General features: G+C 45.4%; 4 protein-coding genes across 8 annotated transcripts in view; 2 read left to right on the top strand and 2 right to left on the bottom strand.

Annotated features, from left to right (window-relative positions):
• The window catches only part of Cnot6 (CCR4-NOT transcription complex subunit 6), a 46,671-nt gene extending 1,429 nt beyond the window's left edge, over positions 1–45,242 (top strand). Inside the window, exons 1-13 of one of the 5 annotated variants that reach the window (XM_059270416.1) lie at positions 10,688–10,814; positions 13,116–13,229; positions 28,821–29,007; positions 31,647–31,732; positions 33,216–33,320; positions 33,411–33,479; positions 34,947–35,104; positions 35,865–36,019; positions 36,703–36,857; positions 37,903–38,133; positions 40,280–40,482; positions 41,280–41,488; positions 42,962–45,242. In XM_059270416.1, coding sequence (XP_059126399.1) covers positions 13,118–13,229; positions 28,821–29,007; positions 31,647–31,732; positions 33,216–33,320; positions 33,411–33,479; positions 34,947–35,104; positions 35,865–36,019; positions 36,703–36,857; positions 37,903–38,133; positions 40,280–40,482; positions 41,280–41,488; positions 42,962–43,115 — 1,824 coding nt within the window. In that variant the 5' untranslated portion in view covers positions 10,688–10,814; positions 13,116–13,117 and the 3' untranslated portion in view covers positions 43,116–45,242. Of the gene's footprint in view, positions 1–10,687; positions 10,815–13,115; positions 13,230–28,820; positions 29,008–31,646; positions 31,733–33,215; positions 33,321–33,410; positions 33,480–34,946; positions 35,105–35,864; positions 36,020–36,702; positions 36,858–37,902; positions 38,134–40,279; positions 40,483–41,279 lie in introns of those variants that run through there. The other 4 variants (XM_059270418.1, XM_059270415.1, XM_059270417.1 and 1 more) reach the window with 4 other exon arrangements.
• An 8,728-nt stretch (positions 45,243–53,970) lies between these two features.
• On the bottom strand, positions 53,971–55,356 carry Scgb3a1 (secretoglobin family 3A member 1). The gene is made up of 3 exons (XM_059269911.1): positions 55,214–55,356; positions 54,366–54,601; positions 53,971–53,994 (listed from the first exon to the last, which is right to left on the bottom strand). The coding sequence occupies exons 1-3, from the start codon at positions 55,266–55,268 to the stop codon at positions 53,971–53,973; spliced, it is 315 nt and encodes a 104-aa protein (XP_059125894.1). The 5' UTR covers positions 55,269–55,356.
• Positions 55,357–65,904: 10,548 nt separating this feature from the next.
• Flt4 (fms related receptor tyrosine kinase 4) lies at positions 65,905–111,283 on the bottom strand. Its single transcript, XM_059269305.1, has 30 exons — positions 111,187–111,283; positions 95,224–95,320; positions 94,475–94,719; positions 94,130–94,242; positions 93,877–94,039; positions 93,535–93,674; positions 93,079–93,247; positions 92,678–92,795; positions 89,193–89,347; positions 88,937–89,099; positions 87,624–87,750; positions 86,481–86,589; positions 85,299–85,661; positions 84,829–84,975; positions 84,597–84,728; positions 84,343–84,449; positions 83,908–84,043; positions 83,322–83,426; positions 82,869–82,982; positions 82,579–82,667; positions 82,307–82,457; positions 81,777–81,871; positions 81,271–81,393; positions 79,683–79,794; positions 77,731–77,830; positions 76,558–76,663; positions 75,661–75,809; positions 74,224–74,344; positions 72,608–72,693; positions 65,905–67,704 (listed from the first exon to the last, which is right to left on the bottom strand). The coding sequence occupies exons 1-30, from the start codon at positions 111,242–111,244 to the stop codon at positions 67,506–67,508; spliced, it is 4,092 nt and encodes a 1,363-aa protein (XP_059125288.1). The 5' UTR covers positions 111,245–111,283; the 3' UTR covers positions 65,905–67,505.
• A 9,441-nt stretch (positions 111,284–120,724) lies between these two features.
• On the top strand, positions 120,725–131,911 carry LOC131916561 (fibroin heavy chain-like). The gene is made up of 3 exons (XM_059269910.1): positions 120,725–120,729; positions 128,515–130,778; positions 131,799–131,911. The coding sequence occupies exons 1-3, from the start codon at positions 120,725–120,727 to the stop codon at positions 131,825–131,827; spliced, it is 2,298 nt and encodes a 765-aa protein (XP_059125893.1). The 3' UTR covers positions 131,828–131,911.
• The last annotated feature ends 10,013 nt before the right edge of the window (positions 131,912–141,924 follow it).

Genomic DNA, 141,924 nt, shown 5'->3' with positions numbered 1-141,924 from the left:
AAAAGTGCAAATAACAGGCTTTGTGTATTTGTGAAGACATGTTACGTGTGTTATAGTCATTAAGTATTTGTTTTTTTGGAGAATTAGGGAGGTGTTTCAGCAGTAGATATTACTTAAGGTAGATCAATTTCTCAGTAGGTGTGCGCGGTGCTTGCTAACCTGGACAAAAAGTGTGTGATTTGAGATGTCTCTTTGGAAGTCAATCCTATGTAACTTCAGATGTGTCTGGTGGCTGGGAAATTTCAGGCTTTTTTTTTTAATTGAACAGGCAGAAGTTGGTGTACAGAACTTGGGCCTGACTACAAATAAATACTACACATGCAGTTTTAACTAGTATTTTGGTTAATGTTTAGACATCCAACTGTACTCATTAACCTTAAAAAAAAAAGGTGTCAGGGGACAGGGTCTCAATATATAGTCCCTGCTAGCCTGGAACTCAGAGATCCTCCTGACTCTCCCTCTGGAGTGTTAAGATTAAAGGTGGTGGTGGTGGCGGCGGTGGCGCATGCCTTTAATACCAGCAGAGCCAGGTGGATCTCTGTGAGTTCGAGGCCAGCCTGGTCTACAGAGCGAGATCCAGGAAAGGCATTGAAACTACACAGGGAAACCCTGTCTAAAGATTAAAGATGTGAAGCACTATGACTAAGTTTTTCATATAGTGCAGCTCAGAAAGGTAATATATGTAAGATACTGGAATAAATGATTGAGGTAGCCTATAGTTGTATTCTTTGGTTTTTGTGTGGTGAGAGAGCAATATCTTCAATACATTTGCAACCCTCTCCTATGTGCAAGATCCACTGGTTAGGAAGCTCTGGCTTAAATGTTTTGTTATTTTGAGAATGTTCACATATATTCACCTAAAAATGTATACTTAAGATTTAGATTATAAGTATGCAGTATTTTATATATATATATATATATATATATATATATATATATATATATATACACTTTTGTTGTGGAGGAGAAAGTTCTGGTTTTAATTTTTTGAAACCTTTTAGCTTCTACAAAATCTTTTGTTGGTGTACATTTTTCCTTAATTGTACCTGTTACCAGGCTGTGGAGGTAGCCATGTTACAATGAAATGTGGTTAATAAACACCACTTGTAAGTTAAGTGCTGACTAAATCCAAGTATAACTGTATATGCATAGTATATGTGCATTGGAGTACAAAGGATTGCAATAGAGTTTGATATTTGAATAAGTAATTAAAGAAGAAAAGAATGGTTATTTGAGTCTAAGATGGAGGCTGATTCAGGCTGCCTAATTTTACCCTTTGGGTTTTACTTTTCTTTTGTCCATTTATATTTTTCTGATAGGTTGCACATTGAGGAATAGCATATGATGGTCCTGAGGTAGATGATAATTCAGAGGTGACCATATTCATTTTCTGCCTTCCTGTCCTGCATAGGAGTAATGGGTGTACAAAGTGCTTCAAGGAACAGAAGAATGATTAAATTTATGGAGGGTGTGGTGCCAGTTTAAAAAAAGTAACACTGACTAGAAGCTTGCCAAGTTGGAGAAGGGGATCATTCTAAACAAAGGGAACAGTGAGTGTACCAGAGGTATCAGGTTTGGGGGTAAGGCCAATGGTAAGATGTTACTGGAACAGTGGGAGTGACTTGAGAACAACTTGACAAAGGTGTGTCTAGCCTAGATTTTGAAGGACTGCTTGCTAAGCTAAAAGCTAGTTCCTTTCTCCTGTAGCAAAAGAGGGTCTGATTTTTTAAGCAAGGAACAAAGTGATTTAAAGGTAACTTGGCATCTCAGTGTGGGGAATAGAGACTGCAAGTAAAATTCAAATTATACTTGGACTAATACTGAGTGACTTTTTTGACTTGGATATGGCATTTTTTTTTCTTTGTTGTTGTTGTTGTTGTTGGTTTTTTGAGACAGAGTTTCTCTGTATAACAGTTTTGGTGCCTCCCTTTGTAGACCAGGCTGGCCTCAAACTCACAAAGATCTGCCTGGCTCTGCCTCCCAAGTGCTGGGATTAGAGGCGTGCACCACCATTGCTGGCTGAATATGGTATTTGTGTGGCTCCTTTTGTAATGGGCTTGAAGACTGCCCAATTGCTCTATAATAAAGGGCCATATAAAATCATAATGTCAGTGTTTTGGAAGATGTTAAAAGCAGTCAAAACAGTGAAAGCCCTAAAATGGTACACAGGAAACTTCAGGTTTGTGAACTTTGCTTCTTAGAGGTTTAGGCAGGCTGGAGAACTTAAATGGAACACTTAATCCTTTGCTCAACTAGAAATCAAAGCAGTTAGGCTGTCTAGAAATATTATGATGGTTTGTTAGGATATAGTAAGTATTTTGTGAAATTTTGGGAGAAAGACAAGAATTTTTCCTTAAAATTTCTGGAAGTAGAATATTGAGACTGTGAAGCCACAGAGCTCTTTATTTTTATTACTTTTTAATTTTTCCTTTTGGGTTTTTGAGACAGGGTTTTTCTGTGTATTCTTGGCTGTCCTAGCACTTGCTCTGTAAACTAGGCTGGCCTCAAAGATCCACCTGCCTCTGCCTCCTGAGAGCTGGGATTTAAGGCATGCGCCACCACCACCTGGTTATAGAACTCTTAATAAAGCTGATATTACAGGTTTTGTATGGAAATCACAGGACTTGGGAGGAAGTGGAATCCTAGTATAACACCCAAAACATTAAAAAGAACAGGAACTTGTTAAGTATGCTGTAGGAATGATAGAATAAAAGGTTATTGAATCTACTTTTAAACTAAACAGCAACTATTAATCTTAAATACATTGGTATGAATTTTTGTATATTGTTACAAATTTAAGGTTATTTTTGTTATACTGTCTGTATGTTTATACTCTTGTTTAAGGTATACAGCTCATTTAAAAATGTATAGTTCTAGTCCTTAAAAGCTTTATTACAAACTATTTAGGATAATTAAGAAATACAGGTTAGTAGTTAGTTATCTATACTAATAATCAAACTTGCAGTCATGTTAGGTATGTTTTCAAGGTCAAACATATTTTTAGATAGATGGTTTTCAAACACTTTTAAAGACTTACCAAATATGGCATTTAAGATGTTTTAATAACATAAGGCATTTCATGACAGTGAGACACATCTGCTCCTGACCGCACCAATCTACTTCAAAAAAGGATGATGGGCATTGAAAACCTCCATATGGAGTTTGCTTTCATTTGTGGCAAAGTTAGCCACTGGGCAAAGAAACTGCCCTTGCCTTGACTACTGAGAGTATGCTGTCCAAACTGGACCAGCAGGACACGAAGACAACTGCCAAACTTTGCCAAGACAACGTGAGACAGTCCTTCAGAATTCCTGCTTCATAGAAGAGTCTGTCAGATAGTTTAGGCCTGTAGGCCAAAGATGGGTGCCCCAACATTGCAGAGGACCCCTGGGGTCACTGTCCAGGCAGCCAAATGTTTTTGTTGTTTCTTAGTTTTGGAAGTTGCTTGCTCTGACTTCCTGTTTACTCCGGTAATGTTATATCCTTCTTGGATCTTTGATGAGGCTGAAGACTAGATAGTTATAGTTACAGTTTTCCTTAGTCATAATGGAAAGTAAGTTAGGTACAAAATTTTGGACTCATCGAGAGAGGATAGATAATGGAGTAGTTGAATTTGTGAAATACAAATGGACTGAACATTGTGAATGTAATTCTTACCTGATAATTGTTCTTATTGTATATAGTTTTACTGTGTTAGAGTTAAAACCTTTCCTTTTTATTTATTCAGAAATGAGGAACTGTTGCAAAATATTTTTTTATACTGTGAAGATGTGTCACTGTGATTGGTTTAATAAAAAGCTAAGTGGTCAATAGCTAGGCAGGAGAGAATAGGCAGGACTTCTAGGCAGAGAGAACGCCATCTAGGCACACAAGCGATGCCAGGAAGACAGTGAAGAAGTTGGACATGCAGCACAGAGGAGAGGTAACCAAGCCACGTGGCAGAACATAGATTAAGAAAAACAGCCGGGCGATGGTGGCGCACTCCTTTAATCCCAGCACTCGGGAGGCAGAGCCAGGCGGATCTCTGTGAGTTCGAGGCCAGCCTGGGCTACCAAGTGAGTTCCAGGAGAGGCACAAAGCTACACAGAGAAACCCTGTCTCGAAAAACCAAAAAAAAAAAAAAAAAAAAAAAAAGAAAGAAAGAAAAAAAAAAAGAAAAAAGAAAAACAGGTTAATTTAAGTCATAAGAGCCAGTTGGGAAAAAGCCTAAACTAAGGTCAAGCTTTCATAATTAACAATGTCTCCATGTTGTTGTTTGTGGGCTGGCAGCCCAAAGGAAAGTCCAACTATAATGGTAGCATTTTTTTTTCATGTTAAATGGTTAAGTAGATAAATATTACAATAATTGTGGTATTCAAAAACCACCTGGTTTCTTTTGTGTGGCTGGACATCCACAGGGTTGCTCTTTGTAAATTACTCTGAATTGCTAGGAGAGTTACCTAAAGCCTGGAAAGCTGTGACACCAGAATTGAATGGGTGTGATCCACAGCACAGGAGGAGCTGACTTGCTGGTTAATGTTCCTGTGTGTTATCTTGTATATTTTTGTACAGCTCAGTTTTTTTTTTAATTTTTTTTAAAATTTTTATTTTGCAATACAATTCAGTTCTACATATCAGCCACGGATTCCCTTGTTCTCCCCTCTCTCGCCTGTGTACAGCTCAGTTTTACCTGGGACAGTTTTCTGTCTTCATCTAGTGTTTTTTTCCCCCACAGGTAAAATAGCACATAAACAAGTGACAAATTTGCAGTGTACTCAGATTGTTCAGTACTAAGTCAGTCATGTTGGAGCAAATTCACATTTTTCAAAACAAGTGTTATGTTATATAGAACTGCTTATACTTGAATACAGTATTTGAAAATAATATTATTCAATTCAAAGTGCGTTTGCAGTGGTGCAGAGATAAATAAACGTGAGGTTCTGTGGTAATTAGAAATATATAAAGCATTTTGTGTGTCCTTAGGAAGAATCTAATTTTGCCTGAGAACTTTGAAGGAGTTACTTAAGTGATCTTTGAGCTGCAGTTAGGAGGTGAATAAGGATTGTCAGGCCGAATAGAGGATTTCAGAGAAAGTAGCAGCTTGTCCACAGTCATGCACAACTTGGACTATGCAACATAGGTTGCAAGGAAGAGAGACAGGAGTAGAAGTTAGGAACAGCCTTGGCTGCCTTTCTGAGTGTTAGAACATCTTTCTGTATATGGTGGGAATCCATGGAGTTGGGGTGGAGAGATGTTACATGTGACATACTTAGGAAGCAGGTATAAAAATAGGGAGATTGGATGAAAGGGGTCAGGATACTGGGATTAGAGAGTTCATTTAGGTCTTAATGAGAAGATATGGACATCAGCATAGAGGGTAGAAAAGCTAGCATACTCTTAACAGTTTTGAAAGTATTAGAACTAGTGATAGACAAGCAGTAAGCTATGGTTCAGAAATTCTTTAACTCTACTGGAAGTGTGCAATACTGGGCAAATGTTTTATTTTAAACTCTTGTGTGTGGTTCCCTCCTGTAAAGAAAGGACAGGTTTTATCTCATGGGTTGCTATGAGAATTAAGATAATACAGATACTGCATAGTAGCTGTTTCTCATTTTCTAGATTTTCCTTTTTTATATTTGTAGAAGAGTAGTGTTGAGTATCAAGGGCTAATTGTATCAAAAGCTAATCTTTTTAAGATCTAAAAAAACTATGTCTGCCTGCCTGCCTGCCTGCCTGCCTGCCTGTATTTTTGAGACAAAGTCTCCTATGTAGAGCCAAAATTCCTTGGCTGGCCTGGAATTTACTATGTAGTCCAGGCTGCCTCTCCATGGTATTAGAGGCCTGCACTGCCACACTTGGCTTGAGGGTTGTTACCATTTCAATGCATGCAAAGTGCCTGATAGGCCTGAAAAGTAGTGAATGTGGAAAAAAAAATGGCAGGGATTCAACTCAGTTTTGCTATTATGGCTGTTGATGTTTGCTTGGTTTGACTTTTTCCTTTTTATCCCTAACTATCATAGAAGTAGCATTCTGTCTGAGTTCCCATGGACAGTAGCAAGGTTCTTTTGTCTGGTTTCACCACTTGAAGCTTAGGTACTAAGTTTTTCATATTCCTGATAAGATAGACTACAGCTTCTATTTTTTTTAAAACTACCACAGCTTTCCCCCTTGAATTCACATGAACATTGATTATGAACCAACCACTAGATGGCTGTATAAAAATATTTAAAATATAAATAAATACTCCCAGAGTGCTTACTGCAATAGGTAGGTTTAAATTAAGGTGAGGTTAGTCAATACAGCCGTATACCAAATTTTCAAGGTTGAGAATAGCTTAGAACAAGAGATAGTAAATTCCTGTATTGGGGAGGGATAATTGTCCTTTTGGAGTTAGATATCTAGTGTGGCATTTGAGTAAAGTCTAGAGACCATGTGTTATCTAGGGCATTTTGGGCAGAAGCAATAGCATGTACTACAGCACAGAGGTTTCTTAGAGAGGTTAAGTGGGCAGTGAGGTCTATGATGAGCCCAGAGGAAACAGACAGGTTATGAATATCTTATTCATTCTAATATGAACCTTGCTTTCTTTGTTCTTTCATGTAGAGCTTGCCTTCCATATCTGCAGACTCAACAAACCATGGACAGAAAATTAGAAAAAAAAACCCCTCTGTATTGAACATGTACAGATTGTTTTCTTGCCTTTATCTTGTTATTATTTTTTTAATGCTTTTTTCGAGACAGAGTTTGTCCATGTAACTGCCCTGGCTGTCCTGGAACTCACTCTGTAGACCAGGCTGGTCTCAAACTCACAGGGATCTACCTGTCTCTGCCCCTTGAGGGCTGGGATTAAAGGTGTGTGTCACTGTGCCTGGTTCTTGCCCTTATTCTTTAAATGATGTCTTGTAGCAACCATAGAACACTTACATTGTATTAGATAATTAGAAGTCATTTGGAGATGGTTTAAAGGATGGTAAGATAAGAGAGATCTTTTATATAAGGTACTTCCTGGAATTTGTGTATTCATTTAGGTTCCTGGAGCCAGTTACTCTGGAATCAGTCCCTGGCAGATGCCTTGGGACAACTGTATTTAAGACCTTGTCTCAGGTTCAGTGAGAGTCAAATAAAATGGGGGGGCAGTCACCAAAGATGATACCTAGAATGGATGAAGGTAGGAGGAGAATAGAGCAAAAAAATAAATCTGAGACTGTGCAGGTAACTCTGAGAAGAGCTGAAGAGCTTAGGAAGAATTGATGAGAAATTTATGTAAGAATTGGAGTCTGAAATACTCAGTTTTGTCTTAGAAACTTTTAGTGTCTCCAGTGCACTAAAAGTTCCACTGAGGACAGCTCCTGAATGAGGTTTCTTATCTGTAAAGTATGTGATAGAAACCTGCCTAGAAGAGAAAACAAATGCGATACTTTTTTCTCTCTTAAGGCTGGTCTCAGATTCCTGGTTCTCTTGCCTCTGCCTCTCAAGTGCTGGGAATACAGGCTTTCAGCACTACATGGGACAGTATGATGCCTTTGAGAGTCAAGGTGACTCAGGTGTAAAGTGAGAGTAAGAGTGCATAACTAAAAAAAGTTGCACAGTAAGTTAGGACTGTCATCCGAGAAATCATCTTCATTTCCTAGAGTACAACTAACACATATTAAAACAAGGTAAATGGTTTTTCTTTTTCTAAAATGTATTCTCTTATACAATATATCCTGACTGCAGTCTTCCCTCCTTCCATTCCACTCAGTTGTCTCCCCCTCCTCCCCTGGCCTCCACTGCTCCTCAGAAAAGAGCAGGCCACCCAGAGATACCAACCGAACATGGCATAATAAGATGCAATAAGACTAGACACAAACCCTCATACTAAGGTTGGATGAGACAGCCCAGGGGGAGGAAAAGGGTTCCAAGACCAGGCAAAAGAATCAGACACTCCCACTCCCAGGAGCCCCACACAAACACCAAGGTAAACAAGCACAGCATGTATGCAGAGGACCTAGTGCAGACCCATGCAGGCTGCATGGTTGCTGCTTCAGTCTTTGTGAGCCCCTATGAGCCCTCCTTGTTGATTATGTGGACTGTGTTCTCTTGGTGTCCTAGACTCTACTGACTCCTGTAATCCTTCCTCCCCCTCTTCTGCTGAGTTCCTGAGCTCCACCTAACATTTGGTCTCTATATCTGCTCCTATCAGCTGCCAGAGGAAGCCTCCTCTCTGATGATGATTGGGCTAGGAACCAATCTGGCCTTCTAGCATGGTCTGTGGACAAGATAAATAGTTTCAGGCGTGTGGTAGGCCTGATGTCCTGCCATAATTTTAATACAGAATTCCAGATTATTTCCATCTTAAAAAATAGTATTTGCCAAATTCTTGTGTTTATGTGACATTTTAAAGTGTTTTGTGTATCTTGGGAGAAACAATTCAGCAAATTAGTCTTCATTTTTACCTAAAATTTTTTATTGTACCTATGAATGAGTCATTTGTATTATTTTCCAAAAGAAATTAATTTGGGTTGTAGGAGGATTTACAGCTTCAGAGTAGTGGCTTGGTGACTTTTTTTTTTAAATTATTTATTACACAGTATTCTGCTTGCACATACGCCTGCAAGCCAGAAGAGGGCACCAGATCTCATTATAGATGGTTGTGAGCCACCATGTGGTTGCTGGGAATTGAACTCAGGACCTCTGGAAGAGCAGCCAGTGAGTGCTCTTAACCTCTGAGCCATCTCTCCAGCCTGACTTTTTTTTTTTTTTAAATAAAAAGTAGGAAGGTTTTTTTTTTTTAAATATACATTTTAATTTCCTTTATTTCTATTTTGCAGTATCACTGTTTTTTGGGCTGGGTGTGTAGTTTAGTCGTAGAGTGTAGATGTAACTGTCTTTTTAAAATAAGAAACACAGAGCCAAATGCAGAATTAAAAGCCCAAGAGGTCAGAGCAATAGCTAAGAGCTAAAAACCCTTTCTTATCCTTCACTGCCGCTGCTGTCTTTCCCCTCAGTAGAGTGGTTGCATAGCATGACAAGACCCTAGGTTCCATTCTCCATCACTGTTACACCCCACCCCCCTAAAAATCACTATTTTCCTACTTCTCCCATTGAAAGTATAGCTTAGGACTCATTTCTGTTCATCTATTTTGCAATTTGTAGACTTTTATTGGGTTTTCTTCCTACTGTAAGGTAAAAGGAATGATGAGCTATATGTAGTACATTTGGTATAGGATTATTGGAAACAGCAATATTATAGTGTAGTCTCTTATGACGCTATTAATTTCAGTATGGTCTTTGGAAAATGAATAAATCTTAAGACTGTTTGTTGTGGTGGACTTCTTTAATCCCAGCATGTGGGAGGCAGAGTCAGATGGATCTCTTGAGTTCAAGGCTAATCTGGTCTGCATAGTGATATCTAGGCCAGCTAGGGCTATATATCGAGAATCTGCCTACAAACGAATAGGGCTGGAGAGCACTTGTTCTTAAAGAGGACTAGGGTTTGGTTCCCAGCACCCATATGGTGACTTACAACCACCTATAACTCCAATTTGAGGGGGTCCAGCACCTCCTTTTCTCTGCAGGTACCACACATGGATGTGGTGCACAAACACATGTGCAGGCACTTCTGTATGCACATAAATGAAAATAAATCTTCAGGAATGTTCTTTAAGGATATTCAACAGAACCCTGTTACTGTTTTGTCTAATCTTGTTTGGTGAGAGTACCCATGGTTCTGTGTTGTGGGAAAACAGTTTGTGACCCACCAGTTAACCTTAGAAATAATAGCTAGAATTTGTGTGTAGAACTTAATATTTTGGAGGTGAAAGTGGGGCATATTTGAAAGATGTCAGTTTGTTTGCTGGCTCTGTCAAAAAGTACAAAGAAAAGTATTGGGACAGAAGTTGAAAAGCTAAGGTAGCTGGTGATGGTGCACACACCTTTAATCCTAGCACTTTGGAGGCAAAGGCAGGCTGATCTCTTGAGTTGGAGGACAGCCTGGTCTACAAAGTGAGTTCCGGGACCACAGGGCTACACAGAGAAGCCCTGTCTTACCACCACCACCACCACCACCACCAACAACAACAACAACAGGAAAAAAAAAAAAAAAGGTTGGGAATTCTGAATTTATTTTATAAGATGTAGAGATTTAATATTTTTTGCAGTGCAAAAGATGGAATCCATAGCTTTGTGCGTGCTAAGTAGGTACTCTACCACAGAGCTACATTCCCATTGCAACAGATCAGAAAGAGGAGTAGAGGAGATGCCATAGATCCTTAGTTTAAAGCTGACATAGGATCAGAAGTTAACTCTAGTTAAGCTTTGTCATTTTAGAGTCAGAAGTATATGGATGAAGGATGGCTGTTTAACGTAGTATAAATTAGGTAGAACTCAGCTGTAGGAAGAATGATTTAAGAGTGGTATGTAGGTCAATTGTAATCCTAAAAGTGCATATCATTTAGAAGAAATAAAGCAGTAAAAATAAAGGGCTAGAGTATGATTGCATTGCTGTTACATTTTTGTTTTTCTCTGTAGGTTAAAGCTTTCTCGTTTATTTTTCATTCCTAATACCTGACTCAGTGATTGACACAATAAAAATTCTAAGCAAGTATTTCATGAATGAATGGTTGTATAAAGAAATCTCCCTTAAGAAGGCATAGTTCATTCGTATCAAATTGTTTTTGGACTTTTGTAAAAATTTATTTCTGGGCTACAGGGAAGGAGTAAGTGTAATTGCTCTTGAGGTATCATCTGACCAAATCCTCTTGTTTTCAGTCAAGGTAAACATTCATAGTTCATCGCATTAAGTCACCTGATGCCTGTGGTTCTCTGATGTTAAGATTGCTATGATTGACAAGGAGGTGTGTAACAGTTTATTTCTCTGCTGAATATTTTTCTAGTTTATGCTCTGAAAGTAGTCTGTGGTGGTGTTACCTTAGCATTCTTTTCAGTGCTAATTGTTTTAACTTAGCTTAAATTCCTTGCCTGAATAATGTTCATTAGCAGTTATAAAATTGTTATAACTTGTACATTATAGTGTTGACTTTTAATCCTTTCATTTGTATTATTAGCTATTTTGTCTGTCTGTTTGAGGCAGGGTATTCTGTGTTGCCCTGGCTATTTAATACCTATGTGTGTTTTTCCTTCATATGTGTCTTTGCACCACTTGTGTGCCTGGTGGCCTCAGAGGCCAGAGGGGCCATTAGATTTGCTGGAACAGGAGTTAAAGAGATGATCCATCATGTGGGTGCTGGGAATTGAACCCTGGTCCTGTGGAAGAACAGACAGGGCTCTGTATCAGAGTGACTAGTTTGCATGCTGCTCTCTGCTGCTTACTCTCTCTTCTCCTGCTCCCTCCCTCTTCTCCTTGCCCGATGGTTATTGTAGTAGTAGCTCTGCTATTATTTCATCTTCTACATTATGCTTTTCTGTAGGACATGGAGCATCATGTTAATCCCTCTTGTTTTGGTATTCTTTCTTTGAGGAACTCATTTTATTGATTGTGCTTTAGTCTATTATAATTGTGATTCTTTTTTACTAAATTATTACCATGATCAGTGAAAACTTTTAGCTAGTTCTGTGTAGTGTTGACATGAAAGCCCCATTAGATTTTGCTTTTTGGCACTGAAAGATGTCCTAGATTCATGTTATATATTTCTTGTACCATATTTACAACTATCTGTCTTACAAAGAACTTTCTGTTGTTGGTAGTTTCTTTTTCTGAAGTTTCAGTTATCTGTGGTCAGTCTTACTCCAAAAATAATAAGTGAAAAATTAGAGAAATAAGCATAAATTCATAAGCTTTAGATCACAATCCATTTCAATAGCATGGTAAATACTTGTGCTTTTCCACACCCAGGACATGAACCATGCCTTTTTCCAGTATATTCGTATTGTATATACTGCCTGCCCCTTAATCATTTGGTCTGGCATATTAGGTGAACTATTATGGTACCACAGTGGCTAGTGTTCAAGTCATGCTTATTTTACTCAGTGTCCCCAAGGCACAACGGTACAGACACTAGCAGTTAGGTGGATACACTGAAGAGAATATAAGTGGCTTATCTAGAGTATAGAAGTTTTCCCATATGATAGTGGAGTACATTCTAAAATGCTCAGTGGATCCCAAAGCTTTAATAGTACCAAATCCTGTGTATATCGTATGCCTACTCCACATACACATACTTACCATAATGTTTAATTTCTTTCTTTCTTTGTTGTTGTAGGCTTTTTTTTTTTTTTTTTTTTTTTTTTTTTTGGTTTTTCGAGACAGGGTTTCTCTGTGTAGTTTTGGTTCTTGTCCTGGATCTTGCTCTGTAGACCAGGCTGGCCTCAAACTCATAGAGATCCACCTGGCCCTACCTCCTGAGTGCTAGGATTAAAGGCGTGCACCACCACCGCCCGGGTTAATTTCTAAATTAAGCATAATAGATTAATAACAGATGAACTGCAAAGCTAACAGGCATTTATTTTTCCTTAAGTTGAGAACTTTTACATTTTAAGCCAAAGAAAACAACCTTACTATATCTCTTTGCTTTCTAAATTCTGAGCATCGTTCTTGTATCTGGGGATGTTAGTAAATAAGGTACTTAAAATACAGGCACTATGATACTGTGACAGTATATTCTAAACAACTACTAAGTAACCAAAGGACAGCCAGTGTATGCAGTGTGGACATACTGCATGAAGCCATGATTCCCTGGGACCCACATGGTAGAAGGAGAGTGTGTCTTCTGCAAGTTTCCCTCTGGCCTCCACATGCATGGCACCTGTGTGTATGCACATGAGCATGTGTGTGTGCACATATACAGATAAATGTAAAAGACATTAAAAATGGAATTATGAATTCATGCAGTTTATATTGATTCAGTTGTGGTTACTCATAGGATGTTCAGATTTTCTTCTGTTTGGCCAGTGGAACCCATTTCAAGCTAACAGCTATATTTTCTTCAACTATCATATCTTTATTATCTTCCTAGATTTAATCAGCTGTATCCTGGAACTAAAAATTGCCATTTCTACTTGGAATTCCTAGTTCTTTTTGATATCAAATCCTATTTAATGATCCTAATATAGGTGTCTGCTTTTTAAAAAATAATATTTTTGTTTATTTGGTTCTTCAGTATGTACTGATTGGTTTCTTTTCTTCATTTATTTAACAGGCATGCCCAAAGAAAAATACGAGCCCCCTGACCCTCGGAGGATGTATACAATTATGTCCTCTGAGGAAGCAGCAAATGGAAAGAAATCACATTGGGCAGAGCTTGAAATAAGTGGTAAGACATGGAAGCATGAATTTATGGTATAGAGATTAAAAATATGGTAGAAAATTAGGTTTTCTAATACTAATACAAAAAAGCAACAGTTGTATTTGAATCAATTTGAATCTCATTGACTGCCTGTTACTTACTTCTACTTGTGCATGCTCTTCTTACTTCCTAAGATGTCGTAACTCTTAAGATTAGGGACTGGATTTTAGGGTTTTATTAATATGATCACTTTGTTGTCTTGGTCTGTAATAGATAAGCTTGTATGTGGAAACAGTCTTGTTAAAGTCCTAATGCTGAGACTGTATTTTCATAGAGATGATTTAGCGTAAGTTTCTTTCTCTTTTTCTTTTTTCCTTTTTTCTTTGTAGAGACAGGGTTTCTCTGTGTGGCCCTGGCTGTCCTGGAACTTGTTTTATAGGTCAGGCTGGCTTCAAACTCACAATGATCCCATCTGCCTGCCTCTGCCTCTCAAGTGCTGTGATTAAAGGCCTGTGATACCACCACCCAACTGGCATAAATTTCTTAAAGACAGTGTATTTAAAAGTTCTATAGGAAACTGGAGAGATGGCTCCGTGGTTCAGAGTACCGGCTGCTTTTCCAGAGGACCAAAGTTTGGTTGCCAGCACTCATATCAGGCTACATCCCCAGTCTGTCTGATAGTTTTTAATTATGTTTATTTAAGCATTGTAGAGTAGCTCTTCCCTCCTCTTTGTCTAGTATCTTTTTTTTTTTTTTTTTTAATTACAGTTTCCTCCTGCGAATTTGTTTTCCTTGAAGTTTATGTGTTGACAGTCAAGCACTTTGTTTTCCCAGCCTCTGTTTTTCAGATTGCAAACTCAAAATACAGCTGAGTATGTTCTTCGTTTTGGGTTTTTTCTACAGATGGACGCCTGAGTCCAGAGTGTAGATCAGACCTGAGGTTTAATTTTGGACAGGATATAAGGTGGTTTCTCATAGGTGGCATCATGCAGATGGTACAGTGCTTTTTCTTTCTTCCTTCCTTTCCTTCCTTATTTTCCTTCCTTCCTCCTCCTCCTCCTTCTTCTTTCTGGCTCTCTCGCTCTCTCGCTCTCTCGCTCTCTCGCTCTCTCGCTCTCTCGCTCTCTCGCTCTCTCGCTCTCTCGCTCTCTCGCTCTCTCGCTCTCTCGCTCTCTCGCTCTCTCGCTCTCTCGCTCTCTCGCTCTCTCGCTCTCTCGCTCTCTCGCTCTCTCGCTCTCTCGCTCTCTCGCTCTCTCGCTCTCTCGCTCTCTCGCTCTCTCGCTCTCTCGCTCTCTCGCTCTCTCGCTCTCTTTTGTTTTTTCCAGACAGAGTTTCTCTCTGTAGCTTTGGAGCCTGTCTTGGAACTCTTTGTAGACCAGGCTGGCCTCCCCAGTGCTGGAATTAAAGTCGTGCGCCACCACTGCCTGGCTACAGTACCTTTTCTTTAGGAGCAATGTAAGACCTGAAAGCTTTCCTATTGCTGTTTATTGGCCAAAGCCATTAATTCTTTGAGAATTGCAGTATGGATTCTTTTCTATAATTTTTTTCATTAGCTGAGATACATTTCTAAAAAGAGACATTTTTCCATTTACTTTTTATTGCCTGATTGCCCTAGTTAGGGTTTTTATTGCTGTGAAGAAATACCATGACCATAGCAGCTCTTATAAAGGAAAACATTTAATTGGGGCTGGCTTACTGTTCAGAGGTTTAGTCTACACTCAGGTAGACATGGTGTTGGAGAGGTAGCTAAGAGTTCTTTATCCAGATTGGCAGGCAGCAGGAAGAGAAGGAGCCACTGGGCCTGGCTTGGGCATTTGAAACCCTAAAGCTGACCCCCAGTGACATACTTCCTCCAACAAGGCCACACCTCCTAAATGCCCCTCCCTAAACATTCAAGTATGAGTCTTTGGGGGTCATTCTCATTCAAACCACCACACTGATACACACATTGTATAGGAAAGAAAAACTGTGTGTCTTTATGTAAGAATATATGCCAAAGGTTGATACCAGGTGTCTGCCTCAGTTGTTCTCCACCTTATTTTTTTTGAGGCTTGGAAAAACTTTCCCAGCAAAACTGAATGAAGTCTCAAGTTCCTGTAACCCTGCTTGCAACAGGCTTCTCCCATTGTTAATATCTTATATCAGAATATCTCAGGTTCTTCCATGTTTTGGTATTTTTGCATATTGCTACTCCAAACATCTGCCTGTAGGTTTTGCTAAGGACCAAGGAAGCATGGTTGTTGCTCATATGCTAAGAGTATACTTTTATGAGAGACTGCTCAAATGTTTTCTGAAGTGCTGTGCACTGTGTTTCCACCAGAGTGAACAAGAATTTCTATTTTACAGCCTCTTTAGGATTTAGTGTCCTCAGGGCTTTGAGTTTTGCCATTGTGATGGTATATGGTGGTTATCTCCTTTTAAATTCGCAGTTTCTTTTTTTTTTTTTTGGTTTTTCGAGGCAGGGTTTCTCTGTGTAGCTTTGCGCCTCTCCTGGAACTCACTTGGTAGCCCAGGCTGGCCTCGAACTCACAGAGATCTGCCTGGCTCTGCCTCCTGAGTGCTGGGATTAAAGGCGTGCACCACCATCGCCCTGCCAAATTCGCAGTTTCTTAAAGACATACAATGTTGAGTTTCTTTTCATATGCTTGTCATTGATATGTTTTCTTTGATAAAGTATCTGTTCAGATCTTTGACCATTTTTAATAGGTTTTTTTCTTTGTTGTTTAGCTTTTAATAGATCTCTATATATTATAAATACCAGCTCTGTTGTGGTTTAAATGTGAAATGTCCTCCTTTTAGGTTCCTGTGTTTAAATACTTTGACTTTAGTTAGGGAGTTTTGCTGGAGAAGTGGGTCATTGGGGAAGGGCCTTGAGGCTATCTATATCTAGCTTAGTTCTATTTTCTGTTCATTCTCTTTTCCTGGAAGTTGATGCTGTACTGGCTTCTTGCTTTTGCCACCATGCCTTTTCTGTCTGCTACCATGTTTTTCCTACTGTGTTGGAATGAGCCCCTAGAATAGTGGCTCTCAAGCTGTGGGTCATGACCCCTTTGACAAATCTCTGTGTTCAAAAATATTTACAATTCATAACAGTAGCAAAATTAAGTTAAAAATGAAGTAGCAACAAAAGTAGTTTTATGGTTGGGGGGGTTCACCACAACATGAGGAGCTGTATTAGAGTCGCACCACTGAGAAGATTGAGAACCACTGGGCTGGAACAATAAGCCAGAACAAATCCATTCTTCCCTTAAATTGCTTTGTCAGCAACAAGAACTAATACAAGTCTTTATTCAGATGTCTCTCTCAATCTTGTGTTTTCACTTTGGAGATTAAGTTCAGGGCCTCATGCATGTTAAGTGTGTTCTACAGAACTACATTGCCCAGATGTGCCCCCCCCTTTTAATATATTTTATATTATTTTTATTTGCATTTGTGTTCTTGCCATGGGTGTCAGGGTCCCCTGAAACTGGAGTTACAGACAGGTGTGAGCTGCCATGTGGGTTCTGGGAATTGAACTCGTGTCCTCTGGAAAAAGAGTCAGCACTCTTAACCCCTGAGCCATCTCTCCAGCTCCAGATGTGCCCTTTTATAAATAGTTTCTTCCAGTTTATGGCTTGTCTTCTCATTCTCTTGATAGTTGAGGGCAGACATTTTTTAAATTTAAATGGATTTTGTTTGGCATTACATTGAATCTGTATATTAAGTTGGGAAGAACAGACATTTTTGGCAATATTGAGTCTTCCTAGCCATGAACATGGGTTGTCTTTTCACCTACTCATTCTTACTTGATTTCTTTCTATGAAATTTCATACTTTTCCTCATTTTATATCTCTTTTTTTTAAGTGCACATGTAAATGGTAGTGTTTTTACATTGAATTCTATTTATTCATTGTTGACGTATCAAACAGACTGGCTTTAAGTCTTCCTTCATGATTTTTAAATTGTACTCATGTGTTCCAGTTCTAAGTCTCACTGTATGTTATACTGTTTCATTAGATGTCAGATAATACCTTGTTTTTGTCCACCTAGGTTTTCCAGTGTTCTTCATTTTTTATAAATGTTAATTTGTTTCTTTTGTCCTTCTGATTAAAATACTTAATAATGAAAGTCTAGTAATGGGTTTCTTTTCTTTCAGACTGGGTCATTATGTTTTACTATTTTGAAAGCTATTTTGGCTGGAGGAAGAATTCTTAGTTAATGGATTGTGTATTCTTCAGTAGGATGCTCCTTTGCCTCTTCTTGCTTAGGTTGTTTTTCTTAAATCTACAGTCATTCCTGTCATGGCTTCTGTTATGTAAGAGTTTTTGTCATTGGTTTTTTTTTTGGGGGGGTAGGGTGGGAGTTTCCTGTCCTGAATCTCGCTCTGTAGACCAGGCTGGCCTTGAACTCACAGAGATCCGCCTGCCTCTGCCTCCTGAGTGCTGGGATTAAAGGCGTGCACCACCACTGCCCGGCTTGTCATTGGTTTTAAGCACCATGATTATGATGTGTCTTTGGTGTGGTGTCCCTCCAACCCCCCATATTTTCTTTGGTGATAGATTTTGTCAAGCTTCTTGGATCTGTGGGTTTACAATTTATACCACTGTTTTGTCAGATAATTTTGTTCTGCTTTTCTTCCCTGTCCTTTTGGAGTGTGTGGTTACTTGTATTTTAGCTTACTTAAAGTTGTCATATATTAGTTAGGCCTAATTTACTTTCTTTAAGTTAGCTTTCTTTTTCTTTTTCTTTTTCTTTTTTTTTATTTTGGACTAGTTTTCATGGCTGTGCCCTTAATTTCACTTTTTTTTTTTTTTTAGTATCATCTAATATTTTCATCACTAGAGGTTGTGGGAATTTGTTTCCCATGTGTTTATGTAACATTTCCCTCTCCATTTATCAACTATAAGAACTTTTATTATCTTTGGCACTGTTTCTGTCATCCGTTTTCATTTTAGGTTGGTTTAAAGTCATTTTGTTTCTTCCTGTTTGCATACTTCATAATTTTTGTTTGGATATAGAAAGTACAGAAGTTACTGTTTTGAGTTCTAGATAATTTTATATTCTTAGAAGTACTTTGAGCTTTGTTCTGAGGTAGAGTTAAATATCTTAGAAACAGTTTGATTTCCTTGAAGCTTGCTTTTAAATAGTACTTTACTAAGTACTCTCTGGTTAAAAGGTTTTTCATTCTGGCTGGTGGAAAATCAAATTGTTCTGATCTTTGAGATCCCAAGGATTGATTTCTCTGTTCTTGTCGGTTTCTCTCTGCTCTCCTCTTCGTGTCAGGGTTATTCCATATATATATATATATATATATATATATATATATATATAACTCCATCCTGTGAATGTCACGTGCCTTGACCTCTCCAGGTTCCAGCTTCATCTCAACTTAAATAGACCATCAGGCTCTGCCTGAATTCTGTCCTGTTAACATATTTTCAGGACACCAGGCAGACGGCTGGGCTGACTTTATTTCCCAACTGTCACTGCTGCTCTGTGTTGCCTAGCACCCACCATCTGAAAATGCCCCTTCCTCTCTTCCTTCTGAGTCTCTTGGAGGTTTTGTTCTATTTCTCTTTTTCTTGTGGTTTTCAGTCCTTTGATAGTTGCTGAAATGGAAATTTCATGGCCGCCTTTTCCTTAGGAGTAAATCCACTCGTTTATTTTTCAGCTAATTGTGGAGCGGGTGGTTGACCTTAATCTAATCAGGGATTGGTCGACTTGAGCCAGATTTCTCTGGTTGTGAGCTCTATGCCTGTTGTTGGATCATCCCTCTTCCATTTATAGCTCCCAGCTGGAATCTTCCCCAGGGTTTCAGAGTTCCTCTGCTTGAGTTATAGAAGACAGCTTGGATTCTGTTGGCCTCAGCATCTGCTCTCAGCTTACTTCTTAGCTGCTGTTTGTGATTCTGGAACTGATACTGAAGAGGATCCCCTTCATACCTTCCTGTGCTTCCCAGCTCTCCAGGGTTTCTGGCCTCCCTTGTTGCCTTTGTTGTTCTCCAGTGCAGCAGTGGGCCAGCAGCAATGTTGCTGAGCAAACAGGTGCTTTACAATTATTTTCATTTAATTTTAAATTTGTGTAATACCTTTTGTGATCACTCCCTATACCTAACTCCTCCCAGGTCTTCTCCTACCTCCCTACCTGCCCAACTTCATGTTCTCTTTCTTTCTCTTAAAAAATAAACAAAAAGACATGGAGTTCAGTTTGTGTTGGCCAGTTACTCCCGAATGTGAGGCTTGTCCTGGAGTGTGGTTGATATGCCAAGTGTCACTCCATTAGAGAAGACTGACTTTCCCTTACCCGGCAGCAATCAAATGCCAGTAGCTTCTTGCCTAGGGGTAGGACTTTTTGCCCACTACCAACAAATTCTTGTTATATGAATCTAAAATTACATGTATATAAAAAAATTCTGCCTGAAGATACCAAGGTACTTTCCTGTCTCTCTTCCCATTTTAGTGGGAGAGTGTTTTGATTACCTGCTTTTGAGGTGCAACTGTAGTGTTCAACAGCTGTATTTGTTCCAGGCCTTTTTGAGATACCAGTGTAGGGTCTTCTATTTATTGATTATTATATACATGAACTATTGGTTAATATGCATTTTATATTGCTAACAGGAATGTCCTTTGTCATGCTATGAACTTTTTTTTTCTTTTTTTCTAAATCTTTGTAAATCTGTGGGTTAGTTAAATTGCTTTTATTTCTTGATAGGTTCACTATGCCTAGTCCCTTAGGGTTCGTTTGTTTGCAGCAAACCTTACTGAACTGCTGTGAATGTGTTCATTCGGTAACTTCTCTTTGCTTCTCATATATCTGAATGACTGACTTGATGATAATCACAGAAGTACTAAACTGGGAAACAGTAACGATCATCTGTAATTCTTGTTTCTTCTAGAATGTCAGATGTTTAGATTTTTTTTTCCAGAATCTTTATAAATACATAGTTTAGTTATTTGGATTTCTTGGTAGGTTCATTAATTATATATAGTCTCTTAGCTTTCTAATCACCACCATATGATTTCAGGGAACAATAATTCTTCCTGTCTCCTGATATTTAGCCATAAAGTATTCTGGGAACTTTAGAGTGAAGTCACTTATTAGAATGTGGCTCTTTTTTTTTTTTTTTCCCCGAGACAGGATTTCTCTGTGTAGCTTTGCGCCTTTCCTGGAACTCACTTTGGAGACCAGGCTGGCCTCGAACTCACAGAGATCCGCCTGCCTCTGCCTCCCGAGTGCTGGGATTAAAGGCGTGCGCCACCACCGCCCGGCAGAATATGGCTCTTAACCGACTTAAAATAGGCTGAAATTTAAGTACAGTTTCTACTTAACTACATTCTTGGATCAAGATTGTCACAGTTTTACCAAAGTGTAATTGATATGCAAAAAAGAGCATGCATGGGGGCTGGAGAAATGGCTGGGTGACATTTGCCCTTGTAGAGGACCCCAAGTAAAGTACTAGCACCCATATCAGGTGGTTCAGAAAGAACTGCAACTGCAGCTGCATGGGATTGGATACCCTTTTCTGGCCTTTGCCATCATCTGCATGTCTACACAGAAACCCACTCACATATACATAATTAAAAATAAGTTTTTTTAGATCAGCATTTATATATATTGTAATAATGTGATACATTCTGACCTGTAGGTACGCCTTTTAGTGCACCCATCATTCCTGAGAATCTATGATCCTTTTTTTTGTTTCCATGCCATTTTCTACATATGTTTCCTCATTTCTTTTCATTTTATTATTTTTCGAGGCAGGGTTTCTTTGTGTAGCCTTGGCTGTCCTGGAACTCACTCTGTTGACCAGGCTGGCCTTGAACTCACAGAGATCCACTTGCCTCTGCCTCCCAAGTTCTGGGATTAAAGTGAAGCTTCTTTCCTCATTTCTATACTAGATTTGTGTTTAATAGATTTATATAAATGACACCAATATGGCTTTTGTTGTTTATTTTTTTTAGTAGTCAGGTTTTTGTGTAGCCTTGGCTGTTCTTGAACTTGCTATGTAGCCAAGGATGACTTTAAATTAAATTTTTTAGCTTTCTGTCCCTGTGTCCTTCATTTTGGGACCAGCCACATACATGTACTATATACCTGGTATATATATGTTAGCCTTGGGAATCAAACCCAGGACTGCATGCAGCCAGGTAAGCACTCTGCCAACTGAGGTACATCCACACCTTCAATGTGTACTTTTTGTTTTGACTTGTTCTTCCTCTACTTACTCATACTTATTTTGAGGTTCATTTGTATTGATTTTCATTTGGTTTATTTTTTAATGGAGTAGTATTCTATTGCATGGTATAGCAACATTAGTATTAGTTAACCTGTTGAATATATAGGGGCTATTTATGGTATTTGACCATTACAAATAAGGCCACTCATAGCTTTTATTTCTCTGGTGTAAATATCTGTGGTCAAATGGTAGTGTATTTTTAAACTTTTGAAACTCTTGAGACTGTTTAGAAATAGTTTCCTTTCCTTCCTTGCCCTCCCCTCTCCTCCTCTCCCCCGTTCCCCTCCCTTCCCCCTCTTCTTCCATGTCTGATGGGCACCCTTAGCACAGTGGCATATAGTGAGTGTTTTAGATTTAGCTATCCTTATGAGTGTGTAGTGCTATTTTAGTGTGGCTTTAATTCATGTTTTTTAAATTATTGCTTATATTGAGCATATTTCAGTATGACTATTTGCCATCTGTTTGTCCTTTTTGCTAGAGTGTCTGTTTAAATCTTGTACTTCTTTTCAAAATTGTATTTTTAAGTTCTTTATTGTCTTAGTCCTTTTTAAATATACTACAGGCTAGGTAATTTATAAACAGTTCAAAGTTGTTTTATAGCTTCAGAGTCTAGAGCAGTGGTTCTCAACCTTCCTAATGCTATGACCCTTTAATACAGTTCCTCATGTTGTGGTGACCTCCAACTATAAAATTATTTTCGTTGCTGCTTCATAACTATAATTTTGCTACTGTTGTGAATCATACTGTAATACCTAGTTTTTCCAGTGGTCTCAGACGACCCTTGTGAAAGGATCCTTTGACCACCAAGGGCATCGAGACTCACAGGTTGAGAACTACTTTATTAGAGGCTGAGAAGACTGAGATCAAAGGGCTGCATCTGGTGACGGCCTTTGCTATGCACAGCATAGGTGAAAACATGTCATAGCAAGAGTGTGTGAGAGAGATTGAGAAGAGACCAAACTTTCATAAATTTGTTCCCAGTATGACATCAGTCTGTTCATGAGGGCACAGTGCTGACGACCTGAACATACATCATGTCCTACTGGTGAGTTATATCAAAAATGTAGCTTTTTTTCCACTTAGTATGAGGAAATATTCAAGGCTGTGTGAATAGGTGCTCACTTTTAGCATTCCAGTGCCTACTTGGAGCACTTATGTCATCCAGTGCCTACTTGGACAGCTAAATGGTTTCCTGGTTTGGAAATGCTTGTTAAAGCCACTGTAAACTTCTGGGATTTCATTTCATGACCCATTTCTTTCCTTATTTTTCTACTTGGCTGGAGATTGAACCTAGAGGCTTGTGGGCTTTACCCTCAACAGAATGTGATTCTCCCCCAATCCCCAAGACAAGGTCTCACTGTAGCCTGTGCTGGTCTCAGACTCATTTGTTTCTGGTTAGTGGTGTGTGTGTGTGTGTGTGTGTGTGTGTGTGTGTGTGTGTGTGTGTGTGTGTGAAGTGTAATGTGTATTTTTTTACTTTACAAAAGCACTAGCTGTTGGTTCATTGGTTTAATCTGTTCTCTTACTCTCTCAGGTTTGGATTAAATTTCTTCTTTACTAGTTTATTAATACAGAAACCAAATCCATCCCTTCATTGATGAAACTATATTTCTTTTCTTTCAATACAGAGTAGTTTTCAGTTAGTTTTTTAATTGCTTCTGACCAGTGAGGTAGTTTTAAGCATTTTCTAGGTATCTTTACCAATTTCTAAGTTTAATTCCAACATGATTTGGACAGAAAACATTATTTTAATCTCTTTGAGTTTATGGAATCTTGTCTAGTAAACATTCTATTTACACTTGATGTAAGTCGTGAAGTTAAGTTGGTGGAGTTGTTGGCATGTTCATATCCTTTTTGTCTTGTTAATTGAGAGAAGGGTTCTGAAATCTTGATTGGATTTCTCTTTCTCCTTACATGCAGTTTTGCCAGGTTTTGCCAAAGTGCTTTCACAACTTTGTTAGAATTCCCATAAATGTCTAGGAGTTTGTACTCCTGGTTGAGTTGACTTTCTTTATTGTGATAGGATTTGGTCCTTTGGCTCCTTTGACTGCTCCAGCTCTCTTCTCACAGGTGTTAGCATTCTTGTACTCTCATCCCTATTTAGTTATAGTTGAAATGCATTTCTTGACTGTGGCCTATAAGGTGGTCTTTTTAAAAATGCAAACTGGTCATTAGTTCATGTTATTGGGGGCTATTTAGACATTTTAATGTGACTGGTTAGATCTCAAGCCCACCATCTTACTAGTTTTTAATTACCCCATTCTGTTTTATATTTTGTTTTCCTCTTTTTGAAATAAGTGGGTATGTGAATGGTGTACATTGTCATATGCCACTTTCTATGTTGTGTTAGAACCTCACACTGCACTTTCTCATCTTTGTGCTTATGTCATAGGTTATATGTGTCTGCCCTGAATCTTGTAGTTTCTGTTAATTTTGCTTTAAAATAGTTCATTATTAGTTCATTTTGAGGTAGTCAGACTGGCCTTGAACTTATTACAGCTGAGGATGATATTAAATGCTTAACCTCTGTCTTCACCTCTCAAATGACAGTATTGTAGACATGTGCCATCACACCTGACGTTAGTCTTGTTTTATAGAGAAATTTAAAATAATTTTAAAAGTTTGTATGTTGTATTTATCCATCTATTTACTACAGATATGAGCATTCCTAATCTGAAGGACCTGAGATCTAAAACTTAGTATCCATGTTTTAAAATTTCAGATTTTGGAACATTTTAGATTATCAGATTACGTCTGTGTGCCAATAATTCCACATCTGAAAATCTCAGAAGTAGAGGTGTATAGCTTGTATTTCTGATAAATTTCCATCTGGTAATACTGTTTTTGTTGTTGTTGTTGTTGTTTTGGGTTTTTTTTTGTTTTGTTTTGTTTTGTTTTTTTGTTTTTCGAGACAGGGTTTCTCTGTGTAGCTTTGCTCCTTTCCTGGGACTCACTTGGTAGTCCAGGCTGGCCTCGAACTCACAGAGATCCTCCTGGCTCTGCCTCCCGAGTGCTGGGATTAAAGGCGTGTGCCACCACCGCCCGGCTGGTAATACTGTTTTTATACTGCCTAAAGAGTTTTCTACCTTATAGAGCTACTGTCAGTAAATTCTTTCAGCTTCCCTCTACCAAAAAGGAAAATTGCCTTCACTTGAAAAACTGTATTTATACTGCATTGACAGGATCCTTCCCCCTAGTATATTAAAAACTGTGCTCCAGTCATTTTCTGTAAGTAGACATTTACTGACACAATCTTTTTCTTTATGAAACGTAATTTTTCCCCATACGGCTACCTTTAATATTTTTGTCTTAATTATTTTAAGCCATTTGATTACTGTGTGCCTTCATACAGTTTTCTTTTTCTGAATTTTGTTGTTGTTGAAAATAATAATTTATCTGGTTAGAGAAATCTTAATAATTAACTTTCATTTATTATCAGTGATACATGTTCACTCTCCATAGTGATGGGCTTCCATGAAGACATTTTCGTTCATATTCTCCCTCTGTCTCCCTTTCCTTCTTCCCAACTTCCCCTTCTGCTAGTCTCTGTTGGAATTTACTGAGCTTTTTGTGTCTGTGGGTGTATTAGTTACATGTCTCATTGCTATGCCAAAAATACCTGGAAAAGGCAACCTAAAGGAAGGGAAGGTTTATTTTGGCTCTCAGATTCGGGAAATACAGTCTGTCATGATTGGGAGCATCTAGTGTCAGGAGCAGAAGACAGGCAAGAAGCAGAGAGCTGTGAGTGCTGGTGCTCAGGCCTGTTTCTTTTCCAGTCGGAGACCTCAAGCATAGAATGGTACAATCCACTTCCCATCTCAGCTAACCTAATCAAGATAATCCTTGAGAGACATATCCAGAGATTTGTTTCCATGGTGATTCTAAATTCCATCAGATTGACTATCAAGATTAACCATCACACTGGGTTAATAGGTTTTTTTTTTGCATAAGTAACATTTTTTTGCCTCCCTTTTTCTTTTTCTTATAACAGCTTGAAATGCAATTCTTGCATGATATATATAATTTATCAACCTAAAGTGAACTTTTAGTGAATTTTATGTAGTTATAGATTTGTGCAATGTTTATCTCAGTTTGAGAACTCTATATTTACTAGCATTCATTTTTCCGTTTCCCCTCAGCATCCCTTCTAATAAGTATTACTCTTCCCTCTTGGTGTGTGTTTTACTATTCTGGACATTTCATACTGGCATTCATATGATATGTGATCTCTTATCACCAGTTCTTTCACTTAAAGAGTATTTTTAAGGTTGGTCCTTATTCTAGCACATACTTGTTTCACATATAATATTGTGTGGGAATGAGCATACCATATTTTATTTATCCATTTATCTAATCATAGACATCTAGATTGTTTCCAGTTTTAAGTCTTAAAACATTCTTCTGTAATCTTTTTGTTTTGTTTTGTTTTGTTTTGTTTTTCTAGACAGGATTTTTCTGTGTAGTTTTACGCCTTTCTTGGAACTCACTTTGTAGACCAGGCTGGCCTCGAACTCACAGAGATCCTCCTGCCTCTGCCTCCTGAGTGCTGGGATTAAAGGCATGTGCCACCACCGCCCGGCTCCTATATTCATTTATATGTGGACATATGAGTATATACCTAAGAATTAACTGGTGCTCATGTATTAACTCCATATTGAACTTTTTAAGGAACTGCCATGCTAATTAAGTGTCTGGGCCATTTTACATTTCCACTAGCAGCACAAAAGATTTTTTGTTTGCTTTGTGTTTCTAGGCAGGGTTTCTCTGTGTAGCCCTGGCTGTTCTAGAACTTGCTTTAGACCAGGCTGGCCTCAAACTCACAGAGATCCAACTGCCTCTGCCTCCTGAGTGCTGGAATTAAAGGTGTGTGCTACCACCACCCCTGAAGCTCGGAATATTTTAATTTTAATGAATTGAAATTTTTTTTTTTTTTTTTTTGGTTTTTCGAGACAGGGTTTCTCTGTGTAGCTTTGCGCCTTTCCTGGAACTCACTTGGTAGACCAGGCTGGCCTCGAACTCACAGAGATCCGCCTGGCTCTGCCTCCCAAGTGCTGGGATTAAAGGCGTGCGCCACCACCGCCCGGCTGAATTGAAATTTGTTTTGCTTGTACTTTTACAGTATCATTGTCTAATCCATGTCCATGCAGACTTTCAGTTTTGTGTGCTTCCCCACACACTGGGGATTAAATTCAGGGCTTCATGCATATTTGACAGGTACCTTATCACTGAGCTGCATTCTCAAATTTTGCATGCTTTTGAGTTTTGTATATGATGTGAAGTAAGGGTCCAACTTTTTTTTTTTTTTTTTAACTTACAGAATTTTTGTGTGTGACATTGTATCTGTGCCCAAGAAGGCCAGAAAAGGACAACATATTTTCTGAGACTAGAGCTTTTGATGGTTCTGAGCTACCTTGTGGGTGCTAGGAATTTAACCCAGGTCCTCTGGAAGAGCAGCCAGTGCTCTTAACCACTAAGCCATCTCACCAGCACCCCATCCTCATTCTTTCATATATGACTATCCAGTTATACTTTCCCATTGTTTCTTAATTTTTTTTCCTGTCTCCTGCATATCTATTTGAGTGCTCCAGTTATATATGCATTCCACTGTTAAAAGTTGTGTCAGATATTTCTGAAGTACTGTGTTTTTTCAGAGAGAGAGAGAGAGAGAGAGAGAATGTACGTATTTAGGTTTTTCTTGCCCTGCCTTCAAATATAGTAATTTTCTTCAGTGTCTAATCTGCTGTTAATTTTATCCCCCCCCCATTCTGAATAATGATGTCAGTAATCTTATTGCTACCTTTTGTAGTTTTGATTGTTTTCGTCATAAATTTTTTACTTTCCTGTTTATATGCTTCGTAATTTTTTCATTGGTGCCAGAAACTGAAAGCTTTTCTTTTTTGGATGATACATGTTTGAGTATTCCTCCAACTAACCTTGGGCATTGTTATGTGCAGTGAAGTTACTGGAAAGCAGTTTGACTCTTTTGAGGCTTTGCCTTAAGCTTTTCTAGGTGAGACCAGAGCAGTTATTAGTCTGAAGTTGAATTTTGATCATATGCCTTCTGAGTTGAAAGGATTTTGTTCTCCCATCAGTAGCTGGGAACAGTGTGGCCTTGGCCATTTGGGAGTTTCCCTCTCTGGCTCAGGCAGTTTTTCACATTCAGTGTTAATACCCAAGATCACTTTGTTTCTTTGTGCTGTTCCTTGAATTCTGACCACCACAGTGTCAGTGCTCTTGTCTCTAGAGCTCAGGAGATTAATTACTCTGCTCTAGTTGTGATTGCCCCCCCCTCCTGTTTTGCAAATTCTGCCCAGGAAGTACACTGAGACAACTGTGGAAGCCACCTGTTTGTTTCCCATTCTTCCTGGGTTGGTGTCTGGTACATTGGTTTCAGGTAGGATAACAAATTGAGGCTTTATTAGCCTACCTTAATTAGAAGGTTTCAAGGTAGTCAGTTCTCAAAGGTTGGTGTATTTTCACTACATCTGTCTGTTTCATTCTCTCTCAGATTAAGTCTGAAACATTATGGAGAAAGTTTTTTATGGATTGTAGAAACTATTGACCTTGTAATCAAGAAATAACTAAGTGTAGATTTAATACTGCATTGAAAGGGTGATGTAGTTTTAGTTACTAAGTACTGTGTCTATTGCTTGACTTAGTATCTGAAATGTTTCTGGGCAGATATTTTCACTTGTGCGTTAACAATACAGTTTTTCTTGTTTGTTTTTGTTTTTTGAGACAAGATCTCACTGTGTATACCAGGCTGGCCTGGAACTCCCAGAGGTATGCTTGCCTTTGACTCTCTAGTGTTAGAATTAAAGGCTTACACCACCACACCTGGCTTTACTGCCTAGAAGGCCCCACATGACAGATTCTGTTTTTTTTATATGATGCAGTTATCACTTGAGTAATTAGTCTCTAATCTCAACTAATTTGAGAATACCTTAGTTTTTTTTTTTTAAGGCAGAATTCCTATTTTCTAGTTTATAGAATAAACAGTTTTTCAATTAGTATTTGATTTTGTCTTACATAAACTTATCTTTCATAGTATCCAGAATCTGGATTTAGCATTGCCGTGAATTATTCATATTTTCGTTTATCATAGCTGAGATCATTTAAAGGATAAATTCTTTCCAGTGTGCTTTTAAAATGAAGATAGTCTCAAGTATTGACATTTCACTCTAAAAGTTTAAATTTTAGTTTCATTCTAATTAGAGTTAATTATTTAGTGTATGTAGTGAATTGTTCTAAAATAGATAAAATCTTCCTTGTTAAGCCTTCTTAAACTTTTTTAAATAGTAATTTAAATACCTAATTAAAACATCTGAATTGTATTTCATACATGGACCAAATTTTGGAGATCACTATATAATCCTTTCCTCCCTTTTTTTTCTGTCTTGCAGGCAAAGTAAAAACTTTAAGTTCATCTTTGTGGTCACTAACTCACTTGACAGCTTTGCATCTGAGTGACAATTCACTATCCTGTATCCCTTCAGAAATTGCCAAGCTTCACAATCTGGTATATCTGGACCTGTCCCATAACCAAATCCAGAGTTTACCGGCAGAACTCGGAAACATGGTATCACTCAGGTATGCAGACTTAGTATTGGACACTGCAGACTCAGTCATGGACGGTTAGGGTCCCCCAAAACAGTGACATTTTATATTTAAAGAAAGGAAGCATCATAACTGTGTCTTTTATTGAAAGATTTTTGGTAAGAATTGAATGTCCAATAATAAAAATTAAGTAGGTCCATTGCTTAGGTTTTTTGTTGTTATTGTTAATTGTTTTTTTCTGAGACAGGGTTTCTAGTGTATCTCTCACTGTCCTCACTCTGTAGACCAGGCTGGCCCTCAAACTCAGAGATCCACTTGTCTCTTTCCCTAGTGCTTAAAGTGAGGGATTAAAGGTGTACACTACTACTTCTTGACATTACTTAGTTTTTTTATTGCTGTGCTTTGTGTTATGTATTTTATTTTTGAGCCAAAAATTTTTTTTAACATAATTCTTTATTGATTCTTTGGAAATTTCACACCATGCATCCCAACCCCACTGACTTCCCAGTCCCTCCATATCCACCCCTCAAACCCTGTAGCATGCTCTCCCAAAAGACCGCCCCCCCAAAAAAAATTAATTAAAAACAACAGCAAAAATCCCCACCTCCCTCCTCCATCTTTCCAGCACCTCTCCATTCATCCTAGTGGCATTGGAAGCTGTGGTGTGTCACACAGTAAAACGCTTTTGTCCAGTCAGCCTCACCCACAAAATGTTCATTGCAATGAGTCAGTGGTCTGAACCAAAAAATTTTAAACACTGTAAAGCACTGGGTTATTTGATGTACTTGCCTGTGGCCAGCAGTTGGTGCCATGCCAACATCCTTAATGACACTAGTCCTCTACTAGTGTTATTAACACTGTTGCCCATAGTAGGAAAGCCTTGGCATGAACAAAGCTAGAATTAGTTACTGTGCTTAAAAGCCTTGTAGTCTCATGGATAGAATTTGTAGCGATGCTGTTCCTTTGGGAATCTTTGGCATTTGTAAATTATGTGATCTTGGACAGGTTTAAGAACCTAAGGCCAGAGGTTAGAGATGTTGGGCGATGAGGAGTGAAAAACAGCTAACTCTTCCCAGCTTTAATTTCTCAGCAAATCATAATTGCTGGGTGTTTTGTTTGTTTGCTTTTGTTTTTGTTTTTTAACCTTTGAAGGTAGATAAGATCTACATACCTACAAAGCTGAACCCAGCGTACCTGCTCTTGCACAGTGGTTTCCATGGCTTTTCTGCTATCTTCTAGTGTAAGGACTAAAGACCTTATGGTTGTTTCTTTGTCTTTATTGCTCTTACACAAGCCTTTTTCTTGGCTTAGTTATTAAGTATTTACTATGACTATTTTTAATCCTTGGAAACAAACTGATGTAGAGAACCTCTTACTCTCCATATAATGTGTTTGGAAATAAGTAGGAACCAGTTATTCTGATCTGGGTTTTTTGTTGTTCAGTTCTCAGAAGCAACCAAAATTTTTATTTAAAGAAACAGGATAGTAGAAGTCATTCTTTTTTCATCTAAAATCTAGTTAGTAAAACTTAATGCAGGAACTTGACAGTGTCTCCATTTGGTGTTGGAATTTGGTTGCCTTTTTTCTTTAAAGATTCTTATGATATTTGTATTGTGGTTATAAAAAACATTAAGCTTTTGTTTATATAACTTTTACTTTTAAACTGAAATTTTTGTAAATTTGGAGAACTATTAAAGGTTTGCAATTTTGCAACCATCATTAAGCTCATTAAACAGTCCTCATGGTAGCTGCAAGTAACTACTTTTCTTATTTCTGTAACCAAGTGCTTGAGCAGAAACAACTTAAAGGAGAAGCTATTTCATTTGACTGATGGTTTGAGGGGGATGCAGTCCCATCATAGTGGGAAAGACATGGTAGCAGAAATGCACAGCAGCTGATCACATTGCATCCACCATCAGGAAGTGAAGTTGAGACATCCCTAGCCCTGTGTGGTGGTACTATCCATATTGAGGCTGGGTCCTCCTCAGTTTAACCTCTCTGGAAGTACCCTCACAGATGCACCTTTGAGATCTGTCTCATGGGCTGTTTAATCCTTTCTGCTATCTTAAGCATGTATAGTGGAGCACACATGCCAGACTAGCACTGCTTTGCTGCTTGCAAACTATGTTTCTAGCCTATAGAGGCAAGTATTTCAGTTGAGAGTAATTTTATGTATCCATGGATTTAACAACTTTTAAAAATTGAAGCTTGTTGGGCTGGAGAGATGGCTCAGGGGTTAAGAGCACTGCCTGCTCTTCCAGAGATGCTGAGTTCAATTCCCAGCAAGCAACCAACCACATGGTGGCTGACAACCATCTATAGTGAGATTTGGTGCCCTCTTCTGGCATGTAGGTATGCATGCAGGCAGAGCACTGCATACATAATAAGTAAATCTTTTTTAAAAAGTGAAGCTTGTATCATACTTTGTTCTTGTTTCTTCTTTCTTAGGTTTTTTGTTTGTTTTTTTCTCTGTATATTACCAAAGGTTTGGTCTGTGGCAGTTTTGTTTGTTGTTTAACTACATAGGAAGGCCAAGGCTAGGTAATGGAATATAATGCATAAAACTTTGTCATTCTTAGGTACATACTTTCCTAGAAATAACATTGTTGATTTTAGCTGTTAAGGTTAAGATTACTATGTCTTCTGACTTCCTGGAAATTTTATATCAACAGGGAGCTCCGTTTAAATTACAACCAGTTACGAGTTCTACCTTTTGAGCTGGGAAAACTGTTTCGGTTGCAGACTTTAAGCCTGAAAGGTAAGATTTCATTTTTTTTTTTTTTTTGTTTTTGTTTTTTTTTTGGTTTTTCGAGACAGGGTTTCTCTGTGTAGCTTTGCGCCTTTCCTGGAACTCACTTGGTAGCCCAGGCTGGCCTCGAACTCACAGAGATCCACCTGGCTCTGCCTCCCGAGTGCTGGGATTAAAGGCGTGCGCCACCACCGCCCGGCTAAGATTTCATTTTTTTTCTTTACAGTTTCAAAAGAGCTGTAAGAGTTCTTACTGGGGGATGCTTTGGCAGGCAGTGCTGTTACCTCATGCTCTGTTGCTGTAGCTCCGCTGTAGTAGTTCTCTGTTCCTATGACTATTCATTCACCTCCAGGCTGGCTGTCTTTGTATTCTTAGCTGTTCTTGACCTGTCTGTTTCTTAGCTTCTGTCTTGATGATACATTACTTACACCATGCTTTCTCATCATGTCATAAATAGCTTTAACCTTATATTCTAATCAGACTGCAGCTTCCCATAAAGTAAGAAAGAAAATTTCCCCATATATAGAAATTTTTGATTTGGTCCTGGTACAAAAAATTATGCTTTTGAGGGTTTCTTTTTTAAAAAGTTGATTTATGGATACTTAATTAGTGTTGGAAGTGGAGAAGAGAGCACAAATAATGCAGTAGGACCCGTTGTGAAATATTGTAAGTCAGAAGGAGTCAAAGTCATATTTTTACAGTGTGTCAAGACATGGGCATGTTTTATAATGTAATTGGTTCTTCACCAGTCTGGGCAGGTGTGGACAGACAGCTATCTCCTAAAGGAAGACTTCCGAATAAAGTCTCTAAGAGTTACATTCATATTTCTAAAAGATAGTTACAGAATCAGGTGTATAGTCTTATATGTCTCTTTGGTATATAATAAAAACTGTTCAAGAAGTAAATAAAAAATAAAAATACAAACTTGTATATATATGTAATTTTTAGCAGCCATCAACTTTGCAGAAGGTTCAAGTCCATTTTATGTCAGAGAAAGCTGCTATTGTATATCCTTCCAGTTTACAGTTGATACAGACTACTTCTATATTAACATTAACTCATTAATCATCTTTTTGAGGCTGGAGAGATGACTTAGTGGTTAAGAGCACTGGCTGCTCTTTCAGAGGACCCGGGTTCAATTTCCAGCACCTACATGGTGGTTTACAACCATCTGTAACTCCAGTTTCAGGGGATCCTGTGCCTCTCTTCTGGCTTCCAAAGGCATAGGCATATGCCATGATGCACAGACATACATACAGGCAAAACACCCATACCCATAAAACAAATCTTTTAAAAAAGAAAATTAAAAACTACAAATTTTTTATATAAAAATTTCAAAAGTGATATTTTAATTTTGGTAAGTTTTTAGCAACTGTAATGTAACAGTGTTGTAATATGCTAATTTTTTGTGCTGTTAGGTGATTATTTTAATAAATTTTTCTAAGTTTGAGACACTGTATTATCTTAATTTACCTACTTAAAATTTCCTCAGGAAATCCACTTACCCAAGATATATTGAACCTCTGTCTGGAGCCAGATGGAACAAGAAGGCTACTGAATTACTTGCTCGATAATTTGTCAGGTACTGCAAAAAGAAGTAAGTGACTGTTGGTTTAGACTTTTATTAGGAAGACATGTAAGAATATCACTTAATTATTATTATTATTTTTTATATATATATACCCAGTTTCAACAGAACAACCACCTCCAAGATCTTGGATCATGTTACAAGAACCAGACAGAACAAGGCCAACGGGTTGGTAGCCCTATTTTCTAACTATTAATGTGACCAGCTCTTGTTAAATCTGAAAATATTGTTGTCAAGATTCAGATTTTGAACAACATTGAAGCAGTATTGTTATAGGTTGCTTTAGTTTGGGAAATAATGATAAAGATTTATTTCTGTAATGCATTTGCTTCTCAGCCAGGAGCAGTTTTATCTCCAGGGGACATGTATCAATTTTGACAATTCTGATTGTTAAAAATGGGAGAAATACTGCAGCAACCTAGGGATTGAAGTCAGGGATACAGCTAAATACCCTACAGCTCCTGGCCTAGTCAGCCTCTATTAGCCCCACGGAATGTCGATACTGCCACTGTTGAGCACCTGACCTATTGCATCGGATTCTCTGAACAAATACACAAAAATCTTTCCTCATTAGAGCTTTCATGTGCTGATGTTTTCTAAAGGTACTTGATATTAGCAAAATTATAAGATAGCTTTCTTACTTGAGAGGAATTGAACTAGTGGCCTCTGATCTATTTTTAACCTAAGTTTTATGAGAATGATTTAGTTCTCAGGGTATTTTTAACAGGATTTGGCTGATGATGTACCTGGTTTCTGCATGAATTAACACAGGCCACCTCGTTTCATGTTACTTTGCCTTATTTTGCTTCATAGATAATTAAAATGTGCTGTGGGTTTTGTTGCAACCCTATGTCAATATAATCTACCATTGCCATTTTTCCTGTAGCTCAGACAATATATTTTTTAGCAATAAAATGTTTCTTAGTTTGTGTATTTAAGACAGTGCTGTTCTATAGATTATAATGAAAAACTTTTTTTGTGCTCCAGGAAGCCAACAGTAACCTCTGTGGTTTGCTTTGATGCAGTACTCAATATTTTAGTGTTCTGGAGCCAAACTCACAGTCCATGTTCAAGTTAGTCTGTAGTTGCTCTATAAGAAAAAGAAAGTGCTGGGCGGTGGTGGCACACACCTTTAATCCCAGCACTCGGGAGGCAGAGGCAGGTGGATCTCTGTGAGTTAGAGGCCAGCCTGGGCTACAGAGTGAGATCCAGGACGGGCACCAAAACTACACAGAGAAACCCTGTCTCGAAAAACAAAAAAAGAAAAAAAGAAAAAGAAAAAGAAAGTTGGGCAGCCTGTTAAGGAAACTGCACGTCGTTTCCACATCCTACATTAACAGTTGGTGGCATAGAAGAAATAAGGAGTCTTGGTTTATGGAGTTAAGACTCAAGAACCTGTCTTTGTGCTTCTGTAGATACAAGCACATTTTATCCTAATTGGTTCATTTATCTGTCCTTCCATTACTTATTTTTTTCTTTCTGTTTCCACAGCTGGCATAGAGTAATAGCTTTTCAGTAACTATTAAGTTGAGTGGTTGAAGTCAGACTTAACATATAGTGAGGATTATTACTGAAAGAATTATGGCTTTTGGTTTTTTTTCTGCCATGTGTGTGAATCAGTTATCTTTCCTACAGCCTTGTTTTCTGTCATGTGCTATAATGTTCTTTGTGATAAATATGCGACCCGGCAGTTATACGGCTACTGTCCATCGTGGGCACTAAATTGGGACTACAGGAAAAAGGCCATTATTCAAGAAATCTTGAGCTGCAATGCTGATATTATAAGTCTTCAGGTAAGTCATGCAAAAGACTTTCAAATTGTGTGATCCTTCAAACCAGGACAAACCAAGAAGCAATTATACTAGACTATATTATGCTAATATATTTGAAATCGTAGTTTCAGCAGCTCTTAAAATTCTGTCTTTTTCTGGTTTAGGTGAATTCTGAGAACAGTAACTATCTTGCTTTGCAACCCTGTGCTGTCAAATAAAGCAAAACGGGTTCAACTAGGCTTTAAAAATTGGCAGTACCCTTTCTTCTTCCTCTAGTGTCCTGTGTACTGCATTGGAATTGGGTGGCAAAGTTACTAAAATTGTGGCATTATCTGGATATAGTCTTGTTTTACCAGAACTGTTACTAGAAAATTTAGGGTGAAGTGGAAAAAGATTGGACTGTCTGCACAGTAACCTAGGTTTGTTTGTTTTTAGCACAACTCTCATAATAACTTACACAGTTTTGGTTAATTTGTTTCTCTTCATGGGTCTAGAATTAAAATATGTGACAGCTGTGATTCCTTGTGTGGTTCTTGTTCCATCAGTTCTAAGACAAATCTACATGTGTAGGTATACATGTCTTTCATTTTGCACCTAAACTACACAGAACTGGCATTGACAACTGGTGCAATAAAGTTTTCTGATTGTTTTTAGATAAATTATATTCTGAAGATATTCTGTTCTTTAATCTGTAGAAAAAAAATTTCAGGCTGTACACATGGGTTAATGTATTGGACAGATTTTTGTCTTTGAAGTAATTTTGCTGGTTATGATTTTTCAGGAGGTCGAAACAGAGCAGTATTACAGTTTTTTTCTGGTAGAACTGAAAGAACGTGGCTATAATGGATTCTTCAGTCCTAAGTCTAGAGCTAGGACAATGTCGGAACAAGAAAGAAAGCATGTTGATGGCTGTGCAATATTCTTCAAGACAGAAAAGTAAGCCTATCTGATTTTTTTTTTTTTTTTGTAAAGAGATAATGTCCTCAGTATTTGCAGGGCGGGGCCAAGGATGTAGCAATTAATTGATAAATAAGAGAATGAAGTGCTATATTATTCAAGAAAACACAACTATTTAAAGTTTAAAGGGTCTTGTTTTTGTTTGAAATAACTTGTTTTGTGGGCATGCTGAAAGTACTGCTGTTTCTTTGAGTTGTCTTACTAGAGCTTTAATTCCAAGTGTTGATTGAAATACTAAATAGGTAACATTTCCTCTAGGAAACCTGTGCTTTGGAAGGTAATTGTTTAAAAATTATGAAATAGTCCAGCTCTAATGGTAAAGATGACTGACTATATACTATATTATGTTGTAAAGGTATTTCCAGGTTTGTTTGTTTTGTAGCAAGAACAGACTAAAAACTTTAAGGTCTGGCGGTATATATCCGTGTTTAGGGTCAGGGGATATACATCAGTGTTAGGGAATTTGCCTAACATGCACAAGACCCTGAGTTTGAGCCTCAGTACCACAGAAACAAGCCAAGTTAGACTAGAAACAGCCTTAAATGAATTTAGCTTTGTACCATAAGATTGCCCATAGTATAACTGAACTGACTTTATTTGGTAGCGAAGTTTGGGGGAAACTAATGTCTTGTAATCTCAATTATGTGTGTGCTTTGTTTCAGATTTACTTTGGTTCAGAAACACACTGTTGAATTTAACCAGTTAGCTATGGCGAATTCGGAAGGGTCTGAAGCTATGCTGAACAGAGTCATGACGAAAGATAACATTGGAGTTGCAGTACTGCTAGAACTTCGAAAGGAATTGATTGAAATGTCATGTGAGTGATCGTTTCACTTTCGGTAAAATCGACAACCCCATTTCCCCCAAATTTAATAGTTCTGATTAGATGGCTTCAAAACAGAAATCTCACTGTGTGTTCAATGGTCTAACACCTAGAGAAATTCAGTGAGTATTTTTCTTTTCTAAAATATCAGACATCTTTTTTTCTACCGCAAAGATAAAGAGAAATCATGGCCCAGAAAAGTTATTGTCTTGAAAAGGCATAAAGAAGCCGGGTGGTGGTGGCACGTGTCTTTAATCCCAGTACTTGGGAGGCAGAGCCAGGTGAATCTCTGTGAGTTCGAGGCCAGCCTGGTCTACAGAGCGAGATCCAGGATAGGCACCAAAACTACATAGAGAAATCCTGTCTCGAAACCCCCCCCCCCAAAAAAAAGGAATAAAGATAAAAAGATATTTTTGAGACATTGAGGTAAATAGTAATTGAAATAAATGCTCAGGGATAAGAATTCTATATTGCTTCCATGATTTCTTGTCAGCAAGGGTGTTTGGTAAAGCTGACTTTTTATGTCAGTCTTCCTGACTGGTCTTGAGTGACAGCTTTTTTTAAAAAATTAAGAATATGGAAATAGTGACTTGGATGCTGAGAACTGAACTTCTATAACTTGTGGAATTTGGGATATTTAATGTAAAGATAAACCTAGTGACTGGGGATTGTGTCTCAGTGGTAGTACTTGCTGAGTATGCACAAAGCTTGGCCTCACTCTCTAATTCTGCAAAAACAAAACAAAAACCCCAAGAGCCAAAGAATTAATAACTGCTAAAGACTATATGTCTAAGAGAATTTAGATTCAAATACGAGAGATTTGATTTTGGATACCTAAAAACAACAGTCTTGGGCTATCTCTGTCCAAGTAGGCTTTATTGCTGGAACTGTCAAATAGATTTAGAGATAGAATTCTTGGGATTCAGTGATTTGGTAGGAAATCACTAGATACATCTTAGATTCTTTTGAGAAATTTCAGATGCTGTAAGAAGCTATAGACTGATGCAGAGTTTGTCTGTTTTGTTTTTACCTAATATAGCTGGAAAACCACATCTGGGAACAGAAAAACAACTTATTCTTGTGGCTAATGCTCATATGCATTGGGACCCTGAATACTCGGATGTGAAGTTGGTGCAAACTATGATGTTCCTCTCGGAAGTGAAGAATATTATTGATAAAGCTTCTCGGAGCCTAAAATCCAGTGTATTGGGAGAATGTGGAACTATTCCACTTGTGTTATGTGCAGATCTGAATTCTTTGCCAGACTCTGGTAAGAAAAGTAATATTTTATATGAATAGGTGCTTTTTGACTTTCCAAGTTTTTCTTTGTTTTATAAAAAAATTAGTATAAGTGCACATATACTAAGCACTTTCACAAATGCATGTACATGTCAAGGTTTGTGTGGGGATCAAAGAACAACTTTATGGAGTTGATTCTCCCCTTCTACCATTACCTACCTGGGTTCTCAATATAGAACTCAGGTAATCAGGCTTTTAGGATAAGTCCCTTCACCTGCTGAGGCATCTCACCAGCCCTGTAATGTATGTTTTTATAATCCAGAATTAAGTCTAAAGGAAAATTCATTTTGTAGCGCAGCCATGAACAGGGTTTACAATTTTTTTTAAGATGGTCAAGGGGGAAAGAGTATAGAAACCTAGGGCGGTGATGGTAGATACTGCTCATTCTTTCTGTGTGTATCTCCTTCCCTGATTCTTCACCCTTCTTTTGAGACTGGATCTTCGACTCAAGAACTCCTCCCTCCTGAATAGATAGAACCACAGGACACATGTCACCATACCCCCAGCTCTAGGCTGATAACTTGAAATAACTTGTTAAAAACAGTTTTTTTTTTTTTTGGTTTTTTGAGACAGGGTTTCTCTGTGTAGCTTTGCGCCTTTCCTGGAACTCACTTGGTAGCCCAGGCTGGCCTCGAACTCACAGAGATCCGCCTGGCTCTGCCTCCCGAGTGCTGGGATTAAAGGCGTGCGCCACCACCGCCCGGCTTGTTTTGTTTTTAAACCCTAAGACATTTGTAATTCAGGCTCTAAAAAGCTGTTAAGATAACTTCTTTGCGATTCCAGCCTGTGATAAAATATGATCACAGTTAAATTTGACCAACAATATATTAGAGAATCCCAAATTTTGTTTGTTCTGGTAACTTTTATAAAAAGTACAAAGTACATTTGAGGTAGAAATTAAGACCTTTTTATCACACAGATGTGGTGATCATAAAAAAGCAATGCTCTTGATTTTTGTCATGTAGAAAGATTTAAGAAGCCTGATCTTAAATACTTTTCTGTGGATAGTATAGAGAATCAACCAGATCCTTTTCAGTAGCAAACTCAGACCATCCATATGTGTTCCAGCTCTTTGATTGTACTGTTATCACACAGTGCTTTTGGACTTGCCTATGTGTATGACTGTACACCACCATGTTGATAGTTGATGAACTTGTTACTACATTATTGATATCACAGTAGATAGAGCCATGAAGAAGAAACTTAAAATGTGTTTTCAGGGCAACAAAAAGTCCCTGCGATAGCTAATTCTTTAGCTCCAGGCCATCATGCTGTTTGGGGATCACTGCGGCTGAACAGCTGAGGATTCTCTGACAACTTCTCCACATCTCTTCTGCCCTCTAGCTGCAAAGTATCGGAGGGATGGGGAGGATTCCTAATAGCATTGTGGGGAAATGTCTAATCTTGCTAAGTAATATAATAAAAATTAAATTATGCTTGTAGAGCCTACCTTATGGTTAAGAATTTAAGAAATAGTTAAGTTACTCTCTCACTTGATGGCATTCTGTTCCATAGTTTGGTAGTATGATAAGATAATGCATAAAACCCAAAAGAGCGTTGCATAGCCTTGTAGATAATTTGGGATATGAAGAAACCTGCATACTATTTTGATTGATTGTGATAAATCTTTTTTAAAAAGTGGAAATAATCTCAAGTTTAGCAGGCATATTCTAGCCAGCCGTTTGTATAATCATTGAAGGATTTGAGAAGACACATCTATTTGTCAGGTAGTTTTAAACAAAACAAAATGTAAAATATTTGGGTACTGTAATTACATAAGAATTAATTTGGGCCAATTATGACTAATTAAGAAAAAAAAAAATTTAGGGCTGGAGAAATGGCTCAGAGGTTAAGTGCCCTGGCTGCTCTTCCAGAGGACCCAGGTTCAATTCCCAGCACCACATGGCAGCTCACAACTGTCTGTAACTCCAGTTCCAGGGCATCTGACACCTTCACACCAATGCGTATAAAATAAAGTTAAATAAAAAAAAAGAAAGAAAAACATTTTAGAGAATAAGAACTTGTGTAGCTTTTTGAACTATTACATGCTCTTTTAAAATTATATTGTTTGTTGTGTAGTGTGCTTGACAAATACAAGTGCATTTCTGTCTCTTCAGGTGTTGTAGAGTATTTGAGCACCGGTGGAGTAGAAACAAATCATAAAGACTTTAAGGAACTGAGATACAATGAAAGTCTTACAAACTTCAGCTGTAATGGGAAGAATGGTATGACCAATGGAAGGATCACTCATGGTTTCAAGTTAAAGAGTGCCTATGAGAATGGCCTGATGCCTTACACGAATTACACATTTGATTTCAAGGTATGTCTTGAGATTGATAAGCTTTCAAAACCTTATTTTTTATTAGCAGGTCTTGTAACTTCTTAAGTCTTAAATACCAGTGTGTGTTCTGGCTGGAACTGAGTAGCCTTAACTTGCTGGCAGAAGTGGTCATTGCTCTTCCTTCTGTAGACAACCACGTGATTACTGTTAGTCTTTCTAGATAACCTAGCAGAATGTAAAGATATGTTTCATTTGTTTGACTCTGTAAAGGTGCATTGCTGTTTCACTTTGCCTGCCTATGTCACCTGATTGGTCTAATAAAAAGCTGAACAACCAATAGCTAGGCAGAGGAGGGATTGGTGGGACTGGCAGAGAGAATAAGTAGGAGGGGGGAATTTAGGCTCAAGGGAGAAGAAAAGAGGGAGAGCCAGGGGCCAACCAGGAAAGCAGGAAAAATGGGACATACAGAATGAAAGAAAGGTAAAAAGTCCTGAGGCAAAACATAGATAAAGAGAAACAGGTTAAATTAAGTTATAAGAGCTAGCTAGAAATGAGCACAAGCTGCTAAGGCTGAGCATTCAGAGCTAATAAGTCTCCATGTCATGATTTGGGGGCTGGAAATCCGAGAAAACCTGCTGCAACTGGTTGATTCTGCTGAGTTTGACTTGGGTGGGGTTGTTTGTTTTCTGTTTTTTTTTTTTAATGTGGCGCTAGGGGTTACACATACTACTGTTTCGTCAAGCTAGCAAATTGCCTCTAAGGATATATCTTGAAAACACTTGTGATTTTCTTGTTTTCTTGCTTAGGCCATAATCATTTTTATTTTTGTTTTTCAGGGTATAATTGACTACATCTTCTATTCTAAACCTCAGCTGAATACTTTAGCCATCCTGGGACCTCTGGACCACCATTGGCTAGTTGAAAATAATATCAGCGGCTGCCCACATCCACTTATTCCCTCGGACCACTTCTCACTTTTTGCACAATTGGAGCTCTTACTGCCTCTCCTGCCACAAGTTAATGGCATTCACCTTCCTGGCAGGAGGTAGTCAAGTACTTTCAGAGGACCTCAGATTTCCTTGTAAACTCATGAAAACCTGAATATAGGGGAGTGAGTGTGGCCACTAGGGATTTTCCTCAATGATCATTTAATTTTTCAGTCTGATTATTTGATAAAGGATATAGTATGAAAGCCAGGTGCTAGCAACAGACAAATTCTGAGCCCAGTATGCTTTATATACTGCTAGACAGGGACTGGTGTGTTTACACCTATCTTTTAATTTGTTACCAGTAATTTTCCTGTTCCTTCTCTCCAATGTATATTGTCATGCCTTGAAATAGGAAGATGTGTGAGCAGTGTACTGTTTGCACAGAAATCACAGCACTGTTTTCTGAGGCCAGTAGTCACATGAGAGACCACTCTTCCAGACTTTACTCCTCTTTTTTTTTCAGACTTCTTTGTAAAATGTAGAATTTGAATTTAGCCTTTATGGTTGTATATGATCCGCAGAAGACCTGATTTATGAAATTTTGTACTAAATAGAAAAAAAAAAAACAAATTTGAAAACAATTGTAAGCTATAAGGGGTTTTTGTTTTGTTTTGTTTTTTTTAATCCTGTGTCCTATGTTCTGAAGGCCAGCTGGTAACAAAGTTGCAACAGACTTTCTCTGCAGTGATTTGCACTGTTGGGGTTTTGTTAGCCCTTTTGTACTACTTTATTTTTAAATTGAGAACATTACTCTTTAAATGTAAGTTTGCTTAGATCTTGGGATATTTTCTTGGACCAGAGGCAACTTATGTATGAATTCCTGAATTTCTATGGAAACTTTCTACCAGGACAGATAAGCTGATCTATAAGCATTTATGGAATATGATAGTTGACATATGTACATTCTGGTATTTTTAAATCTTTAACTTTTTAAGTTAAAAAATTACAGCTGTTTAGGTACAGCTTCTAAGTCCTTTCTGAGACATTTTCTGTTCTGTCTCCACTGTGCCTGCCTAAATTTGTTCTCACCAAGCACTGCCTGTGCATGCAGAGAAAATCTGTGCATCTTTTATATTTTTTAAAAACTAACATTTGTGAGACTTTTATGAAAATGCTTTTGTATGAGCTGTGGCTTTTCCTCGTTGTGAAGCGTTGGATAGCACATTCTGGAACACGTTCTTGGGTCCTGGGTCTTTGCTCACAGACCCAAGCACTGCTTCTTGGTGCCATTGCACCCAGAGTACCACTATCATGTGTATTCCTTATTTTCTTATGTTTTTAAAAAATCATTCCTTTTTTAAAAGAAGAGTAATTTTCTGTTTATGAAGCAGTATAAATTAGATGCATTTTTCAAACAGGTTCCCTAAGACAATTGTTCGGATCATTTTTAAAGTGACTAAGGAATTTTAATGTCAACCAAGATGAAAGTTATACTGTACCCTATATTTTGCCCATAGTGCCATTAGTAGATTAGAAATTAAAGTCACCTTTAACTTTACAAAGTTAACTTGTATATGTTCTGTTCTCAGTCGTTGGTTCTCTCAAAATCAGATGAATTCAGAGGGAACTTGTCTGGCTGCTTTTGTTTCAACTGCAGGCAGTGGAGCAGAAGGACGCCGCGTGGCACTAAATGAACTGTTGAGTAGTAACAGTTTTATACAGAGACTGAGCCATTTTGGATGACTCAAAATTTTATGAGAAAACATTTAATTGCTTATGCTGTTTTTAAGAGGAAATAAAATTACATGCTGTTTAAATAAATGAAATTTTTTTTCTTTTTAAGAAATTCTGTAAAAGGTCTTGATCTTGAATCTGTCTTGGACCTTGTTTTTCCTTTAAGGTTTTTGTTTTGTTTTGTTTGTGTTTAATCTTAATTATGAAGGTGGGTTTGTTTGTTTGTTTGTTTGTGGGTTTTCTCTTCTTTCAAGTTACGTTGGCACCAAACACGTCCAGTTTGTAATCAACACTGGTGTAGAACCAGTACATAACTTCTAATGGCTTTTTGTTTCTTCTGTGTGTGTCTTTCTCTCTGTCTCTCTGTCTTTCTCTTGTAAAGTGTGAATATAAGATGTGTTTGACTTGATTTTCATAAATACTGTGTTGGTAGTGTGCATCATGACAATTTCCAGTGAGGAGGAACTGGAGCTGGTTGGACTGATGGGGCTGAGGAGCCACTTTCCCTGTGACCTGCTTAGAGAACCACAGGTCCAGAGAGCGTGGCGTGAGGAGCCGAGAAGAGCACTTACTCATTTTTACATTTGTTACCGGAAGATGTATTCTTTCCATGGATGCTGGAACTAGAGTGCACTTGTTAGATGCTAAAGGTTTGAGCTTTACACAAAACGTTTCATCTGTATTCATTACTGTCTACAATATATTTGCATTTGGGGGCAGCATAGTAAGATATAATTGCCTATTATGTCTTGAAGTACTTGTTTTGCCTCTTCTGGGCATAATGCATTCTGTGGGTCATTTGGACATCTCCACCTTGTTTAGATAGTGATAAGTTGACCGAGAGTGTAGATTTACAAGTATAACCTTCAAAAGAAAAATATTTTGAATCTATAGAGAATAAATGTTCACACCAAAATAGACTGATACTTTTGTTAAGCAAGGTTTTATGTTTTAAATGCTTTGTGTCCAAAATAACTTCCAAGAACCTATACTCCTTAAAATGCATAAAACTAGTCTGTTTTCATAATGTAGATTATTTTTGAAAAATTCTGTAATAAATATATGTAATGTTTTGCTATAATGTAATTTCAGTGTTCTTGCTGATAAATACATCTTAGTGTTTTACAAAATGTTTGGAATATGTTTCCTGTTCTAAAGATGAGAAGATTGGAGGCACTCAAATCCTTGTAAAACTTTTGAAGCACAGTTTACATACAGTACTGGTAATTATTTATGCTTTGAGAATTTAAATGTTCATTGAAATTAATTTATGGCATAGTATAAATTGAAGTTGTAGAAGTAAATTGTTGCTGCAACTTTAATAATCCCAGAACACAGGCAGAAGAACATCTCCAAGAAATTTGTTTTTGTTTGTACTTTGATTTGATTTGGTGACAACCAGGAAAGCTTATTTTGTATTAGCACTTTGAAACCTAAAGACATAATTAAATTGGGTAGAATGCACTTCTAAATCTTTAAATTATAGTTGAAACCTCTTAAGATTCCATTTTCCAATAACATTCATGGTTTAGAGTTCCACTTTTTCACTATTTAAACTACAGAACTCGTTTCCATCATGACTTTTAAGTTTGGTGGTCATGTCATAGGACAAAGCCAACCCAGGCAAGACAATTAGGAGTTTGTCTTGGGATGAGTCAGTCACAATATCCAGTACAGGTGTTGCAGATAATTTAGAGGACATAAGCAGGTGTCCTCCAACCGTAAGCAGTATTTTAAGATGTTCTCTTTGTTCCTTTTGGTTACATAAATCTTAAAAAATGGTATGTTGATGTAGTGTCTAAAATAGTCTTTATCCACAGTACATTATATTGTGTAATGCACTGGACTAACTCTTGTTTACCATTCATGTAACAAAACCCAGCACACTATCTGCACTAAGCTCAAGAATGTCACATCTGCATAGGCAGCTCTTTGATAAGGGTGATGAGAAGCTGAATTTACACCATATCAACTGGTGGTAACAAGGGCTTTTATTGTTCTTTTCAGTGGAATCTTCTTGGTCAAATTGTAACTAGCTAGTATTATATTTATATACAGGGTCTCTTTTCCTTACCGATGTATTTTCCTACTCATAGCCAACCAATAAATTCAATATCTGTTTAAAATATTTTAAAAGTGTAATTTGTACAGCTGTAGCACTGAGGCTTCAAAGCAGGTGTTAATCAGGAGACTGCACATTACAGTTCAGAGTCCTCTGGGGCAGGTTACAGCTCACCATTACAGGGGAGGAGTGAGTGGGAACAGGGCGTGGTGCAGTGAAATGGTGGGAACACCTTTTCCAATTGGCTGTGTTCTTCTCTGTGACACTCATCTTTGCCAAAGTTTAGTTTTATATTTAGGTTATAGGTGGTCCTTTTGCATTTAGGGTTGTTGTTGTTATATACCTCATGATATAAAAAAAATGGGCTCATGTTATGGAAGGACATTGACGTATATTTTAAATAAACACTTTTAAGTACAGTAGTAGACATTGTGTTGGGGTTATAATAATTATTAAAGGTCTTACTTTTACATCTCTAAATTTTATTGCATGTATAACCTTTAAACAGTTTGATTTCCCAAGTTTTCATATGTGGGCTTAGAGTTTAAAAACAAAACATGGATTTCCTTTTCAGAAATTACACAATTCTATTTCCATACTTAGAGGCTTGAGGCAAGACGATCATGGGTTCCAGTCTTCAGATGGAGTAAGAAGTACTTCCATAAACTTTGTGTACATGCTGAAAAAAAATGTTTAAAATCAGAAGACTGAAGAGAAAACGTTAGGATCTTAGAGTAAGCATATGCCACATAAACCTGATGTCTAATACTTGCTAAAAGCAATAAGTGTAAAAGTTAAGTATACTTTATACATTCTAATCAGTGGGCTTTTAGGTAGCAGTGTTAATGTATATCCAATTCAGATTTAAATTGATTTTAAGATAAGCTGTTAAAAATACTCCAGAGACTTTCTTTAGAGATCTTGTGATCTGCCTCTGCCTCCCTCCAGAGCGATGGGATTAAAGGCGTTCTCTACCACAAGTTTAACCTAACACATATTAGAAGAATAGGTAGGTATTGTAAAAGATAGCTCTTAACTAGCGTTTTTTGCAGATTTGGGGGCTGTTTGTAAGTACATTTGTCCCATCAGGTTCTAAGTTCTCCGAATGAGTATTACCTGCAAGTCAGTCTGTGTACCTAGGAAATGGGGAAACTGCTGGATAATAGTGATGTCAGAACCCTGTCTCCAGCACTTCTAGTCATGTGAACAAGATATCAGTGTTCTTGTTTTCTATGAGCTGCAAAGTCAAATCACTCTACAATCTACCCCATAGCTATTACATTTATTTTGGACCTGCCTGGACAAACTGCTTTTTTCTGCAAGTGTGACTGACCCAGGGCAGACTTCAACAGCTCTTACTGCCTCTATTCTCCAGGTTGCTCCAGAGTGAGTCTAATTAATAAGCCTTTGGGCTCAGACTCTGTGTCATTGATCTATCTTGTTGAATGATGAGGGTTAAGCTATTTTTCGTTGATGCTCATTTTGAGTTGCAGGTGTTAATAGATTTACAGGTACAGTCTCTGTGCCTTGTTGGCCCTTATAACCTGTTGCAGTAAATGCCACACACACACCAACGAGCAACTGCCTGCATGGGTTGAGAGGTGACTTTGTGGCTGTATTTTAAAGTACTGAGAACTTGTTTCCCAGATGAACAGCAGAAATATTAAATCCATTATGGACTGTCTATGGCCACTATGGGTGGGTTTGGCATATGATGTAGTCCAAGCTCATGGAGAGCGCTAGTAAAACAGCTGGGACATGATGGGAAGTTTGAACTTCATCCTGTGAGTGGTGTAATGAGCCACATGAAGAATTGAATGAGGAGCAGGAGATTTTTACTCTGGAAGCATTGTAAGCAGCACTGTGGAGGAGAGACGAAAGTAAAGAGACTACTCAGTGACCAACAGCTTCAGTATGGTTCACTTGGAAGACGATGAGCTGAGCAGTAAATGTCCATGCCACGCATACACACACACAAAATTAAACCTTGAAACAAAACAGCAACTCTTTGAAGGTTGAAGCAATCCAAGGATTTTAAATGTAGTTTCTTCTGTAAGGGATTAGCTCTTGGCCTTAGCCACTCATGGCTTTTAAGAACCTGAAACTTTATTCTAAACCTGAAATCTGACTCTGATGGGCACCGTGAAATAGGTTTTCTTATTTATGAAGCTTGATTTTTTTTTAAAAAAAAAAGATTTTTTTTTGTTTTTCGAGACAGGGTTTCTCTGCGTAGTTTTGGTGCCTGTCCTGGATCTAGCTCTCTAGACCAGGCTGGTCTCGGACTCACAGAGATCCGCCTGGCTCTGCCTCCCAGTGCTGGGATTAAAGGGGTGTGCTATTGCTGCATCGCTTAAAAAGAATTTTAATTAAAAAAGGAAAATCATGCCAGATAGTGATGGTGCACACCTTTAATCCCAGCATTCGGGAGGGAGGCAGAGGCTGGCTGATTTCTGTAGGCCAGCCTGGTATAGAGTGAGTTCCAGGACAGCTAGGACTGTTACACAGAAAAACCTGTCTTGAAAAAGAAAAAAAAAATTAAAATTTATGTGTATGTATATGTGAGATTCCTGACATGAAAGAGCAGCAAGTGCTCTGAACTGCTTAGCCATCTCTCTGGCCACTTGGCTCATCTTTCTAGGGTTTCTTGCATTGTACAAGGTAGGGAACTACCATGTTGTTGATCTATATTGCACATAAACATCCCATTAATTAGTGTCAGTTGAATTCTAGCCATGTATTGCTAAAGCCAAAGCGTTGTAAAGTTGATTTGAGTATTTTGTACAGATGGCACTGGAAATATCTAGTGTAGTAGAAGGGAAGTATAAAGTACAGTAGTACCTATGTGTGTTTGTATTAAGACTCCTTTTAGTTAAGTGTGGGCAAGTTAGAATCAGCTCTAATACAGAACTTGGGCATGCAGAGCTATTAATTACAACATAGTGAAAACTAGGTATGTCACAAAAAATCTGCATGGATGACAGTTTACTATAGTAGAATAAAAGAAAGGCTTTGTTATATAAATGGTAGAATAAAAGGCATATTTTCTCCAAAATGTGTATTATAATACTTTAGTGGTCAAGAAGGTAATGATGGGCAGTGGTTGGCACATGCCTTTAATCCCAGGCAGAGGCAGGTGGATCTCTGAGTTCGAGGCCAGCTAGGGCTGTTACAGAGAAACCTTGTCTTGAAAAACAAAAGAAGTAGATGATAATCATATGAAACCAGGATTTCCAACAGAAAGCTAAAAAAGAAAAACCCCAAGATGGGTTCCTAGGTCATCCAGCTTTATAAAAGAGCTCTTACTACACTGGAGGAGAATGGTATACTGGGTGGAAGATGACTTGTTAGGGAAATTTTTGTGGCAAAATGATAAAAGGACCCAAGTGTCTTAGGAAAGTGCAAGGTTTGCAGTTGGCCCAGCAGTTTCCTGTAAAGTACAAGACATTGCTAGTGCCACAGGTCAGTTGATTGAAGGGCTGGAGAGATGGCTTAGCAATTAGAGGCTCTTGGAGAGGACCTGGCTTTAAGTTTTATCCACATGGCAGTTGTCAACAGTTTAACTCCAGTTTCAGGGAGAACAATGCTTCCCAAGGACACTCATGCATATGGTGTACATACTGCCCAATTTACTCTTGATTCTGTCAGTTCTTCAGGTTAAAAAAAAAATGAATACCTAACCAAAAAAAGTAAGACTTGGCTGGGAATATGGCTCGGTGAGTAAAGTACTTGCTTCACGAGCCTGAGGACCTGAGTTCAGATCCATAGCACCCACATAATTATGTGCTGTCTATGGGAGCTGTCTGTATAAAGATACAAGTAGATTCACAATAAACAGATGAAAAATGTCACATAAACATAACTAGTTGCAAGTAGCCATGCCAGTCAGACAACAAATCATTACTAGAAACTAAGGGGCTGCTTGTAATGATGAGCACACCAGACCACAGAGCTCCAAACTAGGACTAAAGCCAACACGAGGGGAAGTGGGTGATTGAACAGTCAGACTTGAACACTCACGCTGGGCTGTCAGTGGCCAGCACCACCAGTTACTGTACAGTGTAACAAGGCTCCATGTCAAAAACAAAACTGGGGGGCTAGAGAGATGGCTCAGTGGTTAAGAGCACCGACTGCTCTTCCAGAGGTCCTGAGTTCAATTCCCAGCAACCACATGGTGGCTCACAACTGTCCGTAATGAGATCTGGTGCCCTCTTCTGGCCTGCAGGGACACATGCAGGCAGAATACTGTATACATAATAAATAAATAAAATAATTTTTAAAAAAAACTGGGCAGAATATAAGGTAGTAGGAAATTGAACAGTGCTGTAACCCAACTAAATCTAATAAATGTGTGAGACTAATAATAGAGTGCTTGTCTTTTCAACTGTACATGGAATAGTTTGAATTAATAGAAAATTTAGTCTATAGTTAGTGGCATGAAATTAAGTTGGGGAATTCAAGAATAAGTGGAACTTAACACCAAAATAGCCAGTGGATCAAAGAAAAGGGAAAGTAACATTCTCTGAAATGAATGAAAAAAAATTGAAGCAAGGAATGCAGTGAGAATAATGCATAGAGGGAAGTTATGATACAGAGGCATTAAAGAAGAAAACGGTTGGATTCCCGGTGCTCAGCCTGGCACCTGGCCATGGATCTCTGCATCTGCTTCTATCAGTCACTGGATGAAGGCTCTATGATGACAGTTGTATTCACTAGTCTGGTCACCAGAGCAGACCAGTCCAGGCACCCTCTCCACCATTGCCGGTAGTCCAAGGTGGAGTCATCCTTGTGGATTCCTAAGAACTTCCCTGGCACCCTGCCTCTTCCTATTCCCATGATGTCTTCATTTATCATGGTATCTCTTCCCTTGCTCTCCCACTCTGTCCCTGTTCCAGCTTGTCCCTCCCATTTCCTTATGTTCTCATCCCCCATTCTTTGCCCTCCATTAATCCCCCCACCTCCGACTCCTATTTTGCTCATGTAGATCTCATCTATTTCTCCTTTGCTGGGCTAACTATGTGTCCCTCTTAGGATCCTCCTTGTTAGCTAGCTTCTCTGGAGCTGTGGGTTGTGGTTTGGTTATCCTTTACCTTACGTCTAGTATCCACTTATGAGTGAGTACATACCATGTTTGTCCTTCTAAGTCTGGGTTACCTCACTCAGGAAGATATTTTCTAGTTCCATCCATTTGCCTGCAAATTTCATGATATTGTTTTTTTACTGCTGAGTAGTACTCCATTGTGTATATGTACCACATTTTCTTTATCCATTCTTTGGTTGAGGGGCATCCAGGTTGTTTCCAGGTTATGGCTATTATGAATAATGCTGCTATGAACATAGTTGAGCACGTGTCCTTGTGGTAAGATTGAGCATTCTGGGGCTGGAGAGATGGCTCAGGGGTTAAGAGCACTGGCTGCTCTTCCAGAGGTCCTGAGTTCAATTCCTAGCAACTACATGGTGGCACACAACCGTCTGTAATGACATCTGGTGCCCTCATCTGGCCTGCAGGGATACATACAGGCAGAACACTGTATATGTAATAAATAAATCTTTAAAAAAGGAAGAAAAAAAAAAAAGATTGAGCGTTCCTTGGGTATATGCCCAAGAGTGGTATAGTTGGGTCCTAAAGTAGATTCCCAGTTTTCTGAGAAATCGCCATACTGATTTCCAGAGTGGCTGTACAACTTTGCATTCCCACCAACAGTGGAGGAATGTTCCCGTTGCTCCACATCCTCTCCAATATAAGCTGTCTTCAGTGTTTTTTTTAATCATAGCCATTCTGACAGGTCTAAGATGGTATCTCAGAGTCGTTTTGATTTGCATTTCCCTGATGACTAAGGATGTTGAGCAATTCCTTAAATGCCTTTCAGCCATTTGAAATTCTTCTTTTGAGAATTCTCTGTTAAGCTCTGTAGCCCATTTTTTAATTGGATTGTTCCGTATTTTAATGTCTAGCTTTTTGAGTTCTTTATATATTTTGGAGATCAGCCCTCTGTCTGATGTGGGGTTGGCAGCGGGAGTCCAATCGATGAGAGAGAGGAGAGATTCTGTGGGCAGGGGATGTTGAGATCATGATGGGAAAACGTGTAGAGATGACCAGCCACACTAGTGGAAACCCATGAACTGTGGACTAATAGCTGTGGAGCCCCCATAGGACTAGACTAGGCCCTCTGGATACGAGAGACAGTTGTTTAGCTTGAACTGTTTGTGGGGCCCCCAGGCAGTGGGATCGGGATCCATCCCTGGTGCATGGGAGGGCTTTTTGGAGCCTAGTGCTTAAGGTTTGACACCTTGCACAGCCTTGGTGCGCGGGGGGGGGGGGGGGGGGCGCGGGGGGGGGCGCTCGGATCTGCCTCAGCTGAGTGTGCCAGGCTTTGCTGACTCCCCATGGGAGAACTTGACTTGGAAAATGTGGGGATGGGGAGTGTGGGGGGGGGGAAGGCTGGGGGGTGGGAAGAGGGAAGAGAGGGTGATTTGTGGTTGGTATGTAAAGTGAATAGAACATTTCTTAATAATAAAAAGAAAAAGAAAACGGTCTACTAACCAGACAAGCCAAAGCAGAAAGTAGGAAGGAATGAGAAGCAGAGCAGAGAATTGTGGAATAAGGAATAGAAAATGGAAAATAAAAATTGGCCTTTGTTGTGTCTTTGGAAAGATGAGTGAAATTCATGAGTGTCCAAGTCAGCAGAAGAGAAAAAAAGTTGTTACTAAAATTAGATACTAAAGGGACATTACTAACAACCTCACAGAGTAGAGAGGATTACTGTGGAATATTGTAGAATGTTACACATCTCAAAAAGGGTGGAGAGACTTAAAATCTGAGTGGATATATAACAAATAATGGTACTGAGTTAGTAATGGGAAATGCAAAACAAAAACCCCGTGGAAAGAAGAGCCTATGCCTTCTTATGATTTCACTGGTAAATTCCAACAGACATTTAAGGATCAATATTCATTCTTTTAAATCCTTGTATTTTGAAATTTTCAGTTCTTCAAATATTTAAAACAGGATGAGAACTTTTTACCTCGCCTGAGTCCAGTATTATTACCCTGATGCCAGAACAGATGAAGCGGGCTGCTGAGGTAACTTGGTTATGAGCATGGACTGCTCTTCCTCCCTGGCTGGCTGACTGTTCAGTTCTCTGTCACATAGACCATCGGGTGTTTCAGACAGGCAAAGTAACACAGCTTCACAGAGTTAAACAAACGCAACATAAACAAAACACACCTTAAAATATATTCTACAACACATAAACAATTTTTAAGGAAGGGAAAGATGCAGATAGATAACACCTGTGTGAATGGGGAGCCAGAATACTGCACACACTGTTAATAACAGTTCATTGTTAAAAACAATTCTGTGGTGGTGTGGAAAACAATTAAGGAATTAATATTGGGCAAAGGGGAAGCTGCCAGGTAATGGAGTCACAAAGTCCTCGGATGATTCCATGGTGTAAAGACCCTGACCCTGTGAAGACCCTTCAGATTTGTTCCCCCTTGAAGCCAAGCGTCCAGGTCTTTATGAGCTACACCAGAGAGCTGGTGACGTAGAAATACATAGATCCTTTGTCAGCCAGAATGCAGGCTTCCTCTGCCTCAGAGTGTGACCTCACAGTTCTTTGAGAGCAGTTCTCAGAAAGCCACTCAGCTAGGTGCTACCAGTTGCCAACACCCGACAGCTATGGAAAGGACCTCTTGAAGGGGAAACTGGGTGACATGTTGCAGCATCCAACACAGCGCACCCCTTTGCACTCTCCACACTCCTCAAATAACAGATCTGGGGACCAGCCTCTTCAGGATTATGCTGGTCGCATTTCCCCAGGAATCTGCAGGAGCTTGTCTTGGGCTTCAGTCCTAAGGTTTCTTCTAAACGTTTCTCATCATCTGGGGGGAAAATCCACAAGTTGAGGAGGGTAGCAGATCTGGCTCAGAATGGGCTCTTCTATCTGGTATAAGCCTGCCCACTCCCAGTTCTGGTGAGCTTCTGTAGTGTACAGTGTTCCCATGGCAACTTAGGACATGGTTATCAGACAATCTAGAGTCTGGACATGTTATTGTTATCCAAGGACATGTCAGAGTGTCCCCATCTGCTTCACCAGAGATGGAAAACAGTTCATCTTATTAGCCTTGGGGACTATTCAGACCAGTGTCTTCCACAAAGCTCCATACCCTTTGATGGTCGTAGGGGCAGTGTGTTGAAAGTGAGGTTCAAACCTCATCTGAGTCCAAGTGGCCTTTTCCTTTACTCCAGTTTGTGAGTTTATCACCTCCCAACACTGGAAAGTTTAAATCCCTGATGATTCTTATAGGAATGGAAAACTCCAAGCCCTGTGTTTTCGTGTAAAAGATCAAGTAGCTTCAGTTTGTAGGTAGTCAAAGAAGTGAGTGAAGCCCTTCCCAGGAAGGAAAACGCAGTTATTAATGAAGTTTACTGGGGTATTTCCCCTGATGCGGGTATCAGTGTCAGCATTCTATGGGGCCTTTCCATGAACATTAGGTTCAGACCATCACGGTCTCTTTGGTAGAATAGAGACTAGAGGAAATCGAAGAGACTGGGATATCTGAGCAAAGATACCAGAAACCACAGAAAATAAGAACACCCTCTCACTTCCTGCCCCCCACCCCATACACAGAAAGAGGCATGATGCTTTTGGCGTCCTCTAGGGATTGGCTTTGAGGCAAGAAGACATCAACTGCAAGCTGCTCTAGCCATGTTTATTAAGGTAGAGGGAAGTTGTGAGCAGTAGGGTTTCCATCTTTCATTGAAGAGTACATCTTGTCAGGCAGAGTCCTTCCAGGTTCACCTCAACCAAATGCTGTCAGGGCTCCCTGGAAAAGAAGCCAAGTGTGAAAGTGCCCTTCATTGCTACCAAGGATTGCTGAGGAGAGGACCTGGGCACCCGAGGTTCCTCAAGGCAGAAAGGCATGGCTGCTGGTTCTGGGGAGGGTTCCTGTGAAGCCCATGGGGAGGGGGCCCTAGGACAAGTGTCATGGCCTGCTGGCAGCCTGCGAAAGGTAGACCCTGACAACTCCTTGGGCTCTTCACAGGTTGGTTAGGATATGGCTTCCTGGAGCAGAACAGGAAGCAAAGGTTCCCTGATACAGACCGGGCTGCTTCCTATATGACTGTGAAGGTGACTAGGGAGGGTTACCCACCCACACAGGGAGGGAGAGCCATTCAGGGAAGATGCCCACATTACCAGCAGTGTCTTCACAGCCCCCACAGCCTCAGGGCCCAGCTCAGTGACACACTTGCTGGAACCCTTTATAAGGGGATCCACCGGAATGCCCAGGCTGGCCAGGATGAACCTCAGGATGCTCAAATGGCTTAATGGTAGGCTAGGCACAGCCCCGGCCACAGCCTCTACAGCTGGGGCAAGGGCAGCCACAGGTTCTGCCACAGGTTTGGCCACCGAGTTCACGAAGAAAGCAACACCTGTCAACACAAAAGAGACCATCTAAGGCCTTCTCAAGGATCCTGAAGACCCAACTCCTCCAGGGACAGCACCCAAGGGAGACTTCACAGCCACACACCTACTTCCTGACTGATGACTGCCCAGTGTCAAAGGAGACACCAACAGAGGTGAGGAAAGGTGGCCTCATCATGGGCCCTGGGAGGAGATGGCTGCTGAGAGAGCCATAGGAAGATGGGTAGGGTTTCAGAGTTGGGGACATTCCTACTCTGCCTTTATGAATAAGGGGACATTAATCAGATTTAGAACAGATGAGGTGGGCATTCTCAAGCCAGGGCTGGCCTTTGACTCAGTCGTCAGGCTGGTGGGTGGGGAAAAGAAGCCAAAAGTGAGTGGGCACATGAGAGGCAGCTGGAAGGCTTTGAAGGGCACAGGAAAAAGAGGAAACCCTTGAAGGGGTAAGTGGAGGAGCATCTGGCTTCCTCTGGAGGCATTTCTGCTAGAAAAGCTCCCGTCAGCAGCCTGGTGCACGAGAGTGGGAGACTATAGGGCGCAAAACAGCTGGAGCAGGGGCCAGGAAAGAGCAGGAACTGGCAGACCCTCCATAGGAGATGCCAAGCTCCAAGGGAACTCACCAGAGTCACTGAGCAGAGCCACACAGAACACTAGGAAGGTGGTGGTAAGCTTCATGGTGGAATGAGACTTAGAAGATGCTCCTAAGACACTCTTCTGGAGCCTGCTCCTGAGGGTCTCATATATCCAGGGGTGGAACCTCGCCCTTCTGAGAAATGTGTTGTTTGCTCAACTAATAGGCAGAACTTCAGCCAACTTCCTCCTCTGGTCAGTGGACCCTGGGAGGATTTCACATCCCACCTCAGCAGTCCTGGGGATTTCCTCTTGGCAGGGTCTCCTGAACTCAAGTGCTGGGCCTTTCTTCCTGAGGACGGGAACTGAGGATATGCTTTGTCTCCATAGGGCCCACCCAGGCCTACACCTAGAAACTGTGGTCTGATACCACCTCAACATAACCACAATCCAGGTCTAGGGCCCATGCTTGGTGGGAACAGGTTCCCCACGGGTATGAGAGGGCCGAATGGTTATGCAGGTTCTGGGGCTGGAAGCCTGAAGAGCACAGCGTAAATCAGAAGGTCCTTAGGACCCCACATCTCAATGAGCTATAGGTTCCTAGTCCCAGACTATAGAGATGTCACAGTGACAGTCTTCCCAGCTCCTGCTGGTCTGGGAGTCCCAGTGTGTTTGAGCCAGAAAGGAAAGCCTAGTAGCCTGGCTAGATGACCAGTCCTTACTCTTGACTACTTAGTTGTGCCATAGGTAGCTGCTGCTAAAAAAAAAAAAAAAAAAAAAAAAAAAGCGGGGGTGGGGTGGGAACCTGGGACATTTCTCTGTCTCTGAAATCACTCTCAAAGGTGGCAGATGAGCTTGGTGTATTTAGGGTTTCTCTGAAAGCCCTTTCTTCTCTGCTGCCTGGAGAAGTTAGCAGAGAACAAATCACTGATACTCCTCCAATTGGCTCATTAATGGGGAGATCTGGCTTCCAGTGCTTTGGAATGCCTCTATCACAGCAGATGAGGTGTGCCTTGGTCTTTGTGGCTGGAGAGGAAGAGTCTCCAGCTGCCCCCCAAGCTGCTGTGAAGACCTACTGTGGGCAGTTTTGCTGTGGGATGTCCTGTGTGCTGTAAAAATATGTCGCTATGACTGATTGATAAATAAAACACGGATTGGCCAGTAGCCAGGCAGGAAGTATAGACGGGACTAGCAAAGAGGAGGATGGGGGGAACAGGAAGGCGGAGTAGGCAGAGACGTCAGCGTCAGCCTGCTGTCCAGGGAGCAACATGTAAAGGCAACAGGTAAAGCCACGGAACACATGGCGACGTATAGATGAACAGAAATGGGCTGAGTTAAGTGTAAGAGCTAGTCAGTGGTAGGCCTGAGCTAATGGCCCAGCAGTTTAATTAATATAAGTTTCTGAGTGATTATTTTATTAGTGCTAGCGGGGACCGTGGTGCTGGGCAGGACTGGAGAAAACTACAGATTCCACCTGTTTTCAGCCCGTGGCTCGTTAACACTGAGCAGACTCACATTGGGTCTGCTCATTCCTTACATCTTTTCCTTGTTTTTTTGACCTGGGAGGCTTTTGTTAGTCACTGTAGAAGTGATTTCAGTGGGAGATGAGTTTTCAACTTGGGAGGTTGCACCTCCTTTGGATGGTTTTCCTGGAAGGAATGCTTGAGAGGCAGCGTCGAGGCCATCTTTGTTACTGTGGATCTAGTGGGCCCCACTGCCACACCCAGAATACCCCGAGCCTCTTGCTCAGAAGGGACATGGCTCTGACCTGCCACCTTCCTGAAAAGCCAGGCCCCTGAACTGGTTTGACAGCAGGGTCCACCTGAACCGTGGCTTCTTTTCCTGTGATAACTGTAGTCTGAGAACGTTAAACGGAAAATTCCCCAAGTAATTCTCAACTCTTTCAGGATTTTTATCAGATGAACCCGCCTTGCCTTTCTTCTTTTTTAATCTTTACTTTTATAAATGCAGGCTGTCATATTGGGGAGTTTCACTGTGACATTCCCGAACAGCATGTGTGATGATGCAGTGACCATGACTCACTCTTCCAAGGCTCTTTCTTGCCCCCCCCCCCCCCGTTTTCCTCCCCTCCCCAGCCCCTTGCCCGAACCTAGTATTGCCTCTTCTGCTTTCAACTCTGTGTGTTGTAAGTCCGGATTCCATGGATGAGAGAAAACATGCAGTATTCATGAAAAGGCATAGTATTTAGTCTATGTGTTTGTATATTTTTTATTCTGTCTCTTGTTGTTGGTTTCTGATTTTATTCCATTATGATCTGATCAGATGTAAGAGATTATTTAAATTATTTTGTATTTGTTGGGAGTTGCTTTAGAGTGTAAAAAGCTACTTTGGAAAAAGTTTCAGGAGCTAAAAAAAGAAAAAGCAAAATGTGGGTTCCTGCTGCTGGATGGACTATTCTATAATGTCTATTGAATCCAGTTGAGCTAATGCAGCGGTTCTCAACCTGTGGGTCACGGCCCCTTTGGGGACTAATGACCCTTCACAGGGGTTGCATATCAGATATTTACAATTCATAACAGTAGCAAAATTACAGTTATAAAGTAACAATAAAAATAATGTGGTTGGGGGTCACCACGGCATGAGGAACTGTGCTAAATAAGGGTTGCAGCGTCAGGAAGGTTGAGAACCCCCCCTTTCATATACTGTGTGGTCCTCTTCAGTTCACCAGGCTAATCATTTGGGTTTTATTATTATTATTATTCATGGATCACTTAAAATATTCTTAATTCATTCTTTGTCCAGCATCTTTGGGTTCTCAGTTACTGAAAAGCTATGGATTTTTGGAGGAGACATGTTAGCCCCCCACACCGTGTTTCTTGTGTTTCTGTGCTGAGATTTGTACATGTGTCGGGGTGGATAATGTCCATTTTTTGTGGGGGGTGTCAGTGACTAGTTTCTCTGGAGAACTCCATCCCCAGTACTGTCTGGAGAGGAAGCAGTGGTAACAACAACATTAAAAACAAATCAGATACAGTTTTTACACTTAAAAGATGTAAAAACTACTTCTCCACTGACAGTATTAAAGAAAGGCAACAAAATGTAGAATAAATGAAAAATTAAAGTAATACAAAGTTATTTCTAATAAAGAAAAATGTTAGCAGGGAAAGAAAATAAGTAAAATTGTACAACAGAATAAAAAGGAGAAAAGAGAAGAGAAAGAATAAGAGAAGTATAAGAGTCTTCCTAGTTTTGTACAGCCAGAGAGGGAGGTGAAATCACATTTTCAGGAGCTGGATGTAGTCGGAAATCACTGTGTTAAGTGAAACAAACGTACAGACCAATACCAATGTTTCCTCTCATGTGCAGAGCCTAGATGTAAATCTGTGTGCTGGTGCGTGCGTGCGTGCGTGCGTGTGTGCGCGTGCGTGCGTTTGGTGGAAGGGGGAGGGCTGTAGTCAGGAAACTAGAAGAGGGATCATGACAGGGAGGGAGATTTTAGGGGAGGGGAGCATAGTGTAATAGAGTACAGGCAATAAAGCAGAGGAGAACGTGACAGGGTGAAAAGGAAGAGAGCTGGAGAGGGGAGGGCGGGTGTGTAGTAGCGATGTACAATGACACACATGTATAAAGATACCATGAGGAAAGTAATTACTCTGGGTGCTAACCTAAAAAGTTAACTTTAAAAACTACCATAGATCTAATTCATATCACATAGATATCTGTGAATTCCCTTACATGCCTTTTGAAGGTATGAACCCCCCTCCCCCCAGAACCCCTCATCTTATAAAGCTGAAACCTGTACCTCCTCTTCCTTTCTTCCTCATGGTCCTTGGAAATCACCATCCTGTCCTTGCCCTTTAGGTAACTCTAGATCCCACTATGATATCCTGGATCAAGACTTCAGGTGAGCAGGGGCTGCCGTAATGGGAAGCAGGGTTGTTGGAGCGTTCTGCTTGTCATTCTTGAGTAATCACCATGCTTTTCCACAACAGCTGTGCCATTTTGCATTTCCACAGACAGTGCACGTGCATTCTCACTGGCACTCCGTATTCTCTTCTGGCAGGATTCCAGTGGCCCAAGTGAACAGATTGGGCATCTAGGGGCTGAACTTGAGTCTACTTTTCACCATGCTGGCTGAGAGCCAAGTTCAGGCAAAGCCCTGAATGACCTAAGAGGCCAAGAGGAGGTGGAGGCCAGCCATCCCCGAGGCTCCAATGGCTCGTGGACTCCTGGTGTCAGTCCAGTGGCCTCCCTGCACACCCTTCCTGGCATTCTTTGTTTTTAAAACAACCTTCCAGCAGGATGAGGTGTTGTATGCTTGGGCTTCATAACAGTGCCCTGTGGAAAAAATAAAACAGAACAGAACAAAACAAAACAAACCTTCCTGGGGCTGAACGGTAGCTTATGAGCGGAGTCCTTGCCTCACAAGAGGAAGGCCCTAGATTTGATCTCCAATGCTGAAAAATGACAAAAAACAAAACAAAACAAAACAACCCCCCCCCAACTCCTTCCACCTTCCTGATTTAATAGTTTGAGTGATCTCTTCCTGGCTTCCCATGAGTCTGCAGTGTGACCACAGGCCTCTTTCAGATGACTGCGAAAACACATCCTTACAGTATGTATGCCATTATCTCCCCGCTCCCACACACTTTCCCCAGATGCAATCATCCACGTCGGGACTTATCCCAATCCTGTCCCATTCTTCACCACACACTGGCTGTTAGAACTGTCCTTGTGACCGTCCTCAGGGCTAGTCCATGGGAATAGCTGACATCTGCCTGCATCACGGGGCCAGATGAAGTGCTTCTGGATTATCTGGAGGCCGCTGTCAACACCTCTCTGGTGGCTAAAGACAGTCCACAGTTACTTGCTCACTCTTCTGGAGGCCAGCAGTCCACCATCACTGGGTTGAAAGCCAAGTGTTGGCAGGACTGCACTCCCCCAGGGGCTCTATGCAGATAGAGGTCCGTTCCTGGCTTCTTCTAGCTTCCGGCATTCTTTGGCTCTGGCTATATCTTTCTAATGCTTGTCTCGGCCATCTGATTGTCAATGTGTGTGTGTGTGTGTGTGTGTGTGTGTGTGTGTGTGTGTGTGTGTGAGAGAGAGAGAGAGAGAGAGAGAGAGAGAGAGAGAGAGAGAGAGAGCTGTTTGCCTCTTTATTATGGCTACATGTCATTGTACTTAGGATTGACCCAGATAATCCAGGAGAATTGCCTTGTCTCAAAATATTTATAATTGCCAACTCGCCATAGAAAGTGACATTCAAAGGATTTGGCAATTAGTTTTACTATGTACCTTATCCTTTAATATTTGTGTTGCCTTCTCACAGGGCAGTAGAGTGTCTCCAGTGGGTGTCAAACCTACCTGGCATGGGGAGAGGGAGGGGGTGGACAGGGGTGGTCAGCATCCATTCTGGACCTTCTCCACCAGTTCCTGTAGGCCTATCCCCTGGTGGCAGAGGGCTGGCTATGGATACCAAGGAAGTGCTTGGCACTTCTTCAGATAACAGGGTCAGCTTGTCCCAGGACATGTTTGCAGGACATCCTATGGGCCAAAACAAACATTCATGCCTTGCCTATCCTCTGGGAGTTCAGGAAGTACTAGACGTAAACAGTGACTTTGAAGGCTCTGAGCATGAGCCAAATATCCACTTTGGAACTGTAGAAGAACCATGAAGACCTCAAAGCTGGGTGCTTAGCCAATGGGGTGCTCCAGCAGATGGGGCCTCCGTCACGGCTCCTGGCTTCAAGAAGCAGGGTGGTGGGGTAGCGGGGTAGCGGGGGGGGGGGGGGGGGGAGGGGCCAGGGGAGGGAGTCGTCCAGGCAGGGTGCTCAGTGCTGTACCTCAGGTAACAAAGACAGCAGGCCACAGGGACTGTGACAAGAACAGAGGCTTGTCTGCTCCTTCAAGGCCCATCAGCAGGCCTTTGTTTGAAAGGCCCCCGGGCTTGACTATGCTTTCTCCATGCTCAGATTCCTATCCCAGGCCCAACTCAACTCCCAACATGGCTCTGGGGTCTCCTTGGTCCATGCTTGGTGCACCTTCATTCATGTGTACACACCTGGGCCCAACGTGTGCCTGTCATGGGCATGCAGAGATGGAGTTGAAATGTGGGCTGGGACTGCCAGCAAAGCAGCTCCCTGAGCGCCTGGGTCAGGAAGGTCCCAGAAAGTTTCTTCTTATTTTTTTCTACTTTCATTTTTACCAGTCACTAAGACTTGCCACCCCGGAGCCCTCTCTGATACCCGGGCTAAGCACATTATTAACCAAGCTATGGACTCAGTTCCATCTCTCTGTGCGGAGTATGGCTGCCCTGCATGAGCAGGTAGACCAGCTTCTCCGCCTTTTCAGACCAGGCATCTTGATTGTTACTCATCATGGGAGTTGTCCGGAGGTGAGTGTGAGATTTCCATGATGACCTTTTCAGTTTTTACCATGACTCATTGCCATGTTGCCTTGCTGTGGACTAGTTAGGTTAGACCTCTCTTTTGTGGTTATTGTGTGCTGCAGGATTGGTCTTAAAGAAATTGCTCCCATCTCTCTGTAAAGCCCATGAAGGTCGAAGCTTACAAACAGACTGTATTGAGTTTCTCTTCATTCCTTCTGCATTCTTTTTCCACCAGGAGGTGGGGATGGATGGACAGCCTCTGGGGTGAGCCGGTGTGCAGCCTCTTCCCAAGATCCTGGGCCCCTTCTTAAGTCTATGGAGACGTCTGATCTCAGAATCCCTTCCTTTCTACCAATACGGCCATCTTCCTAGGGATGTCATCATCCTGGGTCATGACAGTTGTATGGTCAAGGGTTAGATCCTTCTATCTCTCTCTTGCTTAAGTAGGCACCACGAGGCCAGGTGGGCACATCCAGGCTCTACTGGCAGCTAAGATGAGGCCACCGCAGCAGGGCCCTGGACTCCTTTTAACACCAGGTAAAGGTGGCTTGAGGAAGAAGCCTGCATCTATCTGGCATGGCTGGGGCCACTAGCAGGGCCAGAGCAGTGGGGGCTGCTGAGCTCTCCCGGAATCCCTGGCTCACCCACCAGGTACATAGATGTGCTGTGCCCTCCTCTGGGGCCACTCGTGAACCTCTGCCAACATACCCTCCTCAGTGGCCTCCTTCCTCCTTCCTCATAGCTCAGTCAGCTGGGCCATGGGGTTCACAGCAGTGTCTCCAGTGTGTCCTGTTAGCACTTGTACGGATGCCTTCACTTTGGTCAATATTGATCCGGCTCTTTCAAGCACTTCAGTTTTCTCCTCCCTCTCCCAAGGCCTCCTACAAAGGACCCCTGTAGTGGAGAGGGTGGGACGGTACTGTTGGCATGGTTCTCGCTGAGAGGGCTCAGGGCCTTGCTGAGGGTGGCAGAAATGCTGACCCACGTGCAATAAGTGGTGACTGGAATTCCAAGGAAGGTGCTGCCTTTGATCCAAGCTCAGCTGATGTCAACAGGACCTTGCCGTTCTGGCTATCTCTCTGCTCCCCATTTTCAATTTGTCCCTTCTGGGGGGACAAGTCAACAGCCAATGATGCCAAACAGGATTTGGGCTCGGGGAAACAAGACCTCCTTCTGTCTGCAAGGCTCTCCTTGGAGGTATCAGTGGGCTCCCACTGCTCCGAAGGCCTGTGTACTATTTCTGCATCGGCTAGGATGAAGTCCTACTGAGTTCATGGACTAAAGGTAGAGCTCACAGTGGCCCCTTAACTGAGATGAGGAGAGGTGAGGGGTGAATATGCTTACCTTACTATGGTAGGAGAAAGCTCAGCAAATATCAGTGAGATGCCTGAGGCCCTCTGAACAGGGTCTGCATCAGGGTCAAGCTTGTCTCATGCCCAGTACCCTCATAGGGCAGGAAGGTCCCCCATGAACCAGGAAGGTCTCTGCTGCCTCCACACACTAGGACCCAGAGCCATGTGAGTTGGTGAGTTAGGGAACTGGGGAAATCCCATCCCAAACTCTAGCCCAGTGTCCTGCTCACACCCAAGATGGAGTCACTGCTGTCCCAAAGGGAGATTGATACAACAGCTTAAAATGTAATAGTTCAGTAGCAGCCCTTGGTTACTCTCATCTCTTATTGGACATGGAAGGGGTGGAATGTGCACGTTCCAGTTCCCCAGCCCCAAAGCTGCTCCATCTTTCTTCTGGGGCAGGAAGTGCCCAGGTGTGCTACTGCACAGGAGGCTCTCAGGAGGCTTCCAACAGTGCCTCAGCAGCCAGACGGGACCCCAAGAGGCACACCTGCCTGGCCACCTGACCCCTTGTTTGCAGAGGATTGGCCAAGGTTTTCAAGGATACTGTCCCCAGACACAGTTTTCTCCCTCTGCAGTCTCTCTGAGTATTCTCCTGCCCTAATTTCATCCTCCATTTATATGTCCTCCTGACTCCTGTCTGGCTTTTGGCAAACTCATGCAGCTCTAACTGAAAAGTAGAGTGTCCTGCATCCTTCTGCACCTGTGCCTCTGATGGCATTCTGCACCCCTCTGCACCCATGACTGATGGCATTCTGCATCCCTCTGCACCTGTGACTGATGGCAAGGCAGTATAGATCATTAGGTCCAGGACAGGGAAGCAAGTCACCTCCCTTGCTTTGGTGGTAGCAATCACTGAACTCTAAATTTCCCTAGATTAGAGTCACCGATGGACTCCTTGACCACAGGACTCCCGGTTTTGTGTAACAGAGGGCTACAGGTCCTTCTGTTAATGTCCATTTCACCCCCGAGCCTCTAAGACAGGCTTCCCACCTCTCCCTGAAAAGCTTTCTGTTGCTCTCAGTGGCTGCAGCCTCCAGAGGTCTCTCTGAAATTGATTGAAGGGTCGTTGTGGGGAGATGAGAACCCCACTTACTCTGATGCAGATGGATGGACAGGAGGGTGGTGACTCAGCTGAGTTTGCTATAACAAATGTCCATGATCTTCGCTTAAACACCACACTCATTCATTGTTTGCACTTCTGGAGGCTACAAAGTTCAAGATCAAGAAGCAGGGACGAGTCTGTGTCTGGTGAGGGCTTGCTTTTTGATTTGTGGATGTTTTTTTCATATGACAGGAAGAGAGTGAAGAAGCTCTGTGACTCTCTCTCTCTCTCTCTCTCTCTCTCTCTCTCTCTCTCTCTCTCTCTCTCTCTCCCTCTCCCTCTCTCTCTCTCTCTCTCTCTCTCTCTCTCTCTCTCTCTCTCTCTCTCTCTCTCTGTGTGTGTGTGTGTGTGTGTGTGTGTGTGTGTGTGTGTGTGTGTGTGTGTGTGTGTGTAGATGCAAGAAGTCCCCCTTGGATGTTCTTTAGATGTCATCCACCTTGATTTTTGAGACAGGGGCTCTTACTGGTCTAGAGCTTGTTGAGTAGGCTAGGCTAGGCTGGTTGCTTAACAATCCCCAGAGATCTGTTTGCTTGTCTTCCAGGGCTCAGATTACAAATGCATGGCACTCCACCTGGCATTTTTACAATGGGTTCTGGGAATTTAACTTGACCTCTGGGCTTTCAAGGCAAGCCCTTCCAGCACCTTGGTTTCCACCAAAGCTCTCAAGATGGCAAGTCATGGTGAGACCCTGAGGATCTGATGGGCACTGGTGCAGCCAGGCTCACCCAGCTTCAGGGAGCCGCATCCGGTCACTTGCCTGCCACTCTCAATTTTGCACAACCCCATAATCCAGCCTGGTTTGGTTTCTCTGGATAGTGAGAGAGGAGATCTAGTCCCGGGGACAGGCTTCTGTCTCTGATTCTGTGGTCAAATGCAACTGGTTATAACACAACACTAAGTGTCAAAATATTTGTGTTTAGTGTGGATTTTTTTTTCCTGTTCAGATTTAGATTTATTGTAGAAACCATGACCAAACAAAGCACCCCTACCTCTGTGGGGAGGGGCTCTTCCCCCTGGAATGATGAAAACCAGGCGACAACAGGAATCACGGGACAGGCCCAGAATGTCCAGCTGGCCCACCAGGGTACTGACCTTGTCTCCGGCCTTTGCCAGGCTCTTTCCTGTTCTCTTGGGCGAGGGACCCATCCGACTGTGCTAGCTGCCTGTTGCTGGGTGCTCAAGTCTACCCCCAGCCTGGTCCAGCTGACAGGCCGCTGCCTCCCAATGGCCATTGCTAGCTTTCCCCACCTGGGCCCCTGGGATATCTGACCTGGAGACAACCTCAGGGGTGTGCTGGACCTGCTTCCTTGGTGTGATCGGAAGAGGATGTAGGGAGCTGGTGCAGAGGACTTGCCTGGAGCTGAGTCCTCTGTGTCTACCACCGCTGGTGCTCAGGGGGCAACATGTGACTTTGGTAGGTGACAAGAAAGCACTGCTTTACGTTACAGATGAAGTAGGTATTAGGAGAACATGTGTGTAGCAAGCCGGTAAAGACAGACTAGGTGGCTGGGTGGTGGTGGCACACGCCTTTAACCCCAGCACTCAGGAGGCAGAGCCAGGTGGGTCTCTGTGAGTTCGAGGCCAGCCTGGGCTACAGAGTGAGTTCCAGGAAAGGTGCAAAGCTACACAGAGAAACTCTGTCTCAAAAAACCAAACCAACCAACCAACCAACCAACCAACCAAACAAAACAAAAGACAGACTAGGTGAGAGCCGAGCAGGCATCCTGATGCCTCCTCAGCGCCCTCTGCTGGCAGTTTTCGGGAATGTGAGCTGAGTTAGGGAGGGATGGGGATCCAGGCTCAACGAACAGCCTTGTCAAGGAACCACACCATGTTTCCTTTGAGCCCAGAGGCCTTTGGGGGCTGTACGACATAGACCAGAATTTAACAGACAGCTTATTTAGAACCCATTCATTTTTAACTCAAGGACTGGCATCAAATTTATTATTATCTTTCGTTAAATATCTTAGATCATTTCTGAGAACACTGCCTAAAGGGGCAGAGTACATTTTCTTCCCCAGTACATTTTGTACGTGTGTAGTTAGAAGTCAGGAGAGGTGACGCAGACAGGTGACACACACGTGGGGGAGGGTTGAGGAGGGCTCTGCAACCCCACCGCAGCCTTTGGTCCTCCGAGAGAACAGTCTCTCTTACCTCCACTAGGGCAAGCTTGAGACTCAGTCCCACAGACAGGTTAGGTGTGGAGGGATGGGGGTGGGGGAGGGCCGAGGGGGCACAAAGAAGACTAGAATCATACATGCATTCAGCATATCATAGAAGAACAGTACACTTAGTGGGGAGGGTCTGCTGAGCAAGCCCCTGCTTGCTGTATGGTCTCGCCTGTCCTGCAAGCGTTCTTGTTGGGGTGGGGCTGGGGGTTGATGGGACTCATCTTCATGAGGCTTTCCTCTGGTAGTGATGGTTGGGCAGTGTGAGCCGGGCTGGAGAGGTTCTGGACAGGAAGGCCCCAGCTTCCATGGAGCGGTGTCTCAGGACAAAAGTGTGGTTTGTTCTGGTATAAGTATCAGGTCCAAGTATATGGTTAGCAGAAGGCAGGGGCCTCCAAGTAGCCTGGGGACATGGAGTGATGGCGGAATGGCCCCAGGCCATGTGGTCCTCTGTGCCAGCCTTCCTTGACAGAATCAGCAGATCCTGGCTCAAGGGAGGTCCAGAACACCAGCCAGTTTCTCAGGTTCTAGGCCATGCACGTGGAGCCTGGGAGCCTTCAAGAGGGAGACTGAGAACTGGAGTGACTGGCATGCTATGACCCCCTTCAGTTGTTGGGAGCTTCAGAAGGGTGTCCTTGGGCTTCTTTCCACATGACTCTTTGGAGAATAAATTCTTCACAGCAGCATCTGCACCTTCCGATAAAACGAGGATCTTCTAACATTCAGGGCAGAGGTGCGGCTTCATTGTGATTTGTCATTGCGCACACACAGCTGCCATGAACTTGTTAGGTAAGTTTAGAGGACTCCTCCATTCCTCCTGAGGGGCTTTGAGATGGAAATGTCATCTTCTCTCTTCAGCCCTGGAGGGCCAGGAGAAAGAAGCAGGAAGACAGATGGAAGTGGGGGACTTCAAGTGGAGGGGATCGTGTTTGGGCCAGGACGTGGAGGCTATGTGGTCTAACTCCACCTTGGTCCTCTGTGTGACTCTCAGACACATGCGTTCTTTATCAGAACCCTGCCATCCACCAGGGTAATGAAAGCAGGTGCTGGAGAAGGGTTCTCTGCCAGAGTGCTCATTCGAGGGCCAGCATCTGCCAATCCTGAGCTCTAAAGCAACTGAATGTGAGGGTGTGGATGACTGTCTGATGAGGGGCACAGGAATGGTGCAGAGTTCAAGGGAGCCCTTGTGTCTGAGTTTGACTCTTCCTGGCTAGGGAGGCTGGAGAGGGGGAATAGAAAACTCCAGAGTTGGAGCTAGAGATGAATTCCTAGCCCGGGCCTCCAGCCTTGCCCTGCTAGGGATGCCTTCTAGCCCAGCTGTCAGAGCCTGGTTTCCGCAAGGGGTAGGAGGCCTTGCCGAGTGTTTCCTTAGTAGCTGCTGTCTGTGAAGAAGGGGGAGCCAGCAGATGGGGAGCAGTCGCCTTCTTTACATGGCTGGGAGACCTCCCCGTACTCGCTGTTGTAAAACACCTTGCCTCCTTGTGCCCCTTGGGTGGGCCGCCGCCGCCTCCCCTGGGGGTCAGGGTGTCCTCTGGGAATATCCGTGTGCTGGCCAGGACCTTTACAGCTGTCAAGACAGGGAGGGTCGTCTTAATAAGCACAGCGAGAGGACCCTGAGTCAGGGTCTGATTGGAATCACAGAGACAAGCAGCGCACGATGCATGTGCAGAGGCTTTGAGGTGCAGATTTGACATCAGCCACACAATAGACAGATCTGATGTGACAGGGGCAATTTTCCTGCCCCAAGCCTGGACACAGGGCCTTGGAAATGGCCAACTTCATCCCCTCAACCCTGCTGCTTTAGGCCAAGAGAATCTATTTGCCGTGGGCAGGTAAACCTGACGCATCTTCTTCTGATGGGTTTTAGGAAAACCAGTACAGAGAATAGTGCCCTCTGCTGCCATGTACAGGGAGTGCAGGGTACTTAGTGAAAAGTCCTCTTTTGTCTTTGAAATTTTGATACTTGCTTCCTTAGGATTTTTACTTTCCCTCCACTTTTTTCTCACCTCACCACAAAGCACCTAAGGTTCAGCCCCGCCTTCCTGCTCACGGCCCACTCTGAAGCAGTGGGCTCCCGAGACGGCTGTTCCTGTCTTGCCTGTCTCAATCAAATGGTATCAGTGTTCTCTCTAGCTCAGGTCAAGCACCTGACTGTGGTTCTTGACTGTTCTCGGTCTTCATGTCCAGTCCATCCAGAGGTCCTCCATTCTAGCCGAAAAATACTTCCACTGACACCTGTCTACCCCCAGACCCCTACTCCAGGGTAAGCATCACTGTCAACTCAGAGGTTATTTGTCTCTACATCCATCCTCACTTCCCTCCCTGGAAGGTATTTGGAGAGATCCTTTAGGTTAGATATGACATTGAGGTCTTCCCCTGCCACACCCTCCCAGGGCCTTCCATCACTCTTGGGATGAAATGTTAGCTTTGGGGCCGGGGGAAGGGCTCAATGGATAAAATGCTTACTGTGTAAGCACGAGGACCAGAGTTTGGATCCCCAGCATTCCTGTAAAAGCAAAAGCCAGGCAGATGTAGTGGCTCGCCGGCAGTTTCAGTGATCATGAAGGCAGAGACGGGGGATGCCTGGGGCAAGCTAGCTGAATAGCTGAATTAGCAAGCTCTGGATTCTGCAAGAGGTACTGCTTCAGTAAGTAAAGCGGAGAGAGATCGAGCAAGACGCCTCATGTCAACTCTGGTTCCCATAGGCATGCACATACATGTGCATCTGAACACACACACACACACACACACACACACACACACACACACACACACGATACACAAATGCATGCACATCATGTACACAAAGAAAAAGAATCCTAGCTTTTTACTATGGCCTAGGAGGACTTGAAGACTCCAGCCCTTGCCTGCCCAGAATCATCCTGCGGGGCTCCACCCTTCACTCTCAGTTTCTTTGAGGTTTTTATAAAATGGTGATTTATTGCTTTTTTGTAGCATGGTGCTAACAAGAAAATATTGATACCTTTTTTTCTTTATCATTAGTAACTTGGTCTCTATTTTTTTACATTTATTTATTTAGTGTGTATGTGTGTCAGAGAGACAGACACAGACAGACAGACACACATGTGCATGTGGATATTAGAGGACAACTTGTGGTTCTCTCCTTCTATGTGGGTCTTGAGGATGGAACTCAGGTCCTTGGGTCTAGTGGTGAGTACTTTTATTGACTAAGCCGTCTCCTGGCCCCAGAATATTTATCTTTAAAACCAAATTGTTCTAGGAAATATTCCAGAGTTTACTCTTCTAGGTCAATTTCTTTAGGTAGACCTAATTTTTTAAATTAAAAATTTAAATTTATGTGTGTATATGTATGTTTATGTATGTTATGTATGTGTGTGTACCTTCAGAGGTCAGAAGAGGGCATCAGAGCTGCTGGAGCTGGAGTTACAGGGAGTTATGAGCTGCCAGATGCGGGTTCTGGGAACAGAACTCAGGTCCTTTGGAAGAGCAGTGAGTACTCTGAACTGCTGAGCCATCTCTCTAGTCCCCAGGCATACTTCTAAAATGTAGATTCATATCTTTTTTGTTTATATCAAAACAAAAGCTTGTTCTTAGCTTACAAGTTTAAGACAAATATTAATTTATTCACACTGCCAACAGTTTCTTTAGGAGGCTCCAATTTTATACATACCATACTTTTGCTCACCTTCTACATTTATTTTTTTCTGATCCTTTTATCTCTTTATTTTGTTTAGTTTCATTTTATTGGTTCTTTTTTTTTTCTTTTTTCTCTGAGACAAGGTTTTTCTGTGTAGACCTGGCTGTCCTGGAACTTTCTCTATAGACAAGGCTGGTCTTGAACTCACAGAGATCCGCCTGCCTCTGCCTCCTGAGTGCTAGGATTAAGGGTGTGCACCACCATTGCCCAGCTTATTGGTTCTTTTCATTTCTTCCATTATATATCTAGTCATTTTTATTGTCCCTGGAGTACCTTGGTCTTCATTTTAAGAAGATTTATTTTTCACTTTTTTTCCTGTGTTACCCATTTGTATTCTGAGCTATACAATTTCTGATTCTTGGTGTGGTGTTTGTTTCTTTACATATTTCCTTCTCGTTGGTATACTGTGTTTGATTTATTCCTTTAAGATTTATTTATTTTTATTTAACGTGTATGAGTGTTTTCCCTGCATGTGTGTACCATGTGTGTGAGGTGCCCATAGAGGCCAGAAGAGGGTGTCAGATTCTCTGGAACTAGATTTGCAGATGGCTCTGAGCCACCGTGAGGGTGAGGGGAACCAATCCTGGGTCCTCTGCAAGAGCAGAAAGAGCTCTTCACCACTGAGCCATCTGTCCAGCCTCAGCTTTCTTTCTTTCTTTCTTTCTTTCTTTCTTTCTTTCTTTCTTTCTTTCTTTCTTTCTCTTTTCTTTCTTTCTTTCTTTCTTTTTTTTTTTTTTTTTTGGTTTTTTGAGACAGAGTTTCTCTGTGTGTATTTTTGTTGCCTGTCCTGGAACTCGCTCTGCAGACCAGGCTGGCCTCGAACTCACAGAGATCTGCCTGGCTCTGCCTTCCCAGTGCTGGGATTAAAGGAGTGCGCTGCCATCGCCACTGGGCCTTCATTTTTTAATGAAGATCCTGCTGTGTTCCCCTTTTAGTTTTGCAGTAACTTGGAGAGAATGTGTGTTTTTGTCTTTGTGATTACTCATGCTGGCATTTCCTACGTCAGAAGTAGCAGGTTTATCCCCACAGAGGTGATGGCCTCAACAGTTCACAGTTCATAAGCCGGAAAGTCCATCCTCAGTGCAACCGTGTGGCAAGGTGATTCGGTTCATGTTGTGGACTGATGTCATAAAAACTGGGGTCATCTTTCACCCTACTCTTACCAGTTCCTGCCCTCTAGGGGACTCAGTGGTGCTGTGAGGCCATGCTACAAGAAGGACTTTTGCTCGCTCTAAGTTGCCCAGGCTCAGGCTTGCCGTGACAGCAGCAGAAGGTAAAAGGAGGCTGATGGATTTCTAGGTTTCCTCATCCAAAAGCGTCATTTCAGACCCACTTCTTTAGTTTCACCTCAGGTCCCCTTGATCACATCCTTCCCAGAGCCTCTACCCTGTCCTGCTTTATACCAACAACACAGGCAAACTGTCCTTTTCCCTGGGTCATGCTGCCCAATCCTAACTTACATTGTTCAAGATCTCCTCCCACCCCTAGGCTTGGGGGAACATGGCTCTGCAGATCGTGGGGTTTGCATCCTGAACGGTTGCTTGAAAAAATGGTGTAATTGGAAGTGAGGACGAGTTGACATCCCATGGGAAGAGTGTAGTCCAAGGGTTCAAAGAGGTGGGAAGGACCAGAGCAAGTCAACTCCCTCTTCTTCCCTTATAGACCCCTCCCATCCACAGTCTGTCCTCGTAATGTTTGGGGAACATTCACCAGCCCAATGAATGCACCTGCCCAGTGATTTGCTGCTCCTTTTAATGGCTCCTCATGAAGCATTTCCAGGGAAACCTGGGCAAACAGTAGCACCCTCTGCTGCTGTTCTGGAGAGGTGCAGTTTCTACAATGAGCAAATGGCTTTCTCCTCCTCTTCTAGCCTCTTCCTCTCTCTCTCTCTCTGAATTATGGACATTATCTTACTTCTGTAGGGTCATTATCTTCTAGAACTTTCTTCATGGGACTGTCCCCAGCTGCCCCTTCTGCTGTGGCTCAGGCTTGGTTCTGCTCGGCATGATGTCAAGAACACACACCCAAACACACATATACACACATAGATGCAGAAACAGAGAGAGAGACAGAGATACACACACAGACACACACACACACACACAGAGACACAGACAGACAGACAGACAGACACACACACACATAGATACACATACACACAGACACAGACCCACAGACAAACACACATATAGATACACAAAGGCACAGACACACATGGACACATAGAGACACAGAGACACACACAGACACACACAAACATACATATACACATATCGAAACAGACACAGACACATAGACACAGACACACACACAGATACAGATACACATACACACAGACACAAACACACAGAGACACACATAGATCTCTCTCTCTCTCTCTCTCTCTCTCTCTCTCTCTGTCTCTCTCTCTCTCTCTCTCTCTGTCTCTCTCTCTCTCTCTCTTTCTCTCTCTCTCTTCCTCCCTCCCTTCCTTAGGTGCATCACAGGCATGAGCTGAGTGCCTTCATTCTAACTCCTCAAGGAACTGGTTTTTTAAGGAAGTGTGGAGATCTGGATTTCCACAGCAGTCCTCACCCCTTTGGTGGTGCATGGTGGGTGGTGGGGATGGGGCAGAGCACTGGGTGGAGCAGTGGTTTGGGTCTCAGAGAAGCTCACTTTGGACACAGAGAAAATAGGAAGGCACACAATCTTTTGGGCAAGAGTGCCAGAGCACTGCCAGGCCCCGGCTGCATCAGCAGGTTCCCGCTCAGGGCCCTCCCGAGGATGGCATGCCGCTTCTGGAGGCCCTTACCTGAAGCTGCCTTCTTGTCTACACCTGCTTTCTATCTGCTCAAACTCCTCCGAGGCCAGCACCATCCCGCTGTCTGTCTGGTTATCCTGTGGGGAGAGAACCAGCCAAGCCTGTGGGCCACATGTGAGGCCCTCCTGCAGGGAAGCTGTGTGCCTGCCTAGTCAGGTGTTGAGGAACCTGAGCCTTGCTGGCCTTATACCTGTCCCCATGGGAACTGAGTTAGGCGAGCGGTCTCCAGCCCATCAGAATGTGCAGAGAGGGTCACATCTGTGACATGAAAGGAGAAGCCATGGCCTGATGGTGGAGACCTTGAGGGGAGGAGCTGTGTCTGGCCTGTGGGACACTCCAGAATGGAGGGCAATAGGCTGAGCATGTACTCATTCTGAGTCCCCTAGGAGGCAGGAACTGGAATCTCAGAGCTGTTCCCAGAGGTCTTCATTGAGTGCTGGAGACATAAGCTCAGGTGTCTGTGGTCTGCTCAAGGGCCCCTCCCTGATGACCTTACCACCCACCCTCCCGGGGCCACAGCTCACTGAGTCCAGGATCCATGCCCCCTCCTGGATGGACTTAGGTCTGAAGCTGTAGCCTTGACTCCAAGCCATTGGCCATCAGAGCTCAGGCCTGGGGAACCAATCTCATCCCTTACAGACAGACGCACTTGCTGGGCTTCCCAGAACACCACTGTATGTGACCTGACCTGAGGACGCAAGGGGTCCACAGCTGAGTGGACCCCTGCCAGCTTCCTGTGCCCGCATCCTAACCTCTTTTCAGTGACATGTGTACTCGCTGGGTTGGTGGGGCCAACCACCACCCACAAGGTCATCTGTGGCCTAGGCTGTTGGAATGTGAGCGCTCTCTCTCTCTGTCTCTCTCTCTCTCTCTCTCTCTCTCTCTCTCTCTCTCTCTCTCCTCTCTTTCCCCTCTCTCTCCATCTCTTTCTTTAAAAGCCACGGTTTCTACACGGCTGGGATAAAACGGGCAGGGAGGCCACGTGTGAGAATGACCAGCAGCTGAGAAAGGACAGCTTTTGAGTGACCACCAAGATGCGAAAGAGCTTAAGGTGTTCCCTGGACTTGACATTTTCAAGGACTTCCCCAAGGAGACGCCTTCATGCCTGTGTACTGTGGCCTGACTCACAGTAGGAGAGTGACTACCAGCCTAGGTGCCGTCAACAGAGGATGGGACAGGAAAATGTGGTGTGCGCACACAATGGGGTTTATTCAGCCACAGAGAAGAATAAAACGCCGTTCTTTGCAGGAAATGAGCGGAACTGGGGGATACCACATGAAGTGAAATAAACCGCACGGAAAGATGAGTACGGCATGTTCTCTCAGGTGGATCCTAAAAAATGGTTGACCTGGAAGTACAACAGCCATTAACAGAGGTTGGGAAGAGTGAGAGGACGTGGATAAAGGGAGGCTGCATTTTATCAGTGCATCCTAGATATATCATTGCATCCGTTAATACGCACAACTTACACATTAATAAAAAATTAAACAAAATATTGCTTGCTTCTCTGTTACTAGTGTTGGGAATCCCTGATGCTGTCCCCCACCTCTTAACTTCCCTTGGCCCTATCTAAGGTGCACATCCCTTCTCTCTCCACCTTCTCTTACCACGGAGGCTTTGTAGGTTGTAGGGGTCATGGGGAATTCTTCAAACGTCTTCATTCTGGAGGAACCTGGAGTCTGAGTTCCTCTGGTCAGGCACCCGGGAAAGGACACACAATTGTAATATCTGTGGGAAGGACACAGAAGGTCCTGATGAATTCATCCTAGCCTCCCCCACCTCTCAGGCTGCTCCTCTCCCCAATGAGAAAGGCCTTCCAGCTGGACGCAGAGTTTGGGTGGGGCCTGTGTCCAAGGTCTGGACCGGTCCTCAGATTCCATATTGGTGTTCATCGCACAGCTCAGCTGACCTTGGCATACTCCTCGTTCCTTCCCTGCCCTGCATTTTCTCTCCTGTACAAGAGAACTATGAGTCTACTGCTGGAGCTCTGCAGTGGAAGGAGAGTTGGGTGGTTACCCCCAGACTGAGCATGGCATAGAGCTGATTGACAGGTCTGACTTCCTCCTCAGGATGGGCCGTTTTCCTTCTATTAACCACTGACTGCCCCTCACACATATGCATGTGTGTGCACTGTGTGTTGGGGCATGGTGAAAGCAGCCTGGCAAGGGCCGGCTCGCTCTTCTGTTCCCAGGTGTGTCACTGCCCGGAGCCCCAGCCTCTCTGTCATGCTGGTCAGAACATGGATGGTACAACATATTAGGGGTGTAAACTGCCAAGGGTAAGAGACCTTGGATCCAGAATTCTAGAAGCAGGCTGTTTCACTCCTGAATACGGTGAGTGTGTGGGCTTCACTGCTCTTAGGGCTTTGCCTGTGCTCCTGGGGACATGCTCTGGAGATGAAACAGAGACTGCACCCTAGGAGGTGTCTTGGCCCAAACACAGCCGACTCTACTTTGTGTCCCCAAAGAAAAAATGCTCAAGATGGGTGCTCCCTTGAAAGTGGGGTGAAGGAGAGAGAAGTACAGAGATTTGGAGGAGGCCGGTTGCTGTGGTTGAGATATGGCTGGGGTGTGTCCCCAAGGTCCGTATGCCAGAAGCTTCATGTGGAGGCACTGAGGTGAGGGGGGTCTAGCGCATGGGAGCATCAGTCTTAGATGGACTGATGACCTGGTTAGTTCTCAAGAGACTGAGATGTTGTAAGGAGAGTAGTGAGGGCCTCTGGCGCCCTCTGGCTTCTGTTCTCCCCATATGCTTTCTTCCTCATCTGCTATCATGATGCCACCTGCCACGATACTCTCCCCAGAGATAAGCCAATGCGGATACCATGTTCTTGAATCTCCATTGATGTGAACTGAATGGACCTCTTTTCTTTATAAAGCACTCAGCCCCAGGTATTTTGTTATAGCAGCACGCTGAGACACTCATGGGAAGAGATCGCTCTAGCCATTGTAAGTTGCTTTTCCTTGAGGACTCGTAAAATATGCCATCTCCAAACTACTGTCACCATCAGACCTGTGCCCAGACCTGGGGAGAGAGAAACTGACCTGGCTGCCAGGCTGTGGCAATGCACACTGGGAGGACTACTCTCAGTGTCAGCTTCGGTGATGTGCAGGGCTGTGGTGGATGTCTGCATGAAGCCACCCTCCTCCGAGCTCTGGGAGCTGTGCAGGGCCATGCATTCCTCTTCCTCATCCTGTCAGGAATGGGAGGAGTTTCCAGGGTCAGAGGCTACTCACCCTCAGTCTTAATGCTGCACTCAGGACTCCTGTGGTCCCAACCTCGGCCATAAGGTCAGGATGGGTTGTGTGTGTGTGTGGTGGAGTACTCTGAGGATTAAGTGGGCCCATGGTGGGCCCTGGCACACTTGTTCACAGCAGGCCAAGCATGGAGGTTGCTAAAAGCCTGCTGGGCTGGCCTTGTTCAGTTCTTCCAACAGCCCTTCCAGGTCCAGGCAAGTGGGACAGGCCAGGCCTCAGCTGGCCATCCTCAATTCAGGTCCTAGAGCATGAGGAATCAGTCCCAAGCTGCTACCCTCAGGAAGTACCTCTGGGAAAGGAGACATGGAGGATACACAAGTCCAGTGTTTTTGTGCTCAGCGGTGCTAGGAGGTAAAGGAATGGACTACTATCGTGTTTGAGGACAGCATGGCCTTGCAGGCTCGGTGTGGGCCGGCCCGGGACTCCTTGTGGGTAAAGATGACCTCTGACCATCTCTATGGCAGCTAGAGTAGACACTGGTGGTGTTTGCCCAACTTCATGTTGAGTGAGATGGAGGTGTGGGCAGTGGGGGGATAGGCCCATGGGCCTGGGGTCAGACATGTGTGACCTTTGCTTGGTAGCTGACAGGTGACCAGGGCTTAGAGGGGCTTGGAAAGACGGACAAGGCAGGAACCCAGGATTGGGCCCTGGGTTGCAGCAGGAAAGGACAAAGATGAGCCTCACCTGCCAGCCTCCGCCCTGAAGCAGGTCTCCCAGGATCTCCACCAGCTCGGAGAAAGCAGGCCTCGCTTTAGGGTCTCCAGACCAGCAACTCTGCATGATGTGGCGTCTGTGGGGGCAGCTGGCTGTTGACCTGTGGTCTGAGTGGACCGTGACCCTCCCACCAGCTGGCCCCATCACTCCTGTACTGCCTGGATCGCTATGGCGGTTGGGATAGGCAGTGTGTCCCCCTAAAGTTCATGTGATGGGAGCTTGGTGCCCAGAGTGGTTGACCATTGTTGAGGGGATGGACCTTCCAGAGATGGGGCCCACTGAGAGGTCAAAGGGGCTTATGACTGACTTAATGCTGTCTTGAGGGGTGGAGTCTCCTGAGAGCAGGCTGTTGTATGTAAATTCCCTCGCTTCCTGTCTCATGTCATCTGTCCCTTTCATGTGCTCCCAGCATGATGCTATCTGCCATCCTGGGATGCAGACAGAAGGCCTTCACCAGAGCTGAGTAGACAGACGGGGATGTCTGCTCTTGAACTTCCCCCTCCCTTATGAAGAGTCCTGTGTCCAGGATGTTATAGGGTCACAACGTGGACTAAAACTTATTCTGTTGTCCCCACCTCAGACTTAGTGCTGGTGGTCCCTCCTGCCTGTCCCCGTCATTCTCTAGCTCTTTTCAGTCCCTCAAGTGCCACTTCAGTGTCTTCTCGTCCCCTGATCACCTGACTTTCTAGTGCTTCTCAGGTGCTCCTAGAATGTCTGTGTCCCATCTCATTCTGTGACTACCATCTGCGTGTATCCTCCGGGGCAGGGGCCTGGCCTGCTTTATAGGCTCTGGGTTTCCTGAGGGTGGTGGCCCAGCAGTAAAGTCCAGGATTGGGGGCATGTTAGTGGATGAATGGATGGATCAGTGTTGGAGACGGTGTCCACCGCAGATGTTATGCTCCTGGGCCATCTCCCGCCTGCCTGCTCTGTCTGGGCTTGAATTCCATGCCCTGTCCCACAACTCCATGACCCCCTTCCCTTGAGTGCCCCGATGCATGCTCTTAGACCCTCCTCCATGCATGTAAACTTCTCTTTCTCCTTTCCATCTCGCGGTCTGCACCAGCCCTCGCCATTCCCCATGACTGCACACTTCTCTCTTGATGCCTGGCCCCCAACAGTTGTGTGGCGAGCCAGGAGACTCACATGGCGGGGGTGGCGAGCTCTGGGGCTCTCATTCGCGTGCCATCCTTCAGTCGCTGGCAGAACTCCTCATTGATCTGCACCCCAGGGTATGGAGAGGCCCCTGATGGAAGAAAGGTGGTGGGGTGGGTGGGGAGCAGCCTGCCCTTGGTCCAGCCCAGGCTATCTTGTCCCTTCTTCTCTTCTCCATGGCCACCAGTGTCAGTATGATGTCTCTACCCAGGGGCTGGGCTGGCTGCTAACCCCTCCCCGAATTCCAGTTAAATTAATTAAAATCAACTAATTAATTCTAGTTAATTCTAATTAAAAGAGGCTGAACAGGGGCTGGAGAGATGTCTCAGCCGTTAAGAACACTTGCTGTGCAATCGTGAGGATGAAAATTCCCATCCCAACACCTATGTAACAAGCTGGGCATCTGGCACATGCCTGTAGCCCCAGATCCAAGCGGGGCAGAGACAGGGGAATCACTGGGGATTTCTGTCTTCTAGACCAGCCAAGAAAATGCCAGCCCCAGTTCTGGGAGATACTCTGTCTCAGAGGAACAGACAGAACACTTGACACCCTTTTCTGGCCCCCAAGTGCATATACCCCACACACAGCTGGGCGTATTCTCTCTCTCTCTCTCTCTCTCTCTCTCTCTCTCTCTCTCTCTCTCTCTCTCTCTCTCTCACACACACACACACACACACACACACACACACACAAGTAAACAAACAAACAAACAAACAAATAAATCTTTAAAATAGAGTTGGTGAAGTTGCCCGTTTGCTACGGTACCACGAGCATCCACATAGTCAACGTGCTTTTGTGAGACTAGTTCCTGGGATAGGGGTGCAGCCTCACAGGACCTGTTCAGTGAAGTCCTTTTGCATCTCTTGGTCATCCTGCCCACCTATTTGCCCACTTCCAACTCATGAGGACCACTGACTGGTGTCCCCTTGCTCCTCCTAAGCCATCTGCCTCTACCTCACCTCTCTATTATTTATTTGTGGGATGTGTGTGTCCTGCTAGAGACAGAATCCCCTGATACATGCTAAGCCCACTGAGGTGCATTCCAGCCCCTCTTCATGTGGCCTGGCTCCTTCCCACTCCCTCTGGCTCACCCAGCAGACCAGGGGCCCCTGAACTTTCTAGAATCTTCCTGCTCCTGTTTTTAGTAACCGTGTTTCACGGCTGCCATTTGGTGACATTTATGTTTTGCTCATTGTCTTCTTCTGCCCTTCATGAGGCCTTCTTCATCCTGTTTCCGGGTGAGATTTGTGTGAGCAGGTGTGACTGAATGTGGTAGTTTGAATGAGAATGGCCCTCAAAGACTCATATATTCGAATGCCTGGTCACCGGGGAGCAGAACTGTTTGAAAGGATTACAAGGATTAGGAGGTGTGGCCTTGTTGGGGGAAATGTGTTCCTAGGGGTTGCCTTTGAGGTTTCAAAAGCCCACGCCAGGCCCCAGTCTTTCTCCGTCTGCTGCCTAAGGATCAGGATGCAGCTCTCAGCTAGTTCTCCAGCTCCATGCCCACCTTCCTGCTGTCATGCTCCCTGCCATGATAATAATGGACTAACCATCTAAAACTCTAAGCCAGCCCCTAATTAAATGCTTTCTTTTGTAAGAGTTGCCTTGGTCATGGTGTCTCTTCACAGCAATAGAACAATGATTAAGACACTGAATGAGTACCGAGCTCCCTTTGGGACCCATGGTGAGGAGGCTGCCATGTGAACCAGGGTTTTGCCCTTTTGGGCACCAAAGTGGTGCCAAGGGAGCCCCGTTTGGAGGCAAAGTCCTCTGGAGGGCTAGGCCAGGTTGGGCAGAGGCAGGTGAGTGGGTGGGTTCTCTGTGACCCATCACTTGCCTCAGAAGGCCCCAGGGCTAACAGATCCATACACAGCTACAGTTGTGTGACCAGAGGCAGGTGATCCCCTCCCTTCTCCTGGATGGGCACCTTGCCCTTTACTCACCCAGGGAGAAAATCTCCCACAGCAGTACACCAAAGGACCACACATCACTCTGCGTGGTGTACACCTTATCAAAGATGCTCTCGGGGGCCATCCATTTCAGAGGCAGTCGAGCCTGAGTGGCAGAAAGAGATATGTCCCATGGTGAAGGAGAGAGGGCTAAGGCTAGACACCAGGATACCCACAATCCCAAGTTCCTTCTGTGAGGACTGAAAGTGCCTCCTCCATAGTTGTCCTGGGTGCCCAGATCTCCCTTTCCACCTCCCTCTCCATCTCCTCCCCTGTCTCCCCTCCTTCTCTCTCCCTCTCTCTCCCTTCTACCTCTGTCTCCCCCTCACTTCCTTTTTTGTCTTTCTTCTCTCTCTCTTCCCAACAGCTGTCCTTTGTCTCCAGATACCTTCATCTTCTTTCTCTCTCTCTCTGTCCCCTCTTTTCTCCTGTCTCTCTCTCCCCTTTACCTTTCTTCTCCTCTCCTTCTCCCTCTTTCCCCTCTTTCTTGTGTACCCCAGGCTAGCCTTGAACTTGTGATCCTCCTGCCCCATCCTCTTTAGCTCAGGCACGCATCCCCACAGCCTGCTCCTGAGGGTGGATCTTGTATCTGCTCCTCCAAGTGTAGAGACTTAACTCAGCCTCCTGAGGTAATGTAGCCCTGCATACCACCAGTATCTCCTCTTGACCAACACTCATCAGCTCACTTTGTCCCCAAGCTGGAAGCAGAGTTCTCATTCCTGCTCCCTCCCTCGCTTTCAATGATGCTTCCCCCATCATCTGTCTCCCTCCGTCTTATGGCCTCATCTGGGATCCCTTCCAGACTGGCAGTCCGTTCTCCTGACAGCTTATGGGGGGTAGAGGCAGAGGTGCACACCTGCTACCCACCTGTATTTGCTTCCCACCCCTGTGAGTTAGCGTAAAGAACAAAAGCCTTCTGTGGGGTTTCCACTCTGGGTAGGGTGGCCATCCCACCACACCCCAGACTCACCCTGATCATTTCCTCTCTCCAGCCATCTTTCTTCCTCTCCCTGGCACAATCCCTTACTCAGCTATGGTCACTCATTCAAGCACCCTTCTCTGAGTTCTGCCAGCAGCCCTGCCATTGTGTCTGGACTTGTCTGTGAAGGATTACCTAGAATAGGCTAATTGAGATGGGAAGACCCGGCCTAAATGTGGGTTGCACTATTTTGTGCGCTTGGGTCCCAAGCTGAGTAGAAGGAGAAAGAGAAGAGATAATCCAGGCAGACATTGAGAAGTGGAAGGAAGCCAAGCTGTGCTGGGCACAAGCATTCATACCCTCTCCTTCCTGACTGATACGTATGAGCGTATGAGCAGCAGCCTCCTGTTCCGGACACTCTACCCTCTATGCCATGATACACTGTGTCCCCTGGAGCTTTTAGCCAAAATAAACTCTTCCTCAAGTTGATTTTTGTCAAGTGTTTCATCAAAGCCATAAGACAAGCAACCAGCACACTTGGTGAGCTCCTAGGAACAGTGAGTCTCCCAGCAGCTGGGCATGTAGCCTGGCAGACCAAGTGGACAGTTGGTCTGTGGTTTCCCTCTCCCCAACCACCCCAAGTCCCCTGTGGCCTGCACTCACACTGCCCTTTCGGACATAGTCAGGGTCTTTGTAGATGTCCCGGGCAAGACCAAAGTCGCAGATCTTCACTATGTCACTTTCTGACAGTAAGATGTTCCGAGCAGCCAGGTCTCTGTGAATGCACTGGGGTGGGGGGAGGGAGGGAGGTGGGAAGGAATTTAGCTTCAGCTCCCAGGGTGACATCTCAGCCTACAGCTCTGAGGTGCTCTAGGGCATACCCTGCCCTGCCTGCATCTTGCTCATTGGGAGAGAGATTAATGGATGAGGACATGAAATTGAGGACACCTCAATGACTTGGGGACTCAGACATGCTGATTCCATGGCCAGTGCTTAGCCTGGAGACCTGGGGCAGGGAATTCCTTGCTTTGGGCTGAGTTTCCTCCAAAATGGGACAGATCTGAATTGATCCCAAGGCCACTGTGGAGTAAAATTACGACCCGGCATATCTATATCAAGAGGTGTGTAACCTTCTCTGAAAAGGACCTGGTGGGGTTCCGGGGGCCTACCTTGCGGGAAGCCAGGAACTCCATTCCCCGGGCCACCTGGAAACTGTAGCAGACAAGGTCTTCCATGGTCAATGGGCTCAGCCATAGGTCCTCAGCTGCACAGAAGGGCGGGGGGAGCTCAGGAGGCATGTCTACAGTAGTTCATCTTCCATCTCAGCCCCGAAACTAACATTTGTGCACCCACCCCTGACCGTCGCTCTCCTGGCCAGGCCGTGGAGACACTAGACACTATTCACCCTGTTTATATCTGTTACCTTCATGCTCTCTGGGGATCCACTTTGGCACCTGCTATTTGGCTCCGTACCTCTCCCTGACCCTGTCTGCAAGGCACTTGCTGTTTATTCTGTGATACTCAAGTTAATTTTCCTTGCCTGCCTCTTGGGTGTCTTCCCCTCGTGAAGCAGAGCGCATTACAGTTCTCCCATTGAAGCCCCTGCACCGAGGGTCGCAGGCTAGATTATCCCTGGGTGCCAATTGCGAGGCTTTAACTGGACCAGACAGACACTGGCAAGAGGAAGCCAGGCTCTTACCTTCTTGGACAAGGGGGGCCCTCCGTGCTCCTCCCTTGCCCATCAGGAGCCGCGTGAGCAGGGCCCTGTCGCTGCTTCCAGGTCTCCTCCGATCAGCCTTGGCGCCTTCTACCATCGCGCGGAAGCGCCTGCGTTGCTCTGGAGACTTCTCCTGCCAAAGCGAAGTGTAAAGCTGGCCTGCCTCTCGTCCCTCGGACTTCCAGCCCCAGCCAAGCCTGGTGCCCATCCGCTCTCTAACTGCGCTCCCGCAGCACACTAGTGTGTCCACTTACCGCGTAGGGGCTGAACGCCTCCCGCTTGGCACGCAAGAAGTTGGAGAGGTTGCCATACTTGCAAAATTCCACGATCACCATAAGAGGGCCTATGACACGGCGGAGCAGAAGCCAGGCACTTGGTGATGCCAGCAGCGCAGCAGCACCCCGTCTCTACGGTCCATCCTTCCCGAACCCCGCCAGGCTCCAACGTGGGCCCACCCCAGGACCCGCAGGGCTCCTCCCATCCACAGTGAAGAGTGCCAGAGCCCCCTGCTGGGTCCTTTCCCCAGGGCATCTCATTTCCATACCATTGGGCTTGGTGCACGCCCCCAGGAGGTTGACCACATTGAGGTGGTTCCCGATGTGAATTAGGATCTTGAGCTCTGACATCAGGGCACGGTGCTCGCTGGCAGTAGCGCCCTCTAGAGGAGACAAAGGGGGGCACGGCACGATGCCAAACCTGCCCTGGTATGTTTCCAAATTTGCTCAACCCTCCTGAGACAGACTTAGCAAAGGCATGCTCAGGGCTGGTGCTGGGAGTGCGGGCTGCGCGGAGCCCCTAACACATGCTGCAGACCCTACAGAGGCAGAGGGTTCAGGTAGAGGCTTGGATCTGATTCCCTGTGCCTTTCTGCCGAGTCGTCGCTGGGATAGTAGCTCTGAAAGTTTCCCTTCTTGCTCTTGCATCACCGTCCCACCCAGAGCTCCTCCCCCTCCCCCTAGCTGCACAACCCCTTCTACCCATGAGCCCCACACCACACCTTTCAGCATCTTCACGGCCACGGTGTCACAGCTGCTGCCTTTATTGATGCCAAAAGCAGAGGCTTCCACCACCTTCCCGAAAGCCCCATGGCCTAGGACTCTCCCTGTGGAGGCAGGGGACCAGTTCCAGGTGAGCTGTACAGGGGGTGGGATGTGAGGATGGAGAGGGGTGGAGAGCAGGGGTGACCTGTCCCAAGAGCTTGGGGCAGGAGGAAAATGAAAGCCTCTCTGACAAACAGGAAGGGAACAGGGAGTGGAGTCTTAGAGAGGGAAAGCTGGAGAACAGGGGAGAGACAGACAGGAAGGCCCCAGCATCCTCTCCAGGCAGGTGGGACAGGTCCACCCTGCTCAGAGCAGCAGGAAATGACCTCGGGGGCCTGGGAACTGGGAGCCCTGGCTGTGGTTCTGGGGACTCAGGCCCAGCTGGAACTGGTCAGGCCAGGTGGGGACCAAGAGGGCCATCCTGGCAGAAGTTCTAAGAATGGAAGGATTTCTGTCACTTCAGCCTGCTTGACCCTAGGGCAGCTGAAGCTGTCTCTGTCAGGCAGTGCATGCTGGGTGGGGCAAGCTGGGTGCTGGCCTCACCGAGGTGTAACCTTTCCCTGGGGAACTCCCACTGGCTGGCGTCATAGGACAGGTATTCACACTGCTCCTCCAAAGGCACCTCCCCGGGGTCCATGATGATGGACAGGTAGCCCGTCTTGATGTCTGCATGGGCAGGCTGGGGGTGGGGGTGGAGACAGCTCATTGATTTGGACATAGCACTGTGGCTTGGATACATTTTGCCTAGGACAAATGGCACTTGCTTCTGAGTTCTCAGTCAAGGAGGGGAGAGGCCAACAGATAACTTCTGCTCAGTTTGGAACCAAGCATGAAAGGGTGGGGAGGATTCCCAGGGCAGGACCTTGACAGGTGAACCAGGATGGGAGTCTTAAGGGCTTGCTGGGATGAGAATGGAATGGGGAAACAGGAAGCCCCGTTAGGTAATGGAGAGTACTTCTCCAGGGGGAAGACCCTCACCCTTTTCATGTTACAGAAGATGAGGAGGAGGAGGACCCAGAAGAAGACAGCGATGACGCCCGTGCCAATGAGTATCACAATCTCCATGCTGCCTTTATCTTCGGAGCCTGGGTGGTAGATAGTGAGTGGGTGAGAGGGAGGATGTACCTAACAGGAAGTGCCCCTCTTGCTTGGGTACCACTTCACTAAGTGGCCATAGGAGAGCGCTGGTTGGGTGTGTGAGGTGGGCTGAACAGAGCCAGGCAGGGACGCACCTTCCACTGCCACACTGGCCGAGGAGTTCACGCAGCCCTTAGCATTGCACACACTGCACAGATAACGGCCCGCATCTTCCTCACGCACGCGCTGGATGCTCAGCCTCTGATTCGAGTCTGCCAGGTCGATTCCTGCAAGCAGTAGGATGAAGGTTCCACCTCAGGCTGGTATTCGGACACCGGCCTTGCGGACCTCCGGACCCCGCCCGTCATCCAAGGCCACCTCCCCTACCAGACTCTTTCTCCAGGAGCCTTTCATCTTTGTACCACACAATACTGGGCACATGCGCTCCAGCCACCGGGCATCGCATCTCCAGCGAGTCGCTCACGTTCACCAGGAGGTCAGTCAAGTTCTGCGTGAGGCGAGGAGCTTCCAGGGCTGGGGCAGGGTGGAGAGGGAACTAAATGAAGGCGCAGAAACCAAGAGGGTACCTCGGGATGGTGCAGGGCGGGGGCTGAAAGTAGGGATGGCGTAGTGGCAGACGCAACGGTGAGACGAGTGGCATGGCGCTGAAGGATCAAGGACTGAGCATGCGAAGGACTGAGCACTTCTATGGTTAGTTTGGGCGGTAGGGGTGCTCCGGAAGACCCAGGCTTCTGATTTGACCACCCAGGACTGTGCTGCCCGAGGTCGCAAAAGTAAAAGCGGCAAAGGCTGAGAAACGTGGCCCCGCCCTCTCCGGCTTGCCACGCCCACCTCACCCTGCACGGACAGGTACTTCTTGTGGCAGTGCTTGTCCTGGCTGCGCCTATCCTGCACCTCACACACGTAGTCACCCTCGTGCTCGGGGGCCACTCGGGGGATATTCAAGCTGAGGGTGGCGTGGCGGGCCCCGGGCTCCGCCTCCTCTAGGTTGGCCGCTAGGGGCGTGGCATACAGGTGCACGTTCTTGCAGTCGAGGAGCAGAGGGTTCCCTTGAGCATCGTGTAGCGTGGAGAGATTGAGCCGGTACCAGCGCAGATGCTCGTAGGTGTAGTTGTCCGCTTGGCAGCTGAGGCGCACGGACTGGCCTTCTAAGGGATCCTCGGAAGGCTCTGATTCGATACTGAAGCCGTCCGGGATGGCTGGGGAGGAGAGAAGCCGAGAGACACGGTCTCGGTGTTTGCTCACCTACACCAGCCGTAGTGTGGGTCTCCTTCTTCACCACTGATCTTGGAACGCACTCAGTTCTCAATCAAGGGTGTACATAGTGTGTATCCAGGGTTTCACACTCTCTAGAGCCCACTTCCTCTCCTTTTTCTTCCCCTCCCTAATCAAAGGACCCACCACCTCTTGGAAGTCAGCCCCACCCCTCGGGGTTAGGCTCTTCCTGCATTCTTACCTTTTTGACTCTTCTAGCTATGCTCCAAGCTTACTTCCAGGAGCCCAGGTCCTTAAACGCTTATCATCAGACCCAATGGACCTCGTTCTCTTTTGTACTGACGACACCCTGACCCTGGCTTTTCCTTGGAATGATTTCATTAGCTTTTGTCACTGTCATTCTCTCGATTTCCATCTGCCCTTTTAGGGGACTTCATCCATACTCCTGAACCCAGTAAGTGTTACCTTCTGGGACTCCTTTCTTTCTAGAGGTCACTAATGCATTTGAAAATCTGAATTAAATGATGGGATTTTCCCCCCAAATGCACACATGAATCACAGGACTCTAAACTGAGAAAGGGTGGGATTTCTCTTTGCTGAGGGTATTGGGTACCATTCCATCCCATTGCATCAGCACCCAGTCTATAGACTGAGCACCCCTAAATTTATCTCTTCCACTCTGTCATGGTGGTATGCCATGGACCGGGTGCTCCCATGGTCACAGGAAACTCAGGAAGCTCATTCCTGGCACACAGGCCTGCCTAGATGAAGTGGTAGTCCCTGGGGACAATCTGGTTACTCACTGGTCACATAGAAGTAGATGAGACGCTCATCCTGGCCCACTTTGTTGAAGACCACACACTTGTACATGGCTGACACGTTGGCATCCTGGATCACCAGCTTGCTCACCGTCTACCCAGAACAGAGGCATAAGGCTCCATTGTCTGCCTAAACCCTCCTCTTTTTCAAAGGGGCTAATGTGCCCACTAGTAACGGGGAAACAGGTTTGGGCTGACAATGGCCAAAGTCTAGAGACAGCCCAGATGATGAGGCAAGGTCCTTTCGCAGTAGAGAGGTGTCACCTCAGAGAAGCCAAGAAACAGTATATGGACAGCTGACTGGAACAGCGGGACTTATCTTTGCCATGTCTCAGACTGTGGCCATGTTGAGGAGTCAAAAGCCAGTTTGGTGACTGGGCCTCTCTAAGCAAGGGTTAACATTCAGACTGTAATGAATCACATCAGGGCAAGCTTCTAAATTGTGGCCTAAGGTTAGTAGCTGTTCACTGTTCAAGGTCTTTGTGATGTGCCCACATTAGTCCAAAGGCATATAACACTTCTGCATGGTCCCGGTTAGCAGAGAAGGCATGTATATATGTATGTGCATAGAGGTATCCCAGGCATCTAGAAAAATTCTGCCCTTAGGGAGTAGGGAGTTTGAAAAGTAGGGGAGGAGAGAGGGCCATAGGCCCTGCCTACCATCCAAAGACCCCCCACCCCCACCCCAAGCCGGGCACTTCCTGGCCAGGCCTGGAACAGGAAGAGGCTCTGGAGGTGTGTAGGAAAACAGGAAGTGACTGTAGGAAGTGGGTGCCTTTGTTCAGTCCCCCTCCCCCTCCTGGTCAACAGCTCACCAGCCTTCTATGGAGACCTAGTCAGCCCCCAGCCCCATCCCCTTCCAGCCTTGGGACTTGTGGGCAGCTGGATTCTCCTCCTGGATCTCAGTTTCCTTGTCTGGGAAGGCCTGGCTCACATGCAGGCAGGGAGGCTGGGGCCCAGGGAGGGCAGAAAAATCACCTGGCTGTCAGCTGCAGCTCCCAGAGCTGGGCAGGTCAGGTGGCATCTGAGCCCAAGCAGGAGGGAGCTCACCCAGCCTCCCTCCTCTTCGTCTACTCTTACCGCCACAGCTGGTCTGCAGCTGGGGCTCTCTCTGCATAGGGTCTGTACCTTATTTTTCCCCTCCACAAACTCGGTCCAGGTGTCCAGGCTCTCGATGGGGTTGACAGCATCCTGGGTTGTCACCTCTCTCCAGTCTCGGCACTGTGGCATGCGATCCCTCTGCTGCCGCCTCCGGCTGCCGTGGATCCAGAGGGACAAGGACAGATCAGGAATAAGGACAGGGAAGACCTAAACTGGGGGTGAGGGTGGTCACACCTGTGTTATCCTCAGACATTGTCTCACACCGCAGTGGGTAAGAGACAGCCCTCAGGCCTGGGGACAAGGGCAGTGAGGGGCTGGAACATGGTTGTAGCCCTGCAATCCTTCCTTCACACAGACACTGCTCTGTCCTGCTGTGTGCCTTTCTTCACAGTCCACCTTGCATGTGCTCACCCAGTTTCCAGGAGGACCATGAGTCACCACTCAGCCCCACAAACCCCATCCCAGCTGATTCTCCTTCTCTTTCTTCCTAGGCATTCCCAGGGCTTCGGTCTGCGGCTGAGACGGGGCAAGTGGGGCAAGAGGAGATCTCGTCTGTCTATCTGAAGAGTGGGGAGGGAGCATCCCAGGACTCTTCATTTGGCACAGAGCATGATAGTAGATTACCAGAAGGGGCAAAGACGGAGGTACCAGTGTGAGCTACAGGCCATGCAGTTCACAAGAGTCCCTTAAGAGCTTTGTGTCTGTCAGGCTTTCTCAGGCCCACAGGCCGCTTCTGAGCTTCCCCACTGATTGCTCTGGAGCCACAGCCCCTGGGCCAGCAGGTGGGGCTAGACTCCTTTCCTGTCTGGTTCCTGGCTTCTGTTCATTCCCTAGCATGTGACCACAGAATCTTCCACTAAACGGCAAACCTGTCTTGTCATTCTCCTGCTGAACGCCCTTCACTGGCTCCCTAACGGCTTCAAAGTTCCTGTTCATGTGGCACCCTCCTCCTCTCCTGTTCCTTGTACGTCTCTTCTGTCTGTCCAGAATGTCCTTCCAGCTTCCCCTGTCCCCTTTGTTTGCTGTTATTCTGGCTTTGAGCTCACTGTGTAGCCAAGGATGACCTTCAACTCCTGATCCTCTTGCCTCCACCTCCCAAGTGTTGGGGTACAGGCATGCGCCACCATACCCACCCAGCTCCTCTTGTCCTTTGGACATGGAGCTGGGTGTAGGGAGCATGGCTCAGCATTTGGGCAGGCTCTGTTGCTTTATAGCTTTGACCTTGGGAAATTTGTCTCCCTTCTCTGGTCCTGTTTCCTCACCTATAAAGGGATGACATGGATGAGCTAAGATTTTGTGTGTAGTAGCAGAGAATAGGGTGTGGTGGGGGACATACTCACAGGCTGCGCTGGGCAAACGTCTTGCAGGGTGTCCAGGGCCTCCAGTGCCACTGGACACTGAGAGGTTGGGGTACCCCATAGGCAGTGCAGGTGAGGGTCTGGCGGCTGTGGCGGGAGTAGATGCTGGGTGAGGAGGCTTCCTTTTCATGGATGTGGGGAGGCACTGGGGGCATAGGCAAACAGCCAGTCAGCTGGCTCTCATCACCACCCCACACACCCTGGGACTCATCCCTTCCCCCATCCTTCTGGCCTGTACCATTCACCACCAACTCTAGGCTGATGTTTTGCCTCAGACCAGCTGCAGAGTTCCACAGGGCGAGAGTGTAGATGCCGGCACTGGCCTCGGTCACCTCTTTGAGCACCAGAGCATGTGGATTGTGACGCCCAGTCACTGCCTTTCTGTCCTTGTACCTGGCAGAGGAAGGGGAGTCAGAAGCTCTGAGGACCCCATGCCAGCTCTGTGCTGGCATTTGCTGGCCGTCCAATGAGAGTGGTTCTCGGTTTCCTGTTGGTCACCAAAATCTTTAATGATCGATCTACAATACCCGATGGCATCAACAAGAACACATTTTGGTTTGAAGATGCCATAATGAATCCTATACTTTGTATGCTAATTAAAAATAAATAAACCAAGACAAAATAAAACCCCAAATACCCAAAGCTCAAGTCCCTTCTGTAAAGTAGTACAGAATTTGCACATAAGCCATGGCCGCCCCTCTATATACTGTAAATCATCTTGAGATGACATCTGACACTCAAGACACCGTGTTACACAAGAGGTTGTGATAGTCACATGCTCAGGGACTATGACAAAAGCAAAGCTCCAGACTGTCTGTATGCTTGGTACAGACACATTGGAAAAGATAGTTTCCATTCAAGGTTCATTGGTTCTGTGGCTGCAGAATACGCACATATGAAGCACCCACACATACTGCTAGAGGTGGGGAGAGAAGGCACACGGCCTGTCTTGATAGGTCAGGCCAGAGCAAGAGGCCTCTCCTGTACCAGACCCAGGAGGGCAGCAGGAGGATGGGGGGGACAGAAGTCCCTGGCTTCAGGAGAGGCAGACAAAAGCTCTGGACTAGGCTGAATCAACCCGTTGTTATAACTTAGGTGGCCAGCTCAGCAATGTCACTGACCTTCAGGACCATCATGAGATCTGCAGTGGCACTTCTGAACTCACCCCTAAGTCCTCGGCCATCCCCTCAGCCCCCGGCAACCAGTTTCTGCTTAGGGCAGCTACCTTCTCTTCGTGCTGTCTGTGAGCTTAGCCTAGGGTTGAGGAAGGCAGTTTGCCAGTGCATCCCATGAAGTTCCTCCACACCTGCTGGCCTTTAGCCTCCAAGACTGACTCCAGTGCCCTCGGTGGGCCCCTCTTCCTTCTCACAGTGCATACCGATGAGCGAAGGGACAGTAACAGCCGAGCACACGGAGTGGCAATTGCCTGGTTCTCTGACACCTCTCTCTAGATGCCTCTGTGAGTTCTCCAGACATGTACGCTTCATAGGGCTTTTGACTTACTGTTGCACTAGTTTGGATGCTCTTTCTGTAGACGACAATTTGCATGGCTCTCTCCTTCCTTTACTGGGCCTGGGGTACTGGCTCTTCAAAGACAGTTGGCATCTGGCTCTGCCTGCCCTGTTCCCCTTCCTTCCTTCCTTCCTTCCTTCCTTCCTTCCTTCCTTCCTTCCTTCCTTCCTTCCTTCTTCCCTTCCTCCCTCCCTCCCTCCCTCCCTCCCTTCATTTTTTTCCTCTAGAGCAAACCCAGGACCTCCACATCCTATGCTAGTGTTACACTCCTATCTGGCACACTGAGTTTTATACAAGGATCTGTTGGTGGACTCTCCTCTCACTGAGCTGTGAGATTCAGTGGGGACAGGGACAACTCATTGCTGTATCCTGTTTACATAATGCCCCACTGGGCATGTGTGGTCACTCTAGACCTCTGCTGCATGTGCAAGCAAGTGCCTCACACCCTGGACTATTTCTTCAGCCTGAGTCCTGGGCTTGGAGCTAGTTCTCCCAGGCTCCTCCCCTCTGGATAGGCTAAGCTGTGACTCTAGCCCTGAAAAGGCACATCTCTTAGGTAAAGATCTAAGATAAGGGATTTAGGGATCCTACTCTCAACTGTGACAGCAGTCAGGGCTTAGAGAGGCACGTGACTGGCCTGGGGTCATAGACAGGGCAGAATCAAGGCTGTGCTACCTGCCTGGCTGTGCTGCAGAAGGCTTCTGGAACCCCAGGCTTTTTACTTTGTCAGGTATGTGACCCAGGGACGATCCCTTAACTGTCCCAAGCCTCAGTGTCTTCATCTGGAAACTGGAGCATGATACTTGCAGGAATTTCAAAGACTCACTGAAACAGTGCCAGCACCTTGCTGGGCACCTTGGGCCAAAGATCCAGCCTGTCTGTCTGTCGGTCTACTGGATGATCCATCATTCACTGACTTAGAGTAATTCCATCATTATGCCACTTGAACAGTGGTCACCTGTGGGACTGTGATGAACACAAGCGCCCTGGGATAGCTGCACACTTTTGAGAGGGAGATGTTGGCTAAGTGGGAGTAGAAAAGTCAGAGAACGTATGTTCCTGTGGAAAGCTACACTGCGAGCAGGCTCAGTCCTGCTGGCCTTGGAGGTCTGGGGACTCGAGGACTCTAAAAGTTGCATTTATGCAAGAGATGCTCCTGGCTTCATCACTGCCGTCAGGACCTTCCCTCTGATTCTATACCTTGCAGTACTTATATGACCCCAAGCCATGGCCTTAGATGGAGGAGGATTCAGGGTCACAAGGCTCGTGACTGGGACACCCTGAGCCTTCCCAGAAGCCAGCTTCCAGCCTATGGCCAGTGGGTCCTGGCTGAGGACCTTTGGGGCCTCTGTCCTGGCACCAGAACCTTTTACTAGGTTTAAGGTGCCTCAAGCTTGGCAGGGCAGGGCTGCCCTGGGTTGACAAGAAAAGACAGAACAGGAACTTCTCCCAGGAGACCCGGGGCTCAGGTGGGAATGCTTGTCCCTCTTCTGGCCCATTTCCTTATCTGTACAATGTAGACGGAGGCTGCAGTAGGATCTATCATGACTGAATCAAGGCAACAGCAGCACAGAGTGTAAGGGAGGATTGGGAAGATGCTGTCCTCTCCTGGGAGCATCTAGAAGGATGCAGCCATCACCGAGAGTCCCTTCTGTGCCCTGGGCACACCCTGCAGGGAAAGCCTAACTCTCAGTTCACTACCATGTATCTCAGAGCCAGGCTCCATAACAGTTTATCAGTCTCATGACACCTCACATTTGTGGGTCAGAAGGTTCTCAGAGGGGAACCCTTATAGGAAGGGAGCCCAGAGAACAAGCCACTGCAGGGCAGACCCTGAGTTTCCTCAGTGTGTGGAGATCCAGCTGGCAGGGCCTTGGCGGGTCCGAGGGGATGCAGGCAGCAGAGATATAAAGCCCCACATCGTCCATTACACTCCACATGCCAGAACCTGGTATTTAAATATTTTGAGGTTTAGCAGCTCCAGGGCTAACCTTCCCTCTAGCTGGATATATGCATTCTCTTTAGGGGCTCTGTTTAGTAACGGTTCCACCTGAGTTTCAGGGTGTGCAGGTCCCAATGGGCAGGGACAGATCCCCTTCTGAGATTCAGGGCTAATGATCTGATGGGGAAGGACATTGTCCTTCTCACTCTCCGGCCAGTGCTTGTGTTAAGCCTGGCAGCACAGCAAGGGGAGGGGGCCCAGGCTGTTACCATTGGAACTCCGGTGGGGGATATGCTGCCAGCTTCACAGGCAGCTTCACCAGCTCGTCTCCGGCTGTGGCTTCCAGGACGGGTCCTTTGAGCCAGTCGACACTGATGAAGGGCTTTTCTGCCAAACAGGAGGCAAAAGTGTAAACTTGGGGCTGAGCTACCATCCACCAGGCTTCCCAGCCTCCCGCTACAGATTGGAGCTTGCCTTGCTGTCCAGCTGGGTAGAAGCTGGGCAGGGTTTCCCCTCACAGCCCTTCCTTCCTTTTGGCTGGCCCCTGCTGCTCAGGTGCATCACGACCTCTGACCCATACTGCACAGGGACCCTTGTTCTCCAGGCTCCATGATACTGGACCCATCCCATCTCATGCCGGGCATAATGACCTCAGCCTCCCAGATCATACCGTGCACAATGACCTCTGTGCTTTCCCGGAACCGCTGAATGCCATTGTTGGCCTCACACACGTAGGGGCCCAGGTCGTGCTGGCTGACATTGTGGATGGTCAGGATGCTGGAGAGTTCTGTGTGAGTCTGCTGGGAACGCCGCTCAGGTACCCACTTACCCCGCTCTGCCTGTCACACCCAGGGGAAGCCCAGGATCAGCAGGCAAGCAGGGGCAGACGCAAGCCAACAAAGGCACACACCCCTGCCCAAACACTAGTAGATCTGGATGCTCAGCCCCTGAGTTTGCTTTGGGATGAAAAACTTCCCCATCACAGTTGGGTTCCCGAGTCTGTATCTCCTCCACACAGGGGCCCAGTATGTGCCAGGTGCAGGTAGCATGGGCATGGTGAGTCCTAGGGGTGGTGCTGAGGACAGGGCAGTGGGAAGGAGGTACCTGGCAGAGCTGTTGACCTCACCTGCTTCCCTGGATAATCCCAGTCGAAGGTGACACCCGAGTTGAACTCAGCCCACACCGTACAGTTCAAAACCAGCTTCTCTCCAACCAACAGCTCCAGTGACTTCTTTGGGAACAGCTGGATGTCATAGAGCTCATTGCCTGGTGACACATACAGTGTCACCTCCCACACTTCTCGTAGGATAACACACACAGAGTGCAGAGCGGTGGGTGATAGGACCATCCGTGACACTAACAGCCCCGTGACTGGGAACGAGTGGCCCCGGGTTGCAGGATGTCTGCCCTGTTCTTCTTGGGGGCACAGAGAGTGGTAACTGGGTGAGACGGAAGTGGCAGCCCCTACCTGTGATGTGCACGAGGAAGGGATTGGAAAGGAAGTCCTGGTCACCCCAGGTGGTCTCGCATTGCAGGTAGAGGGCATCGCGCAGCAGCAGTGTGGGTACCCGCATGCCCCGGCGGTCATCCCACAGTACCTCCTGCCCATCAGGGTGCAGCACTGAGCTTTGCTGGAGGGACACAGGGACTGTCAGCTGCCTATCCCAGGGAGGGCACAGGAGGGTGGGCTCCTGGGGTGAGGGTGGGGAAGGGAACAGTACCGAGCGCAGTGTGATGTTGAGGCCAGGGATGGACACCAAGCAGGGCACCCACATCGAGTCCTTCCTGTTGACCAGGAGTGTGTCAGGTTTGTTGATGAAGGGTTGTTCAAAGTCTGAGGAGATGGAGTAGGAGTTGGGTTAAGGCAGTGGCCCAGGGAGTCTTTGTCTAGGGCTGGGGTGGGGGAAGTATAGGGGAGCCACATGGGTCAGGGTGGTGAAGTTCTAGCCTTCTGCTCTGTGTGGAGCACAGTAAGGCCCCATATTCACTCCTGACAGGCTGGTGTCAGCAGGCTGTACATAGACTCCAGCTACTCCCTCCGGGACCCTGCCCAAGACAGGCCTCACCTCTTACGAACACATAGGTGCTAGCAGCTGTGGTGCCCTCAATTCTGGCCTTGATGTACTTGTAGTAGCAGTGGTAGCTGCCCGTGTTGTTGGCGTGGGTCTGGGCCAGCAGCAGCACCTTGCAGTAGGGCCTCGCTTCTGTGCCTTCACAGTCTCGCACAACCTGTGTATCCTCACCGTCCTTCCCACCTGTGGTCAGTACCTCTTGGGCCCCTGGCCAGGTCCACTCAAGGGGGTGCTGCCCCCTAGCAGAGGATAGTAGAAGTGAGGATCTCTCCACCCCGGTTTTAGCCTAGAGCCACAGTCTCCAAGGAGCCTCCCGCAAGGGCTAAGATGGGCTTTGCTCATCATTATCTCTTCCCAAAGAAGGGCAACCCAGGCTTGGGCTATAGTCCACAGATCCACTCCCTGAGCCCTTGACTCTCTGCCTAGTTCTTGGAGCTATGAATGGGCAGGCTGGTAACATAAGCCTTCTCCAATAGCTGGTACTGTGAGGAGGCTCTGGGACCTCAGTGGTAGGCCTGGGGCTAGTGACAGGTGGCCAGGAATGGGTATAGGTGACCTGGAAGAGGTTTTAGGGGAGGCTGGGTGCCTCTCTGAGGGGCTTCTGGGAAACCACGTCCTAGGACCTTCTTTAGCCTCCAGGCTTCTGTTCTGGGGAGTTGGGGCCTTCTGGTTCTTTAGCCAGCCACCTCTTGTCCCAGTCTAGGGCAGCCTTCATGGACTGCCAGGTAGGGAGGAGCCAGTACCTGCAGGATATGGATAGGCTGTCCCCGGTGTCAATGACATATGACTCCTCTGTGATGTTCAGGGTTGGAGGGGTCATGGAGTAACCATTTGCCAGGCCTGGGATGAAAGACAAGGTTACAATGGTGCTACTGGGGTCACATGACAGCTCCTGCACTGTTCAGTCACACTTGGGCCTTCTGGGAGGTTTCCTCAAGGCAGGGCTAGCCTAGTGGCTTTCAGTCAGCATAGCCTTGTCTCCCCATGTGTAGTCTGACTACAGCATCAACCCAAAGGCCCCACAACAACTGCCAATCTCGACCACAAAACAGTCCCTTGCTCTGGTCGGGGCCACTGGTCCCCAGTTCAATCCTGTCTCTGTCCACAAATGGAGCCCAATCCCAACTAACTTTGACTGCTGCCCTGACCTCTGACCCTAAATGAGCTGAGTTGCCAGCAGGAAGCAGGAAGAGGAGGAGCCTCCAGGTCTCCTCCTATGGGATGGGGGGAGCAGGGTACTGAGGAAGAGATTTGGAGTGTGAAATCCACCACGGCTCTGCCTGAGACCCCCCCTCCTTCCTGAATCCCACATCCGTATCTACTGCTTATGAGGGGTTCATGTATCCCAGACCCATGCTCTGCCCGTGACCTTGCCCTCTCCCAGGTCCCAGACAGTTCCTTTCTTCACAGTTTCTAGGCTCTACCAGCTTCTCTCCACTCTGCCTGACTGTCTGAACCTTCTCTGGGTTTTGCCTGCCCAGGTCTCTTCCACATCTTCAGGCCTTCCCATGGTCCTCCTCTCCAGATGTACAACCTTCATGTACAACCTTCCATGCCTAGGCTGATTAGGTGAGGTCGCTCTGCTCTACAGGATCCCACCTGTGTGGCTCACATAGTTCTGTACCATCATCCATCTCCTAGTAGGTATGCATGCACATATGTGTCTCTGCACACGTGTACAAGTGGGGTCTTCTGTGTACACACATCTATTTGTATCTGTGGGCCTGGGTGTGCAGATATGCACCTCTCCGAGTGATGTGTGTGGCTTTAGCTGTGTGCACAAATGTGCATGGTTGTGCATCTCTGACAGGTTCTCAGTTGCATATACATGCACTTGAGGGGGTGGATTCCTGATGGGGCAGTGGGGAGCATGGCCTGGGGAGGTCTGGCCCTGGAACTTTGGCAGATGCATCCTGCCAGGACCATCCTGAGACAACAGGAAGGGAGGACTGTGTGGCTGGAGCCCAGGGCTGTGTCCTGTCCCTTCCCCCTTTTCCCTGTCCTCCTGGGGTGGTGGTCACAGACCGCCCTCCTGCCCCTAGCCCCTTTCAGTCCTACAGGCCCTCGGGGTTTGGAGCAGCAACTCAGGCTGTTTAGTTCCTCAGCTGGGTCTGTGGTCCCAGATCCCTTAGATAGTGGGGAGGGGTAAGAGAGCCTGGAGTATCCCACTATGGATGGCTCTACACGCCCTGACCACAAGCCACCTGACCGAGTGGTATGGTGCCAGGAAAACACACTCCACACATCCTGGTCTCATTTCAGCATCATGTGGACAACAGGACCACCAGTCAAGACCCACTGGCTTCTCTCTTCTGGTTACAGTTTGGAACTATTTCCCTCTTCTGTCCCATCACCTCCCAGCCAAACTTGACTGGGACCTTATTAAGTATCTAGTCCCATGGTGCAGTCAGGGAAACTGAGGCCTCAGCTGGACGGAGGCTCTGCCCTATGAAGGAGCCGCTTGCCTACTCACCAGCTGCTCTGGCTGTTGCCAAGGCCTCCCATTTGTTTTTTTGGTGTTTTTTTTTTTTTTTTTTTTTTTTTTTTTTTGGTTTTTCGAGACAGGGTTTCTCTGTGTAGCTTTGCGCCTTTCCTGGAACTCACTTGGTAGCCCAGGCTGGCCTCGAACTCACAGAGATCCGCCTGGCTCTGCCTCCCGGGTGCTGGGATTAAAGGCGTGCGCCACCACCGCCCGGCAAGGCCTCCCATTTGTGCTCAGCTCTTGATACGCAGACTAGTAGCCCTGGCCTTCGGAAACAGCTTTCTTTGAGGTGCTGAGATGAGAAGTATCTGGGCTCTGCAGACTGCTCTCTAAACGGGTGGGGACCTGACCTTCTATGCATGTCAGCTGGGTCTGAGTCTGAGGAGATGTCTACTGTGCTGGGGAGAGAGCTTACAGAAGGCTCAACTTCAGGGCTTGGAGGAATCCCAAGAGGGTCTATGTGGAGTTAGGCTTTGAAGTGGTTTTTCCCCCCTCTGCTAAACACTGAAAAAATGAATAAGGCTGTGCTAGGTAAACAGCTGGGCAAGCACGTGAGTGATTGCGAGGACAGTGGTCTACAATCGGAGCTACAGAAGGAGGAGGTGTGGTGGGCATGGGTCTTGACCTGTGGCAGTGAGAGAACTGTCCCCTCCTGATGGCCCTGATGGAGGTCAGGGGGAAGGTGACATGCGGCATATGAAGAGAGCTACCATGGCCAGTGCCCATCTACCTCAACCCCATTTAGGAGAGGGGACATTGCCCCAGTGAAGTCGGGAGTGTACATCTGTGCACACTCCCGGCAACGGCCAGCTGCAGGACTGTGGCAATTGGAAGCCTGGCTTTCTTTGGAGGCTTTTTTTTTTAAAGCTTCTGAGACACAGCAGAGTTGCAGCCCATCTGCTGGCTGCTCCTTGTCCCTCTGGCCTCAGCTCCTAAGAGGCACAGGGCATTGCGGCTCGTCCGTCCTGCAGTCTAGGACATTCCCATTTCCTTCCCTTCTGGGGCTATCCCTCTTTAGTCTAGTTCAATATGCCCCTTCCCTAGGGAGCAGTCATCATCATTCACATTTCCGCCCAGTCCTCCTCGGGGCTCCTGCTATTAGAATAGTAATTAACTTGAACTGCGGCTTTCATCTTCCTAAACTAAACAGGAGATGTACAACAAAAGATTCAGAAGGTGGATGTGAAGAGTGGTTGGTGGATAATAGATGGGAAGAGGATAAGACAAATGATGGACCATCAGGTGAATAAATGGGATGGATGGGAGATTGGGCCGATAGAGGGATGAAGTACACAGATTTAGGAGTGGATGAACGGATGGATGAATGGGAGAGGGTGGGAAGATAGATGGATGGGAAGAATAGAGCCTAAAGGAGCCTCCATACTGTATCCCCCAGAGTAGAAATTCATCCTAATTAAGACTATCCGTCCTGTTTCCTCTTGCTTGTGTGAAACCCGACTGAGGACACCACTTCCTTTGCTGGGTTCTCCTCCCCACCCCATATTCCAGATGGAGAATGCCTTTTGGCCATTTCCCCTCCCTGCAGCAACCCCTGGAAGCTCATGCTTTTGATGGCACCATGTTCTCCCCACTAAAGCTGTCATCAGCTTCTCTCCTGCTCACTTCCTTTCATTCTCTGCTGACTATAGCTCCTGGCTCACCATCCTCCTCCCCACCCTAGCTCAGGCCATTCTCCATGACTTCAACATCCACAGGATGACTCACCCACACCCTCCCTCAACTTTGAGATCCTCTCCTCCTCTCCCTTTCAGCCACTGGCTTACAGGGACACCCCCTGGATGTGGTCACCACCAGAAATCATGCAATCCTCGAATGCCCATCACCCTGGGTTTCCTTTCTTTTCCTTCCTCCTTTCTTTCTTGCTCAGGTGTCCTTATCCACCATTGATAAATTCTACATCTTCATCTGAAACATCCATTGCCCCATCTCCTCTCCTGGCTCTGCCCCTGTCCATAGCCTATCACTCTGATTGTCTTTGGCCTATAATCCTCTCTTCAAAGCCAGGCTACCACATGCCAGAGAAACTCAACCCTGCTTAGCGAAGCCCCTCACAATGGCCGTGTCCCTTTAATTTTACTTCTTGCAGACTGAGCAGGCTAATATGTCCAGAATGTTCCTTCCTCCCCAACTCTCAGCATTGACAAACAAGATGTCAGATGGAACACTTTGCTGTTCTTCATCTGAAGCCAACACCCACCTCTCAGAAAGGCTTCTGGAATTCCTGCTCTCAAACTACACTCACTGGTGTGTCCCAAACCCTAACTCCCTAGACCCGAATCTCACGGGTAATTCCTTTCTCTTCTTTTCACCCCCCCCCCCCAGGGTTTCTCTGTGTAGCTTTGGAGCCTTTCCTGGATCTCACTCTGTAGACCAGACTGACCTCGAACTCACAGAGATCCACCTGGCTCTGCCTCCCGAATGCTGAGATTAAAGGTGTGTGCCACAAATGCACAGCTCCTTTCTCTTCCGTTATCTAGTCTTTCGCTACGGAAACAGGTCCTCTCTTCATACAAGAAACACAGAGAAACGATTCTGCACTTGCTTCTGGCTACTGTTCCTTTTTATATTCTCCTTTGTGGCCAAATCTCCCCGTCACACCCTCTTGTGCACTTCTGGGGTGAAGCCCCACATTCAGTGACTCTCATACTTCAGATTCAGAGGTCAGTCAGGACACTTGCCGGTTCCCCTGGCCTAGCTCTCCTCTTCTCTTCTTTAGTCTCCTCTGCCCTCCACTGCCTGCTTTGACTCTCCCTTCCCTATGCCCTCTCTTCTGAAGGCCCAGATAATTAAAAAGTCTTTATCTTCAGCTCAGACCACTTCTCTCAACTCAGCTAAAGGTGTCCAGATGCGCACTGGACTTGGCCCAAAGACACTCCAACTTTCATGCTCCTCATCTAAAGGCCAGACTCACACTCCATTGTCCCTGTCAGAGGTTCCTTCTTCTAGAGTCTTGGCTTCACCAAATGGGAATCATCATGGATGGTCACCTCCTTTTCCCTACTTCGTACACCATAATGCCTGGTAGGTCCCATGCTGTAGGGGACCAGCCCCCACTTTTACAACCCAGGGTACTCTTGAGTAGGGAGAAGTGAGAAATATTAACTAGAAGGAGATACCTAGACAATGAGAGGAAAGACAGAAGCATAGGAGAGCCTCGGGAGGGTCTGGATCCTAATTCACCAGCCCAGAACTTTATTCCAAAGGGCTTTTTATCACAGTGCCAAGGGGAGGAGCAAAGGACCTCCCCCTTGCTAGGTACAGCCAAGTGTAGACCCTTCCAAAAGCCTGATTGGCCCGTGGTCCAATCATCCTCGTTACGCAGACCTGCTGGGTAAAGCCACCAGGAAACAGAAATGGGCTCCAACGCCATGCATTGCATGTTTGATGTGTGCTCACCTGCTGGGGCCCTGCCAGCTGCATTTGCCTCCAAAGTGGCCTCCTAGGCATGCTCTTGTCTTTCCCAAGATTTCCTCCATGCATTGTTAGTAATATTAAACACACACACACACACACACACACACACACACACACACACACACACACAATGAGGGGCTGGAGAGATGGCTCAGTGATTAAGAGCACTGGTTATTTTTCAGAGCACTGGGTTTGATTCCTAGAACCCACATGCTGGCTCACAACCATCTGCAACTCCAATTCCAGGGGATTTGATTCCTTCTGGCCTCTGCGGGCACCAGACATGCAAGTGGTACGTACATACATATCCATACACATAGAAATTACATATATTAAATATAATATAAAATGCACTTTGTAATATATAATCACATATTATATGTCTGGTGTGTGTGTGTGTGTGTGTGTGTGTGTGTGTGTGTGTGTGTGTGTATCACAATGAGGCCATATCACACACATCTTTGAATCTTTTCTGTGACTTCACACTGCCTTTCTGGGAAAATCCCAACTCCTGACAGAGGCCTGGTGCCTGTGCACCTCTGCACACATTCCTGGCCCATTCCTGCCTCACGTCCACATCCTCCAACCACCACACTGTTTCGCAGCATGCCATGCTCATTCCTACCTTAGGGCCATGTCTGTCCTCTACACAAGTTTCCTCCTCATGCTCTGCTTATCTCCAGGCCACAGCTTAGATGTCATCTCCTCACTTTTTCAAAACCCAAGCTCCTTCTTCAAGCTCCGTTTCAGGCTTGTGCTTGCTTATGACAAATTGTAATCATTTGTTTGTCCCTGCTTGCCACTGTCCTCCATTTGAAATAAGTTTCAATGGGTAAGGAACAAGATAATTCTCTTTTCTATCCCTCCCCATGCCTAGTTCAGCACCTGGCAAAATAAATACTTGACTAATGACTAAGTGCATGGGTGGACAGAAGGATGGGTGAATAGCAGGACAGATGGATGAACAGACAGACAGGCAAAAGTGAGGATAGATGGGTGAGGAGATGGATGGATGATTGGATGGATGATGCATAATGGGTGGAAGGGTACAATTTGTTGTGGGAATAGACGAGTGGATGAGCTGATGAATGGAAGGATGGACAGGGGGATGAATAGATGGCCTGGTAGATGGATTGAAAGGCATGGTTGGAAGGGTGAATAGATGGATGTGTTGATGGATGGATGGGTGGGTGGGTGGATGGATGGATAGATGGATGGAAGATGGCTAAACAGATCTCAGCGTTACTCCTTTGGGCCGGAACTATGTAGGAACTTGCTGCTCTTTTGCAAAAGGTGCTTCCAGGTTTGAAGGGGCAGGAGAACCCCAGACTACTCAGCATCTGAGCCCATTTGCGCCCGAGGGCTGCTGTGTCCAGAGGCTCTGTGACTGCCCAACCCCCACATGTAACCCTGACAAGGGTGCATCCTTCCTGCTTGGCTGTTGTCTGTCTCTGCTGTCCTTCCTTTCCCGCAGCAGGAAGCACTGTCATCCTGGCCTCTGCTGCGCTCCCCCTACCTTCCTGTTCCTGACTCGGGAACTGGCTTCTTCCTCCCCCTGGCCAGCAGGTCCCTGGCCCCCAAGGCTGCAGCAGAGCAGTAGAGGCAGACGCCAGGCAGGGGTCAGTAAGGCCAGAGTGCATACCTCCTCTTCCCTGTACTGTCAGCAGCCCTGGGGACACCCTCCAGCCTCGGGTCACAGAGACCCTGGCGTCAGGCTCAAGAGACGGTGGTGCAGCCACTCCCAGGGCAAAGCTGGCATCTAGCTGAGGGTCAAGCAGGTGGTACGGAAATCTTCTGGCAGATAAGTGTTGGGCCCTGGCCAGGCAAAGGGGCAGCTGGCTTGGCTATAGGCATCTCACTTAGTACTCACAACAGCCTTAGAGGGTGGGGAGGATCCTGAATCCAGTCAGTAAGGAGGAAATTGAGGTGGCAGGTAGAAGTTTTAAGGCAGCCCAAATCTAGCTGAGCATAGGTCCATCCCCAATTTCGACCCTAAGGTCCAAAAATCTAGAAGGTCCTTCGTCCAGAAACTAGTGTTTCCCCTCCCTCTGAATCCTTCACCTAAAGCCTTAGAGATCTGCCCCCCCCCCCCCCCATAGGAAAGCCTATGCAGGAAGCTGTGTGGTCCTGGGACGCCAGCTTCCCTTCACTCTTTTTTCTGCTTCCTGTTCATCTATTTCTTTAGTTTCATGGCCCAGTTTACAGCCAGCAAAAACCTTTAAACCACCAGCCATTTCCCACTCCTTTCCTTTTCAGACAGGGTTTCACATAGCCAAGTCTAGTCGTAAATGCTCTATCCTCCTGCCTCAGCCTCCCAGATGCTATGATTATAGCATGTACCTCCATCCCCAGCCAAGACGCATTTTCCAAAGCACCTGCCCAGAGGGACAGGGGGAAACTCAACCAAACACAAGAGCTGCTGAGAGCCAGTGTGGATTCTTCCTCTACCGTGGCTGTCCCTGGGCTGGGTGTGTCCCTGAGTCCTACCCAGGCGGGTCAAGAGAGAGGATGCTGAGAAAATACAGAGGATGCTAAGGATGTCTATAGAAAGGGCTCCGAGACAAGGAAGTCTGGAGCCAAGGGAAGGGAAAGTCATCTACTTGATGAATGTCCCCAGGAGTTACGCTAGGACTCCAGAGAGTGAAAAGTGTTGGTCTTCTTTGCAGGGCAGGCTGGAGGGGGTTTAGGGAGCTGTTGAACAGGTCCTTGGATATGGCCAAGGAAAGTTGGCCTGATGGAGTGAGTTACTAATGGGCACACCTTCGACACCCCTCCTCACCCTCATCCTAACCCTCTCCATCCTTTCTCTCTTCCTGTGTCTCTGAGCACTGGCTTGACTCCTCAATGCCCAGCAGCCAGCCTCCTTGGCCTCTAGCCTACTTCTAAGCACAGAGGGACATTGCTGCTTCAGGGCCCTGTCCCTGACTCCCATAGGCCATCTGGAGCTGTGGAGGTTCTCAGGCTGGCCTTATTTCCTGAAAGGCCTTATTTCTCCACATTCCGGCTGAGCACACGAGGCCGGCTTGGCTTCAGGCAATGTCCTCTGTCCTCCTTGTCTACACCTGAAGAATTTCTGCTGCTCTAAGGCCTCTGCAGCATCCTCGATAGGGAGGCTTAAAGTAACGCCTGCAGCCCAGCTCTGACCGGAAGCTCCAGGAGGGTTTGTGTCATGTGATGGTGCCTAGAGTTAGGGTGTGAGCAGCTCACATCTCGGTCCTCAGGTCCACTATGACTGACACGTAATGATATCAGGATGTTTGCCCCTGGGCTGACTTGGAAAACAGGCTTGTCCGTGTCAGAGTGACACGCACTCTCTTATGCAGCCGTGCCCAGGAGGACAAAGATGGCCGGGCTGTCGACCACAGACTAGCGGTGGTGGAATGTAAAGGGGCATAGCTGGGTGGGTGGAGCTCGGGTTCTAGGGCACTGTTCTCAGGGTTGCCCCTGCGCTCACCCTGGCACTGAGCCTGTGCAGACACCTGGCAGGGAGACGGCAGGTGTGTTCTCCCCTGGAGTCCTCCTGAGCTGCTGACATCTTGTGCCTTCTGAGCTCAAGGGTCGAGTGGCCCTCAGTCTCCCATTTCCCACCTGTAGGACAGGAGATGCCAGGGCTAGAAGGTGCTGCCCTGGGTATGCTTGGAGTTGGCTGGTTCTTCACCCCAACTGCCTGGACCAGATTTTACTCCCCCTGCTCTAAGCTCCTTATTGTCCCCTTATGAGATGATGATTCCTTCTAAGATTACTGTGAGTGGCAGATCACAAACACCGCAATACATGCCCAGAACCACTACAAGTTTAGAATAAACTGTGACTGACTCATTGCTACCATCTGCCTGCTGAATGCTTGGCTTATGCTGCTGTGCCTGCTAGTCACTCTGTGTTGAGTCGGAACAGGCAGGGAGGGGGCTGGGGACAGCCTTGCTCAATGGGAGCCAGGGAGGGTGTTTGTGTGAGCTCATCTGGGGTTTGTTGGCCTAATAGGAAATTACTGGCCCACATGGTAACTTTGAAAAATCAGGTAGAAGGAAGAGAGAGAGAGAGAGAGAGAGAGAGAGAGAGAGAGAGAGAGAGAGAGAGAGAATGATGTGGGTGATAAGGCCACAGAAAAAGGCCCTGCTTACTGGATACACCCTCTCCTCTGGACAGCGGCATATCTTGGGGATTTCAAACCCTGTTCTGTGCTCCCCGACCCTCCCCAAACAGCTCTCCTGCATTTCTGTCCTGGTGGGACCCTCAGACCCAGGCCACGTCTAACATCAGCAGGACACACAGGAGCCTGGGAACACGTGAGCGTCCACTCATCTGCTGAGTGAGAATTGAAAGCACGCACTTCCTGGGCTTGGCAAGGATGTGAAGAAGCAGCAGCTCACGCAGCAATAATCAAAACTGTTCACACACTCTGACCCCCAAATTCTGCTTATACCAATACATCCTGTTACAACAATAAAAGCAAATGCATGTTTAGCACTTTCAGTAGGCCAGTGCAGTACCACACTGCTCACACACCCTATCCATCCCCGTTTATATGCTCCCCATGCCAGTTAGGTACGGTTATTACCACTGTACAGAAGCCCTTGTCTCTGAAACTGAGGCACTTGCCTGAAATTTCACAGCTAGTAACAGATCGCCTTTGGGGACAGGGTTATGCCCACTTTCGTGGATGTCAGTAGTACTTGCACTTCTGCAGTTTATGAAGGAGAACCAGTTTCTCCTTCATTACTGCTCACCCTCTGCTTAGGCTGGTGGTCCGATGGTGGTCATACCACCAGTTGTCAGTAACCATACATGTCCACACCACACCTGTTCTCAGAGCTGAAGCAGCCTTTGTAGAGTGAGTAGGAGCTTGCTCACCCAGGAAGAGGCCATCAAAGACCAGATCCCTCTTCTCTTTATCATGCCAACATTGAACTTTGCATTCAGAGTTCAGATGCCCTGTAGGGCTGACTTCTCTCCATTCTCCCTCCTGTCTACTAGGCTGTCCGGACTAGCTCAGGGTACCAGCCTTGGACCAACATATTCTCATCTGCCCAGTGGTCAGAGGATCTTCCTAGAACACAACTCCCTCTCCTGATGAACGTATCTTGGGCCTCCCTTCTGTATGGGTGCAATACGGATGCTTTTGGCTTCCCGGTCACCCACATTGTCCCTCTCCAGCCTGGAGATGCTGTCTTCCCTGTGTCGTCTTTGTGTGACAATCTCTTCCTCTACTCTGACGTACTAGCCCAATGCCCCTGCGCCAGGTTCCCTTCACAGGACCCCCACACTTGTTTGCAGCTTCTTGGAAAGTTTGGTTTCTCACACTTGACAATTCCTTAGTTAAAGACAGGGGGCTTTCACTTGTCTTGGTTGTGGCAGCCTCAGAGTGTTCCTGTGAGATGAAATGTACTTTCTGAATGATTAACCCATGGCTGCTTTCTATTACATGGGCACATACAGGGGGAGGGAGGTGGCACCTGGCAAAGTGGAGATGCCATGCACTGAGGTGGGCACCTCAGGCCTAGGCTAGACCTGGGGAAATATAACGCCCAGCACTGTTTGGGGGCATGCTGGGGACACCAAAGTGACAATGTCTGAGGGGTCAGACACTTAGGAGTCCACCTGCCCTGCTTGCTCCCGACCTCTTTGGCTTCTTTGTCATCTGGGACCAGACACCTGTCACTTTCTTCTTGTAACCAATTCACCGCTGGCTTCTAAATGGCATTTAGTGAGCCATTTCACCTTTGTGGCCTTAATTTCCAAATCTCCAAAATGGGCTCAATGATGCCCACCTACATCACAGGGGTAAGCTCTCCATACACTCTGGTGTGAAGTGATCTGATGAATCATTTTATACTGAGGTGTACATGTATAGCTCACTCCTAGACACTCCGAGTGTGTGTGTGTGTGTGTGTGTGTGTGTGTGTGTGTGTGTGTGTGTGTGTGAGAGAGAGAGAGAGAGAGAGAGAGAGAGAGAGAGAGAGAGAGAGAATGTGTGTGCTTGCGAATGTGTGTGCATGTGTGTGTTTGTGCACACTCATGTGTACTTGGCATGTGGCTTAATACAGATGATCCTCCACTTGGGAGAAGCTATGGAAGCTTTGAAGCTGGTACTCTGGGCTCTTTCTAAGCCCCACCTAGAAGCCTGGAATCTGTACTCCTGGGCACACAGAGAATGGGAATAAACCCGCCAACCCTGGCGGACTCCTGCAGTGGAACAGACTTCTGGAGCTTCTAGCAGCCTTCCAGGGGTCTGTCTGGAGCAGGAAAAGGTCAGTGGTGGGTTAGGGATGCAATGGGTGTAGTCTGGGTGCCTGCAGGGTTAGGTGTGTGCAGGCTGGGTGCCTGTGAGACTAAGTGGGTGCAAACTGGGACCCGTGGGGGCTAGGTGGGTGAAGGCTGGGACCTGTGGGGCTAGGTGGGTGAAGGCTGGGTGTCTCTCAGGCCAGATGCCCTTGGAATCCATAAGGAAGAGTCTACTCCACTAGCAGGAGCTGATGCTTATGTTTGAGGGCTTCTGGGAGTTTCAGATCTGTGTCTCAGAGATGTCCCTTGAGAAAACACCATGGCAAACATCTGGCAGGTGCTGGACATTAAGAGCCAGCGATGAGGTTGGGAGTACAGGCTGTCTCTATATTCTGTTGGGGTGCTGAAGGGGATGAGGAGACTTTAGCATGTGCTGACCTCTGAGCACTGGGTGGCTGTGGTATTGCTAGTTGTGCCAACCAGTTGCCCTGGACACCCCTTGGGCCAGCTCTCTGGGGCCAGGTCTCTGCCCAGTGGCTGGCAAGACAAGCCACTTTATCACACAATCCAGCTGGCTCAGAGGTGGCCCCCCAGCGCTGCTAAATCGGGGCCACCAGCTCCTGCCTCAGGAAGAGGGAAATGCAGGCAGGATGTCCTCTCTTGTGGCCGACAAGTCCTTTCCCATGAACCCCTGCTGACCTTGCCGGCCACGTGGCAGGGGGCTCCCCCACTTGCTACCAGGACCTGCGCCTGCCTAGGCCTGGCCATCAGGGACAGGGTGGCAGGCTGAGGAGCAAGAGCAGAGGGGTGTGATTACTATTGGCAACGCCCAGCGGGGCAGGGCTGGAGCCCTGAGCCTCTGAGCTGCCTCCAGCAGAGTGCCCGCACCTTCCTGCTCCCAGACGTGTCCCCGCAGTGTGACCGGAAAACTGAGATCCCAGAGGAAGCCAGTGTCTGAAAAGGACCCAAACTCAGCAATCCCTGGCTCTGGCTGGGACATGCCGGCTGCTTCTCTGGTAGAGATGTCCCGGCAGAGTGCAAGAGGGTCTTTGGACACATCTCCCCACCCGCCTTTCACTCCCAAGAAGCTTCCCAGAAGCTGTGGGGTAGAAGCTAGACCATGGTGGAGAGACACCTGACCGGTAGGGGAAAACACCAAACAATAAGCTAGACACAAAGAACGTTCTTCCTTCCCTCCACGGGGTTGTGCTCAGGTTCCCCCAACTTTCCTTCCTTATCTGACCTGGCTGCACGAACTGGCGTCTTCCAGAAAGTCAAATGGATGCCTCCATCTGGAGACCACGTTTCTCCACGCCTTTTCCTCCTCCTAGGGTCCTCCTCAGATGCATGACCTTATCATCCACCTGTTTGCTTAAGCCAGAGTCCTGGAGCACAACCTTGTCCCTTCTCACTTTCTAATGTCCGATTCACTTGTAGGTCCCTGCCGCACCTGGACAGCCACCTGTTGTTGCTGGCTCCTGTCTTCTCTTCTGTACTCCCTATCCAGCCGCCCCAAGCTCTGGCGAACCTCAGCTGACCATTCACTTGCCTTCATCTGGGCATTCCTATCTCTGGGCCTTGTGTGAGGGGCTCCTCACCCTGCTTAGAACTTCCCTTCCTGGCATTCTGCAGATTCCCCTAGAATCCCCTAGATAAGTGGACCCTTCGAGGGTCCAATGACTCTTTCACAGGGGTTGCCTAAGACCCTCTGCATATTAGATATTTACGTTATGACTCATAACAGAAGCAAAATTACCATTATAAAGTAGCAATGAAAATTTTATGGTTAGGGGTTACTACAGCATGAGAAATTGTGTTAAGGGGTCGCAGCATTAGGGAGGTTGAGAACCACTGCCCTAGATAGCAGTGATACACCTTCCTGTGCAGCCCACAGGCAGCAGTTGGGTCTCTCTGAGCACTTTCGCCCCACACTACGGATACCCAATGCCACATCAGAGTTCCTACTAGTCTGGCACTTGGGAACCCCTGCAGGATGGGGTCGTGCCCTGTCCTTTCTGCCACACTGAGCAGGTGATGTATGGCTGTGGCTGTGCAGAGCAAGTCTCCTTCCCTGAGACACTAGAGAGTTCGCCAGGCTGTCCACCACGCCATCCCAGGCCTGGCTCTGAACAGGCATCAGGGTCCTTTTTGCTACACTGGTTCTGAGAGACACTTGTATTTCAGCCCCCAGAGCTCTGAGCTAGGCCTAGAAGGCCACGGGCACTTGCAGACCTCGCTATCCTGGACCTGGGTCGTACCTAAGAGCAGGGATATCAGAGACATAGGTGACCATGCTTGATGTAGACCATGGCAAGGCAGGGCATCCTTAGGTGAAGCCACCACAGCTGCCCAGCAGTCTCCTGGTCCCCAGCTGTCATACCCCTAGGCTAAAGTCCTGAGATAAAGTTTCTTGAAGCTGCCATCTGCCCCTTCTACAGGGCCACTGCTGGGGTGAGACTTAAGGGACTGGATCAGGACACCAAGCATCGAAGTCCAGCCCAAGTCTAAGAAGCCCCTCTGTGTCTACCTGCCCACCCACAATGCATGCAGAAATATTGGCACTGAGTGGGGAAGGGAGAGCTCAGGCCACAGCTTGAGGACCTCAGGGCACAGATAAGAGGAAAGCGTGAGTCTGCTGCCTTTGAGAGCTTCATGTTAGGGTTCCCTGGCTTCACACAGATCTCCTGCTCTGGCGTGCCTGCTGTTAGGGGATTTTCTTTCTGTACTCTACCACTGAGCTGTACCCCCGCTCTCTGCACTTGGGGGTTCATGTTCCTGCAGCAGCATACCCCACCAGGCTGGGAGCTCCTGGGTCTTCTCTGACCCAGCAGTGGGTGGAGCTAAGCACAGGACTGGGGAGGCTTGATCTTTATTTCCATCGGCAGCCCCCTCCCTACACTCCCATCCATCCTAGGACACCCTATCGAGCTATCTCCTTCCCTTCACAGCCCATGTGGTCAGTCATGGGTGCTTACCTCAGTGAAGAGCACCCCCCTCCCCATTTCCATTGGTTTCTACTGGTCCTGACATCCTTACAAAGTACCTTGTCTGTTAAGACATCCCCTTCCTTTCAGGTCTCTTACCCCAGGATTCCAGCAGTGGGGAGGGGAAGAATTTGCCCCGCTTGCATTCCAGCCAACCTAACCTCCTAGAGCCTCAGATACCTTACTTGGCTGAATGTGGGAGGTCTCCTGGGCACAGCAAAGTCTCATTTCTCACCCATCTTGTCCAAACCAGAGCCCCATTTTTACTTCTCCCACACACTCAGTCACTTCACATCCTGAACATAGGTAAGAAGCCTGGTCCAGGGTTGGGTGCAGTGGAGCAAAAACCAGCAAAGGGCCAGTCAGTCATCCTTCAATGCCAATCCCGTCTCCCTCAGCTTCCCTGTCTGACGGTACAGAGTGGGAGCTGTAAGCAAGGCTCCAATAGCAAAACTGGCATTGATTAGTTCCCATCCTTCCCACGCCTGAGGACCTTGCGTGCGACGTTACACGATTTCCCCATAAAAAACAGGTCTCACACTCTGTGGGAATAAGAGATGAAGCGTGCAAAGTCGATTTCTATGGCATACAAACATACAGGTCTCTCTCTCTCTCCGAGGCCGCTCAGCACTCCTCCATCAAGCATCAGGGGCTCTGTGATGACCCTGTCACCTTGGATTTCCAGGGACAGCGAATCCTGAGCGGATGCCCCCTCATTCCATGCCTTATCCCCAGTGCTTCCTTCCTGGCCCCTCCTCGCAGCCACCCCGCTACTCTTCAGCACCTCAGAGCCAAGCTCTCAACACAAACTTGAACCTGTCGGTCCCTGTGCCCAAGTATCGCTCTTTGCAGCCTCTGCTTTATGGTTCAGGTCTCCTGTCCCTTCTGACCCGGAGATCCCCTCAAATCCCAGGAGCCCAGGCCTTTCATCGCGACGCGGATCGGTCTAGAGTTGCGGACTCAAGAGTCGCCTTAGGTTTCAACTTGCACCTAAGATCACCTGGGATGGCGCTAGTGTCGGGTGCCTGGAGTTGGGTGCGGGGTGGGGTGTCCCGAGTCCTCAATCCCAGCCCGGGAGAAAGTAGACGCCCGTCCGGAGCGCCCTCTTGGGGACCTCGGGGGACCGACCTCCAGCGCAGACGCAAGGCGTCGGGAAGTGCGCACCCAAGTGCGGGGTCGGGCGGGGATCAGTGGGGAAATGATTCACGCTGGAGGATCGGGACCCAGAGGCGGTGTGCCCCGGACTCCCTAGAGAGCGAGTAAGGATCCGAAGGAGCCAGGCTAAGGATGCAGTTCACCCCGGACCATAGACCAAAGACTGGGATCTGGCCACAGCCCCTCCACCCTGTCCGTGACCCGGCTGCAGTCCCCGCCCGTTCTTTCCTGCTCCCCGCGGTCCCAGCCCCCAGCCCCCGGCTCCCCCCGGCTTTCCGGGCTCCGGAGGGCGTCCGTACACCGAGGCTCCCAAGCTGCCGGTCCCTCCTCCCGCCCCGACGGTGCGGTCTCACCACTGGCCCCTGGAGCGCGGCGGCTCCCGGGCGGTTAAGCGGGGCCGGGGCTTGGGTTGTGGCCGGGGCGCTCACCGTGGAGGAGTCCGAGGCAGAGCCACAGGCGCAGGCTCAGTGCGGCGCCCGGCTGCATCTCCGGCCCCTGGGCGCGGGTGGGACCTACGCGGCCGCAGCTCTGGGCTGGGAGTGAGAGCGCGCGCCGAGGCGCCGACCGGGCGCGGACCGGGCAGCGGCCCGGGGGCGGGGCCGAGGCAGCCCGGGGCGGGGCTCGGGCGGTGGGGGTGGGAGGAGGGTCACCGTAGCCTCAGCCCGCCCCTCGCCCCTCTCTATCCCTTCCAGCCGGTCCGAGCAGAATACAGCCCCAGTACGGAGAGCGCCCACTTTGCGCAGTCTATGCCAAAGGCTCCCTGTCCCAAACTAGCCCCCCTCCAGGGCCACTGCTGGCGGGCGAGGCGCGCAGGTGACTGCACTGTCTCCCGGGCGCGTTGTGGCGTCGGGGAGTGAACAAAACGGGGCAGTGGTGTTTTCCTGTATTTCCCGTCCATCAGTGAGCAAAGTGGCAACGAATATAAGGTTAAAACAGCTGTACGTTAAGTCTTAGCGAGCACCGTGCAGAAGCCTCTTACTCAGATAGTGTGAATGGAGCCCTGCAGGTAACTGCCTCCCCACTCCCTCTGGAGGACTGGCTTTTTCGCTTTAGCTTCCCCACCAAATACTTTTGCTCTGAGCTCATTCATAAGTCTTTTTTTTTTTATCAGGTGACACTTCACTTTCTGTTTTGGCAAACGCTCTCGCACAGACTTCCTTTCTCTTTGTAGTTCTTTTGCTAGAATTTTCCTATTTCAAAATAAATTCGAATGACAATGACGATTTCAACTTCTGCTTTTATTTAATCTGTTCACGCTGTTCCCACGCTCCCCACTTCCCAGCCCTCGGTCATCCTTGCCAAAAATCAAGTCCAGACTGATGATGATGATGATGGCCGTTTTGAAGTCTCCCACTCTCAAGCACAAGAAAACTGAATAGGAATGAAACTGCTACTTATGTATGTCTTCAATGCAGGCAGACGGCGCTGACTAGTTTTTTAATTTTATTTAGCTTGTACTGGAATTCCGTTATGGTATTAGTTGGCTTTTTCCCTAACTGCCACTGAGGCTGAACACATTTTTTATAACTGGCCATTTGGATTTCAAATCTTTTGCTCTAGTGCCTGTTGTTTTTCTTACCGATCTGCAAGGAGGTTGGTTTGTTTTTAAATAAATTCTGTGTTTCCTTGCTCAGCCTTGTTTGTTGTGGCCGTGTAACAGTTTACCTCATAATGTGAGACACAAAGTGACAATTCTTTCTTCCTTTCTTCCTTCCTTCCTTCCTTCCTTCCTTTCTTTCTTTCTTTCTTTCTTTCTTTCTTTCTTTCTTTCTTTCTTTCTTTCTTTCTTTCTCTTTCCCCCTTGGCTTTTCAAGACAGGGTTTCTTCTTGTAGCCTTGGCTGTCCTGGAAATAGCTATGTAGAACAGGTTAGTCTTAAACTCAGAGATCCGCCTGCCTCTGCTTCTGGAGTGCCGGGATTAAAGGCATGTGTCAACACACCCAGCTGCGAAAAGGCAACTCTTATCTCATTCCTGTTTGGGGAAACCAGGAGCCCGAAAGAGGCATTTTTGTGGTTCTTGATTGGGCTGTTAGCAATCTGAAGGGCATTAAGAATGGGAAGGCTTGGGGGTGGCGGCGGTGTTGCTGCCGATGATGATCCGCTGGAAATTCAGCTGAGGCTATTAGCTGGTACACCCACCCACAGGCTTTCCCCTATGGCAATCTCATACATAGTGGCTTCTCCAAAGTGAGTTATGAAATGGTCCTGAAGAAATAGAGCCCGAGCAAAGGACATTCTCCCTACCTCTTGACAGGGTAAAGCAAGGGAGATATTGTGGAAGCCATCTTTGGGAAACATACTTGGTCACCGAGGTAACAAATCCCCTCTCCCATTTAGCATCTTATTTTTTATTCTTTTTGAGATAGAATCTCATTCTGTTGCCTAGGCTGTCCTCAAACTCTTGGGCTCAAACAGTCCTTCTGCCTCAGCCTCCTGATGCATGCCACGGCTCTACCTCACTCTTTATAGTTATCTTAGGACTGGGGAGACAATGGTGGTATTAGTTCAGTGCAGCACCTTTATGAGTCAATCATTTTCCTTTTGGCTAGTGTCATTTATATTCATTCAAAGAAATCTTTTTCTGTCTTAATATCACAAAGACATTCACTACCTTTGTCAATGACAAATTCTCGTTGTTTTTCTTTTACATTTAGACCCCCAGGCACTTGTAATGGCTGTGAGGTAGAGAAGGGTCAAGCTTACCTTCTTTTTCTCCATAACTAGTTGTGAAGCGATCATTTTTTCTGCATTGCTTTTTATTTCTGACTTGGCTGTAAACAGCATCTGTTTGGAAGGGACTGTTTCTGGGCTTTGTCTCACTGTCAAGTTTTGTACTGATCCACCGTGGTTGAACCTTTGCTTCATATCTGGAAGTATAAACCCTCCTAACTTACTCTTCAAAAGTGACTTCGATTCTCTACAAGTTACACCTCCGTTCACATTTCAGACTCATTTCTGTCAGTTTCTAGACACTTTTGATATCCCAGGATACTGATTTAAATAATTAGTCTATCAGCAATTTGGGAAAGCTGATTTCCTTTCAACCCACAAGCATCGAATATTGTTCCATTTTAGGATTTATCTGTCAGTCACCTTTCATAGTTTTGTGTGTCAAGCTCTTGAACATTGTTAGACTTAGCCCCAGATAGTTAATATTCCTATGCATTTGAACAGATAAACATATGTAGACATTTCATTTTCTAATTATTTGCTGCTTTTATCTGAAAATGTTTGCTGTTTTTGAATGTGCTTTGTTTTCTTGTTGGTGGTATTTTAGAGCCCATTGGATATTTAGATACAGAAATATAATTTATCAGAAATATGATTTGTAAATGTTATCTGCATTTTGTCTTGCCATTCTCTTAAGAGTTTCCTGTCTTTTTTTTTTTTTTTTTTAAGATTTATTTATCATGTATATAATATGCCTATACACCAGAAGAGGGCACCAGATCTCATTATTGATGGTTGTGAGCCACCATGTGGTTGCTGGGAATTGAACTCAGGACCTCTGGAAGAACAGCCAGTGCTCTTAACCTCTGCGCCATCTCTCCAGCCCGAGTTTCCTGTCTTTTGGGGGAGCTGGGAATATGGTTTAGTGGTTAACAACACCTGATGCTCTTGCAGAAGACCTGGGTTCAATTCCCAGCATCCACATTCAGCTCCCAACCACTTGTAACTCCAGCTCCAGGAGATTTGCTTCATCTTCTGGCCTCTGTGGCACTGCATACATGTGATGCATGTATATGCATACCTACATATAACCAAATCACTCATACACATAAAATGAAAATAAGTAAATCTTAAACTTTTTAAACCTCTTTTTATTTTATATATATGTATGTCTATGTACCACCTGCACACAGTGCCAGAGGAGGTCAAGTGTTAGATTCCCTGGGACTGGAGTTACAGATGGTTGTGGGCTGCCATGTGGGTTCTGAGAACTGAATCTGGGTCCTCTAGAAGAGCAACCAGAACTCTTAACCACTGATCCATCTCTCCAGTCCCAAAGATAAATCAACTGAAAAATATGTATTTTGTAAAGCAGAAGTTTTTGGTTTTGACAAAGTTCAGTTCATTGATTTGCTATGCTCTGGACCACAATTCACATAGGTTTCATCTCCTTGATCCACATAGTGCCCTTGGACAGAAAGTTAAGATATTTATAGGCCTTACCTATTTGCTGCCCAACATGTAAAAGGGCTTGCTTTCTAGTTGTTCATGGTAGAAAGGAAAAGGTATTCTGGTCTAACTGGGAATCGTCTCACTTTTTATTTGTATTAACACATGTGCTAGTTATCGGCATATACTCTGCTTTGAAGAGCCTGCGCGATTCTTTCATCCACTTTCTACTGCCTGTCATTCTCTTGTGAATCTGTAAAAGTTCCTCACTCAGCCACACATCACTGAGTGATGGGAGAGGGGTGTTCCAAGCAGCATGCTGTCGAGTGATTTTTGTCATTCGATATCATAGCATATACTCACACAAACCTCACGTCTAGGATTTAGGATGTATACAAGGTACAGTCTATTTCTCCTTTTGTCGTGATACCAAAACAACAAAAGATTAAATCAAGCACAAGAAACTCATGCAAGAAATACGAAGTTATATAGCTGTTGCTGGCTTAACATGGCCCATTTACTGTTTCATGATAAATGCTTTTACAGGTTGTCTTAGCCAGGGATACTATTGCTGTGATGAAACACCTTGACCAAAGCAACTTGTGGAGGAAAGAGTTTATTCAGCTTACACTTCCATATCACAGTTCTTCATCAAAGGAAGTCAGGACAAGAACTCAAGCAGAGCAAGAACCTGGAGGCAGGAGCTGATGCAGAGGCCATGGAGGGGTGCTGCTTACTGGCTTGCTCTCCATGGCTTGCTCTACCTGCTTCCTTACAGAACCCAGGACCACCAGACCAGGGATGGTACCATCCATAATGGGCTGGGCCCTCCCACATCAAATCCCTTAAAGAAAATGCCTCACAGCCAAATCTTATGGAAGCATTTTCTCAACTGAGGTTCCCTCCTTTCCGATAACTCTAGTTTGTGTGTCAAGTTGACATAAGACTAGTGAACACAAAGATGTGGGGTGGCTAATCTTGACTGCCAGTGTGTCATAGCTGGGATGAAAGACCCAACTGAAGAACTGCTTCCATCAGATTGGCCTGTGGGCATGTCGGTGGGAGTACTTCCTTTATTCTTGACTAATGTAGGGGGACCCAGAACACTGGGTAGTTCCATTCCTAGGTACACAGGCCTGGGCTGTATAAGAAAGGTAGCTGAACAAGCTGTGGAAGCGGGCTCCTTCCTGTGTGTTTTCTGCTTCCAGTTCCTGCCTTCACTTCCTGCCTTGACTTCCCTGGATGGTGGGCTGTAACCTGCAAAATGAAATAAACCCTGTCCTCCCAAAGTTGCTTTTGGTCATGGCATTTGTCACAACAGAGAAGGGAGATAAGACATAGAAGGAACACATTAGAGTGACGAGAAGCTAGCAGTCCCTTTCATCACTATTGAGCATCATGTACTTCACGGAACTGTGGCTGTCATGTCATACCTCTTTGTGGTTGTGTGGTGGATTTCTTTCCCTGGGGTGTGTATGGTGACTTTCCAATTTTGTCTGTATAAACAATTGCTTTTGAAGGTCCTAGCCTTTAACAGCTGGCTTAAAATGGAGGAAAATTAAAAAAAAAATGAAGGAGGAAAAATGTCACCTTCCCTTAAACACCCTAGGAGTTGATTCAGCAAGGATGTGGGGTTTGTAACAGTGGAAGGAGGATCACAGATGGCTGCCGCTTCTCCATCTGCATCTCTGATCAGATACAGTTTTCAGCAGGCTAGACAAGCATTGTTCACGTTTGTACCCACCTGGGCTCTGAGAAATGCTGCTATGTTGCTACCCTAGGAACGTGTGCATAGCTCCCCACCTCACGGCTGAGCGAGGAACTGAAGTGACCCACAATTTGCCACCCAGGCCTCCCATTGGCTGTTGCCTTCTATAGACTCCAGAGAGCCTAAATAATGACCTTAGCCAAGCTCTGCCACTGCAGTCATCTAGGCAGGGAGACAGATTCCTGATGTTTCCCTATTATCCATCTCCCTGAAATCCTCCCCTGAACCAATGAACTTTTTGACAAGACTTCCAAGGTCTTGGAAGAAATAGCCTCTTCAGCAAATGGGATTGGTGCCAACGGACAGTCATGAGCAGTTAGGTTGGACCTTTATATCACATGAAATTGAAAATGGGTCAATCAGCGTTCTCTAAAGGAACAGAACTGATAAAATGAATATATACTGGATGAACACATAGTATATATTTATATGTTAAATTTATATATTATTTATATTAAAAGGGGGTTTATTATGTTTTCCTCTTCTATTCACGTGGTAGGTTTTAAAGCTGGCCACAAACTCTCCTTACTTCTCTCATAGCCACTCACTGCTATGGTGGTTTTTGACAGTGCCATCTGCTCAGTGCGGAAGGTGATTTCTCTTTTCTTTGACGATGAGTTGCTGACTTACTTTAACTGAGCCATTTCAGCATAAGTGGCACCAAGAAGACTTTCCCTTAGCACTCTTGCGACTCAGCAGCCAGCGTGAGATGTACATGCTTATGGCAGCATGTTGGAAGTTTGGAAGGGGAGGTGGATCTCCAAGAAGAAATCAACCAGCCGAGAATTTCAGATTAAATGTTTTAGAACACTGAAAAGAGTAAATATCCTAAATGCGAGAAGCATTTTGATTGGAGCTTGCTAGGGGTGTTAGATGGTTTTGGTTTGAACGTTGGGAAAGGCCAAGCTTGGAAGGATCAGACCACAGAGTTTATAAAATGAAGCCATGAAGTAGTAGGGAAGGAAGCAGTTACTACCTAAGACCCTGCCCCCCCTCCAGCCTGAAGGAAAGCTGTGCACGTCATAGGCAGGTAGGAGGAAGGGAACGAGACAGGAACAAAACAGGAGTCAGATGAGGTCTGCACTTTCAAAGATACCGAGAGTACCCGGCGCTCAGACCCTGGCTTGAAGAGAGAGCAGGAGTGGTCATGGGAGGCTACCTCACGGTGTAGAGGTAGCACTTTACCTCTGAGGGGGTTTCCAGGAATAACGTGGGCCCCATAGGAAAGACCACAGAACCAGCCAGGAATGGGCTCAGAGAGATACTCATAGTGACAGACCCAAAACAGCTTCCCAGAGAGGGCTCTGCTCAATACAAGCTAGGAATAGGGAGGAGAAGTCCCTGGACCAGTTCCCACAGTACCCCAGCAGATGCGGTGTGGAGGAGCCACAGTCACCATGGGAAGCTTCAGCAGAGCATAGCTCCAATCAGTCAGCCACATACCAGTGGTCAAAAACAGAGGAGAGCTCAGACTGTGGGGTACAGCTGAGGTTGGAGGAGGAACTTTGTGTAGCCTTTACAACATCCACATGGGGTGGAAGGAGGAACTTACCAAAGGGAGCCGGAGCCAGCCAGGGAGGACCGGATTTAATCTATAAAAGGTTGGATAATCTATAGGCATAGATTGTTGGCTCACACAGTCTTCACAAATGGGGGGATGGTTCCTGGCTGTAATTTCATTCAGTTATGGATAAAAATGTGTAATTCCGTGCCTGTGAGTTACAGTATGTGAATATCAAAACTTCCACATTTATGTGTGTGTGTGAGAAGCTCTAAAACAGGATTTATTTGAATAACTTAATAAAGCCACTGTAATGGTTAGCCTCAGTTGTCAACCTGACAAATGAGGGTTGTCTAGATTAGGCTGACCAGTGAGCGTGTCTGTTAGGGATTATCTTGATTGCCTTATCTGATGTGGGAAGACCCAGACTGACCGTGAGCAGTGCCATTTCCTGGCTTGGGGGCACCTGGGCTGTGTAAGGGTAGAGAAAGCTAGCTGAGGAGCAAGTATGCATGCATTCATTTCTCTCTGCTCCTGACTGGATGTGATTAGCTGTCGTAGGTTCCTGCTGCCTTGACTTCCTGTGATGATGAACTTTAACCTACAATTGTAAGCTGAATAGGGCATTTTATGCCAGCAACAGAAAAGAGTTAGAACAGCCACCCCGAGTGGAGTACCAGAGAGCCAGGTAATAAGATGTGATTAAACTTTCATGTACTAATGACATGAGATATCCATGGGAAAAAAGAAAGTGGCAGAAGGAAATGTTCAATGTAATTTATTTTAGGTGAGGAAAAAGAGAGGCATCTTTTAGTGGGTTTTCTATTGCTAAAACAAACAGAGAAATTCAAGATTGGATAACTTACAAGGAAGAGAAGTTTTTTTTTTTTTTTCCTCCGAGACAGGGTTTCTCTGTGTAGCTTTGCGCCTTTCCTAGGACTCACTTGGTAGCCCAGGCTGGCCTCGAACTCACAGAGATCCGCCTGCCTCTGCCTCCCGAGTGCTGGGATTAAAGGCGTGCGCCACCACCGCTCGGCTAGGAAGAAAAGTTTATTTGCCTAGCAAGTCCGGGGTATTGGTAAGGGGTTTCTTGCTGTGTCATAGCATGGTACAGGGCAGCATCATGTGACAAGATACTGTAAGTGTGCTAGTTTGTGTGTCTTGTCTTGTCTAGAGACACCAGTACTGTGCAGAATTTGATGAACTTGTCTAATCCTCCCACAATTAACATTATCATAACAATTTGGGCATTAAATTATCTATCTATCTATCTATCTATCTATCTATCTATCTATCTATCTATCTATCTATCTAGGACAGGGTCTCATGTGATCTAGGATAGCCTTGAACTCACTATTTAGCCAAGGATGACCTTGGATTTATGACCTTTTCACCTTCGCCTCGAGTGCTGGGGTTTCAGGCATGAGATACCATACTGGTTTTTGTAGTACTGGGATGGTATCCAGGGTTTCATGTATGCTCCACTGATTTATATCCCCAGGCCCCCAGTACAGGATAATTTGAAGGACACATTCAAATTATAGCTAGAGGAAAGAAGGAAGGGAGATAGGCAGGCAGGCAGGAGTTTTTTCCCCAAAGGAAAGATGAAGTCCCTTTTACATGGAACTCTGCCACCCAACCTCTTGACCCTTACCAGGCCGCTTACCTGTTCATTCTCATTTATTATTCATTGTGTGGGGGGCATAACTGTGATCTTGCTGGCACTGAAATTGTCCCACATGAAGACAGTACTGAATCTTTAAATATCTAAAGGGAGGTTGGGAAAGGGGACTTGACTCTTTCCACCTGGCTCTGAGAGAGACAGGTCTAAGAGTGATGCCCCGAGATTTCAAAGTGGCTCTATTTTATTTGAAGTCATAGACTTCTGAAGAGTACATACATGTATGTCAGAGCAGACATCAAGATTAGCGTCTTTGTGTGTGTGTGTGTGTACCTGTATGTAGATAAAGTAAGAAGAGAGTCTTATATATGTGTGTATACTCTTTTTTCTTTTTGAGACAGGGCCTTGCTATGTAGTCTAGGCTGGCGCAAAACTCCCTATGTAGTCTAATTTGGCCTCAAACTCATGGAAATCCTACTGTCTCAGCCTCCCAAGTGCTGGGATCACAAACATGTCCTATCACAGGTGGCTATGTGCCTGTTCTTGGTGCTCCTACATTTGTGTCTGTTGGTCTTGCATGTCTATAACTTTCTATCTCACAGACTCTCAGATGTCAGTTTTTCCTGCTATCTCTCAGCTCTGTCCTCCAGGGAAGAATGATCTCAGTGATGAGGACTTTAAAACAGGATATTCACAGAAAATACATGTGAAGGCTGAGATGCTGGCATGTAACAGCCTGGACTGTAAGTCACTAATGACGGCAACTGTCTGTTGACTGGCTACATGGTGCCACCATGTGGCCATATTTTGTACCTTAGATGGGTCATCTTTAGAATTACTTCTCCAGTTATTTATTTTTTTTAAATTGGAGTGATTCACATTATCTTTCCAAACTGCATTTAGTGAGGCCTTCGTAATGGTATTTAGCATTCATAATTTGTCCTTTTAAGATCACGGATGCCGTAGGAGAGTAGAACTGACTAATCAGCAGAAAAGCTATCCTGACACCCGTGACATCCGCAGATGCACCTCTTCCTTCCTTCCCACCTCTGCTGGGATGCCAGCAGGCCCAGTGAGGTAGTTACACTAATCAGATGCTCCCAGACTCTGTGCTAAGTACCTATAGCATTTGCATTTGCTTGTCCATTCAGCAGTTAGTCAGGTTTGTCCTGTTACGTGGCAGGCACTCATGCTAAAGATAGGAGCAAGCAGGAGGTTCTTGCCTTTGTTGAATCGGCTGGCCACGTGTAACACTTCCAATGAGATACATCACTCATGGGCTCATGTATTTGAACACTTGGTCACCAGTTGGGGACGCTGCTTGGGGGACACTTTAGGAAGTGGAGCCTTGCTGGAGGAAGCATGTCACTGGAGGCAGGCTTTGAGAGCTGATAGCCTCAACCTATTTCTGATTCCCTCGGGGTTTCTTGTTTGTGTTGAAGATGCGATCTCTTAGCTACTTCCTCCTGCTGCTTGTTGCCACGCCTACCCTGCCACTATGGAGCTCTAAGACAAAGCAAACTCTTTATTTCCTAAGCTGCATCTGCTCATGGTGTTTTACCATGGCAACAAAATAAATAATACACCAAACCACTACCGTGCAATCGTAACATCTATCTTAATTTGCATATTGAGAAAATGAAGTAGGTAGAGGCCAGCACACTTTCCCTCTTTGAAGGACTCTAGGGTTTATGGCTTGGAGATGCTTATGCCACCAGTGGTCCCCAGCTGAGGACATCTCTTGGGGCATGGATCACATAAGCAGAAGGACCACATGTGAAGTACATTGCAAGATGTGTTTTAAAGTTGTCTGTGAGCTAAACCTGTCTCTGGGTTCTCTGGTCTAGTCCAAAGGTCTAGTCACCTGTCTTTGTGCCGTACCAAGCCACCTTGAAAGTATATGGGTCTGGAACAAATCCTTCATTTGTGACAGCAAACCACATCTATTCATTCTCTCTTGAAGTGTCTTGGTGATTCCCAATAATTCGTGTGCCTGTTTAAATACAGGTTTTATTATTTAAGATGGCTGCCATTGGAAAAAGACTGTCACTCACAGATCCAAGGAGGGGAACATGTGACTCAGGAAGGGAGTACAAGGAGGCTCTCCAGGGCTAATCAGAAGGCAGAGGGATAATGTGTTTAAGAGCTGTTAGTTATTATGGTTTCCATAGGAAGGGAGGGGTGAGATAGAGTAAGCAGGCTTGGGATTGGCCAGTTTGGATGATTTTAAGTCGGCCCTTGGGTACTGGGCTATCCCTACTTGTCTGATTGCTGGTGCTAGGACACTGGAGTGCTTAGATCAGGGAGATGGGGTCCAGAGGATGACAGCCTGATAGATGAGGGAGGCTGCTGTAAGATTAGCTCATTTATCTTTGTTCTTTTATTTTTCTCACCTGGTGCTAGGGATAGAGTCCACAAATTTTCTCTGGAGTGGATTGTTCATTATCTCTGTGCATTGGCCAGCCCTGGGAGAGTCAGTCCATCTAGGGTTAATAAGGCCTTAGATAGTGTCTTAGCTACTGTTCTATTGCTTTGAGGAGACACCATAACCAAGGAAACTTATAGAAAAAAAATAATTTAGTTTACAGTTTCAGAGGGTTTGTCCATGATTATCATATTGAGGAGCATGGCAGCAGGCAGCAGGCATCGTCCTGGAGAAGTAGCTGAGAGCTCATATCTGATCCACAAGTTTCAGGCAGAGAGAGAGAGAGAGAGAGAGAGAGAGAGAGAGAGAGAGAGAGAGAGAGAGAGAGAGACTGAATCTGGTATGGGTTTTTAAAACCTCAAAGCCCACCTCAGGTGACACATCTCCTCTAACATGACCACACCTACTCCAGCAAGGCCACACCTCCTAGTTCTGCCCAAACGGTTCCACTAACTGGTGACCAAGCATTCAAACATATGGGCCTTTTGGGGGCATTCTCATTCAAACCACCCACATCAAAAGGAAATTGTTCTCCTTTGTCTACAGCGGTGTACTACCTGCAAGATATGCTAGGGCAATGGTGGTACAATGCTTGTGGGAGCAACCAACCAATAACTGATCTGACTTAAGGCCCACTTCACAAGATGGAACCCATATCTGACACTGCTTGGGTGACCAAGAACCTGAGACTAGATAGTCTAGGGACCTAGGGCAAAATGAAATAATACTAGTCTTAGAAAAAAAAAAGTAGTGATAAAATGACTCCTAATGACATCCTGCTGTACTCATAGACCCTTGCTCAGCCATCATCAGAGAAGCTTCCTCCTGCAGCAGATGAGAACAAATACAGAGACCCAAGCCAGACATTACAAGAGAGTGGAAGACCCTGAAACACTCAGCCCAAAATGGGATATCTCTTTTAAAATCCTCTCCTCAGAGCTCAGGAGACTCCTCGGAAGAGGAGGCAGAAAGAAGGTAAGAGCTGGAAGGGGTGGAGGACACCGAGACAACAAGACCCTCTAAATTAACAAGAGCGAAGCTCATATGAACTCACAGAGACTGAGGCAGTGTGCACAGGGCCTGCTCGGGTCTGCACCAGGTCCTCTGAGCTTGTATTATGGCTCCCAGTTCATGTTTTTATAGGATTGTCGAGCATGTGAGCAAGCGGGTCTCTGACTCTTGCACCCTCTCTGTGGCTCTTCTTCTGCTGGTCTGTCCTGTCCGACTTCAATGTGATAGCTTTTGTTTTATCTTGTTATTTTGTTGTGCTCTTTAAAAAATGAATGAGCTAGATGGTGGTGGCGCACGTCTTTAATTCCAGCACTCAGGAGGCAGAGGCAGGTGGATCTCTGTGAGTTTGAGGTCAGCCTAGACTACAGAGTAAGTTCCAGGACACCCAGGGCTACACAGAGAAACCCTGTCTTGAAAAACAAAACAAACAAACAAACAAAACCCAAAGCAAAACACAAAAAGAGTAAATGAATGTAAACCTAGCCACTAGGGTAAAAGTTAACAATAGAACTGTCATTTATACCTGCTGGGAGAGGGAAAAATAAATTACCACTGGAGTAATACAGTGTATATCCATCACTCCAGGACAGAACTCATATTCAGGAGTATTTTGTGTGTGTGTGTGCGCGCTTTAATTTGGTTACAGTTTTTTTTTTCTTTTGGTGATGTATTTTGTTATCAAAGTTTTGGAATCTTGTTGTATTAAATTTTTGGTGTGTTTTTTGAGAAAGAACTTAAAGTTTGAGGGGTAGGAAGAAGAGGAGGATCTGGATAAATTCGGGGGAGGGAAGAGTATAAAAAATATTTAAATTTGCTGGGTGGTGGTGGCGCACGCCTTTAACCCCAGCACTCAGGAGGCAGAGCCAGGCGGATCTCTGTGAGTTTGAGGCTAGCCTGGTCTACAGAGTGAGTTTCAGGAAAGGTGCAAAGCTACACAGAGAAACCCTGTCTCAAAAAACCAAAAAAAAAAAAATTAAATTTAAAAGTTATTTTAAATAATACTGTATATATATATGAATATATGGATACACACACACACACACACACACACACACGAATGGCTCCATTCACTATCACCCTTAGTGATCCACTAGGACAATTTTTACTTCCTGTTCCTGTGACCTTATGTTCTGCTAGCCTAGAAAGTTTGGTTCCAGAGAGGGGAGCATTCCTTCCTGGAGATACAGCAAATGTTTCATTGAGCTGGAAGCTCAGACTCCCCCCTGGCTACTTTTGGGTTTCTGATGCCCTTAAGCAACAAGCTAAGAAAGGAATAACTGTTAGGAGGGTTGACTGATCTAGATTACCAAGGGAAACATGAATTCCTTCCCCATAGTGGAGGTGAAGAAGATTATGTCTGGAATGCAGGAGATCCTTTAGGGTGGTTCTTGGTGTTGCCATGTCCTGTGATTAAAGTCAATGGGAAATTACTACAATAACTTAATCCAGGCATTAATTGTTTCATTTGAGGTAGGAAGACATCACTTTAAATCTGGGTGATGTTTATAATTGGCCTGGAAGAAAGAGGCTTTAACTTTCCGCCTGCTTGGCCTCATTTCCACTCACAAGTTTCTGTTTCCTGCTGCCTGAGGCACCCCTTCACTGGCATTAGACCTGACTCTTTGGGATTTCAACGTATCCTGAAGACCAGCTGAGACATCCAGACTTGTGGGCTGAACAACTGTTGGATTCCTGTACTTTCTGTCAGGAGACAGCCATTGTTGGACTAGCTGGACCACAGCCTGTAAGCCACGCTAATAAATCCACATATGTATAGATTTTAATTTTAATATATGTATTAATAAATTCCCCCTCTCTCTATCAGTTTTATTCCTCTAGAGAATCATGACTAATACAGATAGGAAAGGGTCATGATAAAAAAAAAATGATAAAGCTAATGTCTTAAATCAGGGAGTCCCAAGGGATTAGGCTGGTCAGTCCACTCAAGTATGCTAAAGAGGCAAGAGACAGTGAAAAGCAGAGAAAGGAGATTTAATCTGTGTGGCACACTAGGAAGAGAAACAGACGAAGTCTATCTGCAGGACACTGACAGGGCTTTAGGTTTCAACAGAGGAAGAGCTGGGGCAGAGAGTGAGGTGTGCAATTCTGTGCTGTCTGGCTGATCATTATCTCAGGTCTGGTCCTGCAAGGTTCTCCAAAGAAATGTTTATTGTTTGAAGGGACAAGCTGGTTCCTATGAGATGACTGCTTCTGCTTGGGTGTTCTCATGATTGGGGTGATCTGTCTGTGGGCTTCTTCCGCTATCCAAGGGGCCTGAGGGGTTAGGACAATGACGTTTATGTGTCTGGTACAGGACTCTGTGAAAGCTGATAGGAAGATAATTCAGTTGCTCTTATCTTTATTTTTGCCTCCAGCCATAAAGGGGGACGAGACTGGTCAGACATCCTTTGCTTTTAGACAGACATTCCTTGAGTTATTAACATGCTTATGTGTAGGGTTAGCAGGTGACTGACCTGAAGTAAAGGAGACATGCAAAATAAGATGGATGCCAGGCTTTAATTCATCCTGCTTTGGTTACTCTGTGGGTCCAAGTGAAGAATCAATGCCTTTTAAAAGTATTTTTATTTAGCCGTGTGTGATGGTGCACACCTTTAATCCCAGCACTGGGAAGACAGAGGCAGGTAGGTCTCTGGGAATTTGAGGACAGTTTGGTCTCTCTATATAGCGAGTTCCAAGACAAACAGAGCTACATAATAGAGACACTCTGTCACAATTTTTTAAAAATAAAAAAAACTGATTTTAAGTTTAAAGTTATGGTTAATAAAGTGTCAACTTAAATACTTATTTTTTAAAGTTACCTATAGTAAACTTCTCCGTGATGCATCCTAAATTTTGTCAAATGCATAGATGCTTGTACCAGCTGCTATGATCAGCCTACATGATTATCTTCTCAGTCTCCCAGTTTCCTTCATGTTATAGTTTATATTCAATCCCTCCTCCAGCTCTAAGCCCTGGGAATCACTGATTTACTCTCCATCTTGGGAGTGTGCCTCTCTAAAAGAATAACATATCTATGGGGTTGTGAGGTAAGTACATAACTTGTGGATGTAATTCATTGACCTAGCACAATGCTTTTTGAGATTCATCTGAGCTATCATATCTATCAATGACCAGATTTGTTTATTTACTTATTAAGAAAAGTTTTTATTCATTTTAAATACCAATTAAAGATCCCCCTTTTCCCTCCTCCTGCCCCTCTAGCCTCTCCCTTCCAACCCACCCTCCCATTCCCTCCTACAAGAAGGTACAGCCTCCCATGGGGAGGTACACCTAGTAGAGGCAGGTCCAAGCCCCTCTCCCTGCTTCAAGGCTGTGTGAGGTGTCCCATCACAGGTAGTGGGCTCCAAAAAGCCTGCTCATGCACCAGGGATGGATTCTGATCCTACTGCCAGGGGGCCCCTGTAGTCGGAAGTTATCCTGTGTCCTGCTTGGTCCCACAGCCGCTCAGACCCAAGTAAATACACAGAGGCTTATATTATTTACAAACTGTATAGGCTACGACAGGCCTCTTGCTAGCTAGCTCTTATATCTTAAATTAACCCATAACTATGAATCTGTGTATCACCACATGTTCCATGGCTTTACCTGTGCCCTATTACATGTTGCTCCTTGGGCGGCTGGCTCCTGTCTCTCTCCCCTCTCCTTTCTTCTTCCTGTCTATCTGCTTGTATTTCCTGCTTGCCTCTAAACTGCCTTGCCATAGGTCAACACAGCTTTATTTATCAACCAATCAGAGCAACACATATTCACAGCATATAGAAAGACATCCCTCAGCAGGCCCCTTAAGCAGATCAAGCTACACAACTGTCTCGCTATGCAGAGGGCCTAATCCAGTCCCATGCAGGCTTCATAGCTGTTGATCTAAATTTTATGAGTTCCCTCTAATGACCAGATTTTGATGTAGAAATTGTTTAACCTTAAACTTTAAAATGATAGTTTTTTTTTTGAACATTTCAATGGAAGTTGTGTGTGGTGATAGCTTGTGTATCCCAATAAAGCTTACCTGGGGATCAGAGGACAGAGCCAGTCTCTAAATTAGACATAGAGGTCAGGCAGTGGTGGCACACACCTTTAATCCTATCACTTGGGAGGCAGAGATCCATCTGGATCTCTGTGAGTTCAAGGCCACACTGGGCTACATGAAAGAAACAGAACCAGGCAGTGGTGACACACCTTTAATCCCAGGAAGTAATATGGCAAGACACATAAAGATATAAAGGTATATAAGGTGTGAGGAAACAGGAACTTGCTCTCTTGAGGCTGAGGATTTCTAGAGGTAAGCCAGTGGCTGGCTGTTCTGCTTCTCTGATCTTTCAGCTTTTACCCCAATATCTGGCTCTGTTTTTTTTTTATTTTTTTTATTTTTTGAGACTGGGTTTCTCTGTGTAGTTTTGATGCTTGTCCTGGATCTCGCTCTGTAGACTAGGCTGGCCTCGAACTCAGAGAGATACACCTGCCTCTGCCTCCCCAGTGCTGGGATTAATGGCATGCGCCACCGCCGCCCTGCTTGTTATAAGACTTTTTTTTTTTTTTTTTTTTTTGGTTTTTCGAGACAGGGTTTCTCTGTGTAGCTTTGCGCCTTTCCTGGAACTCACTTGGTAGCCCAGGCTGGCCTCGAAGTCACAGAGATCCGCCTGCCTCTGCCTCCCGAGTGCTGGGATTAAAGGCGTGCGCCACCACCGCCCGGCTTTTTTTTTTATTTTTTGAGACTGGGTTTCTCTGTGTAGTTTTGGTGCTTGTCCTGGATCTCGCTCTGTAGACTAGGCTGGCCTCGAACTCAGAGAGATCCACCTGCCTCTGCCTCCCGAGTGCTGGGATTAATGGCGTGCGCCACCGCCGCCCTGCTTGTTATAAGACTTTTTAAGATTCGTGTTACACCTGCCTCACAGTATCTGGATGGCACCAGTAAGCTCTGGTTCTGAGCAGTTGTCCCTTCCTCTATTTGGGGGAGGGGAGGATGCTGCCACCTCCAGGGGACGCTTTTGAACTCGGAGTCCAGCAGCTCCATAGTTCTCTGGCCGGGGCACCTCAGTGTCACAGGGTTCCAACAGTGGGGGGCGGGGCTGTCTACTGGTCTCCAGACAAGAGAGCAGGTAGTCCCAGTGTCACTTTTATCGGCAACAGGGGGTCCTAGTGCGCGCCCTTCCCTCGCGTGGCCTTTGCTCGTGCCCTTTCTTCGCTCACACGTTCCAGTGCCGCGTCATAGGCAACACGTTCCACAGTGCGTGCCTCACTGTGGGCTCCTTCGGCAGCTAGGGAAGCGTCTCTGAACCGTTGACTCCATTTGAAGGCGTCGATCGTGCAGAGCTGTCCGGCTGGGCTGGGTTCGCCCTCGCTGTCCGTCCCTGACTGTATCCACTGGGGACCTACAGAAGAGGCCCCCGCCACTGGTCCACCGTATTCCCCAGTCTCCCTGGGTTAATTCCATGGACGAGTGTCTGAACATGGCTGACAGCAGCCTGTCTTTAGAAGATGATGAGGCTTTAGCTGATTCCCAGGAGCACCCTGGGCGCGTGGCGGTTGTCCACACGAAGCGATATGCAGTGGAGAAGGCTTGGGACTTACTCATCGGAGTCTTTTCCTCAATGTTCTTGTGTGGCCAGCACGACTCAGTGCCGACTCTGTCGGCTTCCAGGATGCCCCGAAGCTCAATGATTCTGAAGGTGGTCTCTACTAAGGGCAGAGCAACGCTCAGTTTTGTTCTGGCGCAGCCCGTCCTGATTATATGGTCTTTCCTCACTGGCTACCTCTCGACTCAATCTAGGAAGGAGATACAGATTAGTGCTCTCCAAGAGAGCAGCCAAAGCAAAAGCAAAAGAATGCGAGCAAAGAAAAAGAAAGACCTCATTACTTTGGGAAAAGGTGAAGGATCTGCCAAGCAGGAGAAAGATTCCCCAGTCACCAAGAGGCCTTCTGGTCAGGGAAAGGACTCTGATGGCGATGTGAGTGCCCCATCTGCATTTGGACGTCTGATTGTCAACAATGTGCTCTCTTCTTTTACACCCAGGCCGGGTCCTTTGGGTGGGGGTATCTGTTTCAAGAACTCAGCAAAGAGCTGTATTAAAAAATCCCAGATAGCCTTCAAGAGCTCATACAAACGAAATGCCATTGCCAGCTCCTACAGTTCCACTCTAGCACAGTGGCCACCAGAGAGAATTTATGCACGTGATACCCGAGCTGCTGTCCCTGGCACTGCTTCAGGCGCGGCCACAGGTGCTGCTGCACGTGCACATGCTACCGGAGGGGCTGCCCCAGATGCTGCTGCAGGTGCTCCTAGAGCTGCTGCTGCAGGTGCTACCCAAGGCGCTGCCCCTGACGCCGTTTCATGGGCTGCCAAAGGCGATGCTGCACGTGCAACCCGAGGTGCTGCCCCTAGTGCTGCTACAGGTGCTGTCCCAGGTGCTGCTGCAGGTGCTGTCCCAGGTGCTGCTGCAGGTGCTGTCCCAGGTGCTGCTCCAGGTGCTGCTTCAGGTGCTGCTGCAGATGCTGCTCCAGGTGCTGCTTCAGGTGCTGCTGCAGATGCTGCCCTAGGTGCTGCTGCAGATGCTGCTCCAGGTGGTGCTTCAGGTGCTGCTGCAGATGCTGCCCTAGGTGCTGCTGCAGATGCTGCTCCAGGTGGTGCTTCAGGTGCTGCTGCAGATGCTGCCCTAGGTGCTGCTGCAGATGCTGCTCCAGGTGCTGCTTCAGGTGCTGCTGCAGATGCTGCCCTAGGTGCTGCTGCAGATGCTGCTCCAGGTGGTGCTTCAGGTGCTGCTGCAGATGCTGCCCTAGGTGCTGCTGCAGATGCTGCTCCAGGTGGTGCTTCAGGTGCTGCTGCAGATGCTGCCCTAGGTGCTGCTGCAGATGCTGCTCCAGGTGGTGCTTCAGGTGCTGCTGCAGATGCTGCCCTAGGTGCTGCTGCAGATGCTGCCCCAGGCGCTGCTTCAGGTGATGCTGCAGATGCTGCCCCAAGTGCTGCTTCAGGTGCTGCTGCAGATGCTGCTCCAGGCGCTGCTTCAGGTGCTGCCCCAGGTGCTGCTGCAGATGCTGCCCCAGGTGCTGTCCCAGGTGCTGCTCCAGGTGCTGCTCCAGGTGCTGCTTCAGGGGCTGCTGCAGACGCTCTGCCACTCCCCAGCCCAGCCTCATCCCGGTCAAAGCGGGCTGCAAAGAAAGGCAGAGAGAAAGGCCGCTCAGCTTCAGGTGACCCTATCCCAGGTGCTGCACCACCACTCCCCAGCTCAACCTCGTCGCGGTCGAAGGGGGCTCCAAAGAAAGGCAGTGAGAAAGGTCCCGAAGCTTCAGGTGACTCGAAAAAAAAGGAAAAGAAAAAGAGGAAGGCCAAGAAAGCAGCTATCACAGATGCTCCTCAAGTCAAGCAAGGAGACCCAAGGAACGACCTCCCTGCGCCTGATATCCCAAAGCCTGTGAGACGCAAGGTCCCTCTGTTGCCGCCTCATAGAAGAGACATCCCATTGATTTTGCCCCCACCTCTAGAACTATCCTGTCGAATCACGGCAGAAGACTTTGACTTAGAGAAGAAAACTGCCATGCAGTGGATCAACAGGGTCTTGAGGGGTATGTGGAAGGCTGCATAGTCAGCAATACCACCTAGCTTTCACTGTGTCTGCTGCAGGGACTTCCTACAACACCTCTCCTCCCCGTCCCAACACTCACTCAGAGCAGAGAGAGCTCTAGGAAGATGCAGAGTCCTTGGCCTGGTATCCTTCTCATAATCTAATGATTGCCTCTATGAGTCATTTTTTCCCTGGTTCTCCCTAAACCCCACTTTGATTTGTCTGATTATAAAGAAACAAATTTCCTGGCCCATAGAGGGTCTGTCCCTCAAGTAACTGGCTGCTCGGCCTTTGCTAGGGGTTTAGTATCTTTGTTCTTGGGGCAGCCCAGGAAACTCTCACCTTGCCTATGGGAACTTAGTGGACCCACTAAGATTGCTAACTCTGCCCAGAGACACAGTGTTCCAGTCTCACCCACTTTGTGCTGGAAGTCAAAGTTGGATGACTGGGGGATGTTGATCTAACCCAGTGGATCCTGGAATATAAAAGGGGCACTTTGCATTGGTTTTCCTCTAGGTGAGAACAGTCAGGGTTCTGTTGTTGGAGGCTACTGCTGATGGAGTTGCCCGTTTCTGCCCCTCTTCCTTGCTTATTTGGGCAACACACACACACACACACACACACACACACACACACAGCTCAATGTGAAAAGTGAGTTGTCTGTCCTCACAAAGCTCACATACACAAACCAAGATAGTCTGGAACAGTGGTTCTCAACCTTCCCAATGATGCAATCCTTTAAAGTAGTTCCTCATGTTGTGGTGACCCCTGACCAGAAAATTATTTTTATTGCTACTTCGTAACTGTTATGAATAGTAATGTAAATACCTGGTATTTCTGATGGTCTTAGGTGACCCCTGTGAAAGGGTTGTTCGACCCCCAGAGGGACCTTGACCCACAGGTTGAGGACCACTGGCCTAGATTAATCACTAATATGACCTCTATGATATCAAACACGCTGTAGTTATTAACTCCCCTTCATTTCTCTTCACATACTTACTCTTATTTACATCTTTTACAGATGATGGAGCCAAGGCCCGATGTAATTAATTGACCTGAGGATGGCTGCATGCCACTGGATACATAATACTGATCTCCAAGCCCGAGTGACCAGTTTCTGTACTCTGTGTAGTATCACATTCTATGTAGAGCCATTTTGATACTTAATAAGATTGTTACCCAGAATGCTTGCTGTAGCATCTGATTTATACTCGTGTGTGATACATGTTACCTCTTAATATGATTGTGTCCCTTCTACTGGTCACAGCTACGACCCACATGTCCCCTTGGAAGCAAGTCTTCCCAACTTCCCTTGCCCACTCAGAGGATGGTCATTGTTGCTGAAGGTTCTGACTCAGGATATTCTTTGATCCTTCATTCCTCAGGACACTACAGTGGTACCAATTTCTATTCAGAGCCTTGGGGAAGGTTGGTCTTTCTTCTTGGAACCACCTTGTCCTATTTTTTTTTTTACTTCTATTGCTGTGATAAAACACTCTGACAAAAAAGCAACATAAGGGAGGAAGGGCTTATTTGGCATACAGTTTCAGGTTACAGTCTATCATTGAAGGAAAGTCAAGGTAGGAACTTGAAGCAGCCAGTTACTTTTCCAGTCAAGGGTAAGGAGAATAAATGCATACATGCTTGCTGTGTTCAGTTCCATCCTCTGAATCTTTTTTTTTTTTTTTTTTGGTTTTTCAAGACAGGGTGTCTCTGTGTAGCTTTGCATCTTTCCTGGAACTCACTCTGTACCCTAGACTGGCCTCGAACTCACAGAGATCCACCTGGCTCTGCCTCCCGAGTGCTGCGATTAAAGGCGTGTGCCACCACCGCCCAGCATGTTCAGTTCCATCCTTACACTTAAACAGTTCAAGACCCAAACCCAGGGAGTGGTACCACCCACAATGGATGAGTCTTCCTATCTTAATCAAACCAATCAAGACAGTTCCCCATAGACATGCCTATGGTCAGATTGAAATGATTCTAGGTTGTGTGTCAAGTTGACAATTAAAACTAAACATTATTTACTCTGTCCCTAACCACCAAAGCAACTATGTGTTCAGAGCAAGCTGAACCTCCTTTGAGTGGCACCATGAGCTCTTATCTCTGATTCTCGGTACTCAGGTCAGCAATGTGAGACGAATACACAATCCATTATTTCCCAGTGTGTTTTGTTTTTTCGTATTGCTGTCACATTTTTTTGCCTTTTATATTTCTATGATTTTTTAAATGTGAAGTTTTTATATGGTTAATAAGGAGATTCTTGATTTTATGTTTTGGTTTAGAATTCCTCTCAGTCCCCAGGTGTAAACTTAAATAACAATCAGGCTTCCCAAAGATTAGTAAGGTTATCCAGGAATGCACACTGCAGCAGGAATGTGTGCACCATGGCAAGCTACCAAACCAAAATAAAGCCCAAACCGTATCAGAATGTAGTTACATTAACCCATTTCCTGTTTTTACTAAAAAAATAACCCAGGCTGAGTAATTGACAGAGTAAAAAGGTTATTAACTCAGTTTAGCATCAGAACAGCATGGCACCAGCTCTCTGGGGACTTCCTGGCTCTGTCACATCATCACGGATGAGGACATGATGGATGGCAGTATGGAGGGAATGAGAGTAAAATGAAGAGCCCACTATGCTGACAGGAGTCCAGGGAGAGGGGAGGGAGGCCACTCTTGCTTTTTCATAACCACTCTAGAGAGAAACAACCCATTCATCTGAGGGCACATTCCTGTGATTTAACAGTCTCCCACTACAGCTGCCTCTCAAAGGCCCCACCACCTCAGTATTACCACACTGTGCACCAAGCTTCTACAAAAGATGTACTTGGGGGGATACAAATCAACCAAACCATAGTAATGGTGAACACAGAGGTGGATGAGCTTGCCACACCACTGTAGGTCATCTTACTGTGCAGACTTGGCTATCCTGGAACTTGCTATGTAGACCAATCAAGACTTTTATTAATTTTTTATTGCTTAAACAATTTTCAAGTTTAAATATTTGTTCATCATAGTTCCCCTTTCGCCAAATCATTCCAGATGCTCTCCTCCTCCCAACCCACCCAACTTGTTCTTTCTAAAAAACAAAAACACAATATAACAACAACCCCTCAACCAAGAAAACAAAATGAAACTACGCCCCAAAAGAAAACAAACACCCCCCCCAAACACTAACCTGTAACCAAATAAAGGCACACACACAAAACTATGGAGTCCATTCTATGTTGGTCAGTTACTCCTGAACATGAGGCCTGTCCTGGAGTGGTTTATACCCAGTTGTTGGGATTAAAGGTGGGCCCCACCATGCTGGACAAGGCTGGTCTTGAACTCACAGACATTTGCCAGTTCCAGCACTCAGGAGACAGAGGCAAGCAGATCCCTGAGTTCAAAGCCAGCCTGGTCTACAGAGAAAGTTCCAGGACAGCCAGAGTTACATAGAGAAACCCTGTCTCAAAAACAAAGCAAAACGAAAGAAAACAAAACAATGCCTTTTACCTGCCAACCTTTATCTGTTGTCACTGAATTTTAAACTTTTTACCATTGTCGAAGCCGCTGCACTCTGACGGCCACAAGGAAACACAGTTCCACAGTCAACATCCTGCGCGGTTCCACCTGTCCAGGCCGCGGATCCTATGTTCCCAGTCAGATTGCTGAGTTCCTCACAAGTTTTGGCAAAGATTCACTAAAGCACATTCCAGAGGCAGGAATTCAGGGTTAGCAGTCACTTTAATTCTAGGCAGAGCCCAGGCGCCCACACACTGCCTGCAGAGGGGATTGCTGATTACCTTCTTGCTAGGGCAGGTGGGGGTCAGCATTCCTAAGGTGTTTTAGATGATCCTCTGGGCAGGACCCTCTGGCTCACCTGTCAGGTGTAAGAGAGTTCCCAGGGATGCAACCTGGGCTTCCAAGTGCCCTTAGTGGGTAGGTTCGGCTCCTGTGAGGCTCAGAAGGAACAGAGACCCATCTCTTCCCTGGGTTTCCAAAGCCAGCCAGTGAGTAGCTGGGCAGCAATCCCTGGTTCTCTCCTCTCCTCTTAGATGTTCCCTGATGACTTTTGTTCTGCTGCCCTGAGCTGGGAAGAAAGTCTCTGGAGGTCATGTGAGGTCTCTGTTGGGGTGCCCCCTGCATCTTTAGTCCCAGGGTGACCAAGCTCTCGATTTGTGTGGAGCCTGAAGTATCCAGGCTGGTGGCTGTCTGGGTCTGCCTGCATTTCCTTCTGCCTCTGCCTCGATGGTTCCACTGTCCCCAGGCTCCTTCCACCTCCACTTTCCCACCTGGCCTCAGTCTTTTCCTTCAGGGGACAGATGGCTGAGCCTTCTAGGCTCCCAGCCTAGGGACCTGCTGAACAGGAAAGCTGACAAGGTGAAGAAGAAAGATCGGGACACAGTTTTTGACAAAATGTGGGTGCTCACACAGTTTTATCTATAAAGAACAAGGCTAATTAGTTTGGATACAAAGACTCATTTTGAGCAACATCTCCCCTCCACCCCTCTTTTTGAGTCAAGATCTCTCTACTTAGCCCAAGCTGTCCTGGAACTCACTCTGTAGACCAGGCTCACAGAGATCCACCTGTCTCTGCCTCCCAAGGACTAAGATTAAAGGTGGTTGTTACCACACCCGGCTCTGACTAATCTCTTGATTCTAGTCCACTGAATGTTAACCTCAGTCTAGGAATACTTAAAAAAAAAAAAAAGAATGGTTTCCAACTTTTGGAAGCCATATTCCTAAGATGACCTGATCTGTCTTCATGCCTTCTTGAGAAAATTCTGGCTGTCCAGAGTCTACCCTTTGTTGCAGCCAGTACTTGAGAACGAGCCACCGTCTCCCAGTCTCTGTGAGCACATGAACTGGACTTCGGCTTTTGCCAACCAAGTGGCCTGATACCGTTTGCAGTAACTCTTGGTATTTTCACTTCCCTGGCTCTACTGAGGATCCCTCAAACTCCTTCTGTTCAATGGTCATTCTCCCTTTGAAACTTCAAGCCCTTCCTTCTCCTGTGGCTCCACGGCAGGAATCAAAGTTTCCTTCAGTGTCCCCGGACTACTTGAGCGGAGCAGGGGCTTGTTAGGACCACATGCCTAGTGAGGAGCAGACTCATTCAGGATCCAAGCCTATATCTGCCCGACCAACTCTATCCAGCTGCTTCCTCCAGCTGAACCCTCTAAACTAAGCCTGTGAGTCCAACCACAGGCTCTGACCATTTGATTACGGCAACAGCAACAAGCTAGCAAGCCAACAAAACCATATTTGCTGTTACTGCTCGTGTACAATGCTCTTTCCTACCATGCTTGCCTAGACTTTGTTTGCCCATCCCTCGTGTTCTCCACTGGGGTACTTTAAAAAGGTAACACATGCCGGGCAGTGGTGGCACACACCTTTAATCCTAGCATTTGGGAGGCAAAGCCAGGCAGATCTCTGTGAGTTTGAGGCCAGCCTGGTCTACAGAGTGAGTTCCAGGACAGGCTCCAAAGCAACACAGAGAAACCTTAAAACAACAACAACAACAACAAAATAATACACTTTATTATGATATTATTATTATTATTATTTTATTAGTTTTAGGTATATGGGAAAACTGAGCCTACTTACTCTCCTCCTCTCATAGTTCCTCTTCTTCCTATTATATCATTATCATAATTATCATCCCTGTGGTGCTGAGAACTGAACCCAGGGACTTGCACATGCTAGCCCCTAGCTGTTGATCTAGCACTCTCCCACTGAGCTATATCTCCAGATCAGTTCCTATTATGAACACCTTGCATTGTCCTGGTATGTGTTACAAGTAAGGAGTCAGTATTGATTGTTTGTTGCAGGGCGATCAACCAAAGTCTGTCATTTGTGTATTAGAGTGTATTTGAGGGTGCTGTTTTAGATGAGGGTGGAGCTCAGAAGAGGGCATTGAATCCCTTGGAGCCGGAATTACTGATAGGTGTGAGCCACCCAATATGGGTGCTGGGAACCAAACTTGGGCCCTCTGGAAGAGCTATGACTCCACATACCAAAGCTGTCGGTGTCTAAGCAAGCCAGTTCTGTTGGTCTGTTGTTGAATCTAAAGTATTACCAAGTAGGCTTAATACTTAAGTTAGAAACACCTAGGGAACTAAGCAATAAAGTCCTTTTCCTGTTATTATCATTCCCTCTGTCTGCAAACATCCTTTTCATCTTTTATCAAAGCATGTGCCGCAGAACTGGAAGTCCTGGCCAGAGCAATTAAACAAGAAAAGGACACAGCCTCTGAGCATTAGTTGCTTGTGGTATGCTGCCAAAGGTAGAAAATCATAGAGATTTCACACACACACACACACACACACACACACACACACACACACACACACGCGCGCGCCATAACAAAAACAAAGTAAGAACTGTTAGGCTTCATAAACAAATTTAGCAAAGGTACAAAATACAAAATCAGCACATAAAAACCAGTTGTTTTAACACTGGAAAAATTCAAAAAGAAAATTAAGAAAGCACTTGTATTCATAATAATATCAAAAAGAAAAAAATACTTAGGAATAAAACTAGTCAAGGAGGTGAAGGATTTGTACACAAAACAACAAAAATATCTCTGAAAGGAAATAAATGAGATTAAAGAAATTCCTAGTAGCACATATGATAAAAATTAATCCAGTAAAAAATAAAAAGCCAGAAAACTATATAATAGCTGAAGAGATTGAATCAGTAACTGAAAAAAATTTCCTAACTGAATTCTACCAAGTATTTAAAGAAGAATTACTATAAATAAGCAAGCAATACTTACTAATTTGCCTGACACTAATTATAATTAAAGTTATAGACCAATATTTCTTACGAACATAAGAGAATCTTATGCATAAGAATCTTCAACATAATAGCAAAATGAATCCCATAGCACATTAATGGGTATTTCTTCCAGGAATGCATGCACTATTCAATATATAAAAATCAAAGCACTGTAGCACGGTAGCAGAACAAAGGGGGAATCCCACATGATCATTCCAGTTGATGGAAAAATGCATTTAAAAGAATCCAACACAATTTCTTGCCAAAACACTTAGAAAACTAGGAATAGAAGAAAATTTCCCCAACATGATAAAAGACATTTCATCACCCTTAAACAAAAAAGAAATCCATAAAGAAAAAGATAAATGTCTACAACTAACCTCAGAACCCATTGGTAGAGGACCAAACATTTTCTCTTAGGATGAAGAATAGCGGCTTTCATCTCTGAATTGCATAATGCACTGGAAGTTCTGGCCAGAGAAGTTAAGTAAGAGTAACCAAAGGTATACAAAGTGGAAGAGAAAAATTATATATACATACATATATATATATATATATTAACATGCAGCATGACTCCATATTTAAATAATTCTAAATAATCTACAATTCTGTAGCTAACAAATCCTGGGAAGTTTCAAGATACAAGGCCAACACATAAAAAGTTGGTTGTGTGCTTATACAACAGTGATGATCAATTTAAGAAGGAGATTAAGAAAACTATTTCATGTACAAAAATATCTGAAAGAATAAAATACCCGGAAATAGATTTAACCAAGTAGTGCTGAAAAAGTGGAGATCCATAGATGAAGAGAAGCAAGACTTGTGTGCTGAACTGAAGCAGCACCATGAAGGCAACCACTTCCTGCGTAAACCGGAAGAAACCGTTCGTTCATATTGTAAGATGGTGATACTGTCTACACTGACACCTGGTTTCAAGATGGCTGTACTGTCCACACTAATACATAGTTTCAATGAAATCCCTATTTGCATCTCAGTTAAAAAAGCCTCTAAGTTTTGGCCCATGTATGAAATTCTAATATCATGATTAAACTTAATATAATATTGACAAATATTAACTCTAAAGTTGTCAATGAAATCTATTAAATCCCTTGGAAACAACAGCTGTGTATCCGACAGTGCACTCACCAGGCTTCAGTGGATAATTCCAAACCTGGTCACAAGACAAAAACAAAACGACATGAATGTGGGCTGGTTAGTTAGTTCGTTTGGGTTAAAGCGCTTGTCTCCAAGCTTGACAACCTGAATTGGGTCCCTGGGGTCCACATGATGGAAGGAGAGAATCGACCCTTGCAAGTTACCTTCTGACCCCCACAGATGTGCCATTCCACATATGCACTTCTTCCCCCACAAATAAATACAGGTAAATAACGAAAACACCAACACACAGTGTTATAACTATAAAAAAGACATGAATACAGAAGAGAGAATTGTAAGGAGAAGGGGGATCACAGGGCTGTGTGTGCGATATAATAGAATAGTTTGAAGTGAGAGTAAACAGAAGTACATGTAAATGAAACTGTGAAAGGATGAAGTTGATCAATGAAAAAGAAATAACACCTTGTCATTTACTTCTTTGGAGTTAACACGTTCATGTATTTTATTGAGCTTTTCAATAAGTAGTTTGAGCCGTAACATTTATTGCAAAATTAAAGCCTCAAACTTTTTTTTTGTTTTTGTTTTTGGACACAGGGTTTCTTTGTATGTAGCCCTGGCTGTCCTGGAACTCTCTATGTAGACCAGACTGGCCTTGAACTCACAGAGATCAGTCCGCCTCTGTCTCCCAAGTGCTGGGATTATAGGTGTGTGCCACCACACCCAGCCAAAACCCCAAACATTTTATGTGTCTCAAAAGTAGCTAGCAATGAAAATAATAAGCCGAATCTCTCTCTCTCTCTCTCCTTGTTTCTCCTCTCTGTATGGTGTATGTACCCACACACACACACACACACATGTTCATACATGTAAGTAGGTAGGTGTGGCATACTGTAGTGATGCTTACAACCTAAGAATATTTAGGTAACACTAATAGGATTAATGAGTTTAAAAATTATGGAGATACAAGTTGGGTGGGTATGGATTGGGAGTGGGGTTTGGGAGAAGATGGAGGAGGGGGATGAATATCAAAATACAGTTTATGAAATTTTCAAGGAACTAATAAAATACTAAACAATTTTGTTGAATTTGCAAACCTTCAGAAGGATAGCAAATATGGACAGAGTAGGGGCATCACAACTTAGCTTAAATTAGAGTGGAAAACAGTGAAAACAGGATGCCTTTAAGGTTGAACTGCACAAGGAATATTAGGGGAAAACCATGCAGAGCCATAGTTTTTACTTTAAAAGTATTAAGTAATTCTTACACTAAAACCGTTAGAGGAGTCTAACTGAGATAAAACTGAATTTTAACAAAGGGTTCTTTTGCATTATGGTGTTGCTTACTGGGGAATGGATGAGAAGTGACTGGTAGACAGGCCAACGACCTTCACTGTATTTTTCCTAATTATAATGTGTTGATTCAGCCAGGAATTGTCACTGTATTATTATTATTATTATTATTATTATTATTATTATTATCACTTATAAAATCAGTCAAGCCCACAGACAAATCTGAAAGCTAGTGGCCCCTGGAAGCCTGCTGTCTGTTATTTTGGGTTCTTTCTTTCCTGGCTTCCCAACCGTGTGGAGTGTCGCATTCTTTCTTCACTTGAATTAATAACATGTTAGGGGACAGACAGCACAGAGGAATCATCAAAACATCTATTCACCCAGACATTCTGAAAGTTCAGAGGAAGTTCAGCTACTTCAATACTTCCTCTGGTGCCCATCGCTTCTCCCCAGACACACCCACTTCGTTACACTAATTGGTCACTTTGGGGCACATCTTTCCCAGGGAACTTCAGAGAAACTGGAAGTTCCTTGTTATTTCAGCGTTAATAAGCAGGGTTGCTGTGGGCTTTCCACAGTTCCCTGGGACCGAGTATAAAAGTTATCTGCAGCGGTGAGCTAAGTCCTTGGGACAGGCAGTGGGACCTTCCCACCCTGAGTTCGGTCAGCATATTCTGGACTCCTCAGCACAGGCAGAACTTAGCAAGTAGAAGTCGAGGCAAAGGATCAGCAAAAAATGTACCTGCTGACCAACAGGCTCAAATAGGACCCAGTCCACATATTCTCATTCACTTAGCCTCACTGGGAACAACTACAGCTCAGAATGCGGTTTGAGCTTTCATCTCACACGCAGCGACACTTGCCTCCCTCCACAAAGGGGCGCTAGTTCCAACAGTCATTGCTGTTGTTTTTTTCAAGTCCAAGAACTCCAAGTAATAACCCATTTCATGTAGTCCTAAAACTCCCAGTTCTGATGTTCTATGAATAAAATACAAATTAATTAATAAAACATTATATATAGTATCATATACTAATATATATTTCTACAACGGCCATCTTCACTCTGCAATGGGGTGTGAGGTTACTGTGTGTACTAACTTAAGTTACATAATTTTCTTTTAATTCAGTCAGACTAACTTTGTTTTTTAACCCTATCCAGTGAGAGGAGCCACACTTGTGTCTCTTGAAGGTCACAGTGATGCTGTCTTTGTCGGACTGTTTTAATTTTTCAATGGCTTGAACATCAAGTATGAGGTAGTCATCATTATACTTGGATAGTGATTTTAATTCTCCACAAATAGTGTGCAAAGGTTGTAGTTTCATTTCTTGGTTGTGGTAAAACATTCTGACAAAAAGCACGTTAGAGGAGAAAGGATTTGTTTTTGCTCAGAGTTCCAGGTTATAGTCCATCAATGTGGGGAACTCACCTTGGCAGGAATGTGAGGCAGCTGGTCACATCACATCTACAGATATCTATCAAGACATCTCCCTCATTGTTCTTCCACTCTGCCTGTTTTCCAGCTCAGCCAATCCATCCATCCCCCCATGCTCCCATCCCCCATCCCCTACTCTCCATTGCCTCCCCACCCCCAGTTTACTCAGGAGATCTTGTCTATTTTCCCTTCCCAGGGCAATCCATGCATCCCTCTTAGGGTCCTCCTTGTTATCTAGCTTCTGTGGAGCTGTGGGCTGTAGTCTGGTTATCCTTTGCTTTACTTCTAGTATCTACTTATGAGTGAGTACATACCATGTTTGTCTTTTGGAGTCTGGGTTACCTCAGGATATTTTCTAGTTCCATCCATTTGCCTGCAAATTTCATGATGTCATCATATTTTTTACTGCTGAATAGTACTCCATTGTGTATATGTACCATATTTTCTTTATCCATTTTTTGGCTGAGGGGCATCTAGGTTGTTTCCAGGTTCCGGCTATTATGAATAATTCTGCTATGAACATAGTTGAGCATGTGTCCTT

This window comes from Peromyscus eremicus, chromosome 8a, assembly GCF_949786415.1.
Source record: "Peromyscus eremicus chromosome 8a, PerEre_H2_v1, whole genome shotgun sequence".
In the NCBI taxonomy this organism is placed as follows: Eukaryota; Metazoa; Chordata; class Mammalia; order Rodentia; family Cricetidae; genus Peromyscus; species Peromyscus eremicus.
This window is presented reverse-complemented; position numbering and strand designations above follow the sequence as displayed.

Excerpts from the sequence above, each read along its gene's own strand:
- Scgb3a1 (XM_059269911.1), bottom strand. The coding sequence starts at position 55,268 with ATGAAGCTTACCACCACCTTCCTAGTGTTCTGTGTGGCTCTGCTCAGT. Across the intron at positions 54,602-55,213 it reads GGCTCTGCTCAGTGACTCTG|GTGTTGCTTTCTTCGTGAAC; the intron begins GTGAGTTCCCTT and ends TTGTGTTGACAG. Across the intron at positions 53,995-54,365 it reads GGGCTGTGAAGACACTGCTG|GGAGCCCTGACAGCATTTGG; the intron begins GTAATGTGGGCA and ends CTTCTTTTCCAG.
- Flt4 (XM_059269305.1), bottom strand. The coding sequence starts at position 111,244 with ATGCAGCCGGGCGCCGCACTGAGCCTGCGCCTGTGGCTCTGCCTCGGA. Across the intron at positions 89,348-92,677 it reads CCCCCACCGGAGTTCCAATG|GTACAAGGACAGAAAGGCAG; the intron begins GTAACAGCCTGG and ends TTCCTCTGCCAG. Across the intron at positions 76,664-77,730 it reads GAGCTCGCCACCCCCGCCAT|ACGCCACATCATGCAGAGTT; the intron begins GTGAGTCTCCTG and ends CTGCCCCCACAG.
- LOC131916561 (XM_059269910.1), top strand. Across the intron at positions 130,779-131,798 it reads GATCAACAGGGTCTTGAGGG|ATGATGGAGCCAAGGCCCGA; the intron begins GTATGTGGAAGG and ends CATCTTTTACAG.